The sequence below is a fragment of the Biomphalaria glabrata genome, chromosome 5, assembly GCF_947242115.1.
Source record: "Biomphalaria glabrata chromosome 5, xgBioGlab47.1, whole genome shotgun sequence".
NCBI classification, from domain to species: Eukaryota; Metazoa; Mollusca; class Gastropoda; family Planorbidae; genus Biomphalaria; species Biomphalaria glabrata.
The window spans coordinates 36,426,837-36,531,512 of NC_074715.1; the positions used below are offsets into that span (position 1 = coordinate 36,426,837).

The 104,676-nt window shown below is 35.5% G+C and overlaps 3 protein-coding genes across 15 annotated transcripts; 1 reads left to right on the top strand and 2 right to left on the bottom strand.

The window, feature by feature from the left end:
* Positions 1 to 31,399: 31,399 nt before the first annotated feature.
* Positions 31,400 to 62,755, top strand: LOC106060102 (uncharacterized). 5 transcript variants are annotated; one of them, XM_056030141.1, is made up of 7 exons: positions 31,400 to 31,512; positions 48,918 to 49,163; positions 50,815 to 50,937; positions 51,957 to 52,095; positions 55,343 to 55,647; positions 58,887 to 59,079; positions 60,374 to 62,755. In XM_056030141.1, exons 2-7 carry the CDS (start codon positions 48,927 to 48,929, stop codon positions 61,660 to 61,662), a joined length of 2,286 nt encoding a protein of 761 aa, XP_055886116.1. In that variant the 5' UTR covers positions 31,400 to 31,512; positions 48,918 to 48,926; the 3' UTR covers positions 61,663 to 62,755. The 5 variants fall into 5 exon arrangements, with proteins under 5 accessions (XP_055886116.1, XP_055886117.1, XP_055886113.1 ...); XM_056030142.1 differs by having other exon boundaries at positions 31,498 to 31,516; XM_056030138.1 differs by lacking the exon at positions 31,400 to 31,512 and adding an exon at positions 45,908 to 46,216.
* A 266-nt stretch (positions 62,756 to 63,021) lies between these two features.
* On the bottom strand, positions 63,022 to 74,348 carry LOC106060086 (uncharacterized). The gene is made up of 6 exons (XM_013217861.2): positions 74,113 to 74,348; positions 73,512 to 73,628; positions 71,096 to 71,234; positions 70,600 to 70,904; positions 67,349 to 67,553; positions 63,022 to 65,666 (listed from the first exon to the last, which is right to left on the bottom strand). Exons 1-6 carry the CDS (start codon positions 74,278 to 74,280, stop codon positions 64,450 to 64,452), a joined length of 2,151 nt encoding a protein of 716 aa, XP_013073315.2. The 5' UTR covers positions 74,281 to 74,348; the 3' UTR covers positions 63,022 to 64,449.
* A 5,016-nt stretch (positions 74,349 to 79,364) lies between these two features.
* On the bottom strand, positions 79,365 to 101,517 carry LOC106060078 (dual specificity protein phosphatase CDC14A-like). 9 transcript variants are annotated; one of them, XM_013217849.2, is made up of 15 exons: positions 101,108 to 101,517; positions 99,990 to 100,080; positions 99,648 to 99,816; positions 97,726 to 97,805; positions 97,556 to 97,622; positions 97,364 to 97,426; positions 97,089 to 97,176; positions 96,369 to 96,599; positions 93,680 to 93,818; positions 92,057 to 92,225; positions 91,815 to 91,930; positions 91,127 to 91,378; positions 90,088 to 90,126; positions 87,480 to 87,624; positions 79,365 to 84,544 (listed from the first exon to the last, which is right to left on the bottom strand). In XM_013217849.2, the coding sequence occupies exons 1-15, from the start codon at positions 101,160 to 101,162 to the stop codon at positions 84,518 to 84,520; spliced, it is 1,731 nt and encodes a 576-aa protein (XP_013073303.2). In that variant the 5' UTR covers positions 101,163 to 101,517; the 3' UTR covers positions 79,365 to 84,517. The 9 variants fall into 9 exon arrangements, with proteins under 9 accessions (XP_013073303.2, XP_055885042.1, XP_055885039.1 ...); XM_056029067.1 differs by lacking the exon at positions 87,480 to 87,624 and adding an exon at positions 88,269 to 88,356; XM_056029064.1 differs by having other exon boundaries at positions 91,127 to 91,342; positions 101,108 to 101,516.
* Between the last annotated feature and the right edge of the window lie 3,159 nt (positions 101,518 to 104,676).

Consider the following 104,676-nt stretch of genomic DNA (forward strand, 5'->3'; position numbering starts at 1 on the left):
AATCTCACTGTTGTGTGTGTGACAAAAGATAAAACGATGTCAGTGGTCATCAGAACACAATCTCACTGTTGTGTGTGTGACAAAAGATAAAACGATGTCAGTGGTCATCAGAACACAATCTCACTGTTGTGTGTGTGACAAAAGATAAAACGATGTCAGTGGTCATCAGAACACAATCTCACTGTTGTGTGTGTGACAAAAGATAAAACGATGTCAGTGGTCATCAGAACACAATCTCACTGTTGTGTGTGTGACAAAAGATAAAACGATGTCAGTGGTCATCAGAACACAATCTCACTGTTGTGTGTGTGACAAAAGATAAAACGATGTCAGTGGTCATCAGAACACAATCTCACTGTTGTGTGTGTGACAAAAGATAAAACGATGTCAGTGGTCATCAGAACACAATCTCACTGTTGTGTGTGTGACAAAAGATAAAACGATGTCAGTGGTCATCAGAACACAATCTCACTGTTGTGTGTGTGACAAAAGATAAAACGATGTCAGTGGTCATCAGAACACAATCTCACTGTTGTGTGTGTGACAAAAGATAAAACGATGTCAGTGGTCATCAGAACACAATCTCACTGTTGTGTGTGTGACAAAAGATAAAACGATGTCAGTGGTCATCAGAACACAATCTCACTGTTGTGTGTGTGACAAAAGATAAAACGATGTCAGTGGTCATCAGAACACAATCTCACTGTTGTGTGTGTGACAAAAGATAAAACGATGTCAGTGGTCATCAGAACACAATCTCACTGTTGTGTGTGTGACAAAAGATAAAACGATGTCAGTGGTCATCAGAACACAATCTCACTGTTGTGTGTGTGACAAAAGATAAAACGATGTCAGTGGTCATCAGAACACAATCTCACTGTTGTGTGTGTGACAAAAGATAAAACGATGTCAGTGGTCATCAGAACACAATCTCACTGTTGTGTGTGTGACAAAAGATAAAACGATGTCAGTGGTCATCAGAACACAATCTCACTGTTGTGTGTGTGACAAAAGATAAAACGATGTCAGTGGTCATCAGAACACAATCTCACTGTTGTGTGTGTGACAAAAGATAAAACGATGTCAGTGGTCATCAGAACACAATCTCACTGTTGTGTGTGTGACAAAAGATAAAACGATGTCAGTGGTCATCAGAACACAATCTCACTGTTGTGTGTGTGACAAAAGATAAAACGATGTCAGTGGTCATCAGAACACAATCTCACTGTTGTGTGTGTGACAAAAGATAAAACGATGTCAGTGGTCATCAGAACACAATCTCACTGTTGTGTGTGTGACAAAAGATAAAACGATGTCAGTGGTCATCAGAACACAATCTCACTGTTGTGTGTGTGACAAAAGATAAAACGATGTCAGTGGTCATCAGAACACAATCTCACTGTTGTGTGTGTGACAAAAGATAAAACGATGTCAGTGGTCATCAGAACACAATCTCACTGTTGTGTGTGTGACAAAAGATAAAACGATGTCAGTGGTCATCAGAACACAATCTCACTGTTGTGTGTGTGACAAAAGATAAAACGATGTCAGTGGTCATCAGAACACAATCTCACTGTTGTGTGTGTGACAAAAGATAAAACGATGTCAGTGGTCATCAGAACACAATCTCACTGTTGTGTGTGTGACAAAAGATAAAACGATGTCAGTGGTCATCAGAACACAATCTCACTGTTGTGTGTGTGACAAAAGATAAAACGATGTCAGTGGTCATCAGAACACAATCTCACTGTTGTGTGTGTGACAAAAGATAAAACGATGTCAGTGGTCATCAGAACACAATCTCACTGTTGTGTGTGTGACAAAAGATAAAACGATGTCAGTGGTCATCAGAACACAATCTCACTGTTGTGTGTGTGACAAAAGATAAAACGATGTCAGTGGTCATCAGAACACAATCTCACTGTTGTGTGTGTGACAAAAGATAAAACGATGTCAGTGGTCATCAGAACACAATCTCACTGTTGTGTGTGTGACAAAAGATAAAACGATGTCAGTGGTCATCAGAACACAATCTCACTGTTGTGTGTGTGACAAAAGATAAAACGATGTCAGTGGTCATCAGAACACAATCTCACTGTTGTGTGTGTGACAAAAGATAAAACGATGTCAGTGGTCATCAGAACACAATCTCACTGTTGTGTGTGTGACAAAAGATAAAACGATGTCAGTGGTCATCAGAACACAATCTCACTGTTGTGTGTGTGACAAAAGATAAAACGATGTCAGTGGTCATCAGAACACAATCTCACTGTTGTGTGTGTGACAAAAGATAAAACGATGTCAGTGGTCATCAGAACACAATCTCACTGTTGTGTGTGTGACAAAAGATAAAACGATGTCAGTGGTCATCAGAACACAATCTCACTGTTGTGTGTGTGACAAAAGATAAAACGATGTCAGTGGTCATCAGAACACAATCTCACTGTTGTGTGTGTGACAAAAGATAAAACGATGTCAGTGGTCATCAGAACACAATCTCACTGTTGTGTGTGTGACAAAAGATAAAACGATGTCAGTGGTCATCAGAACACAATCTCACTGTTGTGTGTGTGACAAAAGATAAAACGATGTCAGTGGTCATCAGAACACAATCTCACTGTTGTGTGTGTGACAAAAGATAAAACGATGTCAGTGGTCATCAGAACACAATCTCACTGTTGTGTGTGTGACAAAAGATAAAACGATGTCAGTGGTCATCAGAACACAATCTCACTGTTGTGTGTGTGACAAAAGATAAAACGATGTCAGTGGTCATCAGAACACAATCTCACTGTTGTGTGTGTGACAAAAGATAAAACGATGTCAGTGGTCATCAGAACACAATCTCACTGTTGTGTGTGTGACAAAAGATAAAACGATGTCAGTGGTCATCAGAACACAATCTCACTGTTGTGTGTGTGACAAAAGATAAAACGATGTCAGTGGTCATCAGAACACAATCTCACTGTTGTGTGTGTGACAAAAGATAAAACGATGTCAGTGGTCATCAGAACACAATCTCACTGTTGTGTGTGTGACAAAAGATAAAACGATGTCAGTGGTCATCAGAACACAATCTCACTGTTGTGTGTGTGACAAAAGATAAAACGATGTCAGTGGTCATCAGAACACAATCTCACTGTTGTGTGTGTGACAAAAGATAAAACGATGTCAGTGGTCATCAGAACACAATCTCACTGTTGTGTGTGTGACAAAAGATAAAACGATGTCAGTGGTCATCAGAACACAATCTCACTGTTGTGTGTGTGACAAAAGATAAAACGATGTCAGTGGTCATCAGAACACAATCTCACTGTTGTGTGTGTGACAAAAGATAAAACGATGTCAGTGGTCATCAGAACACAATCTCACTGTTGTGTGTGTGACAAAAGATAAAACGATGTCAGTGGTCATCAGAACACAATCTCACTGTTGTGTGTGTGACAAAAGATAAAACGATGTCAGTGGTCATCAGAACACAATCTCACTGTTGTGTGTGTGACAAAAGATAAAACGATGTCAGTGGTCATCAGAACACAATCTCACTGTTGTGTGTGTGACAAAAGATAAAACGATGTCAGTGGTCATCAGAACACAATCTCACTGTTGTGTGTGTGACAAAAGATAAAACGATGTCAGTGGTCATCAGAACACAATCTCACTGTTGTGTGTGTGACAAAAGATAAAACGATGTCAGTGGTCATCAGAACACAATCTCACTGTTGTGTGTGTGACAAAAGATAAAACGATGTCAGTGGTCATTAGAACACAATCTCACTGTTGTGTGTGTGACAAAAGATAAAACGATGTCAGTGGTCATCAGAACACAATCTCACTGTTGTGTGTGTGACAAAAGATAAAACGATGTCAGTGGTCATCAGAACACAATCTCACTGTTGTGTGTGTGACAAAAGATAAAACGATGTCAGTGGTCATCAGAACACAATCTCACTGTTGTGTGTGTGACAAAAGATAAAACGATGTCAGTGGTCATCAGAACACAATCTCACTGTTGTGTGTGTGACAAAAGATAAAACGATGTCAGTGGTCATCAGAACACAATCTCACTGTTGTGTGTGTGACAAAAGATAAAACGATGTCAGTGGTCATCAGAACACAATCTCACTGTTGTGTGTGTGACAAAAGATAAAACGATGTCAGTGGTCATCAGAACACAATCTCACTGTTGTGTGTGTGACAAAAGATAAAACGATGTCAGTGGTCATCAGAACACAATCTCACTGTTGTGTGTGTGACAAAAGATAAAACGATGTCAGTGGTCATCAGAACACAATCTCACTGTTGTGTGTGTGACAAAAGATAAAACGATGTCAGTGGTCATCAGAACACAATCTCACTGTTGTGTGTGTGACAAAAGATAAAACGATGTCAGTGGTCATCAGAACACAATCTCACTGTTGTGTGTGTGACAAAAGATAAAACGATGTCAGTGGTCATTAGAACACAATCTCACTGTTGTGTGTGTGACAAAAGATAAAACGATGTCAGTGGTCATCAGAACACAATCTCACTGTTGTGTGTGTGACAAAAGATAAAACGATGTCAGTGGTCATCAGAACACAATCTCACTGTTGTGTGTGTGACAAAAGATAAAACGAAGTACATCAGTTCCACATATACATTAGAGAAATGGCCTTACACTTTTGTACAAAGCCTATAGTCAATCACTTTGAAGACTTCGACACTTTTTGTCTCCTCTTAACATTCTTAAGTCAAGTTGAAATGTGGAACACTTCCTCACTGACGATGACAACACATGAATCAATTTTAAAAAATTTACTTAATTTTAATCAATAAATGGTAATTAATTATTTTTGTTTTTATATAGAAAAAGGGGAGATAACATGTGCAATATTGAGATATATGGAAGCGATTAAAGATTCTTTCCCTTTAATCAATATAAGTATGAAGTATGTGAAGGCCAGGGGCAGGATTTGTTTCTTCACAAAGACATTCCTGCCAGCAAGAAAAATGCGGTTAAAAAAAAAAAGGAAAAAACAAAGTTTCTGACCCGTAAAAATGAGGACATATATTTTTGGTCTCTGTTGTGGAAGCCCTGCATGCCTTCCTTACATCCTGCCCTGAATAAAAGACTTCCATTTGTTTACAAAGTATTTTATACATCTTGTATTACTGAACTCCATCTCTGTTTCTGTCAGTCTTGAGTCTTGTACTTCCACTTCCCAGTCTCGGATCAAATTGAAACTTTGCACTATTATTCAGTGTCAATGACAACTACTGAATCAATCAAAGAATTAGTTAATCATTTAGTGGCATTAATTTTATTTTATTTTAATTTAAATTATTAGAATAAGGAAATAAATCTTGCAGTAATAAGATAAAAGCAGTAATTGAGCCGTTCTTCCCTTATATAAGCTTATTTCGAACCGAAGTAAAAAACAACAACAATAGAACGAACACTTTTAAAAATGACTAAAAAATACACAAGCAGGTTATAGGTCAGTTGCAATGGCAGGCAAAGTTGCAGCTCAAAGTAGCATAGCAAATGATTCAGGAATGGCTTTCAGTACAATTAAATGGACGAAACATTTTTTCCCCCAAAGATAAAATGTTGAATTTCTAAGAACATCTTCTACAGCCGTGTTCGAAATTCCTGTTTAGTCTTCAGTCAGTTTCCACCCAGATTGAACCCATAAAGAGTTTGCAAGCTAACAGGAGAAATTGTAAAAATGCACTGACTAAATGCTACTAGTAAGTTCATTGACAAGAAACAAACCTCACTTGGACAAAATTACACGAAAAACTTGTTAAGAAGGCTATACAAAAAATAACTCTTTACCATATTGCTATCACATAATAGATACAAGAGACCGATCACAAAAAACAAAAAGATTACAATGATAGTTTGTATGGAAACACAAGCTCAGAATCAACCGCCGAAATGGTTCACTCAAGCAGGTAAAAGGTAGAGTATGTTTCAATATTTTCAGCATGAATACCATCGATAAAGCCCAATTGGGAATCGGCGCAAGGGGCAAACCAACGAGCAGGTTCCGACCGGAAACGCTTCACCCCAACACCAGAAACTATGAGCTATCAACCACCACAACCCTATCTTCGCCAGCACAAAAGGAATAGACTTGAGCGTAGCGGAAATGTTGCCGATATTATTGTCCTGTTAGGCCGACTTACGACAAGTATAGCTCAGGGTACGGAGACACATTAACCTTTTTATTATTCCATAGTTAATATTCAACTGACTAGTAAGAACATATAGTTCAATGCAAATATTTCCTAACTGAAGTTATTGAATGATTATCTACGTAGTGGCTTTTTAAAGGACCAATCTCTCACTCAAGGCCTCAATGACGAAGCTTCTCCGGGTGTTTTCCTTTAGTTATTGAGCTTGCGCTTTAGTCGCTCATGGTGTATAACATTTAACTGTGTAGGCTACTAAACAGTAGTTATTAATTGGTTTACATTTTATTCGACTTATAAAGTTATATACGCATACTAAATAAAATTCAAGCAAATTACAGTCACAAAATTCTATGAGCGTAGCCAGAATGGGGGGGGGGTGAGTTTATACCCCCCATCCATAGGTTTTTTAAGTTTAATACCCCTCCAGATGGTTTTAAGTTAAAAACAGATACTTTTGAGGTTTAACCCCCCTCTTCAATATTATTCTAAAGCAGGAGTGGGCAAATTACGCATGCTGACCACATGTGGCCCACCAGAGTGTTTTATACTGCCCACGGACACCTACAGAAATAAGATGTGCCCATAGATTATACATATTAAAATGCAAATATATAAAAAAAAATACATACTTTTTAATATCTATATAAATTAGTGAAACTTCTGATTCTTATCACTTATGATGAAGAGGCCGATGGTGCACGAGATTAGACTGAGAGTTGCTTGTACTAAATAAAAGAGCAGGTTACTCATTCAAACCATAAACTCGAAACGGAGTAAACGGGAAAGTTTCCGGGAAAGTTTGCGCCAAGCTGCATTGGATATCAAACATATTGTTGACCTAATTATCTTAGTGATCAAACTTATCAGAGCTAGCGGTCTTAACCACAGGTAGTTCCGAAAAGTACTTGAAGATGTGGAAACAAAACATCCAGATGTATTTTTCCTATACAGACTTAACAGAATTAAACTACACAAGAAGATCTTGGCTTATTTTTACAATGCGGCAATGCAAAATCTTCTAATCTATGCAATAACATGTTGGCAAAGCAGCGTGCCATCTAAGTTGTTGCGCCGCTTGGACAGCCTTATAAAGATGGCGTCTAAAGCACGCGTACAACTCTAAACAATATTTGGGGACAGCCTTATAAAGATGGCGTCTAAACCACGCGTACAACTCTACAATATTTGGGGACAGCCTTATAAAGATGGCGTCTAAAGCACGCGTACAACTCTACAATATTTGGGGACAGCCTTATAAAGATGGCGTCTAAAGCACGCGTACAACTCTACAATATTTGGGGACAGCCTTATAAAGATGGCGTCTAAACCACGCGTACAACTCTACAATATTTGGGGACAGCCTTATAAAGATGGCGTCTAAAGCACGCGTACAACTCTACAATATTTGGGGACAGCCTTATAAAGATGGCGTCTAAACCACGCTAAACCACGCGTACAACTCTACAATATTTGGGGACAGCCTTATAAAGATGGCGTCTAAACCACGCGTACAACTCTAAACAATATTTGGGGACAGCCTTATAAAGATGGCGTCTAAAGCACGCGTACAACTCTAAACAATATTTGGGGACAGCCTTATAAAGATGGCGTCTAAAGCACGCGTACAACTCTCAACAATATTTGGGGACAGCCTTATAAAGATGGCGTCTAAAGCACGCGTACAACTCTCAACAATATTTGGGGACAGCCTTATAAAGATGGCGTCTAAAGCACGCGTACAACTCTCAACAATATTTGGGGACAGCCTTATAAAGATGGCGTCTAAAGCACGCGTACAACTCTCAACAATATTTGGGGACAGCCTTATAAAGATGGCGTCTAAAGCACGCGTACAACTCTCAACAATATTTGGGGACAGCCTTATAAAGATGGCGTCTAAAGCACGCGTACAACTCTCAACAATATTTGGGGACAGCCTTATAAAGATGGCGTCTAAAGCACGCGTACAACTCTCAACAATATTTGGGGACAGCATTATAAAGATGGCGTCTAAAGCACGCGTACAACTCTCAACAATATTTGGGGACAGCCTTATAAAGATGGCGTCTAAAGCACGCGTACAACTCTCAACAATATTTGGGGACAGCCTTATAAAGATGGCGTCTAAAGCACGCGTACAACTCTCAACAATATTTGGGGACAGCCTTATAAAGATGGCGTCTAAAGCACGCGTACAACTCTCAACAATATTTGGGGACAGCCTTATAAAGATGGCGTCTAAAGCACGCGTACAACTCTCAACAATATTTGGGGACAGCCTTATAAAGATGGCGTCTAAAGCACGCGTACAACTCTCAACAATATTTGGGGACAGCATTATAAAGATGGCGTCTAAAGCACGCGTACAACTCTAAACAATATTTGGGGACAGCCTTATAAAGATGGCGTCTAAAGCACGCGTACAACTCTAAACAATATTTGGGGACAGCCTTATAAAGATGGCGTCTAAAGCACGCGTACAACTCTCAACAATATTTGGGGACAGCCTTATAAAGATGGCGTCTAAAGCACGCGTACAACTCTCAACAATATTTGGGGACAGCCTTATAAAGATGGCGTCTAAAGCACGCGTACAACTCTCAACAATATTTGGGGACAGCCTTATAAAGATGGCGTCTAAAGCACGCGTACAACTCTCAACAATATTTGGGGACAGCCTTATAAAGATGGCGTCTAAAGCACGCGTACAACTCTCAACAATATTTGGGGACAGCCTTATAAAGATGGCGTCTAAAGCACGCGTACAACTCTCAACAATATTTGGGGACAGCCTTATAAAGATGGCGTCTAAAGCACGCGTACAACTCTCAACAATATTTGGGGACAGCCTTATAAAGATGGCGTCTAAAGCACGCGTACAACTCTCAACAATATTTGGGGACAGCATTATAAAGATGGCGTCTAAAGCACGCGTACAACTCTAAACAATATTTGGGGACAGCCTTATAAAGATGGCGTCTAAAGCACGCGTACAACTCTAAACAATATTTGGGGACAGCCTTATAAAGATGGCGTCTAAAGCACGCGTACAACTCTCAACAATATTTGGGGACAGCCTTATAAAGATGGCGTCTAAACCACGCGTACAACTCTCAACAATATTTGGGGACAGCCTTATAAAGATGGCGTCTAAAGCACGCGTACAACTCTAAACAATATTTGGGGACAGCCTTATAAAGATGGCGTCTAAACCACGCGTACAACTCTAAACAATATTTGGGGACAGCCTTATAAAGATGGCGTCTAAAGCACGCGTACAACTCTAAACAATATTTGGGGACAGCCTTATAAAGATGGCGTCTAAAGCACGCGTACAACTCTCTACAATATTTGGGGACAGCCTTATAAAGATGGCGTCTAAAGCACGCGTACAACTCTCAACAATATTTGGGGACAGCCTTATAAAGATGGCGTCTAAAGCACGCGTACAACTCTCAACAATATTTGGGGACAGCCTTATAAAGATGGCGTCTAAAGCACGCGTACAACTCTCAACAATATTTGGGGACAGCCTTATAAAGATGGCGTCTAAAGCACGCGTACAACTCTCAACAATATTTGTAGGAACTTTGGAAACAAGTCGAAAAAATGATAGAAGATAACCGCAAACTGCATCAAACAAACTGCATCATTCAAACTGCATCATTCAAACTGCATCATTCAAACTGCATCATTCAAACTGCATCATTCAAACTGCATCATTCAAACTGCATCATTCAAACTGCATCATTCAAACTTCATCATTCAAACTGCATCATTCAAACTGCATCATTCAAACTGCATCATTCAAACTGCATCATTCAAACTGCATCATTCAAACTGCATCATTCAAACTGCATCATTCAAACTGCATCATTCAAACTGCATCATTCAAACTGCATCATTCAAACTGCATCATTCAAACTGCATCATTCAAACTGCATCATTCAAACTGCATCATTCAAACTGCATCATTCAAACTGCGTCATTCAAACTGCATCATTCAAACTGCATCATTCAAACTGCATCATTCAAACTGCGTCATTCAAACTGCGTCATTCAAACTGCATCATTCAAACTGCATCATTCAAACTGCATCATTCAAACTGCATCATTCAAACTGCATCATTCAAACTGCATCATTCAAACTGCATCATTCAAACTGCATCATTCAAACTGCATCATTCAAACTGCATCATTCAAACTGCATCATTCAAACTGCGTCATTCAAACTGCATCATTCAAACTGCATCATTCAAACTGCATCATTCAAACTGCATCATTCAAACTGCATCATTCAAACTGCGTCATTCAAACTGCGTCATTCAAACTGCATCATTCAAACTGCGTCATTCAAACTGCATCATTCAAACTGCGTCATTTTAACTGCGTCATTCAAACTGCATCATTCAAACTGCATCATTCAAACTGCATCATTCAAACTGCATCATTCAAACTGCATCATTCAAACTGCATCATTCTAACTACGTCATTCAAACTACGTCATTCAAACTGCATCATTCAAACTACGTCATTCAAACTGCATCATTCAAACTACGTCATTCAAACTACGTCATTCAAACTACGTCATTCAAACTACGTCATTCAAACTGCATCATTCAAACTACGTCAAGTCGTCATGAAGTGGCCGACTTCTACCGAACGGGAAAAAAACTCGTTCGTTCCTTAGATAACTAGGGAACGTGAAAAGAATCAAAACGACTGTGTGTAGTCACTGAATGAACTTCTCTGTATGTTTTGTCTGTTCTATTTTTATGAATGTTGTCTTTATTTGAGAAAAGAGTCCTTGTAATCAGGGCCGCTGCTACCTATTGTTCAATGTGTGCATTGCACACAGGCCGCCGACTTTAGGGGGCGGTCAAATCATTGTTCCAAGGTTAGTTAAAAAAAATAGTTTTATAAAAAAATACTGAAATATTTTTAATAAATTCTAATTATTTCATTATCCCTTGAAAATATAAACGATATTCGTACATAAGAAATTATTTTGAAAAGTAGAACAAATAAAACAGAGCAGCGTGCGAGGGATTCCCACGGGTTTTTCCATTAGCGCCTACTCATTTCTTGTCTTTAATTTTTCGCAGGTAGTTTGTAATTTTTGTTTTGAGTAGAATAGCCTGTAAGTAAATCTATTACAGGTAATTAAAAAGTCAATTTTAAAAACATTTTCACTGGGGGGGGGGCGCTAGCTCCTCTCATATGGAGGATGAAGGGCGCAACGTCCTGACTTAAAGGGGTGTTATGGAGTGTGTTTTTCCTAAGCGGCAGTGAGAAGAGGTTAAGCGATAGACTAGTGGTTATGCAGTGACAATGATGAAATTAACATAACTAGTGCAAATGTGAGACGATCCTAAGACATAAAGAGTAACGACTTTTTTGTTGTTGTTGTGAGCTAGATTTCGTTTAAATATTAGTTTATTTCATTACCTACTATTAGATCTATATCACGTCTCAAACTAAATCTGTGAATACTAAAACAGTTCTATTGACTTCTTTGTTCACAAGGAAGTTTGTTGAAGTTATTCAAAGTTTATGTATTTAAAAAAATAATAAACCGCTTTCATCGGTTCAGTTGTAGGCCTACTAGTTGTTTGGAGCTACAAGCCAGAATTCGACCAACAACAGGAGGGGGGGGGGTGGCAAAAATAACTTGCCGACTTGAGCGGAAAGCTGCCGCATCTACAATTTTATCTCCAGGAAGAACTTTTTATAACTATTAAAAATGATGTAGGCAATGCAATTTCCAAAAAATAAACAACGTTTTAGTGAACTTTCATGGAGTCACTTTGGATTCTAGACACAGTGTTCAATTAATAGAAATGAAAAATAAAACCTAAAAATTGTGACTAAGTTTCTTTTCTTTTTTATTACATTCTTTAAAAAACTCACGGAGCTCATTGTGACAGCTTTCATCGCTCCTCTGTGCCCCAGCTTCTAAAGGGGGCTCGAACGAAAATGTTGTTATTTAGGGAGTCGCCATCCGGGAATGTGAGAAGCACTGCCTTACTGTGTTTTATTTCAAGTCAATTTATAAGTGACTTGTACTTTGGATTATTTATTTTGTATTAAACTTAAGAAAAATATTCAGCGCTAAGTTGCTTCCTTTGTTGGACAAATTTGTAGGCAACTATGAATCCGTGTTTGTCAGATGATTGTGGATACAATGCACATCTCTCCAAAATACAATCATGATGATTATCATGAAAGTGTACAGAACGTTGAAAAAGTTCCACTGTCAATGGCTTTTGTATTTCGAGCTTTTTTTTCGGATTATGCTTTAACTTACAATAATAAAAAAGTTAATCTATCTACGTCCATACCATAGAACACTGTTGAGAAGTCAAAGTTGACAAATTGCATATAGATCATGATCATTTACACTATTCATTCAAATTCATTGTTATATAACTGCCGCAACTCATCAATTATAATCGTCGCAAATACAGGAGCATAAGTTAGTAGTCAGAACGAGATCAGTGTTTTAGGTTTATCCCAAAGAACAAAGATGTCAGGTTTTTGAATGCATGTATATCCAACATTATTCCTAGTGCATGATTCCTAGTTGTACTTGAGGGATAAAACAACGGTGCGAATATGAAAGGTAAAAAAGGAATGGTCTACGAAAAAAGATTTAAAACAAGAGTCACTTTTGGTATAGTGTCCAGCTCAGTCTCAATGAATTTTTTTCAAGAAAAAAAAAGGGGGGGGGCATTTTTTAATTTCGCACGCACGTGGCCACAACCCTCGCAGCGGCCCTGCTTGTAATCACCATAAATTTCCAATAAGGATAAATAAAGCAGTTTTAGTCTTCATCGTATCATGTAGTTTTGATTAAACTATCAAGCCTAATTTCAGGTGATCTGTCTAACAAACATTTTTCCTAACCCTAACCCTAATCACCGGCAAGCCAATTAGGATTTCTAAGGTCACCATCTTTGCCCTAATTGTTACATTCTAACGTGGAGTGTCTGACTTGATCGTTTGACAAAATCCGAACCCTTCCCCCCCCCCCGAAACAGTCTCGCTTTACGTTCCTTTCACATAAAGTAACTTGTGAAATGGGCGACTTCATTCTTAGAGTCACTCTAATAGCTTTGGATGCTTCTGTCTCAATGCGGCTACATACACAAGCACCGACAGGTTCCGGTTATTTCTGTAGAGAAACTCCAACGAGAAACTGGCCTTGACCCTGGACTTTTGACTCAAGTCCCAGTCCGATAACTAGACTCATCTATCTATCTATCTATCTATCTATCTATCTATCTATCTATCTATCTATCTATCTATCTATCTATCTATCTATCTATCTATCTATCTCTATCTATCTATCTATCTATCTATCTATCTATCTATCTATCTATCTATCTATTGTCGAGTGCGCGTGAAGTTTTCTTTTATTGTTTAATAGTTGTGTTTATATGTATAGGAACATGGGAGTAGCCAGTATTTTTTTTTTGGTGGGGGGATTGTTTTTTTTTTATCCCCCACCTGCTACTTAAAAAAATTAGTTCAAAAACCAGTTATTCTAGTTAGTGCATTTTATTAATGGAGCCCAGCGTATTGTAGAAAATTGTAATCTCTCTTAGCTACGCTCCTGGAATTTGGTGACTGTAGTTTGGTTTAGAATAATAGTGATGAGAGGTTTTTATCACGGTTGAAAGATTTTGATGTGAAAGAGCTTGACTGTCACTACTTATAAGTTTCGTTCTTGCTAGTTGAAGTCTTTGTTGATCTTTGCCGAATTGTCAGGGGCGATGATATCTAGTAAAATAGTCAAATTTACTACTAGATTTCATACAAATAACTGTCTAAGAATCTCAACACGACTGACTTTTCGAAGGCGATGGGGAGGGTGGGGGGGTTAAACTTAAAGCCCTCTGGAGGGGGCGGGGGTTAAACTCAAAATCAATCAAAGAATTAGTTAATCATTTAGTGGCAATTAATTTTATTTTATTTTAATTTAAATTAATAGAATAAGGAAATAAATCTTGCAGTAATAAGATAAAAGCAGTAACTGGGCCGTTCTTCCCTTATATAAACTTATTTCGAACCGAAGTAAAAAATAACAACAATAGAACGAACACTTTTAAAAATGACTAAAGAATACACAAGCAGGTTATAGGTCAGTTGCAATGGCAGGCAAGGTTGCAGCTCAAAGTAGCATAGCAAATGATGAATGAATTGCTTTCAGTACAATGACATCTTCAAGAGTCGCGCTATCCCACTGTTCGTGTTCACACCTTGAAAAAGTTAAATGGAAACAAGAAATGGAATTTCTTCACTGTAAGTACTGGAGATGACAGAGTTGTATTGAACTATAGGGCATTGTAAGTACTGGAGATGTATTTAACTATAGGGCATTGTAAGTACTGGAGATGTATTTAACTATAGGGCATTGTAAGTACTGGAATTGACGGAGTTGTATTTAACTATAGGGCATTGTAAGTACTGGAGATGACAGAGTTGTATTGAACTATAGGGCATTGTAAGTACTTGAGATGACAGAGTTGTATTTAACTATAGGGCATTGTAAGTACTGGAGATGACGGAGATGTATTTAACTATAGGGCATTGTAAGTACTTGAGATGACAGAGTTGTATTTAACTATAGGGCATTGTAAGTACTGGAGATGACAGAGTTGTATTTAACTATAGGGCATTGTAAGTACTGGAGATGACAGAGTTGTATTTAACTATAGGGCATTGTAAGTACTGGAGATGACAGAGTTGTATTGAACTATAGGGCATTGTAAGTACTGGAGATGACAGAGTTGTATTGAACTATAGGGCATTGTAAGTACTGGAGATGACAGAGTTGTATTGAACTATAGGGCATTGTAAGTACTGGAGATGATGGAGATGTATTTAACTATAGGGCATTTTCAGAACAAAAGTGAGTCACAGTAGTCTGCGCTTTGTTTAAACTTTGATTTTGAAGTTCCCGCTGAAGAGCAATACAATTCCTTAAGAGAGAAGGTGATATGAAGAGACGTGGAGGCGATGTAATGTAACTTAAAGAGAACGTGAATATGAAAAGAGGAAGACAGGGAAAGAGTATGAATTAAATGGACGAAACATTTTTTTCCCCCAAAGATAAAATGTTGAATTTCTAAGAACATCTTCTACAGCCGTGTTCGAAATTCCTGTTTAGTCTTCAGTCAGTTTCCACCCAGATTGAACCCATAAAGAGTTTGCAAGCTAACAGGAGAAATTGTAAAAATGCACTGACTAAATGCTACTAGTAAGTTCATTAACAAGAAACAAACCTCACTTGGACAAAATTACACGAAAAACTTGTTAAGAAGGCTATACAAAAAATAACTCTTTACCATATTGCTATCACATAATAGATACAAGAGACCGATCACAAAAACAAAAAGATTACAATGATAGTTTGTATGGAAACACAAGCTCAGAATCAACCGCCGAAATGGTTCACTCAAGCAGGTAAAAGGTAGAGTATGTTTCAATATTTTCAGCATGAATACCATCGATAAAGCCCAATTGGGAATCGGCGCAAGGGGCAAACCAACGAGCAGGTTCCGACCGGAAACGCTTCACCCCAACACCAGAAACTATGAGCTATCAACCACCACAACCCTATCTTCGCCAGCACAAAAGGAATAGACTTGAGCGTAGCGGAAATGTTGCCGATATTATTGTCCTGTTAGGCCGACTTACGACAAGTATAGCTCAGGGTACGGAGACACATTAACCTTTTTATTATTCCATAGTTAATATTCAACTGACTAGTAAGAACATATAGTTCAATGCAAATATTTCCTAACTGAAGTTATTGAATGATTATCTACGTAGTGGCTTTTTAAAGGACCAATCTCTCACTCAAGGCCTCAATGACGAAGCTTCTCCGGGTGTTTTCCTTTAGTTATTGAGCTTGCGCTTTAGTCGCTCATGGTGTATAACATTTAACTGTGTAGGCTACTAAACAGTAGTTATTAATTGGTTTACATTTTATTCGACTTATAAAGTTATATACGCATACTAAATAAAATTCAAGCAAATTACAGTCACAAAATTCTATGAGCGTAGCCAGAATGGGGGGGGGTGAGTTTATACCCCCCATCCATAGGTTTTTTAAGTTTAATACCCCTCCAGATGGTTTTAAGTTAAAAACAGATACTTTTGAGGTTTAACCCCCCTCTTCAATATTATTCTAAAGCAGGAGTGGGCAAATTACGCATGCTGACCACATGTGGCCCACCAGAGTGTTTTATACTGCCCACGGACACCTACAGAAATAAGATGTGCCCATAGATTATACATATTAAAATGCAAATATATAAAAAAAAATACATACTTTTTAATATCTATATAAATTAGTGAAACTTCTGATTCTTATCACTTATGATGAAGAGGCCGATGGTGCACGAGATTAGACTGAGAGTTGCTTGTACTAAATAAAAGAGCAGGTTACTCATTCAAACCATAAACTCGAAACGGAGTAAACGGGAAAGTTTCCGGGAAAGTTTGCGCCAAGCTGCATTGGATATCAAACATATTGTTGACCTAATTATCTTAGTGATCAAACTTATCAGAGCTAGCGGTCTTAACCACAGGTAGTTCCGAAAAGTACTTGAAGATGTGGAAACAAAACATCCAGATGTATTTTTCCTATACAGACTTAACAGAATTAAACTACACAAGAAGATCTTGGCTTATTTTTACAATGCGGCAATGCAAAATCTTCTAATCTATGCAATAACATGTTGGCAAAGCAGCGTGCCATCTAAGTTTGTTGCGCCGCTTGGACAGCCTTATAAAGATGGCGTCTAAAGCACGCGTACAACTCTAAACAATATTTGGGGACAGCCTTATAAAGATGGCGTCTAAACCACGCGTACAACTCTACAATATTTGGGGACAGCCTTATAAAGATGGCGTCTAAAGCACGCGTACAACTCTACAATATTTGGGGACAGCCTTATAAAGATGGCGTCTAAAGCACGCGTACAACTCTCAACAATATTTGGGGACAGCCTTATAAAGATGGCGTCTAAAGCACGCGTACAACTCTCAACAATATTTGGGGACAGCCTTATAAAGATGGCGTCTAAAGCACGCGTACAACTCTCAACAATATTTGGGGACAGCCTTATAAAGATGGCGTCTAAAGCACGCGTACAACTCTCAACAATATTTGGGGACAGCCTTATAAAGATGGCGTCTAAAGCACGCGTACAACTCTCAACAATATTTGGGGACAGCATTATAAAGATGGCGTCTAAAGCACGCGTACAACTCTAAACAATATTTGGGGACAGCCTTATAAAGATGGCGTCTAAAGCACGCGTACAACTCTCAACAATATTTGGGGACAGCCTTATAAAGATGGCGTCTAAACCACGCGTACAACTCTCAACAATATTTGGGGACAGCCTTATAAAGATGGCGTCTAAAGCACGCGTACAACTCTAAACAATATTTGGGGACAGCCTTATAAAGATGGCGTCTAAAGCACGCGTACAACTCTAAACAATATTTGGGGACAGCCTTATAAAGATGGCGTCTAAAGCACGCGTACAACTCTAAACAATATTTGGGGACAGCCTTATAAAGATGGCGTCTAAAGCACGCGTACAACTCTCTACAATATTTGGGGACAGCCTTATAAAGATGGCGTCTAAAGCACGCGTACAACTCTCAACAATATTTGGGGACAGCCTTATAAAGATGGCGTCTAAAGCACGCGTACAACTCTCAACAATATTTGGGGACAGCCTTATAAAGATGGCGTCTAAAGCACGCGTACAACTCTCAACAATATTTGGGGAGAGCCTTATAAAGATGGCGTCTAAAGCACGCGTACAACTCTCAACAATATTTGTAGGAACTTTGGAAACAAGTCGAAAAAATGATAGAAGATAACCGCAAACTGCATCAAACAAACTGCATCATTCAAACTGCATCATTCAAACTGCATCATTCAAACTGCATCATTCAAACTGCATCATTCAAACTGCATCATTCAAACTGCATCATTCAAACTGCATGCTTCAAACTGCATCATTCAAACTGCATCATTCAAACTTCATCATTCAAACTGCATCATTCAAACTGCATCATTCAAACTGCATCATTCAAACTGCATCATTCAAACTGCATCATTCAAACTGCATCATTCAAACTGCATCATTCAAACTGCATCATTCAAACTGCATCATTCGAACTTCATCATTCAAACTGCATCATTCAAACTGCATCATTCAAACTGCATCATTCAAACTGCATCATTCAAACTGCATCATTCAAACTGCATCATTCAAACTGCATCATTCAAACTGCATCATTCAAACTGCATCATTCAAACTGCATCATTTAAACTGCATCATTCAAACTGCATCATTCAAACTGCATCATTCAAACTGCATCATTCAAACTGCATCATTCAAACTGCATCATTCAAACTGCATCATTCAAACTGCATCATTCAAACTGCATCATTCAAACTGCATCATTCAAACTGCATCATTCAAACTGCATCATTCAAACTGCGTCATTCAAACTGCATCATTCAAACTGCATCATTCAAACTGCATCATTCAAACTGCGTCATTCAAACTGCGTCATTCAAACTGCATCATTCAAACTGCGTCATTCAAACTGCATCATTCAAACTGCGTCATTTTAACTGCGTCATTCAAACTGCATCATTCAAACTGCATCATTCAAACTGCATCATTCAAACTGCATCATTCAAACTGCATCATTCAAACTACGTCATTCAAACTACGTCATTCAAACTGCATCATTCAAACTACGTCATTCAAACTGCATCATTCAAACTACGTCATTCAAACTACGTCATTCAAACTACGTCATTCAAACTACGTCATTCAAACTGCATCATTCAAACTACGTCAAGTCGTCATGAAGTGGCCGACTTCTACCGAACGGGAAAAAAACTCGTTCGTTCCTTAGATAACTAGGGAACGTGAAAAGAATCAAAACGACTGTGTGTAGTCACTGAATGAACTTCTCTGTATGTTTTGTCTGTTCTATTTTTATGAATGTTGTCTTTATTTGAGAAAAGAGTCCTTGTAATCAGGGCCGCTGCTACCTATTGTTCAATGTGTGCATTGCACACAGGCCGCCGACTTTAGGGGGCGGTCAAATCATTGTTCCAAGGTTAGTTAAAAAAAATAGTTTTATAAAAAAATACTGAAATATTTTTAATAAATTCTAATTATTTCATTATCCCTTGAAAATATAAACGATATTCGTACATAAGAAATTATTTTGAAAAGTAGAACAAATAAAACAGAGCAGCGTGCGAGGGATTCCCACGGGTTTTTCCATTAGCGCCTACTCATTTCTTGTCTTTAATTTTTCGCAGGTAGTTTGTAATTTTTGTTTTGAGTAGAATAGCCTGTAAGTAAATCTATTACAGGTAATTAAAAAGTCAATTTTAAAAACATTTTCACTGGGGGGGGGGGCGCTAGCTCCTCTCATATGGAGGATGAAGGGCGCAACGTCCTGACTTAAAGGGGTGTTATGGAGTGTGTTTTTCCTAAGCGGCAGTGAGAAGAGGTTAAGCGATAGACTAGTGGTTATGCAGTGACAATGATGAAATTAACATAACTAGTGCAAATGTGAGACGATCCTAAGACATAAAGAGTAACGACTTTTTTGTTGTTGTTGTGAGCTAGATTTCGTTTAAATATCAGTTTATTTCATTACCTACTATTAGATCTATATCACGTCTCAAACTAAATCTGTGAATACTAAAACAGTTCTATTGACTTCTTTGTTCACAAGGAAGTTTGTTGAAGTTATTCAAAGTTTATGTATTTAAAAAAATAATAAACCGCTTTCATCGGTTCAGTTGTAGGCCTACTAGTTGTTTGGAGCTACAAGCCAGAATTCGACCAACAACAGGAGGGGGGGGGGTGGCAAAAATAACTTGCCGACTTGAGCGGAAAGCTGCCGCATCTACAATTTTATCTCCAGGAAGAACTTTTTATAACTATTAAAAATGATGTAGGCAATGCAATTTCCAAAAAATAAACAACGTTTTAGTGAACTTTCATGGAGTCACTTTGGATTCTAGACACAGTGTTCAATTAATAGAAATGAAAAATAAAACCTAAAAATTGTGACTAAGTTTCTTTTCTTTTTTATTACATTCTTTAAAAAACTCACGGAGCTCATTGTGACAGCTTTCATCGCTCCTCTGTGCCCCAGCTTCTAAAGGGGGCTCGAACGAAAATGTTGTTATTTAGGGAGTCGCCATCCGGGAATGTGAGAAGCACTGCCTTACTGTGTTTTATTTCAAGTCAATTTATAAGTGACTTGTACTTTGGATTATTTATTTTGTATTAAACTTAAGAAAAATATTCAGCGCTAAGTTGCTTCCTTTGTTGGACAAATTTGTAGGCAACTATGAATCCGTGTTTGTCAGATGATTGTGGATACAATGCACATCTCTCCAAAATACAATCGTGATGATTATCATGAAAGTGTACAGAACGTTGAAAAAGTTCCACTGTCAATGGCTTTTGTATTTCGAGCTTTTTTTTCGGATTATGCTTTAACTTACAATAATAAAAAAGTTAATCTATCTACGTCCATACCATAGAACACTGTTGAGAAGTCAAAGTTGACAAATTGCATATAGATCATGATCATTTACACTATTCATTCAAATTCATTGTTATATAACTGCCGCAACTCATCAATTATAATCGTCGCAAATACAGGAGCATAAGTTAGTAGTCAGAACGAGATCAGTGTTTTAGGTTTATCCCAAAGAACAAAGATGTCAGGTTTTTGAATGCATGTATATCCAACATTATTCCTAGTGCATGATTCCTAGTTGTACTTGAGGGATAAAACAACGGTGCGAATATGAAAGGTAAAAAAGGAATGGTCTACGAAAAAAGATTTAAAACAAGAGTCACTTTTGGTATAGTGTCCAGCTCAGTCTCAATGAATTTTTTTCAAGAAAAAAAAAGGGGGGGGGGCATTTTTTAATTTCGCACGCACGTGGCCACAACCCTCGCAGCGGCCCTGCTTGTAATCACCATAAATTTCCAATAAGGATAAATAAAGCAGTTTTAGTCTTCATCGTATCATGTAGTTTTGATTAAACTATCAAGCCTAATTTCAGGTGATCTGTCTAACAAACATTTTTCCTAACCCTAACCCTAATCACCGGCAAGCCAATTAGGATTTCTAAGGTCACCATCTTTGCCCTAATTGTTACATTCTAACGTGGAGTGTCTGACTTGATCGTTTGACAAAATCCGAACCCTTCCCCCCCCCCCGAAACAGTCTCGCTTTACGTTCCTTTCACATAAAGTAACTTGTGAAATGGGCGACTTCATTCTTAGAGTCACTCTAATAGCTTTGGATGCTTCTGTCTCAATGCGGCTACATACTCAAGCACCGACAGGTTCCGGTTATTTCTGTAGAGAAACTCCAACGAGAAACTGGCCTTGACCCTGGACTTTTGACTCAAGTCCCAGTCCTATAACTAGACTCATCTATCTATCTATCTATCTATCTATCTATCTATCTATCTATCTATCTATCTATCTATCTATCTATCTATCTATCTATCTATCTATCTATCTATCTATCTATCTCTATCTATCTATCTATCTATCTATCTATCTATCTATCTATCTATCTATCTATCTATCTATTGTCGAGTGCGCGTGAAGTTTTCTTTTATTGTTTAATAGTTGTGTTTATATGTATAGGAACATGGGAGTAGCCAGTATTTTTTTTTTTGGTGGGGGGATTGTTTTTTTTTTATCCCCCACCTGCTACTTAAAAAAATTAGTTCAAAAACCAGTTATTCTAGTTAGTGCACTTTATTAATGGAGCCCAGCGTATTGTAGAAAATTGTAATCTCTCTTAGCTACGCTCCTGGAATTTGGTGACTGTAGTTTGGTTTAGAATAATAGTGATGAGAGGTTTTTATCACGGTTGAAAGATTTTGATGTGAAAGAGCTTGACTGTCACTACTTATAAGTTTCGTTCTTGCTAGTTGAAGTCTTTGTTGATCTTTGCCGAATTGTCAGGGGCGATGATATCTAGTAAAATAGTCAAATTTACTACTAGATTTCATACAAATAACTGTCTAAGAATCTCAACACGACTGACTTTTCGAAGGCGATGAGGAGGGTGGGGGGGTTAAACTTAAAGCCCTCTGGAGGGGGCGGGGGTTAAACTCAAAATCAATCAAAGAATTAGTTAATCATTTAGTGGCAATTAATTTTATTTTATTTTAATTTAAATTAATAGAATAAGGAAATAAATCTTGCAGTAATAAGATAAAAGCAGTAACTGGGCCGTTCTTCCCTTATATAAACTTATTTCGAACCGAAGTAAAAAATAACAACAATAGAACGAACACTTTTAAAAATGACTAAAGAATACACAAGCAGGTTATAGGTCAGTTGCAATGGCAGGCAAGGTTGCAGCTCAAAGTAGCATAGCAAATGATGAATGAATTGCTTTCAGTACAATGACATCTTCAAGAGTCGCGCTATCCCACTGTTCGTGTTCACACCTTGAAAAAGTTAAATGGATACAAGAAATGGAATTTCTTCACTGTAAGTACTGGAGATGACAGAGTTGTATTGAACTATAGGGCATTGTAAGTACTGGAGATGTATTTAACTATAGGGCATTGTAAGTACTGGAGATGTATTTAACTATAGGGCATTGTAAGTACTGGAATTGACGGAGTTGTATTTAACTATAGGGCATTGTAAGTACTGGAGATGACAGAGTTGTATTGAACTATAGGGCATTGTAAGTACTTGAGATGACAGAGTTGTATTTAACTATAGGGCATTGTAAGTACTGGAGATGACGGAGATGTATTTAACTATAGGGCATTGTAAGTACTTGAGATGACAGAGTTGTATTTAACTATAGGGCATTGTAAGTACTGGAGATGACAGAGTTGTATTTAACTATAGGGCATTGTAAGTACTGGAGATGACAGAGTTGTATTTAACTATAGGGCATTGTAAGTACTGGAGATGACAGAGTTGTATTGAACTATAGGGCATTGTAAGTACTGGAGATGACAGAGTTGTATTGAACTATAGGGCATTGTAAGTACTGGAGATGACAGAGTTGTATTGAACTATAGGGCATTGTAAGTACTGGAGATGATGGAGATGTATTTAACTATAGGGCATTTTCAGAACAAAAGTGAGTCACAGTAGTTTGCGCTTTGTTTAAACTTTGATTATGAAGTTCCCGCTGAAGAGCAATACAATTCCTTAAGAGAGAAGGTGATATGAAGAGACGTGGAGGCGATGTAATGTAACTTAAAGAGAACGTGAATATGAAAAGAGGAAGACAGGGAAAGAGTATGAATTAAATGGACGAAACATTTTTTTCCCCCAAAGATAAAATGTTGAATTTCTAAGAACATCTTCTACAGCCGTGTTCGAAATTCCTGTTTAGTCTTCAGTCAGTTTCCACCCAGATTGAACCCATAAAGAGTTTGCAAGCTAACAGGAGAAATTGTAAAAATGCACTGACTAAATGCTACTAGTAAGTTCATTAACAAGAAACAAACCTCACTTGGACAAAATTACACGAAAAACTTGTTAAGAAGGCTATACAAAAAATAACTCTTTACCATATTGCTATCACATAATAGATACAAGAGACCGATCACAAAAACAAAAAGATTACAATGATAGTTTGTATGGAAACACAAGCTCAGAATCAACCGCCGAAATGGTTCACTCAAGCAGGTAAAAGGTAGAGTATGTTTCAATATTTTCAGCATGAATACCATCGATAAAGCCCAATTGGGAATCGGCGCAAGGGGCAAACCAACGAGCAGGTTCCGACCGGAAACGCTTCACCCCAACACCAGAAACTATGAGCTATCAACCACCACAACCCTATCTTCGCCAGCACAAAAGGAATAGACTTGAGCGTAGCGGAAATGTTGCCGATATTATTGTCCTGTTAGGCCGACTTACGACAAGTATAGCTCAGGGTACGGAGACACATTAACCTTTTTATTATTCCATAGTTAATATTCAACTGACTAGTAAGAACATATAGTTCAATGCAAATATTTCCTAACTGAAGTTATTGAATGATTATCTACGTAGTGGCTTTTTAAAGGACCAATCTCTCACTCAAGGCCTCAATGACGAAGCTTCTCCGGGTGTTTTCCTTTAGTTATTGAGCTTGCGCTTTAGTCGCTCATGGTGTATAACATTTAACTGTGTAGGCTACTAAACAGTAGTTATTAATTGGTTTACATTTTATTCGACTTATAAAGTTATATACGCATACTAAATAAAATTCAAGCAAATTACAGTCACAAAATTCTATGAGCGTAGCCAGAATGGGGGGGGGTGAGTTTATACCCCCCATCCATAGGTTTTTTAAGTTTAATACCCCTCCAGATGGTTTTAAGTTAAAAACAGATACTTTTGAGGTTTAACCCCCCTCTTCAATATTATTCTAAAGCAGGAGTGGGCAAATTACGCATGCTGACCACATGTGGCCCACCAGAGTGTTTTATACTGCCCACGGACACCTACAGAAATAAGATGTGCCCATAGATTATACATATTAAAATGCAAATATATAAAAAAAAAATACATACTTTTTAATATCTATATAAATTAGTGAAACTTCTGATTCTTATCACTTATGATGAAGAGGCCGATGGTGCACGAGATTAGACTGAGAGTTGCTTGTACTAAATAAAAGAGCAGGTTACTCATTCAAACCATAAACTCGAAACGGAGTAAACGGGAAAGTTTCCGGGAAAGTTTGCGCCAAGCTGCATTGGATATCAAACATATTGTTGACCTAATTATCTTAGTGATCAAACTTATCAGAGCTAGCGGTCTTAACCACAGGTAGTTCCGAAAAGTACTTGAAGATGTGGAAACAAAACATCCAGATGTATTTTTCCTATACAGACTTAACAGAATTAAACTACACAAGAAGATCTTGGCTTATTTTTACAATGCGGCAATGCAAAATCTTCTAATCTATGCAATAACATGTTGGCAAAGCAGCGTGCCATCTAAGTTTGTTGCGCCGCTTGGACAGCCTTATAAAGATGGCGTCTAAAGCACGCGTACAACTCTAAACAATATTTGGGGACAGCCTTATAAAGATGGCGTCTAAACCACGCGTACAACTCTACAATATTTGGGGACAGCCTTATAAAGATGGCGTCTAAAGCACGCGTACAACTCTCAACAATATTTGGGGACAGCCTTATAAAGATGGCGTCTAAAGCACGCGTACAACTCTCAACAATATTTGGGGACAGCCTTATAAAGATGGCGTCTAAAGCACGCGTACAACTCTCAACAATATTTGGGGACAGCCTTATAAAGATGGCGTCTAAAGCACGCGTACAACTCTCAACAATATTTGGGGACAGCCTTATAAAGATGGCGTCTAAACCACGCGTACAACTCTCAACAATATTTGGGGACAGCCTTATAAAGATGGCGTCTAAAGCACGTGTACAACTCTCAACAATATTTGGGGACAGCCTTATAAAGATGGCGTCTAAAGCACGCGTACAACTCTCAACAATATTTGGGGACAGCATTATAAAGATGGCGTCTAAAGCACGCGTACAACTCTAAACAATATTTGGGGACAGCCTTATAAAGATGGCGTCTAAAGCACGCGTACAACTCTAAACAATATTTGGGGACAGCCTTATAAAGATGGCGTCTAAAGCACGCGTACAACTCTCAACAATATTTGGGGACAGCCTTATAAAGATGGCGTCTAAACCACGCGTACAACTCTCAACAATATTTGGGGACAGCCTTATAAAGATGGCGTCTAAAGCACGCGTACAACTCTAAACAATATTTGGGGACAGCCTTATAAAGATGGCGTCTAAAGCACGCGTACAACTCTAAACAATATTTGGGGACAGCCTTATAAAGATGGCGTCTAAAGCACGCGTACAACTCTAAACAATATTTGGGGACAGCCTTATAAAGATGGCGTCTAAAGCACGCGTACAACTCTCAACAATATTTGGGGACAGCCTTATAAAGATGGCGTCTAAACCACGCGTACAACTCTCAACAATATTTGGGGACAGCCTTATAAAGATGGCGTCTAAAGCACGCGTACAACTCTCAACAATATTTGGGGACAGCCTTATAAAGATGGCGTCTAAAGCACGCGTACAACTCTCAACAATATTTGGGGACAGCCTTATAAAGATGGCGTCTAAAGCACGCGTACAACTCTCAACAATATTTGTAGGAACTTTGGAAACAAGTCGAAAAAATGATAGAAGATAACCGCAAACTGCATCATTCAAACTGCATCATTCAAACTGCATCATTCAAACTGCATCATTCAAACTGCATCATTCAAACTGCATCATTCAAACTGCATCATTCAAACTGCATCATTCAAACTGCATCATTCAAACTGCATCATTCAAACTGCATCATTCAAACTTCATCATTCAAACTGCATCATTCAAACTGCATCATTCAAACTGCATCATTCAAACTGCATCATTCAAACTGCATCATTCAAACTGCATCATTCAAACTGCATCATTCAAACTGCATCATTCAAACTTCATCATTCAAACTGCATCATTCAAACTGCATCATTCAAACTGCATCATTCAAACTGCATCATTCAAACTGCATCATTCAAACTGCATCATTCAAACTGCATCATTCAAACTGCATCATTCAAACTGCATCATTCAAACTGCATCATTTAAACTGCATCATTCAAACTGCATCATTCAAACTGCATCATTCAAACTGCATCATTCAAACTGCATCATTCAAACTGCATCATTCAAACTGCATCATTCAAACTGCATCATTCAAACTGCATCATTCAAACTGCATCATTCAAACTGCATCATTCAAACTGCATCATTCAAACTGCGTCATTCAAACTGCATCATTCAAACTGCATCATTCAAACTGCGTCATTCAAACTGCGTCATTCAAACTGCATCATTCAAACTGCGTCATTCAAACTGCATCATTCAAACTGCGTCATTTTAACTGCGTCATTCAAACTGCATCATTCAAACTGCATCATTCAAACTGCATCATTCAAACTGCATCATTCAAACTGCATCATTCAAACTGCATCATTCAAACTACGTCATTCAAACTACGTCATTCAAACTGCATCATTCAAACTACGTCATTCAAACTGCATCATTCAAACTACGTCATTCAAACTACGTCATTCAAACTACGTCATTCAAACTACGTCATTCAAACTGCATCATTCAAACTACGTCAAGTCGTCATGAAGTGGCCGACTTCTACCGAACGGGAAAAAAACTCGTTCGTTCCTTAGATAACTAGGGAACGTGAAAAGAATCAAAACGACTGTGTGTAGTCACTGAATGAACTTCTCTGTATGTTTTGTCTGTTCTATTTTTATGAATGTTGTCTTTATTTGAGAAAAGAGTCCTTGTAATCAGGGCCGCTGCTACCTATTGTTCAATGTGTGCATTGCACACAGGCCGCCGACTTTAGGGGGCGGTCAAATCATTGTTCCAAGGTTAGTTAAAAAAAATAGTTTTATAAAAAAATACTGAAATATTTTTAATAAATTCTAATTATTTCATTATCCCTTGAAAATATAAACGATATTCGTACATAAGAAATTATTTTGAAAAGTAGAACAAATAAAACAGAGCAGCGTGCGAGGGATTCCCACGGGTTTTTCCATTAGCGCCTACTCATTTCTTGTCTTTAATTTTTCGCAGGTAGTTTGTAATTTTTGTTTTGAGTAGAATAGCCTGTAAGTAAATCTATTACAGGTAATTAAAAAGTCAATTTTAAAAACATTTTCACTGGGGGGGGGGGCGCTAGCTCCTCTCATATGGAGGATGAAGGGCGCAACGTCCTGACTTAAAGGGGTGTTATGGAGTGTGTTTTTCCTAAGCGGCAGTGAGAAGAGGTTAAGCGATAGACTAGTGGTTATGCAGTGACAATGATGAAATTAACATAACTAGTGCAAATGTGAGACGATCCTAAGACATAAAGAGTAACGACTTTTTTGTTGTTGTTGTGAGCTAGATTTCGTTTAAATATCAGTTTATTTCATTACCTACTATTAGATCTATATCACGTCTCAAACTAAATCTGTGAATACTAAAACAGTTCTATTGACTTCTTTGTTCACAAGGAAGTTTGTTGAAGTTATTCAAAATTTATGTATTTAAAAAAATAATAAACCGCTTTCATCGGTTCAGTTGTAGGCCTACTAGTTGTTTGGAGCTACAAGCCAGAATTCGACCAACAACAGGAGGGGGGGGGTGGCAAAAATAACTTGCCGACTTGAGCGGAAAGCTGCCGCATCTACAATTTTATCTCCAGGAAGAACTTTTTATAACTATTAAAAATGATGTAGGCAATGCAATTTCCAAAAAATAAACAACGTTTTAGTGAACTTTCATGGAGTCACTTTGGATTCTAGACACAGTGTTCAATTAATAGAAATGAAAAATAAAACCTAAAAATTGTGACTAAGTTTCTTTTCTTTTTTATTACATTCTTTAAAAAACTCACGGAGCTCATTGTGACAGCTTTCATCGCTCCTCTGTGCCCCAGCTTCTAAAGGGGGCTCGAACGAAAATGTTGTTATTTAGGGAGTCGCCATCCGGGAATGTGAGAAGCACTGCCTTACTGTGTTTTATTTCAAGTCAATTTATAAGTGACTTGTACTTTGGATTATTTATTTTGTATTAAACTTAAGAAAAATATTCAGCGCTAAGTTGCTTCCTTTGTTGGACAAATTTGTAGGCAACTATGAATCCGTGTTTGTCAGATGATTGTGGATACAATGCACATCTCTCCAAAATACAATCGTGATGATTATCATGAAAGTGTACAGAACGTTGAAAAAGTTCCACTGTCAATGGCTTTTGTATTTCGAGCTTTTTTTTCGGATTATGCTTTAACTTACAATAATAAAAAAGTTAATCTATCTACGTCCATACCATAGAACACTGTTGAGAAGTCAAAGTTGACAAATTGCATATAGATCATGATCATTTACACTATTCATTCAAATTCATTGTTATATAACTGCCGCAACTCATCAATTATAATCGTCGCAAATACAGGAGCATAAGTTAGTAGTCAGAACGAGATCAGTGTTTTAGGTTTATCCCAAAGAACAAAGATGTCAGGTTTTTGAATGCATGTATATCCAACATTATTCCTAGTGCATGATTCCTAGTTGTACTTGAGGGATAAAACAACGGTGCGAATATGAAAGGTAAAAAAGGAATGGTCTACGAAAAAAGATTTAAAACAAGAGTCACTTTTGGTATAGTGTCCAGCTCAGTCTCAATGAATTTTTTTCAAGAAAAAAAAAGGGGGGGGGGGCATTTTTTAATTTCGCACGCACGTGGCCACAACCCTCGCAGCGGCCCTGCTTGTAATCACCATAAATTTCCAATAAGGATAAATAAAGCAGTTTTAGTCTTCATCGTATCATGTAGTTTTGATTAAACTATCAAGCCTAATTTCAGGTGATCTGTCTAACAAACATTTTTCCTAACCCTAACCCTAATCACCGGCAAGCCAATTAGGATTTCTAAGGTCACCATCTTTGCCCTAATTGTTACATTCTAACGTGGAGTGTCTGACTTGATCGTTTGACAAAATCCGAACCCTTCCCCCCCCCCCCCCGAAACAGTCTCGCTTTACGTTCCTTTCACATAAAGTAACTTGTGAAATGGGCGACTTCATTCTTAGAGTCACTCTAATAGCTTTGGATGCTTCTGTCTCAATGCGGCTACATACTCAAGCACCGACAGGTTCCGGTTATTTCTGTAGAGAAACTCCAACGAGAAACTGGCCTTGACCCTGGACTTTTGACTCAAGTCCCAGTCCGATAACTAGACTCATCTATCTATCTATCTATCTATCTATCTATCTATCTATCTATCTATCTATCTATCTATCTATCTATCTATCTATCTATCTATCTATCTATCTATCTATCTATCTCTATCTATCTATCTATCTATCTATCTATCTATCTATCTATCTATCTATCTATCTATCTATCTATTGTCGAGTGCGCGTGAAGTTTTCTTTTATTGTTTAATAGTTGTGTTTATATGTATAGGAACATGGGAGTAGCCAGTATTTTTTTTTTGGTGGGGGGATTGTTTTTTTTTTATCCCCCACCTGCTACTTAAAAAAATTAGTTCAAAAACCAATTATTCTAGTTAGTGCACTTTATTAATGGAGCCCAGCGTATTGTAGAAAATTGTAATCTCTCTTAGCTACGCTCCTGGAATTTGGTGACTGTAGTTTGGTTTAGAATAATAGTGATGAGAGGTTTTTATCACGGTTGAAAGATTTTGATGTGAAAGAGCTTGACTGTCACTACTTATAAGTTTCGTTCTTGCTAGTTGAAGTCTTTGTTGATCTTTGCCGAATTGTCAGGGGCGATGATATCTAGTAAAATAGTCAAATTTACTACTAGATTTCATACAAATAACTGTCTAAGAATCTCAACACGACTGACTTTTCGAAGGCGATGGGGAGGGTGGGGGGGTTAAACTTAAAGCCCTCTGGAGGGGGCGGGGGTTAAACTCAAAATCCCTCCTTGGATACGCTCAAAGAATTTTGACTGTAGCTTGCTTTAGTTTTATATTGAAGAGGTGGATTGTAGCTTCAAATCCCTCTGAAGGGGGGGGGGGTAGGGGTGAACTCAAAACCCTCTGGACGGGTTTTTAACTTAAAGCCCTATGGAGGGAGGTTAAAACTCAAAACCCTTCTTGGCTACCCCAATAGAAACTGGTGGTGGTTGTATGCTTTAGTCTTATATTGAAGAGAGGGTTTTATCGTAAAAAAAATTTGGATGAGTTTTAAAATAAAAATCCCGCTTGGCTACGCTCATGGAATTTGGTGACAGTCGTTAGCATTATGTTTTGTTATATAGAAGAGGGGGGGGGGGTTAACCTGAAAAAAAAAACAACCTTGGTTGCGATGGGACAAGTGATGGTTTAACATTAAAATCTTCCCCAAAATAAACAAAATCAAAGCAAAAAATCAGTCTCAAAGTTCCACCTCCCTCCTGCGGGGGGATTTCATTTGAAGGGTGAAGTGTTTGAACCCCAAACCCCCACCCTGTCTACTCCCATGCATAGGAATCAGTTAGTATTGAGTGTGTTTTGTTGTCAAGAATATTGTGTGTGTTTAGGTCATGCTTAGTTCGCGAATTGTTCTTGCAGCAGAGAGAGCTACCTAGCTATAGAATCTGGTTACGCTACAGTTTTACTGTTTCCCCGTTCTAACCGTACGTAAGTACATAAAAGTAGTTATCAGGTTGATATTTCGATACGGGTGTCGTTAATGAAAGTTCTTTGATTTAGCGGCATCGTTAGATCTAAGTTATTCCTTGTTTCAGGGTGTTAGGCTTGGGGCTATGAAGGAGAGGGTATTTTGAGCTCGCCCCAGGAGCTGACTGATTCTTGATCCGGACTGTAGTATTTGAATGTACCGAGCCGTGTGCGTGCGTGAGCTGTGTTGTGTAATTAACAATGCATTTTTAATTACCGATGATTCGTTCGAAATATTATTTATTTTATTTATAAAATTTCAATAGTAATTATGAAATTTTTAGAAAAGATAGGGCTGATAATCATGGTGGAGTTCTTTTAGCAATAAAAAACACTCTTATAGCAGAAGAAATTACCTTACCTAACTCAAAAAATATAGAATCAACATTTTGTAAAATTAATACCACCTCAACATCCCTAATAATAGGCAGCATTTACAGACCACCAAATTCTAGTTTAGAATACATGCAGGAACTATGTAATCAGATTACTACACTTAAAGAGACAAATAAAAATGCAGTTTTTTGGATTATGGGTGATTTCAACCTACCTGATATAAATTGGAAAACACTAACCATAGATAAACACCAAAACCTTAAGGACATAAATGAGCTTTTCATAGAAACTTTACACAACCTAAGTTTAGATCAAATCATTAAAAAGCCAACTAGATTAAACAACACATTAGATCTCTTCTTAACCAACAGACCTGGATTAGTAGTTGATTATGAAATTATCCCTGGTCTATCAGACCATGAGATCATAAAAATACACAGTCAGATAAAAGCAGTAGCCAATACAAAACCCAAAAGAAAAATCTTACTCTGGAATAAATGTAACCTAACACAACTACACCAAGCTGCATTAAACTTTCAACAAACATTCTTATTAGAAAAAGACATTAACCAACCAGTCGATGACCTCTGGAATTTCATTAAAAACCATCTTAAAAGCATTATAGAAAATCATATACCAACTAAATACACATCAAACAAAATAAATAAATGCTGGTTTAATAATAGACTAAAGAGCCTTTGTAAACAGAAGGAAAACCTATATAGAAAATTTAAAGAAACTAATGCAGAAAGAGTTTACAAAAAGTATATAAAAATTAAACACTTAACCCAAAAAGTAAGCAGACTGCTGCAGAGTGAATACATAAACAATGTAACTTCTAAAGATAACAACAAAAACCTATGGTCATACATTAAGTCTAAGAAAATGGAAACAACAGGCATAGCGCCATTAAAAGATGAACATAACATAATACATAATGATAATGAAACTAAAGCAACATCCTAAACAAATACTTTGCATCAGCATTCTCAGCCCCAGGAGACAAAGACATATTACTGAATTTGAACCAAGTAGACAACATAGAAGATATAGTAGTACAAGAAAATGGAATTCAAAAACTATTAGGCAACACCAAACCAAATAAAGCTTCTGGACCTGATGGTATTCCAGCTAGATTACTCAAAGAACTAAGCAATGAGCTAGCCCCAGTGTTCAAAATACTCTTTCAGGCTTCACTTAACCAGGGCAGAGAACCAAAGGACTGGAAAGAAGCTAATGTCACCCCCCTATTTAAAAAAGGAGAAAAATCTGACCCAGGAAACTACAGACCAGTATCACTTACCAGCATCACATGTAAAATCCTAGAACACATAATATGTAGCAATATCATAAACCACTTAGACAAACATAATGTCCTCACACCATACCAACATGGCTTTAGGAAATATAGATCATGTGAAACACAACTAATAGGACTAATTGATGATTTTTCAAAAGGTTTAGATAATAGTGAACAAATAGATGCTATCTTACTAGATTTTTCTAAGGCTTTTGACAAAGTTCACCACCATAGTTTGCTTAAAAAATTAAAATATTTTGGCATTAATGGTCCATTGCATCAGTGGATTAAAGATTTTCTGATAGGGAGAGAACAAACTGTAATAATAAATGGCTCTAAATCAACACCGATAACAGTCAACTCAGGTGTACCTCAAGGAACAGTCTTGGGTCCACTACTATTTTTAATTTACATAAATGATTTACCAAATTGCATTACTTCAGGAACAAAAGTCAGATTATTTGCAGACGATTGCATAATATATAGAACAATAAAAACAACACAAGACACAGATATTTTACAAAGAGAATTAGATGAATTACAGAAATGGGAATCAAATTGGAGCATGTCTTTCCACCCAGAAAAATGTCAGTTGTTAAGAGTAACAAAAAAACTAAAACAAATTAATTCCACTTATCTTATTCATGGCAAACCAGTAACACAGACTAAAAACGCAAAATACCTAGGTGTTATAATAAATGAAAAACTGTCATGGAATCCACATATTGATGAAACTACAAAAAAATCAAACAAAGCATTAGGATTTATTAAAAGAAATTTCTATAAATCAAATAAGAACATAAAACTAAAATGTTATTTAACCTTGGTTAGGCCAATAATAGAATATGCATCCTCCGTTTGGGACCCCTCAACTCAAGGAAACATTAAGAAACTAGAACAGACACAAAATAGAGAAGTGAGATTCATAACAAACGAATATTCACATTTGACTAGAGTAACACCTTTAGTAAAATCACTAAATTTAGAAAGCCTTCAGGACAGAAGGCTCAAAAGTAAAGTAGCAATCATACATAAAACACTGAACCATAATCTTCAAATACAAAAACACAATTTCATAAAATACTCTGAAAGACACAAAGATAAAGGCACATTCCTCATCCCATATGCTAGGACAAATGTGTACAAATACTCCTTCTTCCCTAGTGCTATTAGAGCATGGAATGGGTTGCCTGAGCTAGCCAGGAAAACCAGTGACTTGGCTGAATTTAAGTCATTGGTTAATATGCATGACTAAATGCATGACGCGTAGGACGTAATCATCTTTTTTGAAGTAACGTCTGTATTATATAAGATAAGATACAAATTGTATTTAGCTTTAAGATTAAATATTGTTCTTATTCAACGATCGTTGACCATTTATTCACTGTTCAGTTCTTATGTAACTTCGCTTGCTGTTGCTCTTTGTTATTGCACAAGTTCGTTGAGGTGCAAACCCCGGTTAATTATAACATCCCCAAGATCGGTGGTCTTCAACGGGGGCGCGATTCCTTCCCCCCCCCCCCACATTGGTGGTGATTTCGTGAAATTAGGGGAAGCCAATGGGGCGGTAGGAGGGCCTGGATATAAAAGGGGGCGTAGAGATGAAAAAGAAACTAGAGGTGCACTGAAACAAATTTCTCTAAGAAGGACACTGGCTAACTAAATACAGACAAATTGTAGCTCTAGTTAGCTTGCTTCTAATTTAAGAACAGAAACAACGTTAGAAGTTGAGTTGGGGAGTTCCCCCTTTTCTAGGTTCAATGACTCTCTTGCTACAATCCAAGTACATCTATGGTCTTTAGTTCTTGCCAGCGTAAATGTTTATGATTTAATAAACAAACGGAAATACACTTGTTAGATTATAGATTGATGTTATCTAAATATGTTCATCTATATTATAAAGTAGAATGTGTGGTGTATGTATGTATGTATGTATGTATGTTACTTATAGACATCAAAACCGCTTGACCAATCTTGATAAAACTAGGCAGGAATGTTCCTTGGGTACTAACTTAGACCGTAGTGTATGTATTGTAGCCCTAAAACAAACTTAAGACCCTAAAAAAAAATAAAGTTGTCCGACTCTATTACAGCTATAGTATTTTATGGATCTAGGCCATGTCTACAATGTTGACATGAGAAAAGATAGAAAGGATTTAGACCTAGATCTAATTTTAAGAAATACACTTTGCGCAGATAGTTTTTTACTTTGACACATGAAAAGACAAAAGAAGATCCATTGATTTCATCTATATTATAAAGTAGAATGTGTGGAGTATGTATGTATGTATGTATGTTACTTATAGACATCAAAACCGCTTGACCAATCTTGATAAAACTAGGCAGGAATGTTCCTTGGGTACAAACTTAGACCTTAGTGAATGTATTGTAGCCCTAAAACAAATGTAAGACCCTCAAAAAAAAATAAAGTTGTCCGACTCTATTACAGCTATAGTATTTTATGGATCTAGGCCATGTCTACAATGTTGACATGAGAAAAGATAGAAAGGATTTAGACCTAGATCTAATTTTAAGAAATACACTTTGCGAAGATAGTTTTTTACTTTGACACATGAAAAGACAAAAGAAGATCCATTGATTTCATTATATAATAAAATTAACCTTCAATTTTGTGTTTCAAAAGCATTTTTTACATTAATTAGTTCCTTATATCTGTGATTACAGATTTCCTGACGAACATTCTTTCATTAGACAATTCAGTAATGAATCGCGTACTAAATATTAATTCGTTTAATTGTTTACTTTATAATCCCATCCCTAGATCTAAAACTCTAATTCAACTCTAAGATGATAAAACTTCTCTTCGCACAGATAGTTTTATACTTTAACACATAAACATATTAATTAAAGTCCATTCATTTCATATTTTGATCAAATAAACATTCAAATTTGGTTTTCTAAAGCTACATTCGTTTACGAAAGCTGCGAAGCCGAGTTAAAGGCCTAGATCTATATTCATTCATGAATCGCGTACTAAAAATTATTTCGTTTAATTGTTCACTATTTATAATACCATCCCTAGATCTAAAACTCTAATCCAACTATTTTAACGTATAAATATATTAATTAAAGTCCATTCATTTCATATTTTGATCAAATAAACATTCAAATTTGGTTTTCTAAAGCTACATTCATATACGAACTCTGCGAAGTCGAGTTGAGATAGGCCTAGATCTATATTCATTCATGAATCGCGTACTAAAAATTATGTCGTTTAATTGTTCACTTTATAATCCCATTCATTTAGCAAAGCTATCGCTCTTTTTGTTTTTTAATAGATATGAATGTATCGGCTTCGGGTAATCCCATTTTCGCAAACCTAATTTTATTTTCGTAGCGAAAGAGAAAAAACTTGAAAGGATCATTAAGTTTAACATACATCTAAATCCAATCCACTAGATTATTCAAAAGCATTTTTTACATAAATTAGTTCCTGATATCTGTGACTACAGATTTCCTGGCGAACATTATTTCATTAGACATTACCAATGGTTACACATTAACACATCTCTCTACTGAGTCTATTCCTAGGCCTAGGTCTAAAACTCTTATTGAACTCTTAAGATGATAAAACTTCTTTTCGCAAAGATAGTTTTGTGCTTTAACACATAAATATACTAATTATTGTCCATTCATTTCATATTTTAATCAAATTAACATTCAAATTTGTTTTTCTAAAGCATTTTAATACATTCGTTCGCTGTTCGCTAAAGCTGCGTAGCCGTGTTGAGATAGGCCTATATTCATTCATGAAAAAAGGTCACGCATGCACAGCACAGAATGAACTCTATAAAAGCCAATGTTTAACTCTAGATTAGTGTAGATTTAGATCTATGTCTACCTCAATATATACTTTATAAACATGAACAAAATACATACAAAATTTAGTCTATTCATCTCAAATTTTAATCAAATATATGTAGGCCTACAAGCAAATGTTTTAATTTGAAAAAAAAAATGGATTTAATTAAGCCTATTAGCTATTTTGATTTGATAGCTTCATTCACACTATTTTTACATTGACACATTCGCTTTACTTATTACATTATCATTTCGTTTAATTGTTTACAAAACACTCTCAGTGACTATATCGAAAGTAATGCGCAAATAAAGACCCGCGGGTCGCGGGTAACATATGTCTAGTTATATAATAAAATTAACCTTCAATTTTGTGTTTCAAAAGCATTTTTTACATTAATTAGTTCCTTATATCTGTGATTACAGATTTCCTGACGAACATTCTTTCATTAGACAATTCCGTAATGAATCGCGTACTAAATATTAATTCGTTTAATTGTTTACTTTATAATCCCATCCATAGATCTAAAAATCTAATTCAACTCTAAGATGATAAAACTTCTCTTCGAACAGATAGTTTTATACTTTAACACATAAACATATTAATTAAAGTCCATTCATTTCATATTTTGATCAAATAAACATTCAAATTTGGTTTTTAAAGCTACATTCGTTAACGAAAGCTGCGAAGCCGAGTTGAGATTGGCCTAGATCTATATTCATTCATGAATCGCGTACTAAACATTATTTCGTTTAATTGTTCACTTTATAATCCCATTCATTGGACAAAGCTATCGCTCTTTTCGTTTTTAATAGATAAGAATGTATCGACTTCGGGTAAACCCATTTTCGCAAAACTAATTTTATTTTCGTAGCGAAAGAGAAATAACGTGAAAGGATCATTAGCTACGTTTATCATACATCTAAATCCAATCCACTAGATTATTCAAAAGCATTTTTTACATAAATTAGTTCCTGATATCTACAGATTTCCTGGCGAACATTCTTTCATTAGACATTACCAAATGGTTACACATTAACACATCTCTCTTCTGAGGTCTGAGTCTATTCCTAGGCCTAGGTCTAAAACTCTTACTGAACTCTAAGATGATAAAACTTCTTTTCGCAAAGATAGTTTTATGCTTTAACACATAAACATACTAATTATTGTGCATGCATTTGATATTTTAATCAAATTAACATTCAAATTTGTTTTTCTAAAGCATTTTTAATACATTCGTTCGCTGTTCGCTAAAGCTGCGTAGCCGTGTTGAGATAGGCCTATATTCATTCATGAAAAAAAGTTCACGCATGCGCAGCACAGAACTCTAGATTAGTGTAGATTTAGATCTACGTCTACCTCAAGATCTACTTTATACTTTATACACATGAACATACAAAATTTAGTCTATTCATCTCAAATTTTAATCAAATATATGTAGGCCTACAAGCAAATGTTTTAATTTGAAAAAAAAAATGGATTTAATTAAGCTTATTAGCAATTTTGATTTGATAGCTTCATTCACACTATTTTTACATTGACACATTCGCTTTACTTATTACATTATTATTTCGTTTAATTGTTTACAAAACACTCTCAGTGACTATATCGAAAGTAATGCGCAAATAAAGACCCGCGGGTCGCGGGTAACATATGTCTAGTATATTATATGTAAATGTTAATTTAATAAGACACTAATGCTAACATTTAAATAGAATAATTTAACTTTTTTTTAAACAATGAAAACATTGACAGACTCGGTCTTGAGGAAAACTCGATAGTATGCAACGTACTAATGAACAGCCATCAGATAAAAAGTATTTCAATGTTCTACTTTGAATGACAACATTTACGAAGGAGGTTATGAAACCAAGTCGTCTGCACGAACGTATAGCAATGTCCATGCATTAGAATATTCATTATAAAACAATATAAAAAAAGAAAACGGCGAAACAGAATATGTTTTAGTGGCCTCAGTGGTTGGACACTACAAAGGCTTCATAAGTAATATAGATAAAGATAATCCAGATCTATCCACTTTCACCTTTTGAGTGATGATACACAGGCAACATCTTCTTAAAAGTTTAGCCCACAATTTCATTTCTATTTTAATCTAATTATATAAACTGTAAATAAATAAATCTCATCTTTCAACAGTTTCGTGAAACAAATGATAGGCACCATGTTATAATCTTATTGTCAACTAATGTTTGACCTTTAATACAATTTCGGAATTCATTTGTTGGCGATGACTTATAAAAGGCTTTGCATAATTTGTTTTATATGAAAGGCATCTAACGCTAATGAATGAAGCCAATCTCTGACTGCAAGGAAAGAAATTGACTTTCATTGATTAAATCATTTTCTCTTTGATTGAGATATTACATCTATTTTAAAGGGTTTTACAATTTCACATAAATTAGTTGTTGACCAATGGATTACTACCTAAGGACATCGATGTCTACGCAAGTCACCTAAAACTGCTTTATGAAGAAATGACGATTCACATCTAAGATTAAAAAAAAATTGAAATATAAATGACAATTTCTAAACATCTGTTACCCATGTTCAAACTGAGTAGCAGGAAAAACAGATTTACAAATTGTGTTTTCAGTGAAAAGAAAATTAACATTGGAGGAACAACAGAGATATGGCTGCAGCCGCTGCACCACAGACCTAGATATATATATATTATGTCTAGGCTGGACATGGATATCTTTTAACAATACAGAAAAATGTGACAAATTTCTAAAAAGCTGAAACAAGTCGTTGTTTTGTAATGTAGCTATAAGAAGTAAAGTTTTTTTTTTTCAACCCTAACCTATGTAACATATTATTTAATATTTAGATATAGATCTAGTAGTCAAACATCGAAATAAGAGCACTCTCGTCTCATAATTATTATTTTGCAATTTTTAGATACATGACCTAGATTTTAGAAAGATCTAGGTGATCAGTTTATTTAAATGTACATAAGATGGTTAAAATCCACATTGGTGAATCATTTCGATCATCCTTTTCAAAACATTATCTTAATGGAAACTAACAGAATGGCTTTATTTCATATAGTCGCGTGAATAAATAGTTATGTGATTAATAGCCCATTCTATTAAAAATACGCAAAATGTTATTGCATTATTTCTAAACTTTGAAAAGTAAAGATCATTACTTATCTTAGACAGAAAAGTTCGATTTTCCTAGATTTGGTTCGACTTCCCTTACAGCTTGAAAAAGAGTTACGTACATAACAATCCATCAACATATATGATTTAACCTGGATTTAATGTGTAACAAACTTAGTGAGCAAAAAAAAAAATAGACTGAATGTAGCCACTACAGGAGACGTTCGTCTTGCTTTGACAAATTTAAATCTCGACATTTCTGATATTGCCAGGCTGCAGGAGGCACAGGGTTCCCATTAGCTTCATTTTATTTCATTAGTGAATGGAGCTATAATAATAGTTATATAAAAATAAAAACAAATTTACAATTTAACATACAAATAGTAGGCCCTAATATTACAATAACTAAAAAGGGACTATTTAAAGGTTTTGAAAAAAGTCATGACAATGAGACTAATATTTGAGTGTAATCGCAGTAAGTTATTTGAGATAATTTTGATATAGGCCTAATAGTTATAAAATTAACGATCTGTATCTACCTATCTATCTATCTATCTATCTATCTATCTATCTATCTATCTACCTATCTATCTATCTATCTATCTATCTATCTATCTATCTATCTATCTATCTATCTATCTATCTATCTATCTATCTATCTACTTACCTACCTATCTATCTATCTATCTATCTATCTATCTATCTATCTATCTATCTATCTATCTATCTATCTATCTATCTATCTATCTATCTATCTACCTACCTACCTATCTATCTATCTATCTATCTATCTATCTATCTATCTATCTATCTATCTATCTATCTATCTATCTATCTATCTATCTATCTATCTAATCTATCTATCTATCTATCTATCTATCTATCTATCTATCTATCTATCTATCTATCTAATCTAATCTAATCTAATCTATCTATCTATCTAATCTAATCTAATCTATCTATCTACCTACCTACCTACCTACCTACCTACCTATCTATCTATCTATCTATCTATCTATCTATCTATCTATCTATCTATCTATCTATCTATCTATCTATCTATCTATCTATCTATCTATCTATCTATCTATCTAATCTATCTATCTATCTATCTATCTATCTATCTATCTATCTATCTATTTATCTATCTATCTAACTGGTCTGTACTGGTGTGTCAAAATGTCCTGATGTCCAGGTCAGCTTGTGTGTGTGAACTATATTCTTGTGAACTGTTTTCTCATTCTTGTACAATAAAGCCTAGGATAAAGACATGTTTTTCTGTAGTGTTTTATAAGGTTACTACAATTTATTGTACAAGAATCTTGTGGATTAATCGTGCTTCAAGTATCGATAGTTTTCTAAAACCTGAACCATTGGTGGTTGATCCTATAGATCCGGACGCTCAAAGGATCTGGAAGAACTGGCTTCACACATTCGAAAAATTTGCATTTAATTACTAGGTGTGCCAGAATTTGAGAGGTTCGATCTACTGTGTGAATTTATCTCACAGTGTTTCTCGACAAAAAAACGTTTTCTTGCATTCTTCACGGCATAAACGCGTTCTCCTGACATCTACAGCTCATTAGTCATCATATTAAAAAAAAACTTTTGAATAATGTTTTACTTGAAAATATTCTAATATGAAGATTTAGGCCCTTACTACATTGCAAATGAAACCGATTTGTTCCTTGAAAAGATAAGATACCACACATTTTTATATTAAGGCTTTGAGGATCGCCGCCGAAGAAAAATTATTCGAAAAATAATATCTTTTTAAAGAGCTAATTTGTAAGTGATACATTTTGTTCAATAGGCATGCTAGTTACTTTGTTTTGTTATAGAACTAGAATTCAAGCTCTAAAAAAATAATTTCGGAAGTGGGAGGAGAAATTAAGTGAACCATTTAGATTCTACTCTAAATATTTTTTCATTTTTAGGATTTAAGTATTAATTATGAGTCATAGTCCCAAATCTATTTAACAAGAAAAATATCAGATTGAGTAAAGATTGGGAAAAGGCGACTAGGGAAAAAATATTTTGGTTCAGAACTCATCTAAATCGTTACTCTTATACTGAAAAATTTCGTATAAATTCTAAATTTTCCAAAGCTAAGTCTTTCATAAAATAATTATGATAAATTCATGTGCAAACTCTGTCGCCATATTTGACTAGTCTGTTTTAAAACTTCCTCTTTTCGTCAGGAAAGGAGAGGGGGCGTTAGAGTGAAAACGATTAATCCTCGCTCCTTTTTATAATTTCTGCTAATGATTGCATTTGGCATTAAAGAATAGGGGTTGGGCGACTCGATATAAGAACTTAATTTATAGCATATAAAAATTATATTAGTGACAGATTATTTTTTTATTTTGTAATTTTTTAACTATAATACAAAAAGAAAAAGTATTGGTTTGTCCGATGGGCGGAAAGCGATTGCATGTATCGCCCCTCCCACCTGGTACAACCTTTTTTCATTTTATATTTACTAATGATAAAATTTGAGATTAGAGTGTGGTGCGACATAATATACAATGGGTTCACATATCAATACGTAGATTATATTATATAGTTATTCAACTAATTTTGTTCACAAACTATGATTTCTCCATAAAAATAGGACCGCCCCCCCACCCTGAGGGCTAGGATGGGAGGGCAGTCCCCCCTTACCCTGAGGGCTAGGATGGGAGGGCAGTCCCCCTTACCCTGAGGGCTAGGATGGGAGGGCAGTCCCCCTTACCCTGAGGGCTAGGATGGGAGGGCAGCCCCCCTTACCCTGAGGGCTAGGATGGGAGGGCAGTCCCCCTTACCCTGAGGGCTAGGATGGGAGGGCAGCCCCCCTTACCCTGAGGGCTAGGATGGGAGGGCAGTCCCCCCTTACCCTGAGGGCTAGGATGGGAGGGCAGTCCCCCCTTACCCTGAGGGCTAGGATGGGAGGGCAGCCCCCCCTTACCCTGAGGGCTAGGATGGGAGGGCAGTCCCCCTTACCCTGAGGGCTAGGATGGGAGGGCAGCCCCCCCTTACCCTGAGGGCTAGGATGGGAGGGCAGCCCCCCCTTACCCTGAGGGCTAGGATGGGAGGGCAGTCCCCCTTACCCTGAGGGCTAGGATGGGAGGGCAGCCCCCCTTACCCTGAGGGCTAGGATGGGAGGGCAGCCCCCCCTTACCCTGAGGGCTAGGATGGGAGGGCAGCCCCCCTTACCCTGAGGGCTAGAATGGGAGGGCAGCCCCCCCCCTTACCCCACCGAATCGGCCAAGATACCAAAAGGGGAGCGACTATACAAATGTATCTATTAATTACTTCAAGAAATCTCTTCGTTTTATCTGTCTCATGCTGTAATGAAATCAAAAGTTTATACTTGATGCCCTCATCGATGCAGGTAGTTTGGACAGTTAAATTTCTGCTTCGGCTGTCAGAAAGTATAGATTTATAACTTTTCACTCATCAAAACGTATAACTATGGCCAACACGAACCTAACAGGTTACACTCGCCATGTTAATGCTGACATTAAGATTAAAGGCTCCACTTACAAAGAATTCAAGCTATACATTCTTGACAACCTCTGTGCTGATGTGGCCATGACTTCCTTCAACAACATGAGAGTGTACAGATCACTTTTCAGGGGAAAGCCACCAATGGTCTTAAATGGAGTGGCAGCTGTTAATGTCGAACCCACTCTTCTTTTCCAAAATATGCTCAAAGAGTGTCAACCTATCACAACAAAATCCAGACGTTATTCTGCAAATGACACTCTATTCATTAATTCAGAGGTTGTCAGTTTCTTGAAGTCATCATTGAGCCTTCGTCATCTCCATGGCGGGCCAAGTATTAGTAACAACTAAAGAACGACACAAACGAAGAATGGTAGTGGACTACAGCCAAACTGTTAATCGGTTTACACTTCGGGATGCTTATCCCTTACCCCGAATTCATATGGTCTCTCAAAGAGCTAAATGCAAAATATTTAGCATACTTGATCTTCGCAACGCATACTAGCAGATCCCTCTAAGGAAGACTGATCACCCTTGTACTGCTTTGAAGATGGAGAAAGTTATACCAAATCTGTAGGATACCCTTTGGAGTAACTAACGGGGTAAAATGTTTGTCAAATGTTTGACATGTTTCGGATGTTCCTTCAGAGTTGAAAATAATTTACTTCCTAGTCCAAACCTCCCGCAGGACGACGGGGGATGGCAGCGGACAGGGTATGAACTCTGGACCATCGATAAGAACGAACGAGAGTCCAGCGCGCATACCGCACGACCAGGCAATCTGTTTTCAAGGGAAAGTCTACAAGCTCATAGAACAAGAGTCACTGGAGGGTACATATGCTTACATTGACAAGATCACTTTTTGTGGTAAGGACAGAGAAGGGCATGATACTAATATGCTTAAATTGCTTGAAGCTATAAAATTAAATATGGACTTACTCTTAATGAAAAAAAAAGTATGTATACGCTTTATCAAGAATACTAAGTCTCCTATAATGAGATGAATCCAGACCCCGACAGACTGAGAACCTTAACGCTCAAAGGTGAGCTGTAGGTCTATTCTCTTACTCTGCAAACTAGATAGGACATTTCTCAGATAAGATCCATTCTTTAGTACACAACTGAACATTCCCACTTTGAGACTAATATCCTTACAGGTTCCAAAAGAGAAATCACTTTCCAGAGAAACGCCCGGTACAGCACTCGAATAATGTCGTAGTCGAGCGAAAATAAAATAAACGTGTATGTGTGTGTGTGTGTGTGTGTGAATGTTGTGTATTTATGTTTCTTGTATGTTATGAAATGATCTGTACTGGTGTGTCAAAATGTCTTGGTGTACAGGTCAGCTTGAGTGTTTGTGTACTGTGTTACTGTAAACTGTTTTGTCATTCTTGTACAATAATAATAACTAGTCGACCTGCGGCGTAGCATACGCCGCTATTTTGCAGGACCGGCCTTAGGCCAATGCAGCCTATGCGACCGTAGTGGGCCTCGCACTTTCATAGGCCCCACGCTAATTGTAGGTGTATATGATTAGATTAAACCATTTTATAACTTATAACAGATTTTCCGTGGCGTTCTGATATTCCTGTAGCTCCTGAAAATCTCCTGAAATTGCAAAATATACGAAAAAGTCCTGGACATCTCCGAAAATTATTCAAATCTTTTGAAAACTCATAAAAAATTTCCTGAAATATAGCCAAAATTGTTATTTTGGGGTAACATTCAATACAGAAAACGCCAATACTAAGCGCGATAAAAAAAAAAAACGGCATTATACAATACCCGTGATTGTGGAATCTGGTGAAAGAAGCTTTTCGCGCCTCAAGCTAATGAAGAATTACTTGAGTCAACAATTCTTGAAGATAGATTGAAACATTCGGTAATTCTTGCTACTGAGCGTGATCTATGTAGAAACAGAATTTTTATGATATACTGTATGACTTCACTACACGCAAGACTCATAAAGAATTTCTGTAAGTAGTAAAGAATGAATAAAATGCAAAGACGAATTTATTTTCGAAAACAAACTCTTAATTTTCACTTTTTATCAGTATTCCTACCCAAACTGGGTCCTACGCTTTCCGTTTCGTATAAGGCCCCGCATTGGTTAACTCCGGCCCTGCTATTTAGTGACGGGTGAATACATCTTCTTTTGTTTTCATACATTTTTACAGCAAAAACACGTATTTAGTCAATTTCGGCTTCATGTCAAAAAAAAATTAAATTTGTAGAATGTCGACAAAAGTAAGTTTCGCACCTAGGGGGAAATAAAAAGGTGACATAGTGCTTAAAACGGAAGAAAGTAACATCTTGAACTTTTTTTTATGTCGATTTAAAAAAACCATATTATTGCAAATAAGTGTCCACTTCTGGGAAATGTAACCGCTTCGTTTTCGATCGTGAAAGGTGCTTCGTTGTTCTAGGCACACGGACAATAAATAATGGTTACATTTTTGTTTCTTATACGACACTTGGGAGAATAAGTGCTACGTCAATACTTGAATCAGGGTCCTTAGCCTGCAAAATTTGGCTCCTGACACTCTTGGCCCACTTTGGGGGGTACAGAACTCTACGTCTACGGTAGGATGGCATGTGTAAGAACCGGATCGGACGTTATTAATCTTGAGTATTTAGGTCTAGATCTAATAATGTTAAGATTAAACGTTTATAAGAGACAAGATATGATTTTATTATTGTTATCAATAATCTGTATTCATAAATCTTCTTCTTTTATCTAGATCTAGATCTTTTACAATTAGACTAAAATTAAGTAGATCTAGAACTTTAGTATATGTCGTCATTATAGATCCAGAATCTAGACATTATAGATCTATATCTAGATTCGAATGACTAGATCTAATCTAGAATTTCTTGTTATAAACTATTTACTATTTTTAACGTTGCTTTCAGTTTATTGATAAGCTTTGCTTATATTTGTACGTAGATCTAATCTAGATTATATCTAAAAATAGAATTAGATTAAATATTAACTGGACATTCTTAGAAGTCAGATTGTGTGTGAAGAAACTACAATAGAAGGCCACAAGATCTGAGAAAGCTAACTACATTATAAGCTATATACCTGTTAACAGTAGTATAATTGTCATTCGAGTCAGGGATAGACTTCTCAATATAACAATTATTCCACGTCCCATTATGAAGATGAGGTAGCAGCCCTAGAGAGCTTTTACAAGGAAAGAGAGGGCTGCACAAAAGAAATTCCGAAAAAGGAAATTCTTATTATTAAGGGAGACTGGAAAGACAGGATAGGAGTGGATGCATTTGAGCAATGGGCAGGAACAACTGGGCGTTTTGGATTAGGAAAAACTAACGACATAGGAATACGGGTTTGCAAGGAGCTATCACCTGACTGTAGTGAACACCTTATTGTCACACAAACCATACAGAAGAATACTTGGCACGCATCAGATAATAGAAACACACTTTTTTTTGAGGTTTAACTCAAGCATCAACAAAGCTAAAGCCAGAACTTAATCTGGTGCTGACATAGCCAGTAACCATGACATGGTCTTGACCAGTGCTTTTTTTTTTTGTTATGGCATGCACAGGTACGGCGTACCGGCACCTTTTTCAATGTGGGGGGAAATATGACTTGTCTTGTATTGAACGTTGATTATTAATTATTTAGTAGTTAGGTAAACCATCACTGAGTACCGGCAGGCACCAATTGTTTGTTTTTACAAAAAGCACTGGTCTTAATGACTGTAAAATTGAAATTAAAAAAGAATTGCAAGCCTACAAACATACGCATTAAATCAGTAAATAGCACACTGAAAAAATTCACACAAACATTGTTGAATTGTTTGAAACCAGCGTTGGAGGACAATTCGCCCCTCTCAGCCTTATATACGAAGGCATTGACTCACGAATACTGTCACATTGTTAAACGAGTCAACGTCTGAGATCCGAGGGAAAAAGCAAAGAAAAATGAGTGACTAATGACATCATTGTTTTATGTGATGCAAGAAGGAACTTAAAAAAAAGAAGGTTAACTCCCTTGCTGGCAGAAGACTACAGTTCAACTAACAAAGAACTATGCAGGAAATTGAAATCAGCAAAAGAAAAATAGGTGCAATATAATCGAAAGTAGCTTGAAAGTTGGCAATAGCAAAGAAGCCTATCCAGTGCTAGGGTGGGGGAGAAGGGTCCAAATTTGAACATCCCCCGCCCCCCCAAGCCCCCACTGAAAGGGGGCCCCCAAATGAGTGCCCAAAATGTGTTTTTACATTAAATATTACGCCATTATCTCATATCATGATGTCGAATGTCAAAATGCAGTAACAACTAAAGAGGTCAAGCTGACCGGGCCCTTACATCCCTAGCTAAGCCTACCAAACAAAAGAGGTCGCTAGTGGTCTCTGTGAAAGTTGGACACTGACCTCTGAGGCTGCAAGAAGAATTCAAGTCTCTGAGAGTAAATGATAAATACTACTGACAAAATAGAATGCTGGGTAACAGGTACAAGGAAAAGAAGACAAATAAGTTTATACTGTTACACGTCAACAATTACAATTTGTATTTTTAAATCCAGTCTTAATGAAGACCATTCCCCGCGATGTCTTAACTATATGTATTTTGTTCATGTAATCTTTATATTAAAGGATATTCTAGTCTCGATATAATGTTTGATTTTTAACCTAATCGAAACACTATTTTATCTGATACTAGTGTTACACAAAACTATAACTAGTTAGCCTTTGTATCGTGCATTAAACAAAATCAATACACAGACTATAAAGTGTAAACATACGATGAGGGGCAGGGGGATAACTCTTGTTGTCATCACAACAAAGTACACGCAAAGTTTCTTTGTGTTTGGTTTGTTCAATCAACTAACTCTACAGTCACGTGTGCTGGTCTACTTCGTCCCAAAACAAAACAAAAAAACAACAAAAACAAATAAAGTGTTTTTTCATCATTATTGATCTATTTTATAGTTGTTCAGTTATACGGATTATTCCTGTAAGATAGTTTCGCAATATAAAAAAAAAAAAATGCAACGTTTTCAAGTTACTTAATAACGTGTGCATTTCAGTATCTTTAACAAATGAGTCTCTACTCACTTCAAGAACAGTCACTATGACTTCAAGGTAATTTTCTGATAACTAGGGTAGGCTACTGACCCAGTGTTAGTTAGACTGAAGTTGAATTACGGCAATAAATTTACAAGCGAGTCAGTTATAAAACATCCCCGGTCATAAATGTACCAGATTTGTTTGTTTTTGCTGCTCTCATTTCTTTATTAAGCAATCACTTTTTTTGTTTTACGCCAAGGTGAGGGAAATGCCAAAATGTAATATAGACAGAAGCTTCAGTGCCTTCAGAGCCATGTTGAGCGCATTTAAGAGTAATGGTGCCACTGCCATTGTGACATTCTTGGCCTGGACATTGACATCTTTCTTGTGTCATGAGTGTGCCAAGATATTTCTAACAGGTTTTCCAAGACTTTTCGAGCCTACATATAGTGATCTTGGTCCGGTCCTCCATGTTATGCCCTCTGTAATTGTGACGTCAATACAGGTATGTTTTGTTTTGAAAACGATTCCATTAATCTTGTATCTCAGATCATTTAAACAAGGACGGACTAACGATAGTCAAACTGTCATGCCGTCTAGGGCCTCGAAGGGGGGCCTACACATTTCAAAATATATAACTAAATTACAAACAAAATTAATGTGATTCAATATACAAGCGGTCTATTTCTTTCTTCATAAATATGACCTGCATTTAGGTTTACTATTACTATTAAGTGCATTCATCTTTTTATCATATAAATTACAGGCGTTACTTCAAAGAGAAGACAATTACGTTCCACACGCATCCATGTACTTCATTAATTACACATGTTAATCAGTAACTTTTAACCCTGCTAAGCCGTTGGCTTTCCTGGCTTATTCAGGCAACCAATTCCATGCTTTAATGGTACAAGGGAAGAAAGAGTAGGTGTACAATTTTGTCCTAGCATGTAGAATAAGAAATGTATCTTTATTTTTGTGTCTTTCTGAATATTTTATTTTTATAATTGTAAATTATGGTACAATGTTTTATATAGACATTACTTTTGAATTTCTATCTTGAAGAGTCTATATAATGAGTTTAACATTAATCCAATGTGAATGACTGTTCGTGTCTTATAAATCTCACGGCTCTGCATCTGTTCTGGTTTTTAACGTTTGCATGAGCAGAGGGGATCCCAAACAAAGGACACAAATCTAATAGTGGCCTAACCAAGGTTAAATAGCATTTAAGTTTATGTTATTGTTTGATTTGTTAAGATTTCTTTGAATAAAATAAACTTTAATGAAGGGAGTTGTGTGGTGACTTTTCTATTATATAACACCTTTATAGTTTGAGTTCTTAGTCTGTGTATCTGGTGTGTCATGAATTAATAAAATATTTTTTTAGACTTGTTTCAGCTTTGTTTTTGTTACTCTTAATAATTGCTCTTTTGTTCTGGGTGGCAAGACCTGCAGCAATAGGATTGTCGTGTCGTTCTTCTTCTTAGTCATTTCTATAGAAACTTTCAGTGGCCTCCTTGCCCAGGGCATCCAGTTGCTAAACCTCAGCACAGATTCACACAAAGAAACAATGAGCCAATAGCAATACATAAATAGATGTGTTTAGTGTTGAGGACATAACAACCAAACTAAATTCTAGTCTTGTTTTCTTATTGAAACGAATGATTTTTCCCTTTACTTTGTGATAATTTACAAGCTAATGAAATGGACATTTATTTTTGTAGAATTTTAGAGTTCTTATGGTGTCTTAAAATGTCGATTTTCTTTATTCAATAGCTAGTGAAGTGAACTCGATTCACTTTGCTTTTTTTCCCGATTTCCGGGAGGGTGAGAGTCCTAAGTATCCCAAAACACATAATCCCAGACTTCATTTAGATTCGAACTCGCAAGAAGCAGCATTTTACCACTTGCTAACCAACAACTTAGTTTTGTTTTTGTTTGGGTTTGTGTCTTACCACTTGCTAACCAACAACTTAGTTTTGCTTTTGTTTGGGTTTGTGTTTTACCACTTGCTAACCAACAACTTAGTTTTGCTTTTGTTTGGGTTTGTGTTTTTTTAAAACTATGTTTCGGATGATCATGTTCTTCAGAATTAAATTAAAACTCCACCAAATTAATAGCTGAAACAAATATTGCATTTGATTTTTCTCCAGTGTTTGACCTGTGTTTTCTGTGTGAGCATAAGCGGCGCTGTTACCTCCACACCAGTAGCTATCTTTGTCGTTGGTCATGTTCTGGCTACACTAGCTACCAACTCCAGCATGACGTACATTGAGGTAGGATTTTATGGTTGTTATTGTCATCCATAAAATATAAGATTAGACACTAGAAGCAATAAAAACAGGGATTCAATTGCCATTTAAACAAAAGTATTGGTGCCCCTGTCAGACCTTGCCATTTATGGGGGAGGATGATGTAAGGCTCATCTGTTTGTATTACTTTCTATGTCAATGGTTGACGACGGTGTCATGTGGCCAGCACAACGACCAACCACCTTAAGTATAAAGCTGAGAGTCCTAAAAATCTCGAAGCTCAAAATCCCAGGCTTCACCAAGATTCGAATTCGAACCGGAAGCGAAGTGCTTTACCACTTAGCCACTTAGACAAAAGTTTATCTTAGTAAGAACAACATTTCCGCCTTCAACTTCAACAATACACACACACACACACACATATATATATTCTAGGTAGATTTGATATACGAAATATTTGGATTAAAATATATTTTTATTTTAAAAAGTCTTTTGAAAACTTACGTCTTTAATCATTCTTATCTGTGATAGACAATTGGTTTTATAGTGTCTAAGACCTACATGAAGATAATATTGACATTTAGCGTTTAGTATCTACAAGGGAATTCAGAGCAAAAAGTGAATCTTGTAAGTCCGTCTGTGGCCAGGTTGCAAATCTTTCAAATCCGGTTCTTATAGAGCAAATAGGAGGTAAAAGAAACCAGTGTACGAAATTTCGTGCGAATCCGTACAACAGTTTATGAGAACTCTTGATCAATCAGTTAGTCAGTCAATGAGTCAATCATAAGTCAATTACAAGTATAAAATAGATTATTTGTTACATAATGAATGCACAAATAGTGAGACAAATTTCCATAAGGATAATAAAGATTATTATTATTATTATTATCATTATTATCATTAAAATATCATTAATATATTCATATTATTTGTTGCATAATATACAGTAATATTTAAGAAATATAATAATGATTCAAACAATTTCTTTAAAAATTGACTATTTTGTTTGAGAACTTTCTTGAACAATGGCTATTTTATTTCAGGCTGCTTCCACCTTGGCCATCAAATTAACAGAGCCAGTAACCATGGCAGTAGCCCACCATATTGTTTTCGAAACATCCGTTACTATCGAGACTATCGTCAGCATTCCTTTGATCATTTTTGGGTCTTTATTGTTTTCAGGTAATTAACATTCGTCTTATGGTCTTATATAACACCATGGGTTGGTAATTTTTTTTTTTTTACAGACAGTTTATCATGGTTTTGTCCTAAGATATTCATTTCCATCTTGTAATTATTGAGAACTAATTTTAAGACTACTAAGGAAAATCTTTTCATCATCCTCATCTGTCCCTTGACTTTCGTCATAAGGTGGCTGTGTTCAGGGGCGGTCTTAGCAGTGCGCGGGCCCTGGGCGAATGTCAAATGCGGGGCCCTGAGCGTAAGTGTAGACAATCAATATATCGTACCATGTCACGCTAACGGGATCGTCCACCTGTGACGTCCTGTTCTATTGGCCTTGTCACTACATCTACTCGAAATGTTCCCCACCTTAACTTCTAGATCTGACAGGTCCACAAAACGCTATGTAAAATACATCGGCTCTTTGTGGCTGACATCAAGCGTGCAGTCAAGGATGACTTGAAAATATACCATCAGGTCCATAAGCTCGTTTTGAATCCTATATCCGTGAGCCTCCACGTTCTTAATTCGTCGAAGAAATAAAACTTATTGGGACGAATTTGTCCAGCATCTCAACCAAGCCTAAAAACTGACCTTTGTTTGGCGCATAAAGTTTCTCTGTTCTCCCACGAAATGCGTTTTTGTGTGTGTGTGTGTGTAATATACTGAGAACCCTTGCTACCATTTTTGTTAAGAATGCACGCCAATGTAGTCTTTCCTTTCTACTTTGTTCTACCATTCATTGTTCTACCATTCATTGCGCTACCATTGGACATTCTCAGGGCTTAATCCAACCACGCTGACACATGCTTCTAAGTAGGGATGGCTACATGGTCGTGCGGTAGGCGCGCTGGACTGGTCGTCTCGATGGTCCCGGGGTTCATACCCTGCTCGCTGTCATCCCCCGTCGTCATGCGGAAGATTTGAACTAGGAGGTAGATTATCTTCAGGTCTGAAGGAACATCTAAAAAAAGTTAAAACATTTTACAGCAGCTTTCGTTGGTCAATTGGCCTCCAGTAGCTTTCGTTGGTTAATTGGCCTCCAGCAGCTTTCGTTGGTTAATTGGCCTCCAGTAGCTTTCGTTGGTTAATTGGCCTCCAGCAGCTTTCGTTGGTTAATTGGCCTCCAGCAGCTTTCGTTGGTTAATTGGCCTCCAGCAGCTTTCGTTGGTTAATTGGCCTCCAGTAGCTTTCGTTGGTTAATTGGCCTCCAGTAGCTTTCGTTGGTTAATTGGCCTCCAGTAGCTTTCGTTGGTTAATTGGCCTCCAGCAGCTTTCGTTGGTTAATTGGCCTCCAGTAGCTTTCGTTGGTTAATTGGCCTCCAGTAGCTTTCGTTGGTTAATTGGCCTCCAGTAGCTTTCGTTGGTTAATTGGCCTCCAGCAGCTTTCGTTGGTTAATTGGCCTCCAGTAGTTTTCGTTGGTTAATTGGCCTCCAGCAGCTTTCGTTGGTCAATTGGCCTCCAGCAGCTTTCGTTGGTTAATTGGCCTCCAGTAGCTTTCGTTGGTTAATTGGCCTCCAGCAGCTTTCGTTGGTTAATTGGCCTCCAGCAGCTTTCGTTGGTTAATTGGCCTCCAGTAGCTTTCGTTGGTTAATTGGCCTCCAGCAGCTTTCGTTGGTCAATTGGCCTCCAGCAGCTTTCGTTGGTCAATTGGCCTCCAGCAGCTTTCGTTGGTTAATTGGCCTCCAGTAGCTTTCGTTGGTTAATTGGCCTCCAGTAGCTCTCGTGCCAAACAACTTTAGTCTTTGGTAGAAGAACAAAGTGTACTATAGGAGCTATTGTGGCCCATTCACTTTCGAAGATCCGACTTTCTATTGAAAAAAATACGTCAGTTTTTTTTGTTTTTTTTTTCAAATGTAAAGGGTTTTCTCATGGCCACCCAATGCATGCACAGTAGCCTATTTGGGGGGGGGGGGGGGGTAGGGGGGAATAATACGTTATTGTCTAACTTTCTGGATGTTGATTGGCCGAAATAACTGTACGAGCTAGGTCACAGTACAAAACAAGGAATCCTTCTCACACATCCTCTTGTTCTCTATGGCGGACTAAAGTAACAGTATATTTACTGTATACGTACCAATTCTTTTTATACTTTCAATTCGACATAACAGTATGACCATAGACATATATATGAGTATGACTCTTTATTCTCGAAATAAACTATTTTATTTTGCTTGGTTGCTTCCAGCTACGTAGATTTGTTTTATACCAAGGTGAACTGTTAAATAGTGATAGTCACTTATAATGTACAGGGCATAAGATGCTGTATTTACCGAAACTGAACGGTATTTCGAAACCAAACATGTCATGTTCAAAGCTTATATGGTAATCAAATAGATGCCAGGAAATATTGAGCTACAAATCTTAGTTTACGAGAACTGGTCTGGTTTTAGAACCTGACGGTGACATGGCGCGGGGCCTGGGGCGGTTGCCCCACTTGCACCCCGTCAGGCCGCTACTGGCTGTGGTAATTCGCGTAACCAAACACCTCCTCTTTTCTCGGCTTTACTTTGAGCAAACAGAAAGCAAGTAAAATAAAAAGTAAATATTTTAAATTAAAAAAAATCTTATATGAAGTATAATTGTATAAATTATTTTGACTCAATCATGTAATTGATTTGTCATAGATCTAGAATAACAATAATCATTTAAAGGCAAAAGACAGAGAGGGATGAAGAGAGATTGCTTACAAATCCTGTGTGGTGCCCCAACGGTCCAACAAGATAGATGTAGGTGAAGACAAATGTGTGAGATCGGTAGGTTTAATAAGAATACATGCCGAAGTTTTGTACTGATAGAGGTCAGACATACTTGGGAGTTGAATTATTACAGTCTTTCTTAGGTCAGACATACTTGGGAGTTGAATTATTGCAGTCTTTCTTAGGTCAGACATACTTGGGAGTTGAATTATTGCAGTCTTTCTTGTCCTTTGCTACACATTGTTCCCTGTAACAACTTGAAACCGAACATCTCCCCTCAATGAACACCAAGTCAACACAGTGTTCTGTTGGAGTCGAAAAAAGACTAGAAACATTTTCAGTGTACATTTCCACATTGTGATATAAACAAATCATTTCAGTTTAAATCCTTTACTTTTATTTTCCTTCAGACTTCTGGTACAGGTATGTTGCTATTTAGATTCCGGGCTCCTCATTTTAATAGTAGAAGTAAAGTTTTTTTTTTTTTAATTCTTTTTTCCATTCTTTATTTGGTAACTCATCATTCTCTATATTTCTTTCTATGCAGTCAAAACAACGTTTCAAACTTCAGACACAGCTGGAATAGTCTTGGCTTTTCTCTCCAACCTAATTCTAACAGCAAGAAATGTGGCCATCAAGAAACATCAGGTCAACACTGCTCCAGTCCAGTTAAGGTCAAGAAATTGCATTTCTGCACTCCTTTGTGTACAGATGGCCATTTTGTTGCTGGTGTACATTTTGGAAAATGAGTTTGTTATCCCTGTCAAATGTTCTTTCATTCTGGGAGCTTTGTTCGTCTCTGGACTATGTCACGTGGCATATTCTTATATTTCCACCATTATAGTTCTTAAGGTAATTTGTGAGACTAGAATTTGACGTATTAATTTATTGAGTCAGTGATAAATTATAAAAAAAAATCAATGCATTAGGTAGGAAAAAAATGAAACAATAAAAGTGTAGCCTAGCAATCATCGGAGGTACGGTGGCTGAGTTGTAAAGCGCTTGGCTTCAGAAACGGGGGTGCGGGTTCGAATTCTGATGGAGATTCGGATTTTAAATTTCGGATCTTTAGGGCACCTCTGTGTCAGTGGTGTAGCAAGGTACTCGTGGTCCGGGTTCGAGAGTATGATGGTGCCCCCCCCCCAGCCCCCGTATGACAAATATTTTGTGTGACAAAAAAAATCGAGTAGTTTGTATCGGTACATTTACTAAAAGACATTCCAAGTCCATGAACACAATTGACAGAATCATTGAAGACCATGTTTAAGTACTGTTTAGCACAGTGAACATAACGCACAAGTAGCTGCTTTTGTAAACAATGCCAGAAGGCAATTGTACTGTCCGCTCTTATTGGAAAACCATCGTTACCTTGGCCTCGCAAGTAAGTAAAAGAAAGATGGTGATATTTTATTAATTAGAGTATTTGTTCAGTCAACCCTGAAGACTTCTGGTTCTGACAAATATGAAAACATGCAATGGACAATTTCAGATAATAATGTTAATTTAATCAACTTTTAATACTTCTTGAGTGCTGTCCATCATGATAGTATCTCCCATTGCATTTTAGCTGAACTAGCATTGCCCAACAGGTTTATAATCTCGTTTTGAATCTGTATGTCGAGGTAAGGTTTTTAAGAATGTATGTACTGCTAAGAAATTGTCGTTGTTACTTGTGTCACCTAAACAATAATCTCGCGATGACCACTCAATGAAAGGTTGTTGCTTGTGTCAGCTCAACGATGACCACTAAATGAAAGGTGAAAGGTTATTGCATGCTAAAGTTTACTCTAACATTCACTATGCGATGAATTACTTGCAGTCACTAAATGTCAACTTCTTCAATGTGCTCCTTGTTTACACCATCCACCGTTCTCAGTCCTTCATGGTGTCTGTAGGTTTGGCAAGCTTGTTGGTGAAGTGAAGTCATTAGTAGGCCAATCATTTTTTGACGATACGGTTGGAAAACAAACAGCATTGATGCCGACTCAGGGTATAAACCCGAGACCATCGAGACCATATGAATGACTTTCCAGTTCACATACCATTAGCGATTCATATTGTTACACAATGCAACAAACTTATTGATTCATGATATAATAAAATTTAAACATCAATAGAAAGTAATGTGGTCTCTTTACCTCAAATCAAGTTTTCCCCTTCGTCAATGTGATACTTGCTTTATGCTACTTATAGATTTTGTTAGTTGTGTCCCATAAATCAATGTGATTACCGCTTACTATTCGTTTAATTGTGCACCAAGTCTACTTCAATGTTTTAGGTTGCCTCCCTTTTACTTTCATCTGTGTAATCTTCCCCTAAGCATACATACATGGTATCAAACACTAGCTGTACCGATGTATTTTACCCATTTAACACTAGCATATATATGTATATATGGCTGAGGGGATACACACACACACACACATGTATATATATATATATATATATATATATATATATATATATATTTATATATATGGCTGAGGGGATACACACACATGTATATATATATATATATATATATATATATATATATATATATATATATATATATATATATTTATATATATGGCTGAGGGGATACACACACACACACATATGTATATATATATATATATATATTTATATATATGGCTGAGGGGATATATATATATATACGTTTGGGTGTGTGTGTATATATATATATATATATACATACACACACACACATATATATATATATTTATAATATATATATATGTGTATATACATATACATATATATACGTGTGTGCGTATGTGTGTGTGGGGGGGTATTTTAAAATCAAAACCATCTGGAGGGGTTTTAAACTTAAAGCCCTCTGGAGGAGGGGGTTTAAACTCAAAACCTCCCTTGGCTACGCTCATAGAAGTTTGAGCGTGTAATTTGTTGTTTTTTTTATATTGAAGAGATTGTTTTTAGCTTCAAACCCCACTAGCGGGGGATTTTAGCTTAAAACCCTCTGGATAGGGTTTTACCTTAAATCCCTCTGGAGGGGGGGGGTTAAAAACAAAACCCCTCTTGGCTACGCTCATAGAATCTGATGACTGGTGTAAAAGGCGATGGGTTATGGCATTGTGCAGTGAAGCCAGAATCTGGTGACTGATGTATGCTTTAGTCTTATATTGAAAATGGGGGTTTTATCTTTAAAAAATTTCGAAGGAGTTTTAAAATCAAAATCTCCCATAGCTATGCTCTTGGAATTTGGGGATTTTGGTTTGCATTATGTTTTGTTGCGCTTGGGCAAGCGATGGTTTAATATTAAAATCTCACTTAAAATAAACAAAATCAAAGCAAAAATAAGTCACAAAATTCCGCAAAGCAAAAGAATATATTGCTCTTTTTTTCAATACTTCTATTTAAGTCATTCCTCCACGGAGGGCGGACGCTAATCTCGAGTACTGCTCTAACAATTTTCCTATGAATTTAACAGTTGATGCGAAAAGAACTACTAGCTCATTGGTCACATGGGGAAAACTCTAGTTTGACCGTTATAATTTTTCAAAGTAAAACAAAAATTAAAAAAAATGAATTTGGCTTGACTAGACTTAGAAAAAAAAACATGGCTAGTCATACATAGTGTCCCGAAGTTATACGATAAAAGAGTAAATTTATAGCAATTTCAATTTTATTGAGACTATATATAAGCTTTACTAATATTTTTTTTACGTAAATCTTATATAGATTACATCTATATTTTAGATCTAGAATGAGAAATCAGAAATCTAGGTCTATTACTAGATTTAGATGATTATATACTGATAATATCAATAAATAATCACTCAAGTATGAATTTCCGCTGGCTGAATTGGTGAGGGTCTCTAAATCACCGGTTCGATAACCGGTTACAAGCTCATATTTTTTAATTAATTTTTGTTATGTTTTATTATACTTTCAGTTGTACAACGGAAGTATTGTCTTTTTATTAAATGTATTTTAAAAATGTTTTTCTCCTTTAAATCACTAGACACACGGCTAAGTATATAGCACATGATTCAGCAATTTGAACTCAGCAGCAAAGAAAAGTGATTTGAACTGGAATTGTGGTATATTTCATTTCTGCCATTCCTCAGGTGATGAACGTGATAAGTCATTCTATAGCGAACATTTGTAAACGACTGCTTGTAGTCCTGTTACTCTATGGCATTGGCAAGAGAGTAGCTTCATCATGGAACATGTTAGGACTGACCCTAGCTGTCATCGGTCTCTATATTTACATCAGAGGACAAATCATTACAAAGATGGTGTCAACAAATACTCAAGATGGTTAGATCTGTATTTTTTTTTACCTTATCAAATATGAACACAAGTTATATTTTTACAATATATAAAATATGAACAAAAGTCGCTTTATTAGGCCTACATCATATAAAATATGAAAATAAGTTATATCATAGCCTGTTATCGCTGGCGGATCCAGGGGGGGGGGAGGCGGTAGGGGCGATCACCCCCCCCCCTTCACTTGGCTGACGAATTTAGTATAGAATTCACACAATTTGTATACGAATTTATTACTTATGTTAATAATATATACTAATTATTTATATTTCAAGCTGGGGCACCACATAAGATCTGTCAACCTTCTTTCTCCATTCTTCTCTGTCATTTGTCATTGATAGAATTTAATTCTGATGTTATTTCTGAAAATATTGATACCTGCCTTTTTACCTGCCTGGGTGGACAACTTCGGGGGCTGACTTTGAATTTGTGTTTCTACACAAACTGTCTTAGTAACCTTGTTTTCTATAGACTCGTCCTATTTTTTCATTTTCTGTTCATTAAGCCTCAGACGACGACCAATAAAATGAATTAATTCAGCTTATACCACCACTTCAGTCAAGTATAAATTCTTTTCCTTGTTTGAGAAACCAATCAAAATAATTGATTACCAATAGTTAATTTACTAATTGCTCTTTTTTATATTGATTCTTGTTTTGTCGGGTAAAAGAAATAATTGTGCAAAATTTCATCTTGATCCGAAAATGGGCATGATAGAAATAACGTGTACGACGTTTTTTAGATATCTTATCTTATAAAATACAGACGTTATTAAAAAAAAAAGAAGATAATTACGTCCTAAGCGTATCCCTAGGTCAATCTAGTCATGCATCTTAATCAAGGAAAAAAACTCGTCCAAGACGTTGGTTTTCCTGGCTGATTCAGGCAACCCATTACATGCTATAATAGCACTAGGAAAGTAGGAGCATTTGTACAACTATGCACTAACACATGGAACAAGAACCTATTTTAAACGAAAGTCTAACAGAGCCCTCTTATATACATAAGTGCTAGTAAACCTAAACTAAACTCTATATGCTATACTAGCTCCAGAAAGAATAACCTGCCCAGTGTGCAGCCGAAAATTTTTGGGCTCACATAGGTCTCACCAGCCACATGAAGAGGCACAAAACTCCAGTGCAAAGCCCTCAGCCCCATGGATGACAAAAGTGGTCATGATCGAATTACGATGGACGAAATATATATATATATCCTGTTACAAAAAAACAATTTACAGTTATAACGCTAAAAAAATTGACTCCTATATTTTTTAATGTTTCAGGTTTGTTGACATCCAAGTCAGTACAAAGAGGTTTGATACTGTGTCTTTCCGTCATAGCCATGATGTCTCTCATACACCACAATGCACAAAGTGGCACATCGTTTTTTAGCCAACTGCAGCAAAAAATGAATGTCAGCGTTTGTCGCAGCTTCTCGCCATCCAACTACATGAGAGATTATAGCGTTGAAGAGGATCCCAAACTTGCGGAGTTTTTGACCTGGCGTCTTGTCGACCATCCCTACGAAACAGACATGAGAGCCAAGAATTTGATTACACATGCTGAGATCATACAAGAATCTCGGAGAGTGCTCATCAACCTTTTAACAGATCTTATAGGTCCCATTCAAAACGTGATGCTCCTGGAGATAGCCACGTACAGCAATAAAGGTGATCCAGCAATAGCCGCTGGCGAGGTCATGTTGCTGAGAGAGATGAATAAGACCATAGTGTATTACTGTGAGACTCATTCTTGCAATAAAAAAAAGAACATGCTACTAGAGAAAAGCATCAGTGACAATTTTACCAAAGACAATCTTGTTATACTCATGCAAGGAGGAGGAAACGTTATCGGCTACCAAAGCATAGATCAAATACGTAGCCTAATAATGGACCGATATCCCGAGCATAGGAAAATACTTTTGTCGCAAAGCATTTGGCTGAACAAAAATAGCAACAACAGTTTAATATCTGCTCGAATTATCTACAGCAATAGAACGAATCTAACTATGTTTCTGAGAGACAGGCAATCGCTTGAAATAGCCAAACAATCTTTCCAAGGCGTAAAGCTTATTTTGGCTCCTGATCTGGCTTTTGGGCTGGGTGCTCTACCTCGGCAAATGCCGCCCATGTACGATATTATCTGGCTGAGAAGAAAAGACCAAGAGTCTGCTAAGTACGCGATGCCGAAAGTTCCAAATAATGTTTCTATCCACATCTCTGATTGGTTAAACGAGTGGTCGTCGAATGTGGGAACTCGAGACATGGAAACATCTTTTCTGATTGCTTTTTCTGGAATACATTTTCTCCAGCGTGGGAGAGTCGTTGTGACAGATCGACTTCACGGTCACATTTTATCTACACTTCTAAACATTCCTCATGTACTTATTGACAATCCACCATTTTATAAACTTTCCTCTTTTCATCAATCATGGACATACAGCTTAAGTAACTCTGTCATTATAAACAATGGAACAAATGCGTTAGATGCAGCAATCAAATTGTTGAGTATATATGATAGAGTACTTCCCCCGGTGGGACCTATTGATATGAATAGATTTACTAAACTATAGAAGTGAATAAAAGCTTTTATTTATAATGAAATACACCATCATCATCATAAGTCCTTGTGGTCCACTCTCTACGGTTTCTTGCTCTTTCCTATCCCCTCGGTTTTATCTACTACACTGTGTCGCTAGGATCTTATTTTGGTTTGCCTCTGCTGGGGGTTTCAATATAAGGCCTGTTGACGTCTTTTCTTAAGTTTTGACTATTCCATCTCCCCAATCTAAGACCTGTCTAGCTCTGATGTTGGCATCTTTTCTTAGAGATTTTCAATCCATCTCCACTTTCTAAGACCTGTCTAGCTCTGATGTTGGCATCTTTTCTTAGAGTATTTCAATCCATCTCCACTTTCTAAGACCTGCCCCTCTATAGTTCTCTTCACACATCTCACAGAGCTGGAGCTGCGGCTCTCATGCCAGTCTAGTTAAGATTCTGTGTGCACGGCTTAAAAAACATAAAAGTTTCGGGTCCAGAGGAAATCCTATTGATGCTATTTACATTTTTATGTGCAGTACCATCGAAATAAAAAGTCTTTTGATCAATGTTCATGTTAGGCACCGTGTGCCTGGTTCTTTTGACCAATACTTTTTAAATGACCAAAGTAATATGAAATATAATAATATCAAATTAGAAAAAATGTTTTTATATTGCTTATATGTTGATATTAGGTTGAGCCTTAAAAGTGAAATAATGCTTTTGACTCTTTTAATAGAAAAAAAGCGAAAAAAAACAGACAGAGATAGGGTTGTAGTTGTTGATAGTTTATAATCTGCCTTGTTTGTCTCCGACATAGAAAAGGTCCAGTTGAATTGGATTCAACATTCAAATCTGAAAAGTGAACCCCCTTTCTATCCACTTTCTCATTATCTTTCTACATTTTTCTTCATACCGATTCCCTTTTTTTGTAGCGCTCCCACTAGGGGATGAGTCGCTATTAGTTTTGTGTGGTCTGTCTGTCCGCCGTCCGTCCTCCCCGTGTAGAGCTTATAAACTAGAAAAGATATTTAAAATCCAATATCATGATAATTTAGATCTTTCAAAATTCTGATGCAATGCTAGTTTTTCTTTTCTGAAAGCGAAAAATTTAATATTGAAAGTTAACTATGCAGGCAGTTTTTTTTTTTCAGAAAAATACACAATTTTTACAACTATTCACTATTATTAGTTTAAAAAAACACGGGAGACTATTTCCAAGGAAGGTAATACATTAGCATATTTTTAACACAAATATGCAAACGGTTTTATATATTGGGTTAAAAAAATGATTAACAAAATATAACTAAATTAAATAATTTCTGTCATACTAGCTACTTATATTTTAAACAAACTGTTTACTTTTTTTTTAAAAGAGAAAAAAAAACTATTTAGTATACATAAGAATAGAAATCTGCCCATGTGGAGCGTCACCTGAGAATGCTGACCATGTCCTTCAAAATTGCACTCTTTATCCGAACCCGAACAAGACACTGGCCCCAAAACATCACAATAGAAAGAAAACCATATAGAGAGCTCCATGATTTGGAAACCACTGCGCAGTTCATCTCATTTATTGGTCTAGTCATCTGAACGCTCCAGCATAAAAATGAGAACAAGGAAGAAGAATAAGAATTGAATATAATTTATAACTAGAATTAATAAATAGTTTTTAATATTATACTTGTGAAGTGTAACTAGATAATACACATCACAACGGCCTATTACAAAACAATTAAATCAATTGCACGCAGCAATAAATAACATCAGTTAAGCCAGGCTCACATCTAACTATATCTTCATAACTATCCGTTCATTGAATACATATGAATATTAACAATGTAATAATATTAACATTAATAAATCTCCGAATCCTGTGGTATCAAATCGTTAGTCGAAGTATAAATACAGCAGTCTCGGCAACACTTTCAACATGAGCACGTCTCTTGTTTTTGTTTTGACGGAGATAGGCTTGTAGTTATCGATAGTTTATAGTTCATAGTTTCTGACGGAGATAGGCTTGTAGTTGATAGTTCGTAGTTCATAGTTTCTGACGGAGATAGGCTTGTAGTTGTCGATAGTTTATAGTTCATAGTTTCTGATATGTTTTTTCTGAAAATATTGAAACCTTCCTTTTGACCTGCCTGAGCAGCTCGTGTACATACAAATGTAAAGCTCTATTTGCCTCGTCTTCACTGATAGAGGATAAACTGAAACACACTGTGTGCTACGACCTTTGAGCACAAGTGAAATGTAGGTCAATGTCACATGTTCATTAATTCTATTCAAACATTTGAACTCGTACCAACGAGTCCCCGTGACCCTTGTTATAAGGAACTTTGGTGATCAATGTCTTCATCTGTTTTTTTTTTAATGGTAGAAGGCAACAAAAATTTGGGAAGAAACGAGCTCAGTGTTGGCACGTCCTTCAGTCGTAACATAGTCAACAATGAAATTACTGAGTCAAAGTTCAAAAGTTCACATTCATTAACAAAATGCTTTAATATTTTTTCAACATAGAATGCATCCAGTTCATCAATTCAAAGTGAACGTACTACAATAACTTGTGGGTAGCTGAAATCCTATACGAAATCTAATCTAAATGAATACAATTTTGATTTTTGATGCAGTGATTAAACATCAATGTAAAATTAACCCTACAAAATGTACAATTAACTCAAGAGAATTAAAACACAAATTTGTACTATATATTTACTTCGGATTTATTTAAATTGTACACATCCATGCTTGGCGCTTGCATTTAAATGAACTCATAGTACATTTGAAAATGTTTCTTAGGTTAAATATAGGATCGTACTTCATTACAATCTGTTCGGACGTTGAACAAGTTTGACAGCACTCTCGGCCCCAAGGTGGTCGTCGTCATTGTCAATGCGAATGACAGAGTCCAGGCCAGCGGTCCAGGAAGAATGAAACTGCAAGGAACTGTTCACATTAGCCTTCTCTACCAGGACATGAGGGATGTTCTGCAGAACACACAGGATGTGTACGTACACATAGTCGGTCAGAATCACTCTTCCCTTTTGCAGAAACTGGAGCCCAGCTTGTACGACCAACATTGCAGTCTCAACATCTGAGCTGTTTATGTTGAACTTCAAACCTATCTGCATTTCAGCAACATGGAACCTGATGTTAGGAAAAGATTTTCTAATTTTCTGGAGTTGGAAATCTTTTGTACGTAAAATGAGCACGTCGTAGGAAGGCTTTATCCTCTGGGCCACCATCCCAAAGCCAAAGGAAGAACTAGGCGCTAGAATGGTTTTGACATTTTTGAAATATTTTTTGGCTTCTTCCAAAGAGTACCTGTCACTAAGGAGCAAGTAAACTCGAGAACGATTAAAATAACTGCTAAATGTAACATTAGAAGTCTCAAATAACTTCATGCCCGGGTCTATATTTAAAGGCAAAAAGAGTACCAGGCTATGTAAAAATGTTTCTAAAAATAGCTGACTTATCATTTTGTTTTCTGGTTTCTGAAAAACTTGGTGGCCGCCCTGGACAATGAGAGCTATGTCTTTAGATTGCTTGTTGTTTAGAAACTGCCAGCCCACGCGTCCTTCTCTGTTGCATTTGGAGTGTAGGCAATAAAAATAAAAGGTTTTATTTAGTTTCTGCAGTAGAAAGATGGCGCCTGCTTTTTCCGCCATGTTCGCAACACTGTTGTCATCGGAAAGAGACAAAATGACAGTTTCTTGAATGGACACGAGAATATCAGCCAATATATGTATCAGTACTCTGTTGGCCTCTCCAACCACTGCATGGCTGTCAGTTAATGTTCTCGCCCTGGCATCCGTCAGATCTGGGTGGTCAGTTAATTTCAAGGTCATAAAGAGAGCCATGCGAGCTTCATAATCGTGTTCATGTGATTTAATCGCTTTCCTGATGGCCTCCAATCTTTGCCTTTCTTGTTTTATCAAATCCCTGTATTGATTGACCATTACAACCCCTAAGGCCAGCGTGGTCAGCACTAGGAAATATTGCGCAATGCGATAAGTTTTAGGTGGCAACATCCATGCACCTGAAAAACACATTCAGAAAAATTAGAGAACACTTTATTTGTGTGTGTGTGTATATATATATATATATATATATATATATATATATATGTGTATGTGTGTGTGTGTGTGTGTGTGTGTGTTTGTGTATGTATAATGACAAAGGAATGAAACAAAATGCATAAAAATGGATTTAAAGGATACAGTATTACCAAGCAGGGCCGGTCCTAACAATTGCGGGGCCCTATGCGAAACGGATTGTGCGGGGCCCAGTCTGGGTAGGGATAAGGTTAATAAGTGAAAATTTAGATTTTGTATTTGAAAATAAATTCGTCGTTTGCATTTTATTCATTCTTTACTAAGGACAAAATCACTGTCAAATTAACTTTACGAGCCTTGCATGTAGCGAAGTCATACAGTATATCATCAAAATTATGTTTCCTACATAGATCACGGTCAAAAGCAATAGCAAGTATTGCCAAATTGTTCAATCTATCTTCGTGAATTATTGACCTCAAGTAATTGAATGACACCTCAATATGACAATTTTGTCTATTTTTCATGAGATTTCCATGAGCCCGTGAAAAATCAGGAGGCCGCGGGGAACCTGTAATATACGTTATAATGATTTACTATAATAATATACACCTAGAATTAGCGCGGCCGCATAGGTTGCACTGGCCTAAGATCGGCCCTGTTACCAAGTTAATGTAGTTTTAATATAATGTTATTGAAAGCAAACATTTGTGAAAGAGTATTTGATAGTTACGAATCATTGTGAAACTTGGATGCCCAAGCTCTGGTCTTAAGAGATTTACTTGTTCACTTAAGTGTGTTACTTTTATTAACATTATGTTGAATTCTCTTTATCCAAATACGGTAAATATCTGTGTGCTCTTATCGATTCCCAATGGACTTTTCATAATTTTTAAGTAAGGTCTCATATTAGAAAATGGAAAGAAATTGATACACATGTTTTAAATCACCAAATATTACAAGAAGAGCGTCAAGATTTCCACGTGGTTCTTTTCTTCTTGTTACATCTTTGCAGGTACTTTTTTACTTTCAGTTCAGAATTAACGTTTGTTTTCTTTTGTTTCTGTTCCAGTTGATCAATAATGACAGCTTAAACCTAGGGCCTAATGTAACTAAATATGATGCTATCGTCATTTTATTTTAATTAAGTAGCCGTTGAAATGTTTTCTTTATTCAGTGTTCAAAAACATATAGACTTAGACTCTAGTAGTATAGTAGGTTAGTATGTACGAATATAGACATCTTTATTTTTATAATGTTACTTCTGTATAATAAACAATTAAAATAATTTTGTTTTAATTAATTCATACTGTATGTTCAAGTAATATAGTATACTAACAATTTTTTCTTAATTTTGTTACACCATCAGCAAAAAGTATATTATGATTATCGATATTTACTAATAAGAAAAATACAATCTATTTGTTAGTTCCCATGAAAACAATTGTTGGAATACAATACAATTGTTAATAAATGCAATACTAATGATGACTACTAGGCCATACATAGACGTATAATAAACTTTGTTCTAACGCAGCACAAGTTTATGTGCAAAAATTCAGCTCTATAGAAAATGAAAAGTTGTCCAAATAAATCACACAAATTGTTAACTATTACCTATGAGAGAGTTAATAGTAAGAATTGAGAAGTGGTGAACACTTGCGCTTACCACTGTTGTCAAGGTTACCGTCCTGGACAGCGGAGTCAAGTCTATCAAGTCTGCCAAGTGTTCTGATGAGCATGCCGAGAACAGCCAAAACCAATGCTAGGAGTGCGATCATGGAATGTCTGTGAGCATCAGTCCCAATGAGCAAAAGTACAACCAGAATTTTCCTGATCAGACTTGCACACAGTCGGTTCATCGACCCCATCACCTGTGTGGGGAAACGTTTTAGCAGAGTCAAACATTGAAATATAATAGCGATAATGTGATTTTAATATTTGATTTAACACACCGAAGTATAGATAATTATTAACATATGATTAGGATGTAATTTATTGTGAAATGACCTCTAGATCAAAGTGAGGTAACTCATCATAAGCAGTTGTTTGCATTATGTTTTTTTTTTAGATTCCTTAAGTCTAAGTTCATTTCGTGGAGCTAGAACGAGATGAGAGCCTGGACATTGAACGTTGTTTCCCCACCCAGCAGTCCCCCTCCAGGCAGACGATGTGTCCAAATGAACGGTAAATCGTCGATACAGTTTGGGATCGGCATCATCTCAGGGTCCGTCACAGTGTGGCAATGTGTGCTAGAAGGGTCACCAGCTTCTGATTTTTACTAAGTGTTGACTCCCGAAGCCTCTCCTGTGTTTGGGTTTAGCCGCAAGGCTAGAGAGTTTCGGATTCAGTTTTCCTTCTGCTAGATGGGTAGACGAGGAAAACGAGCCCCTCCTGTTCGAAGCAATCTTGTTAGGCGCCTAATACTTTCATTTGTCCCTTCTCCTATCAGTGTTAGCTGGCCCTCCCAGTCCCTAGCACGTACTGAGGCATATCACGTTATGAGCGCCTGTAGTCTTCTTGATCATCATTACCTTGACAACCATAAAGTTAGACAGATGCTGGTTGACTTCTCAGTCTCGACTTTGGAAACTGTGGAGACATGCGCAATGCGCGGTTTTGAGTCCATTTTGAAAAAAAAAAATACTGTCAGCAAAAAAAAACAACCAAAAAGCATTGTCGAAAAAGTGAAGGACATTGGAGCGTGACGGTAACAGGGCAGTATGGCACTTTGAAACAGCCTTGTCTTGCCACTGGCTTGATGATCGCCGTAAAGCACATTGGAATCTGTAACGTGGGTGACTAAATGCCTACATTCCCACTATGCGTTGTTTGCGGTACAGAAGCGAGAGATGAACCAGTCACAAAGCAGTAACTTGCTTACAATTCATTGTACAAAACACACAGACACACAACAAAATGAAATAACTAAAACTGTTGCTGTATCTTCCAGTGGTAAAACTACGAGTGTAAAGACTTAACTGTCCGTTTATTTTTTATATTTTACACAGCTTATAGAAACTCAGTCAATTCACTGTATCTGTATGTCAAAAAATGTGTACACTTTATTTCTCCCACACCTCGGATCAAGCTGAAATTTGGCACAATTATTTTTTTTTTTACCCTAGAACAAAAGAATCAATAAAAAAAATTACAAGGGAAAGAAATTGTTGTTGACTGATGTGGTGGTATAAGTTGAATTAGCCCCCTTTATACAATGTTTGTCACCGCTTTAAAGTTTGAAGCTAAAAACAGAGAACTAGAATACCATTTATTATAATAAGCGATTGGCTGGCGCAGTGCTTATTGTCTTGGCTTTAGGAGGCCTTAAGATACTAGAGCTCTCGAGTTCGAATTCAGTCTTTCAACTTTTTAAAAATTTTTACAATACATTTAAAACAAACGATTACGTTAACAATCCCACAGATATAACCACTTTCTTCCCTTTCCACCTTTCCCAGCTTGTGAAAGGATCATAGAGTATTAACAAAGCTTAAAGCATGAAATTGCGCTAAACAAAAACTATTGGTAAAAATTTTTTAATCGCACTGATTTATTATTGTTAGTCTAGATCTATTACATATTTAATTACAGCACTGATCCATACTAATCGATACAACTTTGTTCTATACAAGCTTCTTTTTTTTAAAGTATTGTTTATATTTTCTAGTTCCAAAACTGTGATGTGCTTTGTTGATTTTTTTTTCTGACCGGGTTACTCCGCAAACATGGCAGAATGTATTCAGCTATTTGGTCCAGATTGTTGGTCTCTATGATTAACCCATGATTAACTTATCCTTCACTGTGCAGATGCTGATTGAAACTTTCTTTAACAACCATAAAGTTAGACAGATGCTGGTTCAAACTTACCTTGACAACCATAAAGTTAGACAGATGCTGGTTCAAACTTACCTTGACAACCATAAAGTTAGACAGAAGCTTGTTCAAACTTACCTTGACAACCATAAAGTGAGACAGATGCTGATTGAAACTTTCTTTAACAACCATAAAGTTAGACAGAAGCTTGTTCAAACTTACCTTGACAACCATAAAGTTAGACAGATGATGGTTCAAACTTACCTTGACAACCATAAAGCTAGACAGATGCTGGTTCAAACTTACCTTGACAACCATAAAGTTAGACAGAAGCTTGTTCAAACTTACCTTGACAACCATAAAGTTAGACAGATGCTGGTTCAAACTTACCTTGACAACCATAAAGTTAGACAGATGCTGGTTCAAACTTACCTTGACAACCATAAAGTTAGACAGAAGCTTGTTCAAACTTACCTTGACAACCATAAAGTGAGACAGATGCTGATTGAAACTTTCTTTAACAACCATAAAGTTAGACAGAAGCTTGTTCAAACTTACCTTGACAACCATAAAGTTAGACAGATGATTGTTCAAACTTACCTTGACAACCATAAAGCTAGACAGATGCTGGTTCAAACTTACCTTGACAACCATAAAGTTAGACAGAAGCTTGTTCAAACTTACCTTGACAACCATAAAGTTAGACAGATGCTGGTTCAAACTTACCTTGACAACCATAAAGTTAGACAGATGCTGGTTCAAACTTACCTTGACAACCATAAAGTTAGACAGATGCTGGTTCAAACTTACCTTGACAACCATAAAGTGAGACAGATGCTGGTTCAAACTTACCTTGACAACCATAAAGTGAGACAGATGCTGGTTCAAACTTACCTTGACAACCATAAAGTTAGACAAATGCTGGTTCAAACTTACCTTGACCACCATAAAGTGAGACAAATGCTGGTTCAAACTTACCTTGACAACCATAAAGTGAGACAGATGCTGGTTCAAACTTACCTTGACAACCATAAAGTTAGACAAATGCTGGTTCAAACTTACCTTGACAACCATAAAGTGAGACAGATCCTGGTTCAAACTTACCTTGACAACCATAAAGTGAGACAGATGCTGGTTGGCGAAATGAAAAAAGCCAAAACTGAAGAGAGCTCCAACGATTGAGCTGGAGCCTTGCGGTATAACCCTCCACATCTCGACCATCCACACGGTGATTGCAGCCGACACCTGCCACAAGAACCACACTGTCATTGTCATGACGGTCACTGAGGATTTGATGTTGTCCCCGCCATGGAAGATCTTCCTGAACACGGCCAACACACCAGAGAGGAAGGTCGAGATAACCGCCAGAGCGATGCCAATTCTTTTCACACGGATTTTAGGCTCATCAACTGTAATAGATAATATATTATTAACCTGTTTATTCTGTATAATAATGAATCTTAAACAAATTGAATAACCCTATTCAGCTTTGTTCAACAAATACTTCAATCCTTGGCTTAGTTGTAGGCTTAAAAAAAAGTCTAAATTGGTCCTTTCTAGCCAGGGTCACTACAACCAACTACTTGAATAATACACTCACGTGTGTAAGATAATGCTCCCAGAACAATAAAGGGTGTACCAAATAGCTCCTCAATAGTTCCACTCTTTTTAAACAGTATTCGATTCACCAAAGAGTTGGTCACTGGCTGGGACATTTTAATGACATACACCGAGGAACCCTGTACAGTAAAATAACTTGCAAGTCAATAGCCAACAGTTAGCACAGGCATGTATTTCATTATAACAATGTTTGTTTAATAGTATATAATTATGAAAGTATATCAGATCGTATACGTTTAACCAGTAGTAAATGAAAGCATATTTAATAATGTATGTTTAACCAGTACTATATTAAAGTATATCTACTGTGTATAGCTCAGCGGTAGAAAATATACGTATGATAGTATAATGTATATGCCTAATTATCCGCTAGCTATTTCAAGTATAATATTTGTATCTTGCGTGTTCAGAAACAAAGACATCCTATGAAAGTTTAGGCACAGTTTTGAGTGTTGAAATCAAATGACCCGAAGCATGAACTAGAAAACATGAAAAACATTAAAAAACAAAATAATAATGATTTTAAAAATCTTTTACGAAGTGTAATTGTATCCATTAGTTTGGATCAGTCATGTACTTACATTCGCAAGAGATATAGACCAGCAAAATAAATGTGTGCCATTAATAAAAGTTTTACCAATTGTTTTTGTTCAGCGCTATTTCTTGCTTTCTCACTACCCGGCTGTGATCCTTATCTGGACCAGTTTGGAACATGGGGAGGGGAAGAGAAGGATATCTGGGTGGATTTGAACTGAGTTGGGTTTTTAAAAGGATTTACACGCACAAAAAAAGGGGGAACGATCAGAATGCGAACTTGTGGCTTAAGCCTATACTATGTCCAACATGCTAACCACTCTGCTAATGAGGAGCTTATGACCAGAAAATATTGTATGGTTATACATTCTTTGTTTTAATTTAGAGCGGCGACCTTTAAAGGGGCCTAAATTCAGCTTATACCAACACTGCTGTCAAGTACAATTTCCTTACCTTGTTAATTAACTAATTGGTTATTTTTTTTATTTTTTTTTTACCGATTCTTGTGTTATGTTGTCTGGTAAAAGAAATAATTGTGCAAAATTTCAGCTTGATTCGAGATTTGGTATCGGAGAAATAAGGTGTATAAACTTTTTACCTGACAGACAGATAGACAGACAGAGTGAGCTGATATAAGCTTTGTAAATAAATTGGTGGAGAAAAGAAATTTCGCTTAGAAAATAGACAATAGCAGATTTACTCCTCCATTTCCAAACATCCAGTTCTCAAAAGTTTCCGCCCAGTGAAGGAGTTCTGTTTAATTTGATTTATTGTCTGTTTGGTACAAAGTTTGAACGCATTATTTCTATCACAACCATACTCGGATCAAGTTGAAACGTTGCACTATTATTCATTGGTAAAGACAATGCATGAATACATTTTTTAAAATTGACCAATTAGTCAATTAATTGCTGGTAATTAATATTTTTATACCGTTTAGGGAAATTAATTCTTCAGTATTCAGGGATATGGCTAACTATTTAGGGCTTTGTCCAGGTAGATAAATGCACACGTTATTTCTCCCACACTCATTTTCGGATCACATTGAAACATTTAAAAATTATTTATTGTACCTCACAAAACATGGATTAAAAAAAAATTAACCAATTAGTCAATTAATAACTGGTAATTGATTATTGTGTTCTGAGTACGCTACTGTATGGCAGTGAATCATGGACCACCTACGCAAAGCAAGGGAGAAAACTAAACTCATTCCATTTGCCATGTCTCCGTAGGATCTTGAAACATCACATGGAAAGAAAGAGTGTGCAATACTGAGATCCTTGCGCAAACAGGTATTCCCAGCATCTTTACAGTCCTTAGACAACGCCGCTTGCGCTGGCTTGGATCGCATCCCGAAAGTTCTTCTCTACGGACAACTTGCGACTGGCTCAGAAAAAGTGGTCGCCCCCACCTCCGTTACATAGATGTAATAAAACGGGAGCTCAGTGAACATCAATACTGACCATTTGGAAGACATAGCTCTAGACTAGACCGCACCAGATGGAGAGAGACAGTGACCAAGAAAGCTATGGACAGCGAAAAAACATGGGCCACAGCTCTGGAAGAAAAACGTATAATGCGAAAATAGCTAACTTAACCTGCGATATTTGTGGACGGGAGTGTCTTTCCAAAATAGGGCTCCACAGCCGCATGAAAAAGTGTTCGAGATGAACCATAGTCGTTCTACGACTGAAGGAGGCCAACTAATTATTGCGTATGATATGGGAAAAGGGAAATAACTTCTACATTATTGAGAATTGAAGTTGTAAATGTGGAGTTCTTTCTCTTTAGATATTTTTTTTTCCATGAATTATTATTTATAAAAGAATGTTCTTGTTTGTATGTAATGTCCTACTTACATGAAGAAATGTGAAACTGTAATTAACGATTAAGTTCTCTAGAGTCTCCAAGACCAGAAATCCAAGTGGTTCAGGGCTTTTGTTCTTACTATGATAATCAATGAACTTGTTAATGAGCTGAAACAATAGAAATATATATCAGGTTCTCTGCAACAGCGCACATTTTCTCTTTAGATTAAAAATAAATAACATAATAATTGAAATATCTTTATAACTACAAGTATTACAATGCATATTTTAGGCCTAATGTTTATTATTTATTTTCTAAACAGAAGTGTGTGTGTGTTCGGACAATTTATAGAACATTATTATCCGTCGCTTTGGGCTAAATGTTAGGTTACGGGGCTACGTGGTTTACGAGTCCAAAATGTGTGGAAGACTGGGGCTTTCTATCTGGGAATTATTCCTTTTTAAAAATGATTATGTATTCTAAGGCGTCTAAGCTATAAATTCAAGTTATCTTATTATGTGTAATCGTTTCTTTAAATGTAGAGTATTTTATTCTTTGTTTATGAAGTTTTCTGTTCATAATTACAGAGGCTTAATTCTTATTTTTCTATTATCGCCTGTTTAATAAAGCAGCACTTGTGCCGAAACTTACCTGCAGAAAGGTGAGCGCCAGTGAAATCTGAAAGTAAGGTACGTAGTGTACTTGAGAGGAAACAAACAGCGCTTGTATCTGTCGCACGAAGGAAGCAGCAAAATAGTAGGTCAGGAACTGAGACAAGGTCCATGTGTAAAAGACTATAAGAATAGCTTTGAGTCCCATGGCACATGTGGACTAACTTAGAACAAACACAAGCAGCAGAAGTGATTTCAATCTATTTAGTGTTTTGGTTGAAATGTATCAAAATCAAATGTTTCCGTTTAAAAACAAAATGTCCTAAAACAAATCAGGAATTTCCTAAACGGTGTGCATACTAGGGATTTTTGGAAAGTTATGTTTTGTTGAACAGGTTGAACCATGGAACTATACTGTGAACTCTGTATATAATATTAAATCTTTAAAAAAAATAAGAGAGAAACATCTGCTAGCCAAGTTTCTTTATCATATATATTACAGACGTTACTTCAAAAAGAAGATGATTACATCCTACCCATTTCATGTGTCCCTCTAGTCATACATATTAATCAATGACTTAAGCTCTGTTAAGTCATTGGTTTTCCTGGCTGATTCAGGCAACCCATTTCATTCTCTAATGGCACTAGGGAAGATGGAGCACTTGTACGAATTTGTTCTTGCGTATGGAATGAATAAGAAATGTGCCTCTATCTTTGTGTCTTGTTGACCACAATGACAGCGACTAACAATCAACAAATGAGACAGTTCATAAACAACATATTGCTCAGTGATGAATGTGCTTTATTACACCAGTTTTAGTTTTGATTTGTCTTTAACAATGTTTTCGGACCAGGATTAACACTAAAGTATGTTGGTACAACAATATTGGCATTCATTGTATTAAAGCCACGAATGATTGGAACAGTTTTGGGTTTAATGTTGAACTTGTCTTTTTCATTTTTTAAAATGATAATTTACCAGACCAGTGAGGGTGAGATGAGCTAAAGATGACTTTTGACTCTGTGCCACAGATACACCATAAAGACTTGCTACGAAAATCTCTTATACAACTTAATTTACTCATCAATTTGATGACTGCATCTAAAGCAGTTGTTAAGATGTATGTCCATGATTGATGAAATGATAAAAGTTTATAAAAAGGTGGATTGTCAATTAGTATTATAGTAATAATGCTGGTCTTCAAGACCGAAGATTAATGAAGAATGCAGTATTTCCCGTGGCTACGCAGCCCCAGCTGTATTTTGCCGCATCCAGGGCAAGCACAACCATTGTCCGCCGGTGCTCGATTAAGATTTTCTTTTCGCCGTCTGCGTCTGTCCTCGGCAGCAATTTTTTCTTTTGGTCTCAAATGTGTATTCCGCAGCCTTTGTGAGTGATCTCCAGCTGTCTTGTTCCGAGGCCACATGCAGCCAGGTGCTCTCTTCTATGTCAGTTAAGGCTAAGTGGGCGCCTAAGCTGGTCTTTAAAGCGTTTCCGTGGGGCACATCTGTTACGTGGACCACATTTAAGCTCACCAAAAAAAAAAAAAAAAAAAAAAAAAAAAAAAAAAAAAAAGACTGCCTTTCGCATACGTTCGTCTCCTATACGGGATACGTGCCCTGCCCAGCGTAACTGTCGCACCATAAAAACTCCCTCTATACTTTCCATACCGGCGTTCGCAAGGACATCGCTGTTTGTATATATATATCTTTATATATAAGCAAAGATAAGATAAGATAAGACATGAGGAATGTTTAGAAGTGTAGATAAATGTGACCGTGAAGTCGATCTGTCACGACTCTCCCACGCTGGAGAAACATTATCATTGAAAGGCTATCAGAAAGGATGTTTCCATGTCTCTTTCTCTAGCATTCGAGCGCCAATGGTTCAACCAGTCGGATGTGTGGATTGATATAGTGTTCGGCAAGGCAAGTATTACATATTTATTTGAGTCAAAGTCGCCTCGTTATAACCAGACAATGTAAATCGCAGTTATTTGACGAGGCATTGCACCCAGACCAAATGCCAAATCTGGAGCAAGAAAAAGCTTTACACCTTGAGAATATTTCTTAGCAATAGCTAGAGATTGTCTGTCTCTCATAAACAGAATCGAATTTGTTTTTTTTACTGTAAATTTTCTGCGCTTTAAAAAAAAAAAAAAAGTTCCTCGTTGCAATTGTTTAGACAGATACTTTGTGACAAAATTATTTTTCTTATGCAGTGGCTATCTTTCAATCATTCCATCACGCACAATGTCGAGAGGAGTATAGTCCACTAAATGTCCACCCTCTTGCATTAGAATGATTAAGTTGTCTTCAGTGCAACTGTTTTTTTTGGTTTTTTTTTAGGCATCCAAACATTTTATTGTTTTTTTATTCTTTCCCTAGCAAAGCCTCACTTGGCTTTACTTTTTTTTAAATTCAGTACTGAAGAGATTACATTGATAACAACACATAAGACACTAACATAAGTTTACGGTTTACACAACAGTTCACGTTAAAATTGTTCATAAACTGTCCAAACTTGACGATCACTGGGTTGTCCAGTGTCCTCTGTTATAGAACGAAGTTATTGGGATTCTTTCTGAAGGATCTGTCCTTACATTGCTTAAAAAAAAACAACTAATTTTATGGTATCACAACAACAAATGTAAGAACTTTGTTCAGAATTGTTCATAGTTCTCGGTTTACTTTGCTTGTCCCTTTTCCAGCCCTAGACATACAAGCCATATGGGCTTCATCTCAAACGAATTGCATGATCTTCGGAGTTTTGAAGATCAGTGTCCTGTTGTTTTATAAAATTGCAAGAAAACGTTTCACAATAATAAAGTCTTGTTCATCTCATTATAAGTGAGTCTGGTATGAATGTACATTTTGTTTTTTTTAAAGTTAAAATGTTTTGTTTGGTGTAATGCACAAATTGTAAGACAAATTTCCTTACGGACAATAAAGATTAGTATTATTATTATCTTTAGCAGCAACATGACCTCCCCTGAAGTAATGGCTGAATCTCATTTATTACTGTAGGTCGCTATTTCCATAAGCATCACTAGCCGAATTGGACCAATCAGATCTGTTTGAATATTTCTCAGCACTCTATGGGATTCTTCTATAACTTCTGCACCTGATGTCAATGTTTTGGCTTTTAAACCTGTTAACTCTGGGCTCTGATTAATCTACAAGACGCCATGGTGCAAACTATGAAAGCATTGTGCCATTGTAAATGACGTTGTCCAAACCTGAAGGGAAGTAATCTCTTTGCCAGACGTTGTCCAAACCTGAAGGGAAGTCATCTCTTTACCAGACGTTGTCCAAACCTGAAGGGAAGTAATCTCTTTGCCAGACGTTGTCCAAACCTGAAGGGAAGTCATCTCTTTGCCAGACGTTGTCCAAACCTGAAGGGAAGTAATCTCTTTGCCAGACGTTGTCCAAACCTGAAGGGAAGTAATCTCTTTGTCAGACGTTGTCCAAACCTGAAGGGAAGTAATCTCTTTGCCAGACGTTGTCCAAACCTGAAGGGAAGTAATCTCTTTGCCAGACGTTGTCCAAACCTGAAGGGAAGTAATCTCTTTGCCAGACGTTGTCCAAACCTGAAGGGAAGTCATCTCTTTGCCAGACATTGTCCAAACCTGAAGGGAAGCAATCTCTTTGCCAGACGTTGTCCAAACCTGAAGGGAAGTAATCTCTTTGCCAGACGTTGTCCAAACCTGAAGGGAAGTCATCTCTTTGCCAGACATTGTCCAAACCTGAAGGGAAGCAATCTCTTTGCCAGACGTTGTCCAAACCTGAAGGGAAGTCATCTCTTTGCCAGACGTTGTCCAAACCTGAAGGGAAGTAATCTCTTTGCCAGACGTTGTCCAAACCTGAAGGGAAGTAATCTCTTTGCCAGACGTTGTATTCCAGAGACACGTGACACAAGTCGTTTCTTTTTTTCTTCCTGGCAAAACTAGATTCCCCGCCACACAAGCATGCAACAAAAAGCCAAAAGCTACGCCACGATACGTGTGACGTGAAGACATGACAGCTGCAACAAAAGCCAAAAGCTACGCCACGATACGTGTGACGTGAAGACATGACAGCTGCAACAAAAGCCAAAAGCTACGCCACGATACGTGTGACGTGAAGACATGACAGCTGCAACAAAAGCCAAAAGCTACGCCACGATACGTGTGACGTGAAGACATGACAGCTGCAACAAAAGCCAAAAGCTACGCCACGATACGTGTGACGTGAAGACATGACAGCTGCAACAAAAGCCAAAAGCTACGCCACGATACGTGTGACGTGAAGACATGACAGCTGCAACAAAAGCCAAAAGCTACGCCACGATACGTGTGACGTGAAGACATGACAGCTGCAACAAAAGCCAAAAGCTACGCCACGATACGTGTGACGTGAAGACATGACAGCTGCAATAAAAAATAATAATAAAACGCTGTAAGAAATACACGGTACATTATCTTAATAATGAACTGTCTTAAAAACATCAGAAAATGAATAGAAGAATGAAACTATAGGCAAGGCCGAGCACCCTAGGGAATCTTCTGTACCTCAGCGGCCTTGTGGGTCTCTGTTAAATGAATTTAGTTCTTGGGCACCTCAACGGGATCTTTTTTTGTTCTTTTCTATTGGCCTAATCGTCTTATCTTACGAGCACTGCGTTGAGAAGTGTTGCCTGGGTCTCATGGCTAGTGGAAATAGGCCCAGTCAACAGCACCAATCTTGTCATTGGAGCAGGTGAAGAAACAATTTCCCAACTGTGGTTTGATACCAACCCACAATGTTAGTGTAACATTAGTGTTAAGTACGCTGCACTAGTGGTCTGGTCATAAGATTCTGAATTGTTTTAATTTTGTCGCCCAGAGTGCTCCATGCCAGTTGAAAGCCTTCATGAAATCATCATAATTATGTGTTGTAATAAGTATTTTCAGCCCCTCAATATGTCCTGGTATAAAATGAAAGAAACATCTCACGTTTTGTTTTCTTCTGATTATATTTAGAGCTGCTAAGACATCCTACGTGTGTGTGTGTGTACACTAGAATTAAACACTTGCTACGCCCGTTGATTTTTTCCCAGGTCTATATATATATATTATGACAAGCACCCCCCCCCCCCACTCAATATGGTTGGAGCCCGCTTGTTCCTCTGATTGTTACGTCACATAGATTGCTGTTAAGTTTCATGTTTTCAACTTTGTACACTCAACTTTCACTAACGTTGTTTTCATTATTATCAGTGCACAACTCAAATTTAGATAACAACAAATAATAAAACAATACAATGCCTAAAACTAGATTCTTATGTAGCATAGATTTATTTACGTATGTATATTATGTATATGTATAATGGCTGTAATTATATATAAATATATAAATAGAATTATCTAACAGTAGTTCCAATGAACAACAAAGAATGAGAATAGTTTTGTTTAAATCCAGTCAACACAAAGAATGAGAATAGTTTTGTTTAAATCCAGTCAACAAAAAATCTAACACAATGATCATAAGGATGGTAAGTGCTTAGACCTTGTGTGTACATACCACTAGGTACAGGTTGATAGCATCATGGCTTATGCCTGGTGTTAAGTCAGAAGCTAGATAAAGTACTTTGCAACAGCATATAGACTAAGTCAAAACTAATTTTTTTTTTTGTTAAAAATACAAATAGAAGTACAAGAAAATAATATAATTTAAATTAATTGGGGTTGAACTTTTTTTTCTAAACAGCTATAACAATAAAGATGAAATCTAAACTTTAAAACATACTAAAATAATAAAAGTGACTTAATTTAGAATGACATGCTTTTATATTGATGTAGATCAATTTGAGAAAATGTTGTTGAGCCTACAGAAAGATGACAATTGAATGAGAAGATTGAGACATGAATCATAAAAACACATTTTGCATACTTTGGAATAAGTTGTATGTTTAACCAAAGACTAGTCAGGATTTGGCAAAGTTGATACACAATGCATCCAATTGTGTTAGGAATGGAAACATTTAAAGTATTCAAGAGAATGGTCAAACATACAATGAAACAAAAAAAAAAAAAAAAAAAAAAAAAAAAAAAAACTGAAATAAGTGCTTCAAGCACTAAAAAGTGAAATACAATGACATGATGGAAAACCTGCCTTTTTACACCAGACTTTGCATGAAATGTATTGTGAATATATTAAAGTTATAATAGATGGTTCTAAATTTAAAATAAAATAGTTTTATGAAGTGGACAAACATGTAACTTGAATATGCTGCATGTCAAATCAATTGTTTCTTTTTAATATTAGAAACAAAATTTATGTTTTAAATGTTTTATACAAAAACAAAAAAAAAAAGGAACAGAGTTTTAAAAATCCCACTACAGTTTATTACCAACTTTAATGTGTTGCTTGTCAAACAAGGTTTTCTGTCTCAGGTTCTATATATTATGTTCTAACACCTAATAGTAAAAAAAAACAAAGTTGTAGATTTATTTCATTACATTTGTACAAAGTTTTATACGAAAAAATGTTTAAACAATGATGTTAAACATATTGTTCTAATACCAATTTGAAAATTAAATAGTTGCAAAACAATTAGCAGCAAAGTGTTAAAAAATGAAATTAAGCCTCTGATAAATAATATATATATATATATTAAGAAATTAACCAACATTAATATAAAAAATTCTATTTTTAGATGCAAATATATTTATTTTCTATGTAGGGCCATTACATTAGTTGAAAAAAAATCCCCCACCCCCCTTGCTGTAATTATTTTTAATTTGTTGAGCTTTAATACAACTTAACAGCTTGTTCTACAGAACCATATACAAAACAACTGCGCTCATTATTTACAGAAAATTTCTTATAATGGATGGGGTTTATTGTAATCTCATGCACAACAGAAAAGCATTTACAATTGTTTCAATATCCCATTTTAATTATAGCCTACTGAAATACTTATTTTTGTAACAAACTAAGTTAAATTTTTTTCTTTGTAACAATCTAAGTTAAATATTATTCTTTTATTAAGCCCAGTATAACTTTCATTACTGGTTACCATGATAGCTATGTACCGCTAAAATCAATATTATTAATGATTGGACATGATTTGAATAGATTATATATGGTATGCTGTCAAAACCAACCAATGAGTTGTACCGGTACTTAACAAAAACTTTATTTGGCTCATTTTGCTGATTTGAATATTGATGTCAATTTAAAAAACAAACAATCCAGCAACCCCAAATTTATTATGATTGTGGCTATGAAGGAAAATGTGCCATTTAGCTTTAATATTATGGGTTTAAAACAACACTACCGGTAACAAAGGGTTTCCCAAACAAAATAATGCAGTTATAAATTATGCTCACATACAAATAAAACTAACAAATGTGAAAAGAAGGGGCTGTGTGTATGTGTGTAACTATTAACTGAGCAAATTAAATTGTATAAAAGTTGAAGAAATATCAAAACTGAAACCTAGAGGATATTAAAACAAAATGAAAGTAAAAACAACAGAAACAAATAATGTGTTGCAGTATCACAGAAACCTATATCAAAGTTAAAAACTCATAAACCAAAGGTGAAGTTTTGCACAAATGTTCACTTTCCTATACCATAAAAAAATATTTTAATTACAAAATAAAGAAATTATTTCACTAGCAACCTCTAGTAAATGAAACTAGATTTTCAGACAAAGTAATTGTCCATATTACAAGGAAATGAAACTTTTTTTTTTTTTTTTAGAAATAATGAAATCTGTAACTAATAAATGAAATGAATAAAAATAAACAACTGAAATACTAGTAATTAAAAAGGGGAAGTGAGAAATGTTTTAATTTCAATGTTTTAATATTGCTGCTTAGTCACAGTCAAGTTTGCATTTTTCTTGCATCAGATGGAAACTGTAAAGGAAAACATTGTCCAATTTTTAAAAATTTTCATTTCATTCAATACAAATTATTTCCTTTTAGTAGGCCTTTCATATTAGGACAGAAACATCTCATAAGCACAACATGGCAATACAATAACTTACAATCATCTAGAGCAGGACTGCACAAAATGAAATACAAAAGGCCTCCACCAAATCGGCTGTAGTTAAATGAAGTACTGCAATGCTGCAAAACAATCACACCACTTTGACCAGTGATTCCCAATCCTAGTTTTGTATCCAATGAAGTTAAAGGTTCTCAAAAAGGAGGGTAGATGTTGTAACCCAGTAGGTGGGAAACACTGACCGATTTAACCTTGAAGTAATAAAAATGTTCCACAAGTGCACTTGGAGTTTGAATATTGATTAAGTCGCATGCATAAAAAATAAAATTACAATTATTAAAAAAAACTTCCACTATTCAGCATGGCACATAGAATTGTATAAATATACACACAATAATATTTTGTAGTGGCTCGGCTTAATGTTATTTGTATGCACTTCAGCCTACAATGACAACTGCATACTTTAATGAACATTGAATTTACAATCATTAGTAATAATCATTGGCCTTACAACCAAAACAGAATATATTAAAACAACATAAACAAGGGACAGATCTAGCAAAGTTTCCAACTGAAAACTTCAATTTCAACACTTTGTAATTGGATTTTGTGCTACTGATTGTGTACTATGAAAATTGTTCTCTAAGCCATACTTTTAGCTCCTATAGAAACATGTAATGAATGTTTTGACTGTTTCTAAAACACTGGACTTGAACTTCTTTGATGTTACTTAGTGAATACCTCCGGCATGTCTTGTACAAGATTATTTGGTGTACAGCTTTCAAACAAAAGACCGATGTAACAAATATGAGCATTGTTACAGGTTTAGTGATGATATATTTTAAAGAAAGAAGTTTGGACACTGATAGGTACTTTGAGTGAAAGCATAACTAGTTGAGTTAGTTTCAAATTTCATCCTACAAGATGTTCTAGGTTCAATACACACAATTAATTCACACTAATAAGATGAATCCTATATATTAACCAGACTTTTTTCAAACAGCTACTTACTTCAAAGGAATCTAATTTATATAGGGATTAATTTATTACAGGGACTGCGTTTGCTTGTAAAACACACAAAAAAAGATCAAACTGATTAATGAGACTCAGCTATATCAAGACTGTTGAATGTATAGAAATGGAGAGAAACAAATCAGACCAAACAATATATCAATATTTAATACAACTGAATGTTACCAAATGTGATAGCTTCGTAACATGTTAACTCAGTGTTATGAGTACCACTGCATTAAGTATTCTGGTAAATACTGCAATGCTTGGATACACAACTATTAATGTATATACACACACACAAAATATGTAAAATATTTCTATACTATAAAAGAAGTTGTTTAAAAGAAATGTATATATTTATAATATGTTTTTATACTATATACAATTAAGACTAACAAAATGATTAAAACAACATAGGAGCATATGTGACTATTCACTATAACAAATTCATTGCTTCAATATAAATAAATAGCATACCAATCATTAGTTTGGCTTTTTAGTTTTAATGCCATAAAATAAAAAAAATCCTTTATTTTAACAATTAGGTTAAAGTGTAAGATCACGCTAAGAGAGAAGAGAAAATGATGATCTGGGTGTAATTATTTCAACTTCTGTTTTAGAAAAGTTTTAAAAATGTCAAGCTATCTACAATGATGACAGTTGCCACAAATGTTGGTTCAAACTAAGGCCACATGACCAAGACTTGTATTTGAATAAATTTGCCATTTTAAGGAGCAATCAAGGAGAATGAATGAGGGAAGATTACTTCAAGAGAATTAATTACGCCTTAACAATGCCTTAGAAATAAATCTGTCCAAGGAATTACTCATAGCCTAAAATGTTGCTGATGTTGGTTGATGCAATGAACACAGAGAATGGAGACGAAAATCTAGAATTTGGAGAGCCTGAGCAAAGATCACAGTGTTTCAAAGTCAGGGATGTATCGATATTTCTTTTAAGAACTCCAGTAAGAAAGTGTGATTCTGTGGTTGTAAACAAAATCCTGGTTTCTCTGCTCAAGCCTTATCAGCTGCCTTGACAATCATGCTATCTTTAAATATTTGTATTTATATATAATGTTTACATACTCACATATATATATGTGTATATATATATATATATATATATATATATATATATATATATATATATATATATATATATATATATATATATGCACAATGACCTAAAACAATTTGTTTCAGATTGTGTTATTAGACCCTCAACAATTACAATGGATAGAATGTTCAAAACATTCTTTTTCCTAAAAATTACAAATTAGAAAGTGACAAATAGTTTCCCATAATCATGTTTCTGAATAAATAAAAAGACAACACTTTAACATCAAAAGGGGGTTGTTTCATCTATCTACTCAGGATGGCAACAGCATTTCTTGCAAGCTCTTGGACACTTTCACAGTTTAGTTTTGCTTGCGTTATCGAACCATAGTGACTTTAGTAGTACGGGAGAGCGGCACTGATCTGAAAGGTAATACAAAATAAAGAAACTCATGAAACATTTTTCAAGAGTCTTAAATTATGAAATACTAATATAGACATACAAAAAGTATGGTGTTTAAGTGCATGCAAGCAAATATTTCACAACTGTTTAGGTAAGTAACGGGTAAGTTTAACAAAAGAACCAATCATTATTAAACACACCTATAATAATTAAAAGTCAAATATATATCTTTAAATATGTAATAACAACATCTCAACAGAGCAGAAATAGCAAATGTACAAAGAACTAAAAAATGAATGTAATGTAACTAAGACTTAACTTTTATTTTCATTCAAACATCAGTATCAGCTTGAACATAAATGACATAATGCATAGAAACTCTTTCATTTAGCTACATATGTTATTTCAAGATAATTTACAAGCTACAATGTTCGATGGGATGAAAGACTCAATAAAAATATGTTGCAGAATAGTTGCTATTTTAATAAATACTCCTGAGTCTACTGCTGATTATTTTGAAAACATCTCTCAGTTTTAATTTTTGAACAGCAGCACCTAAATTACATACGATTTATCTCAGATAGTGAAGGAATCTAACGTAAAATATTTAAGCCTTTAATATTTAACCAAAATATGCAAATATATATTCTACCAAATATAGACAGACAATGTAGACCACAACATATTAAGATCTAAAGAATTAAAATGAATAAACCAAAATTATAATAAACAAAAACATTGGAAATGTTTTGATGACTAATGTGTTCTCTGGTCACCAATAAAGCACTGACATACTGTAGTGATGTTTTCAGCCATTGCTATGATTTTATTTTCATAGCACGTTAGTTCTCATAGGGATGAAATATACTACTAAATAAAAATTACGCCTTATGTAGTATCTCATCCTGTGACAGGCCTGTCTACTTTTTGATGTTGTCCTCCCATCACTTTCACTTTCTTAGTCTCCCCCTGTTCCCTGAAGGAAGGTCTTAACATGCCCTGAGGACCTTGTCATATGGCCATAAAGTTTTAGTTTGAGTTTTCTGAATGTGGTCACCAGGTCATCATGTAGCCTAATTGCCAATGTGATTCTGTTCCAAATTTCATTTTTGTTATGTGGTCTTTGTATGTGATACCTAAGATTCTTCTATAGCAACTCAATTTCAATGCTAGGATCCTCTTCTATAGTTCTGCAGTTAGCCTCCAAGATTCACAAGCAGACAAGAATGTGGCTTTGACCATGGAGCTTATCAGTCTGATTAAGTTTTTTCCTTCCAAGTGCTGCTGTGGACTGTGCTATTGGTAATAATGTGTTTTGTTGTACTTTTCCATTGTTGCTCAGTGACCCATGCCATACTCTGTCAAAAGCTTTCTTGAAGTATTTAAGACATGGAAAAGATTCTGTTGGTGTTTAAGGTATTTCTTGCAGAGTATCGTGAGGTTTAGGATTTGTTCTGTTGTGCTGTGAAATTGTTTAAAATCCACTTGTTCTTCTTATATATTTTTTTCAACTATTGGTTTTAGCCAGTTTTTTAACAGGACTTTGCTGGGATGGCTTATGAGGCTGATGTTTTGGTAGTTTTGAGAGAGTTGTAAATTGCCTTTCTTTGGAAGATTGATGATGAGTGATTGGCTCCAGGATTTGGGCCTTTCTCCTGATTGCCAGATCTTGTTGCAAATCTTTAAAAGTGCATTTATCATGGTTTCTTCTCTAGCCTTTAGAGGTTCACTCATAATGTTTTCTACTCAGACTGATGTTCCCTATTTTCAGTGCTTTCACCTCTGATGCTACTTCTGAGAGAAGAATTGGATATTCCTTGATGTTGAAGAAGCTGCAGGGACTTTCAGTAACTTTGGATCTCCTGAAATGATAAAGTTGTGCAACATCTTTTTCCTCTGTTAAGCATCTATTGTTTTTGTCTTGTATTGTGTTAGTTCTTCCATGCTTTGAGGTAGAGAGGTCCTTTACCAGTACAAGTATTTAAAATAAACAGAAATGTGTCTTAGGGAATCTAGATATCATATACTGAAGATAAAACAGTCAGTATGTAAGGTGAGGTTCAACTATGTACAGACAAAGAATGTATGCATTATTTGTGGTTTGTATTAATCAAAAGAATATTTACAAACAAAACTTAAAAACCAATAACATATTTAGAAATACTTTGGACATAAAATAAGACAAATGATATTAAACAAAACTGTTTCAAGGTTGGTAGTTAATACAAAAATAACATTTTGTAAAGTTAAGGCTGTTGTTTTTTACCATCTAATTTTCTAATGCTTTTTTTTAACAATGTTTTATTGAAAGGCTTTATTGAAAGAGGATCAAGGGATGTAAATCAGCTTTAGTTGGGCTGCATGATAGAAAAGTTGATTTTATGTGAGAAGGGGTTCAACTCATACTTGTTAACTTACAAAACTTAGTGGAGTATAAAAACAGCAGCATAGCGGTGAAAAATTAAAGACACATTAATCTATTCAGAGAAGAATAATTTTGCAATCATATATATATATATATATATATAAATATAATATTAGAGAGAGATATGTTTTCTATAGGCTGTGTTCTTTAGAGACAAAAGGGTAAGAAAAAGTTAAGAAAAATGTTTGACTACATATTTGAAAAACCAAAGAAAAACATAGCTATGGATAAATTATTAAACTTTAGTTTTGAAGGTTTGAGTATCATGAAAGACTATAATAAACACTTTGTTTTGCACCCTACTGTCACAGCGTCTACCAGTGCTCTTTTTTTTCTACTCAAAAAACAGTGATGATGAATGATTGAAGATGACAGCAAGACGATATCGTTACACTAATGAATGGGTTGATAATGATCTCAGTCAGGAACTGCAGTGGAAAGGTTAACAAAACACTTAAAGATGAAAATGAACAGATGGAGTGAGTCTGGGGTTAGTTGTGGCATGTGCAGTCCAAGCCTGGCTAACTTACTGTGTGGTTGGAGCGTAAGTGATATTTGTAAGGCCAGGAAGAGTTGTTTGCTGTGAGATAATTGTTGTCAGCTGAAGATCCCATTAGACTAAAATGGTGACCTTGATCCCCTGCAGACTCCCCCAAGTAGCGAGCTGATGAAAGGCTGATGCAAGACAAGGGAGGAAACAAAAATTGAAGTAAGAGAAAACAAAATATATTCATGATCAAAAGTATGTGGTGCTCTAAGGAACCAATCAAAATGTTATGTAACTTAAAGCAACTAGGAACATTAGTTTCAGACACAATTATTTTTAAGAATAGAGCAAATTTAAAAAATAATCTTAAAAATATTACTGATATTTACTTTAAAATAACTAAAAAATAAAAATAAATATTTTGTAGATGTGAAGTCAATTATTAAAATATCAGAATATTGTATGTGTACAAAAATGTATAGAAATGGGTATAAAAAAGATAATTGATTAATAATAAGTTACAGATATCATATTACAAGATGAGTTAATAAAACAATGTTATTTATTACTAATGGAAAACAAAACAACAACACTATGGGTTGCAAAAGAAAAACAAAATGATTTTTAAGCCAAACAATAAATATCTCCCCAAAGCTCTATTCTGTTCATTTTTTAAAGCCAGAAACTAATTTTAAAAACAAATAAATTACAAAATTATGGAAACCATTAACAATTAAAATTACTAAAAAAAAATACTAATTGATTAATTATAAAAATAACAATTATTGACTGCAGCAACAAAAATTAAACACGACTAGAATGTCTTTTAGACCTTGACTCCTGGCTATCCATCTTCACTTGTTCGAAAATATAGATCTGGCTCATACATTTTTTCAAAAGGATATGATGGACTGGTCAATCTTTCAATTAAGATGAAAGAATTTACATTAATTTTATCAACTATTTGGTAGGAAAAAAAAGCTATTCGCTAATCTATGATTTCATATTATAATATGACAAACAATTGAACAAAAAAATCAATTCACAAAAATAAATTCAGAACAGAGAAATAAGAGTCAATAACTAATTGCAGGGAGAGAAACTAGAACCAATGTTCACTTGGCAACTTAGCTAACTTATACAGCAAATAATGACAGAGATCAACACCAAACTAGCTGAGCAGAAATAAATGTAAGAAACCCACAGAAAGGGCCAGATCAATTCAGTTCCAAAGATGTATGTCTACTTGGAATAAATAAATCTAGCAAGAACAAAGAAAGCAAAGCCAATCCTTGCATGCTGACCATATATACTGGATCTAAAGTTCAACAACTATCCCCCTCCTTTTCACCAACTTCAGTTCTAGAAAACTATTGGAAATAAAAAAAATGTATGACCCCTTTTAAAGTCATCTCCACTTTTACCCTACAATTTTGTTTCTTAGATTTTGTCATTTGTTTATATTAAATAAAATTAATTGACATATTATAACCCTTTTGTTCCCTATTGGTTCTATTCTCTTTGATACATTTACTAATACTTTTACTATTTCCTAATTGCTGGAAAAAAAAAATTCTGGCAAAAGAAAAAAAAATATGGCCTTGAAAAAAATTGAACAGGTGGTCTTGTGACTAATAGGGCTAACTAAATCCAAAGATATAACAAACCAATGTGGATTGGATAATAAATGTTTGGCATCTAATAAAAATATATGTTACTGAAAAAAAAGTTGCAGCACATATATACAGGAATTGTAAAATCAATCAATCAACTAAATTTTTGGGATGCCACAGATGACCTAAATGAAAAACTGAAATTATAAATAAAAGACTAAAATTATATGAACAAAATCAACAATTAGTTGCAACAGAGTGGCAGCTGGCCTACAGCTACTTGCTCATGAAAAACAAGCTAGAAAGTGTGGGATCATTTAAAGCTTGGGATCATTTAATACTATGGAGTCTAAAAGCACTAGTCTACTGCCTGAGTGTAGCTGTTCAATATACACTGGGTATACTGGAAGCATTGATTTTTGTTTGTAATAAAAACTTGAATCCTTCAATTAGTAATCTAATGAAATCCCTGGATCCTAAAATTTGGTTAAAGTAGTCTTTAGATCAAGTTTATATGGCAGGATAAATAAAAATACATTTCATGCCTTCCAAAAATATTTTCTCAACATAATTGAATCAATGGAAATTATCTGGGACAATTTTTAGTATAAAGTTTGTGTAAGCAGACAAATTAAATTAATTCAAAGTCTTGATAATTAAAGCACAACTGAGAAAAAAAATTGTGAACAAAAAGTTCAATTTATATTTAAAATAAATTGAACATATTTTGATTTCAGTTGGACAGAAGGAAATAGGGATATGAATCGGCAGCATGATATTATGCTGTCAGTATTAAATCAATCTCAGAAGCAATACATTTCTGACCAGATGATACATTATTTAATATCAAATAAGCAATACCAATATTACTCAAGTATTCAGCTACAAAACAGACAGTGTTAAAATGACAAAGAGGCACTGGTGAACTAAAAATTATGATGAGAAGGACAATTACGACCAAGTGAAAAACCAAAACAATAAAAACTCAAGGGCTTAGACACAGGTGGGCTCCATCAACAAAAAGACATTGACCCGTACCTGGCATTTAGATTCTTCCTTAAACTGTAAGCTTGTTTTCTGATCAAACGTGCAAGCCAATAACAATTATTAGTAATAACTACTAGATATGTATTTTTTTTTACATGTGTTAAACATTCAATTGTAATTTGGTAATAACAAAAAAACAAGTACAATAAAGAGGGAAATACCTAAATAGAGATAATTTGCACTGAAAATTTAAGATTATACTTAGAATCATTCATATTTTTCATGACAACATTGTGCTTAAAGCTTTCAGATCCTATACAGATTATTACTTGTTTTCATACCCCAAAAGTGAAGTCAAAACATAATTTAAAAAAAAAACATTCAAGGGATTCCAAAGTACTACTTACTAATCCACTTACACCATGTAATTTATGATTTAAAATGTATACAATGATCAAAATACATATATATATATGAGCAATCAAAATAAAAAGAGATAATAGGATTAGTTTTTTTAAAAGACAGCACAGACATTTTACTTTTACAATTTTACTTCTTTAAAAAAAATGTTATAAGTAGATAGACTATTATTTCATACTACAGCTAATGTGTTGTGTGATAATTAGATGAATTATTTAGCAGATAAAATAAAATGTAACAATTGACAATATCAACTATATTTATTTTTTTTAGAATTTTATTCTTTATCAGTCTGGATATTTATTTGATTATCAAGAATATAGTTTTTAATGTAATAATGAAAAGTAACTTGCATTAAAGAAATCTACAATATAAAAAAATAAAATGCAATGTTAAAAATTTGATTGAACTAAATAATATTAATTGTGCACATATGATAAAATTTTTAAAGTTAAAAAATTATATTAATAATAATTCTTTGCTTTATGGTATTCAAAATCGTTATTATGTTTAACAATGTTTAACTTAGAATTTTTAACTTTACTTGTACACCTAAAAAATAGTTTTCTTCAAATAGTTATTTTTAAAGATATTTAGTGAATTAAAAAGAAAAATTATTGAAAATAAAAAAAAATTATATTGGAATGTCAATTCTTTGAAAATTACCAACCTTTTCCCACTGGTCCCTGAAGTAGTTGATATATGCCTTGGGACATGTCTTTTACCAGTCACTGATGCAGTGCCTGTGTTACTCAGACTGTTAGCTGAGGAGTGGCTGTACACTTTGGAGGATTTTAAAGGAGATACTACACCCTGAGCACTTTTGCTGCTTATCTGCCGGGGTGGCTGAGTAGTGGAGCGCTTGTGGCTCTTTAAATCCTCAAAACTGTGAGGGAGGGTATAGCAGGAGGAAGTGGAAGGGCTGGATGAGTATTGTTATTGAAACATGAAAAGTAGAGAAGCATGAAGGAGGTGAACAATGAATGAAATTAATAAAACTGACTAATGTGAACAAACAAATGCAAGAAAATTTGAACATTTCGGGAAGAGAGGAATGAAAGCATGTCTTTGACAGTGATATTTAAAATCAGGAACTAAATGCATTTCTATGTATTCCCCCAGATGGATATAATTTTTTGAATACTTTGTTTCTCACCAAAGAAAAAACATTCTACATAAATGATAAGCCTAAATGTTAGCATCATTTCTAACAAGACGGACTAGACAAATCACACTACTATATTTTACTAAAACTTCACTGATTAAATATTTGACCCCACTAAAAAGGAAAACAATCCACACTATAGGTTCCTGTTAAAAATTGAATGTTCACACTGTATAGAACCAAATCTACTTACACAATGGCTCCAGTTGTTGCAGATCGTGAATGTTTACCTCTCAGCAGTTTGAGCTGATTTAATTTATCTCCCTGAGTTTCTCCACCAGAACTTCTTGTCACTGGACCAGAATGAAGCTGTACACAAACAATAGCTCGAGTTAAATGACATCAAAGTAGAATAAGAACTCTATTAGGATATTATAATGATGTGAACCAAAGTTAATACTATAGGCTTATAATGTTAATTATAATAATGCATACATTGTCATAGACACTGCAGTAACGATTCTCATTTTCAGCAGGGTCATCTATTCGCATATCATCAACACCTGACAGTAGTTTAGAAACTGAGCTTTGTCGCTCCCTTTTAGTAGTTTTAGTGTTTTGCTCCCTGAATCTGTCTCCTAAATTCCATAACCAGGTCTGTTTTCTGCAATAAGAACAACTAATCTACATCTAATTGAAAGAGATCAAACAATTTTACACAAGTTCTTATTTTAACAGCATAAAATGTGAAACCAAAACTAAATTCTGCACAATTTTTCAAACTTTGCAAAAGCTGCTGTTCATTCCTACAAAACAACATATGAAATCAATGACATGACCAATTATTAGCAAATTTTAAAACTTTTTATTACAACTGCTTTGGGTGGTCAATGTGTTTAGGTATTTTCAGAAGATAAATCTGATAATCCAGTATCCAATGGTATGCCAGAGGTGTTAAGGTGGAGAAATAACAGAATTCTTTTTTATCAAATGAAATAATTGAATTCTAGAATAAGCAATCATGAAAATATCAAACAAACACTACATATTAAACAATAATACACATAAGTAGACTTGACATGAAGCTTGAAACATATGGTGTGGACCTTGATAAAAGCTTGTCTTTTCTATTTGTCTAAGACAAATAAAAAAAAAATGAATTGTAAATCTAGATTGCATTGATTCAACTGTAGATAATATTTTAGTACTTTTGATTGATAGATCTAATGATTATTAGTATTTTAACTAAAAATGAAATAATTTTCCCTCCTTTGCTTACTAGGATGCCAGTTATAAATACCAATCTAATCAGTGACTCATCATTAGTTCTTAATTGTTTTATCCCTATTATTGCTTGATAAAGTTATAAGTAGTCTAATAGACTGTGTCTGTTTCAACAGTTATGCAGAGTAGAAAATCTAGGTCTCAGTGCTAAAACTGTCATCCAGTTTAAATTAGTTAATGTCATAATATTTTGATTATAATTTGAATCTTACATTTAAATGCAAAAATGTTTTCATTTTTACATTCTCCGTTTATTTAAACCTTATATTTTAATACAGCATCATGTGTACTTATTTAGTAGTATATTAATAATTTTTTATAGCCTTATACTGGGTATTTTTTTTAAATAACAAAAAAACAAACAGCAGTCAATGATTCACTATGATTTTTTTAAAACCAGAAATAGAAGTGATTAAGTTAAAGTCAAACCAAAGGAGTTAGCATTATTGTTAATTTTAATTTTCATTTTCATGAGACCAACGTCAAGTTTTTCTATTTCAAAAATGAAGCCTTTTTATACACCAAAGGAAAAGGCATTTGGACTTCATACGGATTTTGTTTTTTTTTGCTGCAATAAATGCATTGATTAAGAGATTATCTGTATTGAATAAAAAAAATTCTAAATCAGATTTATTGCTACAGATTTGGCCCATGAATCTCTTATAAAAGTTATGAAGAATTGAAGTACACTTCTTTGTGTAAACTTTATTATTTTGTTCAAATATAATTTTTTAAAATTTTAGGTTAAAATCTTAAATTGAAAAAACTCCAATAGAATTATGACTTTAACATACATAATTTAGAGCTTAATGAAAAAAAAAAAGGTTCTCTTACTCTTCAAGAAAGTTTTGCTGCGGTCCTATAACAGAACCAGGACGACAAATTCTACACCAAGCAATGGCTTCAGATGCTGTAAACTTGTAATGTTTTATGAGGTAGCAAGCTATTAATGTTCCCGTTCTTCCTAGGCCAGCTGGAAAAAATTTACCAGGTTTTTATTTTTGACTGTTAAATTCTTCAAAGCAATTTTAATACATGTATAAAGAATCTATGCTGTAAATAAGAAATTGTATAACAATTATTGCCTATATCTTTTTTTTTTTAAACCTAATTCTCTTACTTTCACTTAAAAAAATAAATTCTAATACTATTGAAAGTATGTAGTGTCTTAATAGTAATTTTAAAATAAAGTTAAGATTTGTTAAGACTTTATTCTTTCTATTTATTTTTACTCAGTATCTCTTATATATGCTAGCAGTACACACCGGCTACATTGCTGCCAGAATACCCCCTTCTTTTTTTGAATTGTAATAAATGGGCCACATTTCAACGATCAACCTAACATAATTTTTTAGCCTATGAATCAGTGTATCTGTTACAATGAAATATTACGATTCGCTCTCTATTTCCTTTTCAGTCTGTCTGTCTGTCTCTCTTTCTCTCACTTCAAGCCTCATTTTGTTTTTTAATTAGCTGTGCATCGTAATTTCTCAGACATAGACTTTTGACTTGATTTGGACAGACTTGCTCCAAAATGCACCCCCTGACACATACTCATATGACTTTTCTTCAGCTTTTCCGTTCAATTCCTATATATTATACTAGTCGAACGGTGGCGTAGCATATGCCGCTATTTTGCAGTGTTGGCCATAGGCCACTGCAACCTATGCGACTGCAGTGGGCCCAGCACTTTCATAGGACCTGCGCTAATTCTAGGTGGAACTTATTAAATTAAACCATTTTATAACTTATAATAAAATTTCCTGCGGCTGCCTGATTTACCAGGAGCTCCTGAAATTGCAAAATATACGAAAAAGTCATGGAAATATCAGGAAATTATTTAAAAATTTTTGAAAACTCATACAAATCTCATGAAATACATAGACAAAATTTGTCATTTTGGGGTGTCATTCAATATGGAAAATGCCAATCCTATGCGCGATAAAAAAAACCCAGCATTATCCCGTAATTTTGTAATCTGGTGAAAGAAGCTACTCGTGCCTCAAACTAATGAAGAATTACTTGAGGTCAACAATTCTCAAAGATAAATTGAAACATTTGGTAATTCTTGCTATTGAGCGTGATCTATGTAGGAAACAGAATTCTTATGATATACTGTATGACTTCGCTACATGCAAGGCTCGTGTAGTAATTCTGTGCGTAGTAAAGAATGAATAAACTGCAAAGACGAATGTATTTTCTAATACAAAACTCTTAAATTTCACTTATTATCCGTATCCCTACCCGAACTTGGCCATGCAAAATCCGTTTCGCATAAAGCCACACAACGGTTAAGTCTGGCCATGCTATTAAGTGATGGGTGAATATAGAGTAGATTACTTGTTCCCCCAATCTTTTTTTCGCCACTAAAGCTACGTGGGGTAGAAATAAAAAAAGAGTGATCTTTCCATGACTTCTTGGTCACAACGGTTAAGTTCGGCCCTGCTATTATGTGACAGGTGAATACTACTTGTTCCCCCCCCTCTTTTTTTTTTTTTTTCATAGGGTAACTCTAGTCCAACTTGCAGAAATAAAAGAGTGATCTTTCCTTTACTTCTTGTCCAAACTCTTAAGCCATGAGGAGAATTATTTATATTATATCTTGCTGTGACCGCCTCCCCCCCCCCTTTTTTTGCAACCTTTAATCTTAATGCAAGCAATGTATGGTATTTGAAACATTTCTTCCTACCATCAGTTTCAGGCTTAGAGAAAAAAATACATTTTACAAAGGCCCCAGCTGAATAAAACATTCCGGTTTAGCTTTATTTATTGTAATCGTTTATCTCACCCCTTTTGAATGTAGTGAAAAGACAACAGATCTAGATTTATCGTTGTAATGCTATCAAGATTTAGTTGTTTTTTTTACAGTGTTCCTAGGAAACATTACTTCTCTCTCTCTCTCTCGAAACAAAAGAAAAAGACCCAGATTTATCTTACTAATGCTACTAGCATTGTTTTTTTTTTTTTTTAATTAGACTACATCTAAAGGAAAGTGGAAATGACGTAAGGCATATTAAAAATAAGAAGACTTAGGGAAAAAGAAAAAAAAATTGCTTTAAAAATATGGAATTTGAGACATATTTCTATTTATGCTTTCAATTTAGACTGCTGCCTTTTGGGTAAATACTGAAAATAAAATACAAAGATTAATAGAGCTTGCAGTTTTTCGCTAATAGCGGTAGTCAAGTTGCGAATCTGCCAAAAACGGTTCTTAGTGAGAACCTAGGAGGGAAAAAGGAACCTGTGTAGGTTATTTGAAACAGAGTCAATAAAATATTTCAATTCTCCCATTTAGTGGGACTAACTATTTTAACAAAAGTGGAAATGAAAAGGGAGAAAGGGGGGGGGGGGGGGTGTTACAAATCAAAATAAAAATATATAACTAGGAACATATCAACAGACATAACAGGTTTTTAAGGTTAATATCTCATAAAGGACAACCTAGTAAATTATTTAATTTAGTTTTTAATAAAATTTAAAAAAAAAATAATTTTACATATTAAAAAGGAGGGATAACTTTTACCTTTACAATGTACTGCTACTGCTCCTTCTGTGTTTTCTGATAACTCTAAAAAAGCCTTAACAATAGATTCACTTGGGACACTGCCATCAATAAAGAAGAGATCATGATGTTCAAATCCACCATCAATAAACCGCCTGGCATCATAGATTTTTTTATTCAATCTGACGATTGCTGTGACATTGTGTTTTCTAAAGTACGGGAAGTAGGACTCTGGGGCATGAAGAGGGTAACCTAAACAGATTTCAAAAAGCAACAACTAAACTTTAAGCTCTAGTTGACAATTGAAAATGTATCAGTTAAATAAAAGTTCACATAAAAGAGATTCAATCAAAATGTTTTTCTTACTATAATTATAGAAAATCAAATAAGGAAAGTCTTAAAAACACAATTTACAGAGTATAAAGTAAAACCAGATTTATGTATTGTGTTCTCATTAACCAATTTTCAAAATCTCTGCCTCTTACCTAAAGACATGTGGAGAGTTGAGACAGCTTAATGCAAATAATTCAATACCTTACATAAAATGATTTTTTTCCAGTGATCATTCTAGGAAGAATTTCAAACTAATAATTACAACAACAAATTCAGAGTATTGATGGACAATTATTCATTTCAATGAAAGTGTTATTTATTAACAATTTTGTATTAGAAAAAAACAAACATATCTACTGCTACTGTATGTATTCTATGCATATTAAAAAAGAAAATTGATATGCATACCATTTTCTACTTTTGACTTTGGGTGTGGACCACAAAAAGCAAGAAATTTGTTAGGCAAAATCCAGTTTAAATCACCATTCTCCACTTTCTGGTAAAAGAAAATTATCAGCTTACTTTCAGAATTCCTTAATGAAACATAGCAATTACAGACTATTTGTGAAAAAGGAATAATATAATTTCCCTTTAATGACATGACAAATATGAAAGAAACTTATAAGAGTTCTAAAATTGTAAAAAAGAAAACAACAACATAGTAAAACATTTGATCACCTTACCTCGTAATGCTCATACTCATCAACATCAAATGTTTCGAAATTGAAAAAGCCATTAGCAAGTGCCTTATAAAAGAGAAATGACATGAGCATCAATATAAGACAGACCAATTTTTCATGGGTATACAATTTTTTATAAGATAATTGAGTAACTGAATGGACATAAAATCTAATTAAATTTAAAACAAAAATTACTTTATTTAAACCATGCAAACAGTCCAAGAGAGTAAGATTGTAAGAACATGGTCCAAAGGAAGCATCTCTGAAAAGAGAAATTGTTGTGTTTTAGTTTTCAATGCTAAAAGAAAATATTCTTTTTAGTAATAGTAGTAAGTAATGCAAAAAATGAAGCAGTACAACTTTACCTGAATGGTAAAAAAGGAGGGTTGGAACCTGCTACAAGAGGTCTGTAAGCTTCTTCTGGAGTTTTCTTTAAATAAATTATCTGAAATTATAATTAATGGATTTAAAAACTAATTTACTTATTGTTAACTAACAAAGTTTTTTTCATATCTTTATTAAAGGATTCAAGCAAAGGATACCCAATATTCCTACAAGGAAGCAATCCAAAAACATTTCCATCAACTACCATACCTTTACCCTTATGTTCATATAAAAAAATATGTATATATATAATATAAAGCAGAAAGTGTGTGCATATATGTTTTCTTATGTTATGTTGTTATGTAATGTAATGTATGTATGTATGTATATCCCAAATGAAAATCAAAACCACTAGACCAATTATGATAAAACTTGACATAAATGTTCCTTGGATTCTAACTGGAAAACTAGTAAATGTAAAGTAGCCCTAAAAGAAACTGAAGACCCTAAAAAAAAAGTAGCTCACTCTATAAAAGTAATACAATTTCATGGATGTAATCATATAGCCATGTTTATATGAGACAAGACCGAAAGGTCATGCATGCACAGAGCAGAAAATCTTTTGAGGCTAAATTTAGATCTAGATCTAATTCTTAGATGATAGATCTACTCTTTGCAAAGATAGTTTTTTACTTAAACACATGAACATACAAAAAATAATCCAATCATTTCATTAATAAAATTAACCTTAAAAGATGTGTTTCAAAAGCATTTTTATATAAATTGGTTTCTTAAAGCTGCAACTTCATCTGTCCTGACATACTTTTAACTCTTTCAGTGCGAAGTTACTCTCAGCGAGTAACTTGGTTTATAATATTTATTTAACTTCTTTTTTTATGTTAAACTTTTATATTTCTCTCTTTTTTTTTATTTTCCGGATATGGGAGCGATTGTTCTTTGTTCTGGTAGTAAATTTGATGCAGTACCACAAGTTTTGTTTTAACAAAAGACAGCATTATGTTAATGGTTCCTCTTTTTTAGTTTATTAACCGAAAAATGTAAATAATACAATTTCTTAGTGCTTTTTTTCATCTTTTAAGAAATCTGAAGTGATTAAATGTGTTTAGTATTGTGATTTTCAATATTTATGGATTAAATTATTAATTAAAAGGTTAAATCTTTCAGTGTATCGATTTTTTTAACGAATTTTAAAAATTTCTTTTTCCGTACTCAGTTTAAAATTAATGAAAAAAAAAAAATTTTCTTGAATAATTAATTCTACTTATTTTTATTTTGTAGCTCATTCATTTTCCTTTAAAATAAAATCAAATATGTTAGATTATTTAATAAAATAAAAAAGTTATGTAAGTTTTAGTAACTCTATCCCATGTGAAAATTTGCGTTAAATCCAGAAAATTCCATTTTTTTTTATCAAAATAATTCGCACTGAAAGAGTTCATACCCATGATGATATAACACGCTTCTTACATTCAACACTACCAAAAGTTCACACATGCGGAGCAAGAACATCTTGAGGAGGCTAAATTTAATTTACTTTTACACATGTCCATTCATTTCATTATTTAATCAAATTAACCTTCAAATTAATGTTTCAAAAGCACTTTTACATGAATTCGTTCGATATAGCTGCGAAATGTAGCCGTCTTGACATACATTTTAATAGCTCAATTCATATGTCACACCTTACATACGCAGTGTAAAGGAACTATGCTTTGGTATGGTAAAATGAGGCTTTATATGGGGGATATTAAATATACTAACATAAAATACTTAATAAGCTTGTTGTGCCCTTCAATTAACTCTTAAACTTATAGATCAAGAATGTATGTATATATGTATATATATGTGTGTGTGTATATATATATATATATATATATATATATTTAATATATATATATTATATGCACATAAAATATTGCAGAAATTTGTTTTGTCAACCTACAGCATATGATGATATCATAAATGCAGCATTTGCTCGTTTCCGTGCATCAAAGCTGGTATAATGCACAATCCGTTTTTTCCCCAGTGAAAAAGATTTCAACTTTTTGTTTACTTTACAACAATAACGATACAGCAACCCCAGATTCACAGGCCCAAAATCTGCATAGAAACTGTCAAGAGACAAAATATGAATTTAGTTATATAAAAAAAAATACAGAGATAACTAGATCTACATTAAAACTAAAAATTCATTAACATTTTTTTTTTTAAATTACAGGATTTTTAATTTTTTTTTTGGGGGGGGGGGGGGGGATAAATAAATATAAATCAAATGCAAACTTACTTTTCATATACAAGCTCCTCGTCAACACAGAAATAATGTGTGCGTGCAGTTGACTTTGGTTTTGTCCTCAAAGAAGCAAAATATAGTCGATCTACAAGAATATATAAATATAAGTGTGCTTGGTATTATATGTACACATTTACACACTTAAGCACATACCACAGTAGAATTATTGATCAACATTTTACATATTAGATATTATTTATTTTAATAAACATACACACACACATAGCAAAAGATCATTCAAACTACCAGTGTTCCAGACCAAGAGTCCAAGTGCATTACTAGTAATACTAGTACTAGTTTAGATAGATCTTGATTTAAAGATCAGATAATCTAGAACTAGCATTTAGATCGAGATACTACCTAGAGATTATTCTAAATGGCATAGATCTAGACCTGTTCATTGTCCTGGGTTCAAACCCTGCCCGCTTCCATCCCCAATTGTTTTGTGGGAGGTTTGGACTAGGAAGTAAATTAACTCTGAAGAACATCGGAAAAATGTAAAACATTTTTACAAACAGATCTATATATACTATAAAGTATTACTATAAAGACTAGATCTATAGGAAATACTAGAATACTAAGAATAGGACAGGTTTAGATTTTTAGATCTCTAGGTCTAGAGTCTAGAAAAATCTAGATAGATCCAGTATAATCACTACTCTAGATCTAGAATAAATAATAGATTATAATATCTAATTCTAAACTTCTAATAAGTTCTAAAGATAATCTTTAATTCTACATTAATACTAGATCTATATTAGTATATTATAGATCTAGTAACTAGTATATTATATACTAGATATCTATATTATTCTATATATGCACTATATGAGGAATATATGAATATAGACTAGACTTACTTATAGCCCCTACTCTAGTATAGAATCGAGTATAATATGTCTAATACTAGTAATACTATTACTAATAAAATTACTAGATTTAACTAGATTCTAATACTGAAATAGTTAAATAAGAATAAGTGAAATAAGTGTAGATTATATCATTATATTTTATTATAGATTCTAGATCTAGATCTAGAATCTAGATCTAGAATCTAAAAAATCTATTTCTAGGTTTTTATTATTAAATTTTATCATCATTTCATGGTGTACCTTTGATAAACTCAGAGGCACATCCAATTATTTCATTTTCCTCTGTTGCCATCATTTCCCTCTTTTAAAATGGGAAATTATGTTCAAACAGATCTAACTAGTGTAACCTGTGTTAGAATATCGGTCAACCCTTTTCAAAATCCTTCCGAATTATCTCCGTATTTGGTTTTGTTGACGTTCTGACAGCTTGACACCAAAAGTTTCGGTCAGACAATCTGACTTGCGTTACTTAGGGTTGAGAGTAATTTACAATAATGCCGTTTATTTTTAAATTAAGAAACGTTTAAGTGGTACCAAATAATTTGGATATACACGATAAAGTAAATAAACAAAAAGGAAATTCCGATCGTCAGGGATACAGATACAAGACAGCCATGTTTGAACTGGAGGAAATAGACTCAGACAAGTCATGTGACAGTTTCAAGCCAAGTAGAAGAGCTGTAACAACTCGTCTCCATGACAATTTGAATTATAACCAATCAAGTTTTGTCTTGCTTGAGCGTTTGAGTGGAATGTAAACTTTAGTTTATGAAGGATTGGACTATTTCTATTTTAGTATTTATCGATTTGTTTTGCTACATCATGACATCTTTGCTACATCTTATTCTTATCTAGGTTAATGTAGCTAGGTTGTTTTTTTAAAAAATTCATTTAGCCTTTCAATGCATGCAAATTATTATTTTTTTACCAACTAGTCTAGATCTAATACAATTGTTAAATGGTTAATGCTTTCAATGTACCACCTATTTCTGTTGCATTGTTACGATTGTAATTTTTTACACCGCAAGAAGAGTATGAATATGATTGCTCGAGATCGTTGATTTAACGAATTCTTATGTAATTCATGCTATAACGAAGATCTATGGCATTGCATACGTCAGAGAATGTATCGTATCATTTATTACATGTATCGATCCATCCATTCCAGTGGCGCTACAGCACATCTCTCATTTCTGATCTATCCTGTGCTTTACTGTTACGTCTCCATACCCGGACTTTAAGCTGTTTTAGATCTGCCTCTACGCCATCAAGCTACCGTACTCGCTGTCTGCCTTTGGGCGCCTGCCTTTTGATTTTTGCTCATTACATCTAGGCTATATATGATATATTATCGCATGTCGAATTATCATATGACAGCCTGTACAAGTAACGATTTTCCTAGAAATGAATGAATCAGTCTGTCAAACAGGGGCGGACTGGCTATTTGGGCAAATGCCCGGTGGGCTGGTACCTAAATGGGCTGGTAGGGCCACCTAAAGGGCCGAATGGATCCCACTATGTATTAAATTGTCAAATGTTTTATAATATGCTATTGTAAAAGCTGCCTTCTGAACATCGTATTAAAAGAAATCTCTCTACAGTGTAAAGCTAATTTAATCTAACATTTTTTCCGAAATAATGCAATAGCTTAAAATTACATCCGTAGACAGCGCTACAAGTAGGCTTCATCCTTTTATGGCCTACACACTTAGCAATTAAAAAGCAACATAAGGCTTATGTTTCTTATTAAAATATAGAGCTCAATGTATTCATGTATACAATTATCGACACTCAAACTCAACATGATTTAAGGACTGGCATGCCCAAAGTTTGATGTCCATCATATGATATACAATTTATGGGCTTGATTGAATAGAAATGCCCTGGCCGAATTTGACATCCAGTCCGCCCCTGCTGTCATATATATATAGGCTATATATTTCAACAGCTATCACGAAGTAGCAAACCAAACATAATATACTCTAATAGTTGTGACTTCATATGCTTCTTATTTCTGGGTATTAAAAAAACACAGAGCAATAAGACAAGTCATTGTAACCAAGTTATAATTATTATTTCTAGCATCACATTGAGTTGGTAGGTGCATACAGTGCTACGCGTACGGTACGACACATCATAGGCGTCGCTTGGCCTGGTCCGTGAGGGCGGAGATTCCAGCTACCCGTCGCCTCAGCGTGGCGCCACCGGTGGAAACGTCTAGTAGTGGAACTAGATAGGCTAAGTACGAGTAGCGAACCAGGCCCTTGCGGGACCCCCTGGGTGAGCTTTTGTTTTTTTTATCTCACTCGGGGTAGGGATGGAACAAGTAGCCCGCACACCAGTCCAAAAAGTCCGCCACGCCGTTCCACAAAGGTGGCCGTCATTAGTGACCCGTGGCTGGAGTGACTGTGCCTGCACGGAACAGTGACGGTTACATTATAGGAATATGAGACCAACTCCCCGCAGTCAGCACTGTCCTCGGCCACTTGTAGCGAGTGGGGTCTAGGAACGGGGACAGTGAGCTGTGTACGCTGCACGGCCCGGTTTTAGCCCATTCAACCAACATGGCTGTCTACCGCTGGGAGTCCTCAGACAGGACACGGGATGGGGAATCTCTTGTCCAGGCCTGGTTGTTGGATAAAAGCCTTTCTAACGACCAACGGGATAATGGCGCCTACGTAGGCGCCGATTCCCTACTTGACTTCACTGAAGGTCCGTGAGGGCGTGCCAAGAGATTCGAGGAACAAAGTTTGGCACCTCTTCCTCCTCTCTCACAGACAACTCTGGACATTATCCACTGTGTGGATTTCTTGTTTTCTTTATATATCCATCGCAAATTAAATAGTCACTCAGTTCTATCCCTTTTCTTTATGCAGTGTTGACTTTATCCATAGGCTAGTGGGAGCCAATGAATATTGTTTTGAAGAAAAAGGGACAATTTAAGGGGCACAATATCCCAAAAAAGCTTAAAGACTTATGAAGTCTAAATTTGATCCAGTCTTTATAATCACTGCTAGATTTATTTGCTACATCACTTTTCTAAAGTTTTAAACAGAGCAGCATTTCCAAAAAAAAAAAGTGTCAAACATAAAAAGCGAAATACTTTGAAGTTTTAGACTAACAAGGGGAGTAACCATATAGGCTAACAATATTATTGAGTTATTCCGCTTGGTGTGCATAGTTCCTCTGTCGTTGTTCAATGATGGCCACATCCAGGGGGCTGAGGGCTTTGCAGGAACGAATTTGGGGTAGGGCAGGCGGGGCTACTGTCTCGGATACTCCACAAAAAGAAATTCTAAAAGTTTTAACTATTTAGTGTTTTTTTTTTAGAACATTTAGTTAAGCATTTTTTACCCAGAATACTTTACGATTGACAAACTTAGCTGCAGGAGCTCTTCAATTTTTTGGTCACTTCAAAGTCTAAACTTAGATTGCTGAGAATATTTGATCTCAGGTGGGTAATTTCCTGCACCATGCTATTATATGGTTTGATATTCTTACCACGGGTACTTCTGTGACGTCTAATGCTTGTATTTTAGTCTTTGTGAAACTTATTGCAATATTGAACTGTTGACATGCAGGCTTCTACAGCAACCAAAGCAGTTACCTGCCTTTGTAATCCTTCTTACGAATTCTATTCAAGATATACCGTCTTTTCTTTTTGGCTTGATGTCGAGTCAGGTTAAAAAGGCTTTCATCGGATATACAAAGCAATAGCATTTTCGATGTGGTAGAGTTTTACAAAATGCTCTACCCATCATTCCATTTGCAGTGCACGATCGCTGATCATCATGCCATTTTATGACTTG

Coding starts and splice junctions, on each gene's coding strand:
- LOC106060078 (XM_013217849.2), bottom strand. CDS start 101,162: ATGATGGCAACAGAGGAAAATGAAATAATTGGATGTGCCTCTGAGTTT. Junction 100,081..101,107: donor TGCCTCTGAGTTTATCAAAG/GTACACCATGAA, acceptor ATATTCTTGTAG/ATCGACTATATTTTGCTTCT. Junction 97,623..97,725: donor CCTCCTTTTTTACCATTCAG/GTAAAGTTGTAC, acceptor TTCTCTTTTCAG/AGATGCTTCCTTTGGACCAT.
- LOC106060102 (XM_056030138.1), top strand. Junction 49,164..50,814: donor TAATTGTGACGTCAATACAG/GTATGTTTTGTT, acceptor ATTTTTCTCCAG/TGTTTGACCTGTGTTTTCTG. Junction 52,096..55,342: donor TGGGTCTTTATTGTTTTCAG/GTAATTAACATT, acceptor CTTTCTATGCAG/TCAAAACAACGTTTCAAACT.
- LOC106060086 (XM_013217861.2), bottom strand. CDS start 74,280: ATGGGACTCAAAGCTATTCTTATAGTCTTTTACACATGGACCTTGTCT. Junction 73,629..74,112: donor TGGCGCTCACCTTTCTGCAG/GTAAGTTTCGGC, acceptor CTATTGTTTCAG/CTCATTAACAAGTTCATTGA. Junction 67,554..70,599: donor CTCACTTTATGGTTGTCAAG/GTAAGTTTGAAC, acceptor TTCCCCACACAG/GTGATGGGGTCGATGAACCG.